This window comes from Miniopterus natalensis, chromosome 13, assembly GCF_054644295.1.
Source record: "Miniopterus natalensis isolate mMinNat1 chromosome 13, mMinNat1.hap1, whole genome shotgun sequence".
Taxonomy (NCBI): domain Eukaryota; kingdom Metazoa; phylum Chordata; class Mammalia; order Chiroptera; family Miniopteridae; genus Miniopterus; species Miniopterus natalensis.
Genome location: NC_142093.1, coordinates 14,272,813 through 14,377,133, shown reverse-complemented (window position 1 = coordinate 14,377,133; position 104,321 = coordinate 14,272,813). Strand labels below are relative to the sequence as shown.

General features: G+C 37.4%; 1 protein-coding gene across 3 annotated transcripts; it reads left to right on the top strand.

Annotated features, from left to right (window-relative positions):
- Positions 1 to 223: 223 nt before the first annotated feature.
- Positions 224 to 81,216, top strand: MEMO1 (mediator of cell motility 1). Of its 3 annotated transcripts, XM_087823445.1 has the most exons (9): positions 224 to 328; positions 33,229 to 33,310; positions 43,806 to 43,874; positions 50,932 to 51,044; positions 52,985 to 53,096; positions 60,556 to 60,698; positions 69,325 to 69,401; positions 78,560 to 78,664; positions 80,557 to 81,216. In XM_087823445.1, exons 1-9 carry the CDS (start codon positions 268 to 270, stop codon positions 80,686 to 80,688), a joined length of 894 nt encoding a protein of 297 aa, XP_087679571.1. In that variant the 5' UTR covers positions 224 to 267; the 3' UTR covers positions 80,689 to 81,216. The 3 variants fall into 3 exon arrangements, with proteins under 3 accessions (XP_087679571.1, XP_087679570.1, XP_016074449.1); XM_016218963.2 differs by lacking the exons at positions 224 to 328; positions 33,229 to 33,310 and adding an exon at positions 33,336 to 33,994; XM_087823444.1 differs by lacking the exons at positions 50,932 to 51,044; positions 52,985 to 53,096 and having other exon boundaries at positions 225 to 328.
- The last annotated feature ends 23,105 nt before the right edge of the window (positions 81,217 to 104,321 follow it).

The window sequence follows — 104,321 nt, the reverse complement described above, 5'->3', positions numbered from 1 at the left end:
CGCCGCCGCGGGCCCCATCTTCCGGCGGTCGCCGGAGTTTGTGCTGATTGTTGCCGCCACCGCCCCGGCTGCCATCTCCTCCTCCCGCTGGGCCGCCGCCGCCGCCTCCTCCTCTTCCTCCTCCTCCTGGGCCGGGCTGATCCCCTCCCCGCCGCCGCCTCCTCCTGGGCCGGGCCCGCGGCGTCTCGTCCCCTCGCGGAGCCGCTCCCGCCGCCGCCGCCGCCTCCTCATTCATCCTCGTGCACCATAGGCGGCACAGGCACCAAGATGTCCAACCGAGTGGTCTGCCGGGAAGCCAGTCACGCCGGGAGCTGGTACACAGCCTCAGGTAGGGCCCCAGGCCGCCCGCCGCCCGCCGCCGCCGCGCCTGGCCCCGCGCCCGGCCGGCCGAGGTCGGCGGCCCTGCCCCGCGGCGGCGGGAGGGACCCGGGCGCGGACTCCTCCGGCCGCGGACCGCGTGGGGCGGCGGCGGACCCCAGGCCGGCCTCGCCGCCTCCCCGCCGGGCGGCATCGCGCCGGGCAGCCCGGCCCGGCCGCCCTCGCGCTCACCCCAGAGTTGGGCGAGAGGGAGAGTTGCCGACCCGGCCGCCCGCGCCGTCCCTCGGGGCCGGGCTCGAGGAAGGAATGTGCGCCCCGTGCTCCCGGACCCGAGCCCGCCACCCCCGGGAGGGCGGCGTGCCCCGCGCCCGAGCCCCGCTTCCAGACGCTCGGCCTCTAGCCGAGGGAGGGTCGCCGCGCCCGCCCGCCGGCGGCCGAGGCCCGGGAGTTCCCGGAGCGCCGTCGCCCGCCGCTGCGCCCGGCCGCGGGAGGAAGTGTCCCCTTTCCCCCGGCGGGTGGAGAGCGGCAGGTCCCCCCGCCCGCGAGTGCTCAGCCGTCCTGAACGGAGCGAAGGGGTGTACTTTCCCACGTTGCCAAACTGGAGACGAGGTCTGCGCGCGTGAGCCCTGGAAGGGGAGGGCCTTGGCTGGGGTGTGTGGCTCTGTGTGGGGGGTAGGGTGGAAGTATTGCTAAGCCAGGCTCGGGGTGGCCTCCCTGCTCTTTTGTCAGTGCTCGCATTGTTACTGTCATTCAGGAGCGGGGCATTCGGGAGAGGTGGCATCAGCACTTTCTCCTGAGCAACCTCGCCAGGCTTTCGTCACTCAAAACCGCGCAGGTTCTGGAACGACCTAACAAATTAGGTTTTGAGCGGATTTAGTGTGATGTCCACACTGTCTAAAATCACTTTCCAGCTCTTTAAAAAAGTGTAGGGACTTTCCCTTTAATAAAGCTCTTCTTAGGATGACTGTTTTCTGGGGTTACTTTAAGGCTTCACATTTCTGGTAAGTTAACGAAGTTCCACTGTGATTCCTAATAGTTTTCAGTTATTTGGTATTGGCTCATCAATAACTGGACGTAACCGTAATGTGAATCAGGCCATGTCTCCCTTTGCAAATAGTTGGGTTGGATAGTGACAGAGTTTGTGGGAAAACAAAGATTTGGAAGAAAATTCATTTCTCTGAGGTTGCTAAACTAGCTCATTAAATACACACACTTTACTGACTCACTGAAGATTTGTTCTGTTAAAAAGACACAAAAGAATCTTACGCTTGGATTTGCAGGCCTAACAGGTAGCTACAATTTTGTATTAACTAAATGACATTTAGTGGTTACAGTGGCTTTCCTTCATGGCCCTAGAGTACTTCATAAACATTTCATCAATTCTCACAACCTTAGAATGCCAGTTAAGCTTTTTTGTTCAACATACGGGGATGTGCCCAAGACTACTAAGCCAGTGGCCAAACAGGAATTGAGAAACGGGAGTCCCTGGTTCCTGGGTTTGTCCTTCCTTTAGTGCATTATGAATATTAAATTTATCAGTAAATAATAGTCTTTTCAGGGTTGTTAATACTAAACTTTATTCAGTGTGTTTTGAAGAGTTAAAAAGTATCAGTATTCACTTTCATAGCCATCTTCTGGTTAATTTCTTTTGCTTTTGTTTTTTTATACCTTTCTATAAATGTTTTAAACTTTCTTTGTAGTTGGCATTGAAATGTGGACAAATGATTTTGGAGGAATTTTTATAGCTTCTTGAATGTTCTTTGTGTAGTAAAATAAGGCACAGTTGTTCACGCTTTGAACTTGAAAAAACTTCTTCGGTGATCTCAAATAGAGGAAGAATCCATCAATCCAGCTTGAAACGTTCTGTGATTATAGCTATTTTTCAATAGTAAACTAAAATGGACTATTTCCTTAAAATTTTAAAATATATTGTCTTTCCTGAATTATGAATGAAATCACTAATGCCATTTTGGTAATGTGACTTGTCACAGAGAACTTTATTGTTAAAAAAAAATTCAGACTGTACATGGCTTTTGTATATGTGTATGTATGTGTGTATGTATATGTGACTTTAAATTTGAGTAATAATTAAGGGTGATGTTAAAGCAATTTAGTTGTAAAATCTTATTTTGCATTTTAAAACTAAGTGAAAATATAGGTAGTAAACTTTGACTTGATCTAGTAACTTAAGTATTTAATATTATCCCAGTGTACCTCTATTGATAACATTGACCATTGGAAAAATTCTATGTGTATTATTATTGTTTCCCTGGTAAACTAGTCCTCAAACCATGTGATAGGAGGGTCATGTACTTGTAGATGTTCATTCTGTGGTTCTGTGGCATTCAGATTGTCTATGGAGTTAAAGTGTTCAATTACTGATGCAAGGTAAGGGTGAAATCACATTTGCTTCAGTTAGTAGCTAGTTTAGAAAAGAAGTGCATGTATACATATGTTACATACATATACACATATATTTTCATTTATATTTATCCCTTATTATATGCTAGAGAGAAGTATAAATTGTTCCCTGCCCTCAAGAATATAAAGTTTATTTGAAGTAAGCAATAGCTCAGGACAGCCAGTAAATATCAGTAATTGAGACAGTGCTCTTAGGAGTTCTGAGGAGATGGAATCCCTTCAGTGTAGGATTCAAATTGTGCTTTGAAGAAAGGGTATTTGTGTAGCTTTGGAAAGAAGGAAGATCATGGGGGAACGCCACAAAGATACAGAGGCAGGTAAATATAAGTAGGTCAATTTAATAAGAATGGAAGATTCACAGGGGTGTAGTACATCTGCCTGGTTGGAGTTAGAGCATAGATGTCTATGGATGCTGCATCACAGGGATTGGACTTACTCTGGAGGCCATCAGGACCAATGGAGAAGTGTCTGAGTAGGGAACTAATATTAGCGTAGCATTTTAGGAAAATTAATCTCTAGGAAGGTTAATCCTCACTTCTTTATGGGTGTATAGCAGGGATCAGGAAACTTACTGTGCTCACAAATCCCTCCTGCTGCCTTTAAAAAAAAATAAAGTCCAGCCCTGGCCGGTTCGGCTCAGTGGTTAGAGCATCGGCCCTTGGACCAAAGGGTTGAGGGTTAGATTCTCAGTCTCGGGCAAGTATCTCGGGTTTGATCCCCTGCCCAGGTCGGGACATGGTGCCAGGGGCAACCAGTGATGTGTCTCTTTCACTTCGATGTTTCTCTCTGTCCTGCTCCTCCTTCCCTTTCACTCTCTCTAAAAATCAATGGAAAGATATATCCTCAGGTGAGGATTAAAAAACCCCACAAAAACCACTAGCTAAGAAAGGTTTTTAATTTTTAAAGGGTTTAAAAAACAGAAACCAGGAAGTGCAATAGAGACTATATGTAAAGCCCAGTATCCTTTCTATTTGTTCCTTTACAGAAAAAAATTTGCTAACCCCTAGTGTAGGTTAGTGGTTCTCACAGTGTGATCTCTAGACCAGAGGCATAATGTGTCTGTACTTTGTATTTTTCTCCAGATTTGTTATAGCTTGCATCTCATCATTTCAGGCCTTTTTATCTCCTACAGGACAGTTATAACTGCCTCCTAACCGGCCTTCTTTCTGCCAGCCTTATCCCCCTTAACTCCATCTTCTGCATTGCTCCCTGAATAGTCTATCTGACTACATAATTTCTTTACATAAACCTCACTGTCCCATCTAGCCAATTGGTTAAGGCCTAATAACTCCCTTCGTGACTTGGCATATTTCTATCTCTTTGGCCACTTCCCCCCCACCCATCCCAGTTCTTGCCTTTATTCCCTTAAGCAACATTCAGCAGCTGTTCTTTGTTTCTTTAAATACACTGTACCGTTTCTTATCACTGTGCTTTTGCCAAAGCTGTTCCCTCTGTTGGAATGTACTTTGTCAGAATAGCTCCTACTCACCTTTTATTTTATTGTTTTAAAATCTTATTGATTGATTTCAAAGAGAGAGAAGAAAGGAGGGGGAGGAGAGAGAAACTTTGACTCGTTCCACCTATCCATGCATTCATTGGTTGACTCCTGTATGTGCCCAGACTGGGGGTGGAACCTACAACCTTGGCATACAGGGTTGATGCTCCAACCAATTGAGGTACCTGGCTAGGTCACTCCTATGTACCTTTTAAAGATTCAGGTGTTATCACCTCCAAGAAGCCTACCCTGATGCCTTTTTCCCCCCAGACAGTTTTTGATGTTCCTTTGTGCTCCCATAATATCCTGTGCTTATCTCGATCTATTTACCTTGTAATTTGTGTATGTGGTCTTCTCTAAAATTAAAACTTTAAGCCAGGGACCATATCTTCCTCATTTTCTTGTACCCTAGATACTCAGCTCAGGTTTTATACATAGTAGTTAGGCAGTAAGTATTTGAATAAATGAATGTCGGAGTGCTTGGCATATGGTAGATATGGACAGAGGTATTGATGTTTAATCCTGAAGAACAATGGGGGTGATACAGGACTGTTTCATTTAAGTCTCTGACCATAGTATGGGTGAAAAATCTTGGTGATAAGAAAGGATTAGAAATTCTGATCCACCATTTGGGCACCTCATTTAATGTAAGGTTTTTAAAGAAGTATGACTCACATATCAATGAACTTTTTTCACAAAATAAGCCCATTTATGTAATCAGCACCCAGCTCAAGAAACATATCAGTCTAGCAATTTTCACTCCACCCTTGTGTTCCTTGTATTCTAACACTGTGGAAAATTGTTGTCTGTTTTTGAACTCTGTATAAGTAGAGCCATATGCTGATATATCTTATTTGAGCTGCTTTTGCTCAACATTACCATTATGAGATTAATCCATGTTGTATTGTAGTTGGTTCATTCTCACTGCTGTATTCTGTGGTGTACAGAGATGGTATACATATATTCTGTGTGACTGTGCCAGTTTGTCCGTTCTACTGTAATGGACATTTGGGTTATTTATAGTTTTGTTGCTATGAACATTTTTGTATATTCTTACCTGGTGAACATGTATTTTTTTGTGTATATATCTTAGAGTGGAATTATTAGGTCATAGTTATGGTTATATGGTATGTTCATTTTTAGTAGATTTTGTTAAATTTTTGCAGGGTTGTTTTATAAATTTACATTCCCACCAGCAGTGTATGAGAGTGCCAGTTTTTCTACATTTTTGTCAATACTTGGTATTGTCAGTCTTTTTTATTTTTAGTTATTCTGGAAGGGTTTGTAGTGGTATTGCACTGTTGTTTTAATTTCATTTTCTTGATGACTTATGGAGTACCTTTTCATATTAGGGACAACATGTTGATTGGCCGTTTGGATTTCTGTTATTGAAGCGTTCAGTCTTTTGCCCCTTTTATATTACACTGTTTACTTTTTCATATTGATTTGTAGCTCTTTATATATTTTATTTTTTTAATCTTCATTTGAGGATATTTTTTCCATTGCTTTTCAGAGAGAGAGGAGAGAGAGGGGGACATTGATGTGAGACAGACACATCGATGGTTGCCTCCTGCATGCACCCTGACCAGGGACAGAGATTGGGCCTGCAACTGAGGTATGTGCCCTTGGCTGGAATAGAACCCAAGACCCTTTAGTCTGTGGGCCAACGCTTTAACCACTGAGCCAAACCAGCTAGGGCTCTTTCTATATTCTGGATACAATCGTGTTAGATATATCTATTGCAAGTACCTACTACTTTGTAGTTAGCTCTTTCCGGATTTGGTGTCTTGGTGAATCAAAGTTTTTTATTTTATTATATATTTTTTAAATATATCTCTATTGATTTCAGAGAGAGGAAGAGAGAAGGAGAGAGAGATAGAAACATCAATGATGAGAGAGTCATTGATTCGCTGCCTCCTGCATGCCCCCTGCTGGGGATCGAGCTGCAACTTGGGCTTGATCTCTTGGATCGTAGGTATATGCTCAACTGCTGAGCCACGCTAGCCGGGCTATAGTGTTTAGTTTTGAAATGAACTTTTTTGGAATACTAAATATGGTTTTCCATATGTTGATTTTTCTTTGCAGCTCATCCTATTATTTTATCTTAGAGAAACGCAAGAAGGAAAGAACAAATTTAATAGGAAAACTGTTGAAATTATTGTTTGATTAATTCTAGCTCTTTCTCACTTTTCTTCTTGTCTTTTCACATGCAATTTCCAAGTTAAAATTAACTTTCTATCTTGAGGTATAGTTTATATTATCTGTCTTTGGGTTTTTCTCCATTTGAAAGAAGAACAAAACTGCAACAAATGAAAATGTTGTATTCTACAGGTACATTACATATGTGTGCGTATAATCTTTCATCTTCAAAAGGATGCTACAGGGTTGATATTATATCCATTTATGGGTGTGGAAACAATGACTCAGAGTGGTTGAGTAACTTGTTTGAAGTACAAGTAAGTGGAAGAGCCAGTCTGACTCCAAAATTAGAGTTTAGTGTTAGCGGCAGGGAGGTATGGTGAGATATGCTGCCCCAAACACTGAACTTTTCTGTTCCATTCAGGTTTTTCCAGAGTACAGTGTGGACATTTAACTCATATATCATTTAGAGCTTATAAAGCATTTTCTCATACATTTTTTATTTTCACAATAATATTATGATTAGATGCAGGATAGGTAAGGCAGGCTGGTCTTTACCCCCACCTTGGTATTTTATTGATGAAAAGCTAAGAGGAGGCTAAATCGCCTGAGTCATACTACTGGTAAGTGGTGGACCTAGGATTTGAACCTAGGCCTTGTAGCTGAAGCCCTCTGTTCTTTCTGTTTATAGTAATTCCAGAGTAAGAAGTTGAACTGTTTTGGAATGAGTAAGCAATCTGTAATTGTCAGGTAAGTAGCTTAGATTATAAAATAATAAAAGCATAACTAAAAACATTTATGAATTTTGAATATTATTCATATACTATAAATACTGACAAAAGAATTGGTATATTTTAATTAGATTAGTCCCAGAATGTGTATTGGGCCTAACATACCTGGCACTTCTGGAGAGGCCTTATTTCAGTATGGAACAACCGGAGTTCAGTGTGAAAGGTACTGCTTGCTCTAGGGATGAGGTATGTATGTAGCAGGAGACGAAACAAAAATCCCTAGAGCTTACATTCTAGTTGGAGGAGACAGACTGTAAGGTAAATACGTAAAATAGGCAGTGTGTTCAATAGAGGCTCTAGGGCATTACAAAGCGAATAAAACAGAGCCAGGGTGTTCGCAGTTAAAGGGTGAGAAGCTTGCAATTTTCAATAGTGTGGAAAGGGAAGACTTCCCTGAGATGGCATTTGGGTGAAGACTTGAAGGAGGTGAACGAACAGGCTTGCATTCTAGATTACTTTAGGGGCTAGATAACTTTAAGTCTGAGGACACAGCAAGTTCAGAGGCCCTGAGACTGGAGCAGATCTGGAGTATTTGAGAAACAGCAAGTAGTCCATTGAAGGTGGAGTGAAGTGACCTGGGGCAGAGTAGTCTGATAGGAGGTTAAGAGGTAAATCCCAGGAGTGGAGGCACAAACATGTGGTCAGATGATACTAGGTCTTGACCATTGTACTAGGTCTTGACCATTGTAAGGATTTTTACTTACGTGAGATAGCCATGGAAGGTTCTGAGCAGTTGATGACATGATCTCATTTAGACTTACAAGAATCACTTGACTACTCTGTTGAGAGTAGACTACAGTTGGGGAGTGGTGAAGGCAGTGGCAAGGGCAGAACCAAGGAGACCAGTTAAAAAGAAAGAAGTAATCCAAGTGAGAGATGATGATGGCTTGGATTGAGTCATAGCAGTGGGGTTGGGTAAGAAGTGGTTGGTTATTGGGTATAGTTTTTTTTTTTTTTAATATATCTTTATTGATTTCAGAGAGAGGAAAGGAGAGGCAGAGAGAGAGATAGAAACATCAATGATGAAAGAGTCATTGATTGAGCCTGCAACCCGGGCATGTGCCCTGACCAGGAATCGAACCCTGATCGCCTGGATTCTAGGTCGACACTCAACCGCTGAGCCATGCCCGGCTGGGCACTGGGTATAGTTTGAAGGTAGAGCTGAAAGGATTTGCCGACAGACGTGGAAGTGGGGCGTGAGAGAATGGAGGAGTCTTGGATATCTCCTAAGGTTTATCCCTGAACAGTTGTGGTACTGGAGTTGATATTATCTGAGGGAAGATTTAAGAGAAACACATTTGGAAGGGGAAGGTTAGGAGCTCAATTTTGTTTTTTCTTAAAGTTTGAGATGTTTACTATGTAGTCAACTGTATGTATCAGTTTAGAATTTAGGGGAAAGGCCTACACTGGAGATGTAAAATTGAATTATCATTACATAGATGATATTTACAGCCAAGTGTCTGGATAAAATCACCGTAGGAATAAGAGTAGCTAAAAAAGAGAGGTTCAGTTACTGGGCCTTCAAACATTTCCAACTTGAAGAGGTTGGGCAGGTGAGGGTGATCATGCAAAGGAAACAGATTAAGTATTTAATGAGTAGGAGAAGGGGATGTCCTGGGATCCAAGAAAAGAAAATGCTTTAAGGCATCTGAACACAATTTATCTAGATCTGCCTGGGCATTTTTCCCTGGCAAACACACTTATGTCTGGTCTAAGCCACTCTGGCCTTAGTCATCTTTCATGCTATGTCCAAAGGTTCCTAACCAGCTGCTTAGTTTCTGTTCTTTACATAGCCGCCTGAAAGATTCTTTAACAAGGTAAATAAGATAATAATCTTCTTTCAAAAACCTCCCATCATACTTAGAATTACATTCAAAATCCTCACCAAGGCTTAGAAGGTCTTACATGCTCTGACCTCTGTTTAATTTTCTGATTTCATCTCCTTCCACTTACCCTTATCCTTATGCTCTTCCAGTCATTCTGGCTCCCGTGCTGTTCTCCAGATATGTCAAGCTTATTCGTGCCTTAGGACTTTTTTAAAATAGATTTTTTTTGAACAGTTTATTGATTTTTAGAGAGAGAGGAAGGGAGAAGGAGAGAGAAACATCATCGACCAGCTGCCTCCTGAATGCCCCCTACTGGGGATGGAGCCCACAACCTGGGCATGTACCCTGACCAGGAATTGAACCAGCAACCTTTGATGCCCGGGACAACACCCAACCAGCTGAGCCACACTGGCCAGGGCCTGCCTTAGAACTTTTTGCATGTACTTCATATGATTGACTAATTCTGGTTTGGTAGTCTAGGAAAGGATATTTTTATTGAGTCCCTTATTTTGATAGTCACAGGAGGAGGAATAGGAAGAGGTGTTGAAAATGGGTGGCATAGCTTTTCCCAAAAGTTCTGAGAAACAGTAGTCCTTGGAGAGAAACCTTTGCAAAAAGGGTTTATGGTCAAATAAGTTTAGGAAATGTTGCAGCTGGTTTTTTCCTTTGGGCCTAGACAACTAAGAATAGACTTGTTTTATGGCTCATTACATGGTCTGCCTTGGTAAGTGTTCCGTGTTTGTTTGAAAATAATGCATGTTTTCTGTAGTTGCGGGGTGGAATGCTCTCTAAATGTTAATTAGGTTAAGTTGTGTTACTGTATTTAAATCTTCTACATTCCTAATGATTTTCCATTTATTATTTCTGTCAAATCCTGAGAGCAGTGTTGAAATTTCTAAATACAATTCTGGAATTGTCTTTTTTTTTTTCTTTTAGTTTGTTGACTTGTTGTTTCATGTATTTTGAATCTCTATTATTTGATGTGCATGTTTGGGATTATGTTTTTTTGATGACTATCATTATATATGTACCTTTTAATTTCTGGTAATATTTCTTCTTCTGATGTGTTTCTTGTTTAATATTAATAAAGCCAACCCAGCTTTCTTATGGTTAATATTTACATGGTAAATGCGTTTTCATCTGTGTCAGGGATCCCTGAGACCACCTCTGGTTAGATGATTTATTAGCAGGACTCACAGAACTCAGAAAAGCTGTTATGCTGATAGATAAATTTATTTCAGAGAAAACATACAGATTAAAATCAGGGAAAGGAAAAGGTGCATGCAGTGGAGTCCAGCAGAAACCAGGTGGGAATGTCCCTCTATCCTCTCTCAGTGAAGTTGTTTGGACAGCGCTCATCTCCCATCAGTGCTGTGTGAATCAAGTATGAAGACCTGCCACCAGGGAAGCTCGCTTTGGCCTTGGTTCCAGGCGTTTTACTGGGGGTCAGTCCTGTAGGCATGGAGCAGCACCTTAGGTATTCAGTCTCCAGCCCTCCTCTCTCCTGCAGAGGTCATATTGATACAGTGTGGCCCAGGACAGACAGCGCGGTACCAGAACACAACCAGTTCACCATCAATCACATTGTTAGCATAAACTATCCGGCAGGGCTCCAGATACACAAAGACACTTTTATTTTGGTGATAAAATATACATAACATAAAATTTACTATTTTACCAATTTGTAAATACACTTCTGTGGTATTAAGTCATTCACTTTATTTTTAACCATCACCAATATCCACGTCCAGAATGTTTTCTTTGATCTTCAACTGAAAATCTGTACCCATTAAACATTAACCTCCTTGTTGACTCTTCCCCCAGCTCCTTCTAACCACCGTTCTACTCTATGAATTTGCCTATTCTAGGTGCCTCATTTAAGTTGACTCATAATATTTGTCTTTTAATGTATACACACACACACACACCATATTTTATTTATTTACTCGTTGATGGACATTTGGGTTTTTTCCACCTCTTGGCTTTAGTGATTAATACTGCTATGAACATTGGTGTACAAGTGTCTGCTTGAGTTCCCTGCTTTTACTTCTCTTGGGTATCTCGGAGTCAGATTGCTGGGTCATATGGTAATTCTATGTTTAACTTTTTGAGGACCCACCAAACTGAATGTCAGAGCAGCTGGACCATTGTACATTCCTACCAGCATTGCATAAGGGCTCTACTTTCTTCACATCCTTGCCAACACTTACTTATTTTGGTAATAGCCATTCTGAGTGTGAATTTGTATCGCTATGGTTTTGATTTGCATTTCTCTAATGACTAATGATGTTGAACAACTTTTCATATGCTTATTGGCCACTAATACATCATCTGAACAGAAATATCTATTCACATCCTTTGTCCATTTTTGAATTGTGTTGTGTTTTTGTTAATTGAGTTGTAAGAATTCTTTATATTTTCTGGAATTCCTTATCAGATACATGATTTGTAAGTATTTTCTACCATTTCTATAGATTATCTTTTTACTTTCTGGGTAATACTTTCATGCATAAAAGTTTTTAATTTTGATGAAATTCAGTTTTATTTTTTTTTATTCTGTTACTCATGCTTTGGTATTATATCTAAAAAACCCCACAAAAAACATTGGGCCCAGCCGAGCATGGCTCAGCGGTTGAGCATTGACCTAGGATCCAGGAGATCGTGGTTCGATTTCCGGTCAGGGCACATGCCCAAGGTTGTGACCTCGATCCCCAGTGGGGGGAGTGTGGCAGGCAGCAGATCAATAACGACTCTCTCATCACTGATGTGTCTGTCTCTTCATCTCCTTCCCTTCCTCTCTCTGAAATCAATAAAGATATATTTAAAAACTCCACAAAAAAAACCCCATTGGCAAATCCAAGATAATGGAGATTTGCCTCTGTATTTTCTTCTGGGAGTTTTATAGTCTTAGCTTTTACATTTAGATTGTTGATCCATCCTGAGTTAAGTTTTGTATGTGGGGTGGGTTGGGGTCCAACTTGACTCTTGCATGTGGATATCCAGTTGTCTCAGCACCATTTGTTGAAGAGACTGTTCTTTCCCCATTGAATGTTCAAGTCAAATGGACATAAATGTTTGGGTTTATTTCTGGACTCTCAGTTCTTTTCCATTGCTCAGCCTGTCTGTACCACACAGTTTTGATTACTATAGCTTTTTTTACCCCATTTTTGAAAGGTAGTTTGGTAGGCATTGAATTCATTTGGTATGTTGACATTACTTTTTTTTTTTTTTTTGTAGCACTTCATAAATGTTCTATTGTATTTTGGCTTATACAGCTTCTGAGAAGTCTGTGATTTTTAAAATATTCGTACCCTCTGAATACAGTGTGTCTTTATTCCTCCGGTTGCCTTAAGATTTTTTAAAAAAACTTATTACCATTTTCCTGTTATTTTATATCATGTGTCTTTGAATAATTTGAGCTTATCCTGTTTGGGACTCACCAAGTTTCTTGGATATGCAGGTTATAGTTTGCAGCAAGTTTGGAAAAATATTAACTCAGATATTTTTTCTGTCACCCTCTGTTTTCTAGATTCCAATTAAAAGTATGTTAGATAGCTTAATATTGTCCCACAGTTCAGCAATTTCTCTGTGCTTCCTTTTGGGTAATTTCTTTGTGTCTTCAAGTTCACTGATTTTTTTTTCTTTTGCAATATCCAATTTTGTTTTTAATTCCACCAGTGACATATTCTAAGTATAAAAAAGTTAATAAAAGAACTGTTGTTTTCACTTGAATATTTTTAAATTTATTTCTTTATTCATTACTATTTGTTTTGTGTCCTAGACCTCCCATTTACCAATGCTTATTCTGGCATAAATATTTTTAGTATTATTTTGCCTCAGAGCCTATAAAAAGGGTAAGACAACACCCCCCCCCCCCCCCCCCCCCGGAGATCAGAGCAACCTAGAAATTAAAAATATATTTGAATTGTGGCTGAATAATGGTTTAGAATTATTTTCTAAATAGATTAAATTAGATTTAGATTAAATTTAAAAAAACTGAATATATTCAATATGTTTTAAAATTAAAGGTATTCATTGAGAAGTGTCATTCCTGTACTGTTCTGAGTATTCCATATTCCCCTCCCCGTATAGGTGGTTGCTTTTTATTAATTTCTTGAATGTCAGCTGAGTTTTTTTATACATATACAAGCACACGTGCATCTGATATAATTTCCTCCCTGTTTTCAGCAAATAGCATGTTATATAATTGTTTTGTTCTTTGCCTTTTTGTACTTAACAAATTTAATAATTGAAGACATTTTCATATTATAACAGTCATTCTACCTATCACATCCTTTTGTTTGGTTATTGCTTATTCTGGAACTTCAAAGGAAGATAGTTAGCCTGCATTCTGTAAGGTGACCCAGAGTTAAATAGCTAAATAATAAAATATTATTAGGTTTCTAGCAGTTGTTTTCTTTCATTTTTTAAAAAAATGTTTTTATTGATTTCAAAGAGAGTAAGGGGGAGAGAGAGAGAAACATCAGTGATGAGAGACTCATTGATCAGCTGTGTCCTGCACACCCTCTTCTGGGGATCGAGCCTGCAACCCAGGCATGTGCCCTGACTGGGAATTGAACCTCGATCTCTCAGATCCTAGGTTGATGCTCAACTACTGAGCCATGCGGGCTGGGCTTCAGCAGTTCTCAAACTTTTTAGTCTCAGAATCCCTTTACATTCTTTAGAATTCTTGATAACGCCAAAGAGCTTTTGTTTACATAGGTTATATCTATCAGTATCTGTCACTTAAAAATAACAATAATAAACCCATTTTCATTTTAAATGGAAATCACTGTCTCTGCCAAAACAAGGAAAATGTGAGATTGGCATTTATTACTTTTTTTGCAACTGTCTTTATGTCTAGCGTAATAGAAAACAGCTGGATTCTCATAGCTGTTATTGCATGCACTCTGTTGTGATAGGTTCTTTTACTCAAAGCCTATGAAGAAAATCTGGCCTCATACAGATATGTAGTTGGAAAAGGGCAGAGTTATTTTAATAGACTTTTCACATAATTGTGGATGTCCTTCTTTGATGCTATACTAAAACCCAAGTGGTGGTTAAAAAAAGCTTTTATTGAAATACAGTTGACATACAATAAGTTACAAATATTTAATATGCCTGTGAAACTGTTAGCACAATCTAAAGCAGTTTTGGAAAGATTAATTGTAATGTGGAATTTGAAATCATGGCAATGAAGTTTTCATATTTTGTTTTCATTAAAACCAGTTGGTCTATCCTCTACTTTGAATGGATCTTTCATCCATGCAGGATTTTTTAACACCATGCATTAGTCATTTGGAAAATATTTGTTCCTTGGGTTATACAGATCTTCCAAATGTTTACACATTTCATTATTCATTGTCAAGGAATCACATTTATTAATATCACCATTCTCATCAGAAAAATCTTTGATTTGGGAAGCTTTTAAGCCCACGACAGTAGAAACAAATTTTGCAAAATTTTCTCAAAGCTGGAGTTTTTATATAGTTAGCAGCAGATATTGACAGCTGTTTTCCTTTATGTGATAGACTTACTGTTGATTTTCAAGGAAACCACCATTTGTTAGTCATTCTTTCAAGAAAAATGGTGTTCCATAAAAAAGTGGCTAGGTTGGCTTGAACTCAGCCGTGTAAGTGCTTCCGTTGAGACAACCATTTATTTCTCATTTCAGCGCACAGAATATTAAAAAGTGGGTACTCGGGTTGAGATTTAATAAAATGTGTAACATTTATAGCTGTAGTTAAAGATATTCTTAAATGCAACTGACTTTTTTTTTAAGTTCAGTGAGTGTGGTAATGAAGATGATGACCACCAGCATGGTTTGGTGCTACTGCTAATGAGATATCAGCAGTTTTTACCTACTTACTTTTGACCGTCAAGGCAACAGCCAATACTGTAAAAGAAGCAAATAACATGTTTAGAATTATTGTGAAAGTGGTTTCGATTTGGTGGACCTTCTGAAAGGGTCTTGGGGTTCCCTAGGAATATGTTGATGCTACTTTGAAAACTGCTGGTTTATAGAAGTTATTTCTTCCATGGCAATTAAACCCCACAATAACACTAAGAACACTCCATTGTAGTGATTATCAATCTTAATGTCTACACACACACACACACACACACACACACACCCTAGTACACCCTGCACCATATTACATACTCCTTCCATCACTTACAGTGGTTCATTTTGGCGTGATTTTCAAGAGGATAATTGGGGAGATGTGATTTTTAAATCATTAGTGATTTTGATACACTTCCCTCGCCTCTGTTTCTCAAAGTGTGGAACTATTGGAAACTTATCGAATTAGAATTGCTGATAGGTGAGACCCAGAAATCTCCATTTTTACCATACAGCAAAAATGGTTCTAATACACAGCATTGTAATCACAGCAATAGATTGCTTTGAGTCTTTAGAAGAAAACTGGGTTGCTCAGTAGAAGAAGACATCACCATTATTAGTTTAGTATTTACTGCTCAGAGTGGAAGGTGACATCACCACTATGGTTGTATTTCCAGTACCCAGAGCAGTGTCTGGTGCAGAGCAGGACCTCACTAAATTCTTTATGAATGATTGAATGATTAATCTGACTAGATTATTATGTTATTGGTCTGACCAGCAACTTGCCAAATATCTGATGACAAAGTTAGCCTTAAATTATGTATTTAATTATATTTCTTAGTGTGCTTACTTTACAAGTATATGTTTTAGGATTTAAAATATATGTTAAATCAGTTAATGTACTGCTTAATGATTACTGCTTCATTGATTTTCTTTTTTAGCATTTTCTTAAAAAATATATTGATTTCAGAGAGAGGAAGGGAGAGGGAGAGAGAAACATCAATGATGGGAGAGTCATCGATGGCTGCCTCCCGCACGCCCCCCGCTGGGGTTGGAGCCCCAGCCTGCGCCCTGACCGGGTTTCGAACCGCGGCCCCCGGATCCTCGGTCGGTGCTCAGCCGCTGAGCACACCGGCCGGGCAGCGTCTTGTAGTTAAGCTTCTGGTGACAGACAGCCCTGCCTGTTCCCTCGTCTCTGCTGTCCCCCTGCTCACTGTGTGTGAAGGCCCCGCCCAGCTCCTCCCCGCGTGCCCCCTTCTCAGGGCTCTCCCCCAGCTCCTCCCCGCGTCCCCCCTTCCCAGGGCTCTCCCCCAGCTCCTCCCGGCCCGCGTGTCCCCTTCCCAGGGCTCTCCCCCAGCTCCTCCCCGCGTCTCCCCTTCCCAGGGCTCTCCCCCAGCTCCTCCCGGCCCGCGTGTCCCCCCTTCCCAGGGCTCTCCCCCAGCTCCTCCCCGCGTGTCCCCCCTTCCCAGGGCTCTCCCCCAGCTCCTCCTCGCGTGTCCCCCCCTTCCCAGGGCTCTCCCCCAGCTCCTCCCCGCGTCCCCCCTTCTCAGGGCTCTCCCCCAGCTCCTCCCGGCCCGCATGCCCCCTTCCCAGGGCTCTCCCCCAGCTCCTCCCCGCGCGTCCCCCCTTCCCAGGGCTCTCCCCCGGCTCCTCCCCGCGTCCCCCCTTCCCAGGGCTCTCCCCCAGCTCCTCCCGGCCCGCGTCCCCCCTTCCCAGGGCTCTCCCCCAGCTCCTCCCCACGTGTGCCCCCTTCCCAGGGCTCTCCCCCAGCTCCTCCCCGCGTGTGTCCCCCTTCCCAGGGCTCTCCCCCAGCTCCTCCTCGCGTGTCCCCCCCTTCCCAGGGCTCTCCCCCGGCTCCTCCCGGCCGGTGTTCCTCAGGCCCAGCAGCACTGCCTTTCCGCCCTGGTGTCTTGAACTCCCGCTTCCTCTGCTGCACTTAGAATGGCCATGAAATAAGTAGTTCTGCCCGTTCTCACTTAGCACTTACCCAGTCCGCGGGGGCTTCATTTCTGTCCTCCCTGCCCGCCTCCCTGCAGATGCAGCTCCTGAGAGCACCGACCTGCCTGTCTCCTTTATTCCCGTCTTCCCAGCACCGGAAGGTCTTGACATGCAGTGGGCATTTTGTAAATTTCATTAAATAAATAGATGAGACTATATGGAAGAAAATTATTTTGGTTACTCAATAAATATCATAAACTTAAAGGTAATGGCTGTATTTACTAGTAACTAAGGAGTTTACACTAATAACTTTGCTAGATTAAGTTAAACATCACATGGAGAGCAGGGTTTCTGGCTCACAAAATTGCCTGTGGAGCCCTGGCTGGTGTGGCCAGTTGACTGAGCATTGTCCAGTGCTCCGAAAGGTCTCCAGTTCAGTTCCCAGTTGGGGCTCATACCTAAATTGTGGGTTTGATCCCTGGTCTGGGCACGGGAGGCAGTCGGAGTGCGTACAGGAGGCAACTGGTTGGTGTTTCTCTTCCATATTGATGTTTCTCTCCCTAACCCTGAGAGAGTCACTGATGGTTTACGAAAACGAGAGGGAAGGGTGGACCGGGGCTGGGTGGAGGCCGGCAAAGGGGCGGATGGGACATCTCTAATAGTGCCAACCATTAAAAAAAAAATAAAAAAAAGGAAACGAGAGGAATGATGTCCACAAGATGGCCAATTAAGATGTCTCTCACCTGTATCCCTACTCAACAATTTGACATCCATCCATGAACAAAATTCCTTTGTGGAGGCTGTGGTATACCAAGAGATCCAGGAGGAGGCTCGCTCATCCTGCATTAAGTACTAGGCATACAGACCTCGGTCCCAGCTCCAGCCTCTCGAATGCAGTAGGGAGGCCCTTGAGAGAGTCTTTGTGGAAGTCTAAGAGTCCAGCAGAGAGGTTCAGGCATATCTGCCCTTGACCAGGAATGGAACCCTTGGCCCTATGGTGCGCAGGCTGCCACGTTAACCACTGAATTACACTGGCCAGGGCATAGACATTTTGTGTTTTGGACTTGGGTACAGTCTGCCTACTATTTTGTTCATTATCTGGTACAGTAAAAAATGGTTGGTTTCTACATATCATTCAGTCAGTCGGTATTTATTAAACACAGGGATGTTTCACTAAGAAGTTTGGGAAGTAGAAAATAAGTACATGTGAATCCTCATCAAAGTTCAGATGAGCCAACAACTAGTGCTAGGGCATCTGGATTTTATTTAATGATGATAGCCAACATTTACTGTGTTCTTACTTACTGTATGTCAGGCTTTTACACTTGTATTTCTCTTTTAATACAACCATGTGAAAAAGCTGAGGCTTAGGTTGTTCAAGGTCACGAAGTTTGGGCTGATGTTCCAACCAGCTGGCTCCACAGTTGGAGCTAGAAACCACCATTGCATATTGCTCCCCATACAAGGCTTTTCATAAATTACCATTCTAGATTATTAAACATGTACAGTTATTTGAAAAGAAATGTTAGGAAATCATCTGACTTGTATAACATTTTATTTTGTGGAGTTTCATAGTGTCAAATCAATAAAAGCAAGATAATCCTTTTTTTAAAGCAAGATAATCTTAAAAATCCAAAATACATAAAATTAAACTTTTAGTCATGCATGTTACATAAACTATACAGTGCACGTGTTTCAATATGTTGCTCTTGTAATTAAAACACATTTTCAAGCATAAGAACTTTCCGTGGTTCCCCATTGTCTGCCTACATGGAAAAGCAAGCAGACTCCTTAACATAGGTTTTAAGGAGTCACTTGTTCTAGCTCTCCCCTTCTCAACCACGCGAGCTGTTTCACGCAACTGGAACTGTCATTTCCACTTCCGTGCTTTTGTTCATAGCTTCTTTCTGTTTGGAGATACCCTGCCATTTTCTGCTGCTCTGGCTCTCTCTACTTTAAGACCTAATTTAAGTCCATTTTTCTTCCAAGCCTTTTTCTTTGTGAACTCTTAAATCCCTCCTCAGCGCTGTGTATATCCTGTGTTATTTAGCTGTTTCCCCCACTAGATCAGCAGTTTGATGGAAATGGCTGTCACTAATACCTTTTTTGTAATTAGTGTTTTATATGTACAAGGGGCTTAATAATTGCTTGCTGTGGAAAAAGGGTAAAGAGCTGTATATGCAATATTAGTAATGTTTTTCGACAAACATTTTCATTTTGTTCATCCTGTCTCATAAGTTTCAAGTTTGTACTTAAGATTATTTAATCAGGAAATGAAAGGTTGGAACTCTGTAAGAAAAAAGGTGTGTTTTGTGTTGGTGTGTATAAATAGCAAGAATATGCTCATAGTGATTAATATCGTGGGCTTTTAGAAATGGGTATTCCCTTGACATTTGATATATTTAATTATTCATACATCAGAGCTGTCTTCTTGAACACCTTATATTAGTTTTGAAAATATATTCTTTATAAGTTTGGCATATTTCCTTCTGAATTCGGAATGTACATGGGGAAGCTTTTAAGCTTAGCTTGTTTGTGCTGTTCTTGAGAGCTTGTCTACTTTCAACTCTATTTTAAACTTTTACTGAGAATTTGCTTCATCATTTGCCGCTTTATTTCCCTCCTTTTCCCTGTTTAGTTGAGGAGCACTCATTTTAATAAAGTAATTGAAATAGCTATACAAGAATCTGGAAGTTAAATACCTTGTTCACAATTTATAGGCCACTTGAAGAGAAAGTGATTTGTGTGTGCACTCCAGCATCTGGACATTGTGGTTCTTTTTTGATAGTGTTAATAGTCTCTTTATATTTTCAATATACGAGTACATATTTTTAGTAATTTTTAGAAGTGTGGTTTGTTAGTGACCACTAATGCTAGGTCATTGTAATGTATATATTTTGACATTATTTTCAGCATTTTAATTTTTGCCACGTTTTAAATGTGTTTGAGAGTGTAGACTCCTTTCTCTGCTCATCATTGCTTCTTTTTTCTTCTTACCTTTCAGTCTCTCTGGAGATAGTTTGTTTCTAGGCGAAAACACTTTGTTTTTTAGTACTCAGCCCACATGGGAGGTGGGGAAGAAATGAAATAGGGCACTTCTGCCTTTTTCTAGACACCCACCAGAGGGATGTGCAAGCTAAGTAGTCTTGAGGTCTGGGTGTTCTCTCCCGTGTGTCTAGGTGGTGGGGCCCGGGGTTAGGAGGGTAGGCTTTCACTTAACTGAGCCCAGTAAGACCCTATGGTATATACATTGTCTGCTGAGTCTGTTCTCTGTCACACAGATCTGGAGATGAGAATTTTCCTCAAACCCTGGCTTTGTTTAGTTAAAGGAGTTTTGTCGCAGGAGAATGCATAATTTAGGTGTCATGCTTGCCAAGCTGGTCTTTATGGGAGAAACTTTATTTCTTATGGCATTCCTATTATGGCTTAAGACAAATCAGTGTACCCCCTTAGAACTTTTATGATTTCACTATCTATTTCTGTTACGACCATTGTTTTATTTTTCTGTATTGCATCCAGTTAGAAACACAAGATTGAGTTGATTTACATTTTGGTACTCTACATCTGCCCATCTGTTTCATAAGTTTTTCATTGTTTTGTAGTTTGAAATGCTGAATTTTCAGATGAAGCCATGACAGAACGAACTGAATACATGTATGTGTCTTTTCATTGAGTCATTAGAAAAGTACATAGCATCTTAGGTATCCATTCACAAGTCATTGTTAAAAGCATAGAGCTTGGAATGTAGGGTCTGAAATGAAAGGAGATGAAAGGCGAAGAAAGCAGCCTCCTTTGTGATTAATCTGAGGCAGTGTTTGGAGGCTTTGTCACTCTGCAGCAGTGGTTTTCACCTGTTCCAGCTCACAGCACACACAAACTAATTACTAACATTCTGTGGCACACCAAAAAATGTTATATTTTTTGCTGACCTGACAAGAAAAATAGATATACTTTTGATTGATTTACACTGAATGGCTATTGTTACGTTGGCTGTCGTCATTTTTTATTTGACAGTCTAAGCGAAAAGAGGTCAGTGCCCTTAAGTAATCAGGTATTGCATGTTTTACAAATTCTTGTGGCACACGGGTTGAAAATTGCTGCTCAGAGTTTGCTCACTAACAGAATAGTGGCTTTCTGGTATCTAGGAGGTTTGCTCCTAGGAGATGGACATCTGCTATTACTGTTAGGCAGTGCAAGAGTCAGAGACTTGCAGGTCAGGAGATCAGCAGAGTTGGTGATGTTAGGGTAGAAGCTGTTTGCGGTCAACTCTGCCTGGGTGTAGGCAGCCCTGAGGCCCTTGGTGTCAGTTGAAGCCAGAAGGAGCTCAAGTCTGCAGATGCATTCTGTTGCCAAGTGAGGCAGAATCAGATACTAGGATTACTTCACAAGTTGAGATGCCTGGAACTGTTTACATGATGTGCGATGGTTTCATGGTTTGGCTGGGGGAAGATATTTAAGGTTTATAGGAAGAAATTACAAATCTTTAATAGAATAAAAATATTTAGTCTGGTTCTTTTCTAAATTTTTCTGGATGACAGTGAAGTTCAGATTGAGAAGATTTTACTTTTCATTCTGAGGTACATTATCCAAAATAACTCTTGCTATATACCCATTTATTGTAAGTATTGAATATTAATCACAGATGTTTTAGATTATATTTTATGTGTCATCAGGGTAGAATGTCATCATGTTCATGCTCGTATTCTGCTGCAGCAAACGGTAGTTTAGAAAGGCCATAATTCATAGATGTTTAAAAGTTGCTTTGATGTCCTTAGATGAAAGCTATGCCGCTAATACCAGATGCTAGTATTTTTCATTATCACTCTCCTTTATAACATGAGATACTGGCTTGAGTTCTGTAGAGCTAGCTACAGGATTGTACACCTGTAATACATGTTTAATGTGAATGTGTAGAGAAATCTTAGAAACAGTTTATCTTCCAAAAAATGCACTTTCATATTCAGGTTGTTTGGTATCTATTTGGATAAAATTCCAAAAGCATGCCTGGACATTGACTTTATCATGACATTAGTAGATGGCTTTCTTTGTTGAGATATAAAAATATGATTGCAAATGCCTAAGATTATATTTTACAAAGTGAGTGACTGATGTGTTTGAGGTATTGGAGACTTAAAATTGGGAGACCTAGAGATAATGAAAAAGGAGGCCACATCAGCTGCTTTTAGTTCTTGGACTGGCTTCATTTGCTCTCTCCGTTTTCTTGTAACTCATCTTGTCTGTAACTAATGGTAAACTAAATTATTACCATTAATCACTGAAAACTAATTACCCTAAGGTTACTGATTCCTCATAATCACCAAATATACTGATTAGTATTTCTTTTCATTGCAGAGCATCAGATTCTGTTAATGTGCTTGAAGATTTCATCTCTTTGCCTTCTCTGTACTGTATTTTCCCTCTTTCTCTTGCCCTGCACCCCTTTTTCCCCTCATTGGTTCAGCTTGTTACTCATATGCCAGTGTCTGCATTCTAAGACTAAAATTTTACCATTTGTGCTGTCATCATCAGTCCATACACACTCACATGGTTCTTACCCATCGTCTTGTCTTTAACCACCTTAATTAAATGACTGAAATCTATGTTTCTGTCCTCGATCCCTTTTCTGCAGGTAAGGCTCTTACTCTTTACCAACTCTACATCTTTAACTAGTTGCCTTATTGTCTCCTGGAAGTTTTAGTATGTCCAACTCAGTCTTCATCATAAAACAAACTTCATGGTCTTTTTCTTTTTAAAAAAAAATATATCTTTATTGATTTCAGAGAGAGGAAGGGAGAGGGAGAGAGATAGAAACACCAATGATGAGAGAGTCATTGATCGGCTGCCTCCTGCACGCCCCCCCACTGGGGATCGAGCCTGCAACCCGGGCATGTGCCCTGACCAGGAATGGAACTGCAATCTCCTGGATTCTAGGTTGATGCTCAACCGCTTAGCCATGCCTGCTGGGCTTTCATGGTCTTTCTTAATTACATCGTTGGCACTGGTACTAGCATTCATCTAGCCCCCAAGTTTATTCATCATTGACTCTTTCACTCATCCCCCTCCCATTTATTTAGGAACAAAATCCTATTCTAATTTCACTTAACACAGTCTGGGAAATGCTGGTTTATAGAATTAACGTTGGCTGAGTGGTGTCTGCCTGTCATCTATCAAATTGGCCTAAGTGTAGATGGTTTTGGGAGGGATTTTTTATGTCTTTAATTGAATTTTTGTGGCTGCTGAGGTTCAAAAGAAGGTGCCAGTGACAATTGTCTAAGGCCTCTTAAAGGTGCTAGTGCCTGAACATTGTTGTGGCTCTCAAAACTTTTCTGGTATAATCTTCTGGGCATGGGAGAACCCAAGTATTCTTCAGTTTGGGCAGCTTTTACACTAACACATATGCTTCAGTGAAAACAGTCCAGAGGGATATGGAAAGGGTTTGGCAGAGTGGGTGCAAATATGTAGCTCAACTTCCATGTTAACTGTGACCCTTAGTCTCCAAACTTAGTTTTCCCTCTAAATCATCAGTCTCAGAACTCCTTGGAAAGCCTTTTGTGTTGATGTTTGTTATGCCTGACTACTTTTTCTTTTATGCATCTCTAATACCTGGCATGCCATCGTTCAGGCTACATTAGGCATGTTTTCTTGGCTAGTTATCAAGGAAGAACTTGCTGAGATTGTTTTTGTTTGCATTTTATGGTTGCAAAATCAGAAACAATTCTTTAGATGGATGAGCTGGCACATGCAGTACCAGTGCTTAGTGAAAGAAGGAAACAGGCCTCAAACATGCCACAACAAAAGTACAAAAACAAAAATTGTATTAATTATACTTGATTGATTCAAAAAGCAATTAACCTCTAGATTATCTGGCAAATGATTGCTGAAGAAGTCCTTGCTAGACCAAAGACAGAAAAAACCAAACCAAACCTGAGAAACACGAACTGTTGAAACTCACATTTTGTTCATTGGAGAATTATAAAGAAAGTTATTAATAAGGTTTTTAAATTCCTCTTTTCTAAATCTTTCTTTTCTACACTCTTTCTATGTGGTCTGATTCCGTCTATCAGAAATTTGGTGATGGATGTATCACTCTTAGGGGAGTGAAGTAAAAAGGGGAAATCCCTCCTTGCTAACAGAGAAATCTTGTCACATTGGTCCATATATATCCTTTTACTCTAATGTATGTACTATTGGTCAAATACCAATTCTCAGCAGTTGAGTTTTATTTATTATAACCCAGATTAGGTATTGTCTTAGGTCTAACAGTGGTTTGTTGTTAGTTGGAATAGCATTTAGTAGCTTTTTTCTATGTCGATAAACATGTCTGTAGTATTGTTGTTTATGACTTCATGGTATTATGTTATGTGAAGGCACCATCTTTTTTTACACTTAATTTTTGATAGGTAGTACATGCACATAATGCAAAATGCAAAATATACAAAAGGATGTACAGTGAAAAGTCAACTTTTCCTCTCCTATTTCCCTTGTCAGGATGCAATCACTGTTAGCCTTTTCTTTTGTGTTTGTCCCGAGTTATTCTACATAAATACAAACCAGTGCATAATCATGTATGATATATATGCACACACAGAAATGCTAGTATACCTACCTTCTGTTATGTACCTTGCTTTCTTTTTTTTTTTCCAATTAAGACATCTTCCATAGAGGGTCATACAATTTTGTCTCATTGTTTTCCAGTTGCTGAATATTCTGCTATACGGATCTACCAAAATTTATTTAGCCAGTTTTTTGTTTTTTTGTTTTTGGTGACTGCTTAGATTGTTTAACATCTTTTGTTCTATTAGTTCATACATATGCAGGTGTATTACGTTTCATTTGGTGTACTACACTGGGCCTGATCCACTTGTTCTGATCAGACTCTGTTAGTGAAATCTCTTAGAGAAGAAAATCTGTTACACAGAGTAGATGAGAATGTGATAATGTTTACAAATCTGTTTTGTGGTGAAAATATGTGAAAAATGAAAATTCTAACTTTTTCTTTTATCATAAGAAACTTTTATTTTTTAGCAATTGCCTGAGAAGTGTTACCTTCTGTGGGAAGTGTTATCCTAGTCCCGATTCCAATAAGACAGACTTGTTTTATTTTTTCACAGATTATGTTTTGGATTTGGTACTAAATTATACATATTCACTAGTATCAACTGGCTGATTATAACCCAAAGTGGGGAGTTTTGAAGTGACTGGATGTTGTATTGTTCATCTACTATGTTCTTATGAATTTTTGGACTAAAGCAGAAGATTTGAAAGATTATTTGAGTTTGTGTACTCCTTGGTTTCTATGAATCTGAGTTCATTTTCCTCTGTCATCAGAATTGAAAGGCAAAGCTGGGGAGGCGTTGATTAAAGTGAGAGGCTAGAAACACTGTTCAAAATAAACTTAAGTAAATTTTAAACAGTTGATCACTTATGGTTTCAAAGTAGTTTGGAGGTAAAAACTCATGCATTTCTGTATTGCTAGCTTACAGGTTATGTGATTGATTTATTGTAATGAACAATCTCAGTTGTAAACCATCCATGAATCTGTCAGCTGCATTCATTCATATATACTCATTCATTCATATAGCATGTGCACATAGACTCCTTTATGGCAGTGTGCCTCACATTTTAATGTGTATCACAGTTACTTGGAGAGCTTGTTAGAAGCTTGCTAAAAACATTTGGTCACCATCCCCAGAGGTGGTGATGACAGAGCCCTGGGGTAAGACTCAGAGATCTCTCTCTTAAATAAACATGAGAAGAATCTGGTCTGTAGACCACTTTTTGTCTATTATAGGAGAGAGAATTATGATTTCTAAAAGAATGAAAAATTATATCCCATTAGTTAAAAAGATTTAATTGCAGGAGCACATAGAAAATCTTCAGGATTGTGAGTAATTTAAAACAGCAGCACAATATAGCATAATAGGCTTGGTTTTAAATTTGACTTGTCTTCTGTAAAGGCCAGTAGTAGTGGTTGTTTGCTAAACATTAGTAATAGATAACTTGTGGCTAGCAAGAGTACTCAACAATCACATAGAAAAAAATCTTAGAAATAAAAAAATATTTTTCTTAGAAATTAAAATTGTTTTGATTAAAGAGATAGAACGTTTATTTTGAAATGCCAAATATAATTAAGATAGGGCATTAGATTTTTATTTTTATCAAATGGCATGGGTTAACTTACTTAATCTTTTAAAATACTATTTTGAGTAGTAAGTGTATGGTCATTCATGGTCATTATGAATGGATGCAATTTTGGATACAATTTTAAATACATGTATTGCAATCTTAAGGCTCATAATGATTAATATAGTAATTCTATTTTTGAGACTCTCAAAAGGAAATAATTTAAAATTAGAAATATACATATTATATAATTTTTTACAATAGTACAAAAAAATGGGAAACAATCTAAGCATCTTGTTAATATAAGTAGTGTTTAAGGAACCAGTGATCCATTCACATAAAGAAATATTATTCCACTATAAAATTTTCTTTAAAGAGTATATAATACAGGGAAATGCTTATGCTAAAATAGTATGTAAATAAAAGCAGGTTATAGAATTGTATATTATTTTAAAGACTAGAAGGAAATTTGGAAAATATAATTTTGGTGTTTTATAATTGTGAGATTACTTTTTTTCTCCCTTCTTAATATTTATTCCCCCAGTTTTCTGTATTGAACATATTTTTTTAATACTGAAAAAAATGGCACACAAAAATCAGTATCTTGCTCTTAAAAAAGAGTTTAGATAAGATACTATAACCAGGCACTATAAAGGGACTTAATGGCATAATTTGATTGGGAATTTGTTTATAAACAGAGAATAGGAGTGGGAATAGAGAATCCAAATTAACAGACTGTTAAAGGGATTAATGCTAAACCTATTTTCAGATTTCAATTTTGTAAATGACCTGCAGGGAGATGTACCTTGTGATCCTCCAAGTTTGCGGGACTTTTAGGTGTGAAATGCCAATGGAATTGGTATTAACTGTATAAAAATTTTGTGAAACTGTGTATGAGTGAGCAGAAAAGTGGTTAAATGGTTTCCAGTTGGTTGGTATGTGCTAAAGATTGTTCATTTGGATGGTTATTTGCTCCTATGGATTGTATTCTGAACTACAAAGTTCAGCTAAAAATGTAAATGAATTATTATTTTTTAATGACTGTGGCATTATTTACTTATTTATCTATCTATCTATCTATCTATCTATCTATCTATCTATCTATCTATCTATCTATCTATCATCTATCTATCTATCTATCTATCTATTTATTCTCGCCCGGGGATATTTTTCCCATTGCTTTTCAGAGAGATTGAGAGCGGGGAAGAAGAAGGGGAGGAAGGAAACATCGATGTGAGGGAGACACATCGATTGATTGCTTCCTGCACGTGCCCTGACTGGGGCTGAGCCTGCAACCAAGATATGTGCCCTTGGTGGGAATTGAACCGGGACCCTTCAGTCCACAGTCTAATGTTCTAACCACTGAGCCAGACTGGCTAGGGCAAAATGTAAATTAATTCGTACAAGGTTTAAATAAATTAGTGGATAGTAAGGAATCCAAGATATTTGGATTTGGCCTCACCTTTGAGGCTTCTATCAAGGAGAGCATTGTCTGTTCTTCACAGCAGGGGTTTGGTTTGAGGCAGTACTGCTTTAGATTTAGTGTGACAGTTCTTGTTTTCCCAAGGGCGTATAACTTTCTGTGTGAGGAGCCTTATCATAGATACATAAAAACAAACAACATCCCTTGAGATGTATCTAAAAATAAGACTATGTTTTGTAAATAGCATAGTAATAAATTCTAAGTATGTGGTAACAGAAGGGCATCAATAAAAGGATTTCAGGAGAACGAAATGTTATTTCTAAAATTAAAAGAGATTGTTGTAGTTGGTATGTCTTCTCAGAAACACCCTTTAATTTTTAATTTTTTTTTTAATCCTCACCTGAGGATATTTTTTCCATTGCTTTTCAGAGAGAGTGGGGGAGAGAAACATCAATGTGAGAGAGACACACCAGTTGGCTGCCTCCGGCATCCCCCCTGACCGGGGCTGGGGATCAAGCCTGTAACCAAGGCACGTGCCCTTGGCCGAAATCGAACCCGAGACCCTTCAGTCCGCAGCTGACACTCTTACCACTGAGCCAAAATGGCTGGTGCATCACTAGCTCTTTAAGTGGCACAGAGGCGGGTAAATTCTAGGAAAGCCAAGTGATGGGCCTGTAGTCCTCCTCAGGCCTTTCCACCTGCATCCTCTGCCCGCTCGTTTAGGAACCTTCTTCACGTCAGGAGGTACAGAATTTCTATGGGACGGTAGTAGCTCTTTATTATCTGTTGACTGAGAAAATATATGCCTTAAAAAGGTAAAACGATTTCATTAACACTTTTAAATGAATATTTCCTTATAGTTGATAGATCTTAAATTTATCTAGACATTTATTTCTATATTAAGTCTTGGTATGGATATAGGTTTGTAGAGTTCTTGGGGCCCAAGACGCTTTTTTTTTCTTTTTAAGTTTCTATTGATTTTTAGAGAGGGAGGAAGTGAGGGGGAGGGAGAGAGAAACATTGATCCTGTGCCTCCTGCTGCCTCCTGCTGCCTTCTGCCGCCTCCCGCCCGCACCGCAACCTGGGCATGTGCTCTGACTGGGAATCCAACTGGTGACACTTCATTGCAACCAACTGAGCCACACTGTCCAGGGTCAAGACCCCTTTTTGGTTGGGAACCATTGACCTAGACTTGCTAATAGTGTGGAGTCCACAGACCGGCAAACCTTGCTGTTACCTGCGGAAGGTGTTAGAAATGCAGAATCTCAGGCCCTACTCCAGACCTACAGAATCAGAATTAGCATTTTAACAAGGTCCTCAGGTGATTTAATTGCACATTGTTTGAGAAGAGTTCATCCAACAAATGATTTTTGCTCCGGTTGAGAAGACCATTGAATTTTTTGGGGGAGGGGTGCATGTGGGGATCAAAAAGGGATCAAAAAGGGAGCAGGCCAAACAGTTAAAAAAAAGACAATTTGGCTTATTTAATTACAATATCTTAGAATGGTTCTGTAATTAATTGCATAGTGTGTTTGTGTGTATGTGTGTTTAATATCTCTGGTTCTGTCTCCTTGTGAATAAACTTAGTGAAATATTGTTTGATTCAAATGGGATTTAAACAGAAGTGTTGCTGAATTGCTAACAGCACATTGTTTATTGTCTGTTTCTTAAGGAAATTCCTTAACATTGATCTTTTGGGATCCTACTTTTACTATTTTACTCAAAGAAGTAATGCCATTTGTCCCTCACATGACCATGGAGGAGTTTGGCTAGGATTTGGCTTAACTTTTCCATTCGTCATTGTCCCTTCCAACCCAGAGGTATTTCAAAAACAAAGCACATGATCTTCATGTATTAAGGGCACCATATTGCCAAATGCCAGCCGCTATGGAAGAACTCAGATTCATTTTTTTACTTGAAAGTTTATAGATCAACAATTAAGCAACTATATGTAATAAATAGATTGGAGTTTGGCTTTAACACTAGGATCCCTCTGTAGAAATTGGTTCTTTTCCAGAAGGACTGATAAGAAAGCTTGGTTTAATGCTTAAAGTCAGTGAAGTTGGTGGCAGTTAGGTGTCTGAATTGGGAGATATTTTCTTTGCTCTTAAAAGGTTTTTCAGTTTCTGCTTTGCAAACTTCCGGTAATGTGGAAATATTTAGAGCAGTACTTATTTAATGTGAAATTTATTAGACAGCTAAAAATTTAATTTACTATTTTTCCTTGAGTTGAGATTATTTCATATAATATTTTTTGTAATTGTTCTTAAATTTAAGTTTTAGAAATAAACTACATTGTTTGATTGCTGAATCAGACTTTTTTTGTACTCAGACTTTTTGATATTTACAGATGGACTATCATAAACTTGACTTGTTTATGAACATATACAGGAGGATTTCCAAATCAGTACTCAATTAATCTCATTGGTATTTGGGAAATACAAATTAGAGGAAACAAAGGGATACCATTTCCTATCCATCAAATTGGCAAAAATTAAAAATTCTGAGAGTATGTAATATTGATAAGGATATAGGGAAATGGAAATTTTTAACCATTGCTGATGTTGGAGAAATACAACTTAAACCAAAACCTCCTGCCACCTCAGAAAACCTCTCTTCAAAGGTAGAAGAGAAAGAAAACAATTTTATTTTTGAATAAGCATTAATCTAGAATGTGATGCACATCACAGGCAGTCTGCTAAGAGATTGCAAAGACCTACAAAGAACTCACCTTTTTATGTAGTTAAGTAGATACAACCAATTACATACATGCTTTCAAGATAAACTAAATAGTTCTCAAGCAAGAAGACTTGATGCCATCAATTGTCACACATAGTTTATCCTAAATTCATTTGGTAATCGGGGTGACCATATATATTGCCTTTAGCTAATTGGGTTATCCAAAGGAAAAATAAAAATTTTTTATGACAGGAGGTAATTTTGAAGTTATCTCTGTGGCTGGGTGGTATGCTCAAATTAGGCTCCCATCCACCCACAGAAACTGACGCTGTCTTCCTTGGTGATCACATTTCAAAGAGATGGCTACCAGGTCCTTGAGAAAGACAGTTGCTGGTTAGAAGATTTAGCTTTTAAAAAGATTTATATACACTTCAGAGGTATAGAGAAAGAATGTACAGTTACAACTTTTCTAAAGAAAATGCTCTAAGGAAAGTGTGTTGGGTTTTTCTTCCCTTATTTTTAACAGGGAGAATTAAGCTTGTTATTTTTATTTGCCCTTACACTGATAGGTAAATAGATCCAGCTGATTTAGTGTGCAATTTAGCCATGTTGTAGTAGAGTTGAAGATGTGTGTGCCCTATGGTTCAGCACTTCTAGATAAATCCCACAGAAACTCTTAACACGTATTCATGAGAGACTTGAAGCATTGTCTATTAACAGTGAAACAGTGAAAACAACCAAAGTGTCTATGAACAGGAGGATGAATAAATCGGGGTATCTTCATACGTTACAGTGCTCTACAGCACTGAAGATGGGTGCGTTAGAGCTGCCTGTGTCCACATGAATAGTGTTTAACAAGGATGGTGAGTGACTGGAACAAGTTGCAGAGGGACATGAACAGTATATTTATATAACATTTAAAACATGCAGAATAAAATAATACATATTTATGGATACATATGTTAGTAAAAATATAATGCAGTGATGAACACTAAAACCAGTGTGCATTCCCTCTAAGGAGGGAAGTGTATAAATGGGATCAGCACGAGATTCAACTGTGTCTTTAATGTTTTATTTCTTAGGTAAATAAGATAGAGTGTTAAGATTTAATTTATTTGGGTAGTGGGTCCATGGGTTTTTATTATTATTATCTAGATTATAGTAATGTTTAAATATTTTATGATTAAAAGTTTAAAAAGAGAGCCAGAGAAAAGGGGGGCCACAGAAATGGGGTGGTAATTGGGAAGAAATCAATCTGCTCGTATCACTGTTTGCAAGATGATGGTAATGGTCTAGCGAAGAGGGGACAAGTTAGTGCAGGAGACTGGGACAGTTGTAAGAGCAGAGTCCTTGAGTAAGACAAACAGTGGGATCCAGTGCAGAAGTCATTTGTTTGGCTTTTGATAGGGGCAAGGGCAATTTGTTGAAACAGGAAGGAAAGCAGACTAAGTGATGGGAACAGGACGTAGTTCTCTTTGGAACATAGGGTGACTGATGTTCAGGTTTGCTTGGGATTGAGGTTTCCCAGGAAGCAGGACTTTCCGTGCTAACTCTGGGAAAGTCCTGGGCAAACCAGGATGGTTGGCCACCCACATCTGCTTGTTTTTTCTTGAAATGAAAAAACGTGATCATCTGCTTGGAGTGAGAAGGCGGTGAAGGTTTAAGGTAAAAGGAGAAGCTTCTATGAAATAATTCTATATTTTAAAGATGGGAGCGAATTCAGTAGGTTAATGTGGTATGATTTCTGAGCCTTGCTAATGGTCTGCTGAAATTTATGGGTATAATCTCAGAGTTCATGTGGTTGTGTTTCTTTTCAGTCCCATTTGGCTGTTCGGGTGGAGGTACTGTGTTGAGTAGGAAGTTGGTTTTAGCTCTGATTTGCCTGTGAGGAGAGGAGCAAGGGAGTGAGGTGACAGGCAAGGGGATGACTGAGTCTTAGGCAGGTAAGAAGTAAAGGAGAGGGCATGGTGGGCAGTGGACACTGGGGTGGTAGTTGGGGAATTCAGTCTGCTAGTGTCTCATACTTCCACACTAATGGCAATGATCGAGTAAAGAGGGACAAGTTAGTGCAGGAGATTGGGACAGTTGTAAGAACAGAGTCTTTGAATCAGCAGATTTCTAGGAGTGAACTGCAAAGATAGGAAGTGAAGAGAGGGGATGCTGGAAATTGAGATTTTTGAGGTAGTGTAGATACTGGCTATTGATATGATCATGGGAGTAGGGGGCTGGAGTGGATGGAAGAAAAGTTTATTGGGTGTGGGAATGATTTTAGAGCAGGTTTTGGTGCTCTAAAAAAATTTACTCAATTATTTTCTTTCACATACTAACAGTTTTCTGCTTCTTGTTTTATTTTGTTTAAATATCCCTTCAAATTGTAGATCGTATTGTTGTTGTTCTGGAATGAATACTGTTGTAAATAAATAAGCAAATGGCCCTGGCCGGTTTGGCTGTGGTCAGACCTTCAGCCTGTGTACTGAAGGGTCCTGGGTTTGATTCCGGCCAAAGGCACATTACCTAGGTTGCAAGCTGGATCCCCAGCCCTGGTCGGGGCATGTGTAGGAGACAGCCAGCCAATATATCTCTTTCACGCCAGTGTCTGTCTGTCTGTCTGTCTGTCTGTCTCTCTCTCCATCTCCTCCCTCTTCCTCCCTCTCTCCCCCTCTCCCTTCCACTTTCTCCCCCTCTTTTTCCCCCTCCCCTCTCCTCTCTCTTCCCCCTCTCTCCCCCTTCCCCCTCCCTCCCCCCTCCCTCCCCCCCTCCCTCCCCTTCCTCCCCCTCTCTCTCCCCCTCTCTCTCTCCCTCTCCTCCCCCTCTCCCTCCCCCTCTCCTCCCCCTCTCCCTCCCCCTCTCTCCTCCTCTCTTCCCCTCTCTCCCCCCTCCCCCTCTGTCCCCCTCTCTCTCCTCCTCTCTCTACCCCTCTCTCCTCTTCTCTCTCCCCCTTTCTCCCACTCTCTCTGAAAATCAATGGAAAAAATATCCTTGGGTGAGGATTAAAATAAAAAGCGAATATCTAAATGCAAGCTTAGTTTAATCAGCATGTGGCCCCACCATACTGCTTCTATGGAGACTTGGTATGTAGCTGGTTAAGTTTCGGGTATTAACATCCAGACTGATGTCCCACTGCCCAGTAAGCTATTTTGGTCCCAAGTAGGTTCAATGAGGGTTTTGTGTCCTATATGATCACCTACAGTACATTGCTTTGCTGACTCGTCTCCCTCTCTCTCTCTTTATAGGACCGCAGCTGAACGCACAGCTAGAAGGTTGGCTTTCACAAGTACAGTCTACAAAAAGACCTGCTAGAGCCATAATTGCACCGTAAGTTTTAAGGGTTCTTACCCAGAATATTTCACATGTTAATTGTTAATAAAGAATGAGTATCTACAGGTTGAGCTATAAACCAAAACCCGAAAGATATGTTGAGCTGACGAAATTATACTCAATAAATTTCATGACTCCCGTGGCTTTCACTTTAACTCAAGGATAAAGGAAATTGGCTACTTAATTTTCTCAGATGCAGTAATTTCAAATTTTATTTTTGGTAATAAAACTGACTTTTAAAACAGAGGGCTTTTTACATTAGTTAGACTTGATTTTGGTGAATAATTGATGTAAATGAGTAAGCTCTATTTTAAACATGAAAAAGATATACTTTAATCCAGATAATTTTTAACTTTGAAAAATATGCTTTAACCATAATACGGTGCAATATGGAATAGCAACCAGAGTTTTGCCAGAGGGGTAGATTTTCTTTTGTAATGAAAATCTGTGACTGTTTTGTCTTTGTTAGAGGGTTTTTTAGAACCAAGAGAGAGCAAATGTACAGTTTATGATGTGTTTGTATGATATGAATTCAGTTAATTTTGATTTGGTTTCCAGTGCTAATATTAAAAACACATTGTTTTTTAAGCACATGTTAACATTTTTCTGAGAAGAGTAAAAGTTGGAGTTTGTGGAGTTTCTTCTCACAGCAGCAGCTTTTATGACTTCTGTTGAGTTAAGGTTGGTACCCTGATAAATAAAAAATAGTGAAAATAATAATAGCAATCACTTATTAAACAATATGAGAATTAAATGATTAAATACACATCAAGAGCCTACATTGTTTGGCACGTGATAAGTGTTCCATAAATGTTAAGCATTTTATGTACCAAACATTTTGTTAAGTACTTGATTTGTATGTTCTAACTTGATCTCATTTAATGGATACAGGGAAGCTTTGTGACATACAAGTTATTTAATCTCTTGTGCCTTTGTCTCATTAGTATAATTGGAATAATAGTACCTCCATGTTGTTTTTTTGATGATTAAATGAGCTAATCTTTATTGAACTTTTAGCATAATGACTTGCAGTGACTTATTTAGTCATTCAGCAAGTATGTACCAGGCTAAATGCCAGGTACTCTTCTTTGTGATGTTTTTTGAATAAATCAGAATCTGTTCTCTCATAGTGCTTGCCTTTTAGTATGTGGCGAAGATAGACGGTAAACACTTCAATGATTATATTCAGTGTCAGGTGCTAATGGGTACTAAGAAGAAAAATAAAGCAAAAAAGAGGGTTGAGTGACAATCTGGGTAGGGAATTGCTACTTTTATGGTAATAAGAATAGGTCTCCTAGATAAGGTAATGTTTGAGCCTAAATGGTGCAGCTGCCCAGGGAAAGGGTTTCAGGATGGAGAGCAGCAAGGACAGAGGCTCTGGGGCAGGACCTGCTTAGTGTGTTTGAGGAAAAGCAAGGAGGCCAGTGCAGCTGGAGTGGTGCGTGTTAGTGAAAGAGCAGTGGATGAGACAGGCAGCAGGGGCTAGGTCATGGAGAGCTTTGTAGGCTATCATAAAAACTTTGGTTTTTATTCCAAGTGAAGTGGCACGTCATGAGAAGTTTTCAGCAGAAAAGTAACATGACCTGACTTAGGTTGGAAAAGGATTACTCTTGCCGGCTGTATGGATGTTCTGTTCTGTGGGAACAGGGAGTCCAGTTTGGGAGGCTTATGAGAATAGTACAGAAAAGAGGTGACACAGTGGCTTTGACTAAGGGCTAGTGGTGGAGGTGATGAAAAGCAGTATATTCTGGATATGTTTTGAAGGTTAGAACCAATAAAATAGAAGAAGAGTTAAGGGTAACTTAAGCGTTGGCCTGTGAAACTGGAAGAATTGCTTCTCTACTGATAAGGAGCAACTGGGTGGAGGTGGGAGTGGAAGTGTTTATGTAGAATCGAGGATTTGACTTTGACCATGTTAATGCTGAGATGCCTGTCAGCTACCCCGGCGGAGCTTTCACATGGGCAGCCAGATACATGAATCTCTACTACCGGGAAGAAGGACCAGGTTGTTTTGGTGTATATATCATAGGCTGTGAATTGCCTGGGGAGGAAAGTAAAGGTAGAGAAGAGAAGAGGTTCAGGACTGAGCCCCTTAGCAAGCCAACTTTATTTAGGGGGCAGAGTGAAGAACATTTGCAAAGGAGACCCGGGAGCAAGGAGGAAAACCAAGGGTAAGCGTGATTCTGGGAGGCAAAGGATGAAAACGTGTCGGGGAGGAGAAAGGGGTCAGCTGTGCAGATTTCTGCCACTTGGTCAAGTGAGAGGAGGACTCGGAATTGCCGTTAGTTTGCAGTGTGGACATGGCCGGTTACCTTGGTAAGAACAATTTTTTTGGGGTGGTGGGGATGAAAGCATGGTTGGTGTGGTGTGGGTTCAAGAAAAAGTCAGAGTGAAATGAAGATTGTGAGTATAGATAGTTTTTTTGAGGAATTTTGCTGTACATTAAGGAAATAGGGCAGTGGAAATATGGTGTTGGGAGAATTTTTATTCAAGATGGAAGATACTGAAGTGAGATCTTTGTGTGAGAAACAATGGCTCTCTTTGTGGTAACGCGTGAGCCAGGTTCTGTTGTCTTGTCCCTTACTTCGCTGGTATGGGACTGTTGTGGTACGCTGCCTTCCTAGTTAAAACTTGTTCCAAACGTGGGCGCTGAGCTGAGTCAACGTGTAATTAACTTGAGGGTAGTTATTCATGAAGAAGTACCTAGACTTGTTTTCTTTTTGTAGTTAGTTTAAAATTGAAATCATTGGCAGTGGCCCGGGAAATGAAATGTTTGAGCCTAAGTTATAAATGTATTGATTTAGAAAAGATTTCCAAGTTACCTTAAGTTTTAAAAAGAAAGTTTGAAAATAGTTTTGGCTTTGGTTTGCATGTTTTTGCTATATAGTGACTTTGTAACGGTAGTGCACATATAGGCAAATCCATTTTGTTAACATACGAAAACTAAGTAGTCATTTATCTTATGTAGTTTCCAGAAGTAATTATTTTCCTTTGCAGAGTTACTTTTTGTTTTTGAGGTAGAAAAGTAACAACAGATATTTTATTGTTACATAGGCACAAAGGTTTTTTGGTAAGAATATGCTTATATAGTACTTAGAAAACTTAAAATTTTAAGATTTCTGCTTTTATTGTAAATCAAGTCTATCAAAAACATACTTTAAATTTTTATAAATTCTAGCTCTCTGGAACCAACTTTTCTTAGATTTTGCTTTATAGGCATAAATCATATAAGGAGAACCTTAAGAAAACAAACTCAGAACGCAGCGCACTTTTTAAAGTGCTTAAACAGATTGCTCATTTTTGTATTGATGTAGATTAAATAAAATGTCATTAAAGAATAAATATTGACCCATAAGCCAACTGTTGATCAATCTTAATAGATTCTAACCTATATGACATATAGGCAGGCACATTTGGGGGATTCAAAATAATTTAATTTGATTAAAAAATATCCTTTGCTTAAATTTAATACTACCTTACTTATCTTGAGGCACAGGAGACAGTATGTGTCTCAGGGATATATATATTGAAATGATCTCATGAACTAGGAGTTCCAAAAGCCTTTCTACTGTGACTGCCAAAATTGTTGTTTGTCTTGCAGTATGCAGGGATATCTCAGCAACCCTTAGAATGGAGCTTGCAGGTATGCATCACTTAAGAAACCTCTTACTGAATATGAAAATATAATCATAATTGGGGAAGGGGCTTATTTAATTATATTTTTACTATATAGCAGATACTATGCCTTATTGAAGCCTCCCCTCATACATTTAAAATAAAGTTTAACTTGTTAGTAGTTAACCTAGTAGGAGTAGTATGGAATAAAGGATACTTTCACTTTTCATTGTTTACCCTTTATTTGACTTTTTTTTACTGTGTTCCTGTATTACTTTTAATGTAAAAACTAGTTAAAGAAAGTTAAAAGGTTAGAAACATTTATATAGAACACCAGGTTGTGTTTAGTGAAGCATACCTGTAGAGCTCTCCCAGTGTACATCATGAGACAATGAATTTCCACAAATGATGTAGTTAGTTTAAGGTACTGGAGGTAGTCACCTTGTTTATTTCTCACCCTTGTTTACATTAAGCAATAGGTATTCGTGCCAGCATCTGAAGTCCTATCTATCTTGGCAGTGAAAATATCTAGATATGCAATATTGTGGTTAGTTTATTCCTGTTCGACTTGGATAACTTCAATAACTTTCTTTAGCTCATAGTATTGTTTACTTAATGTTTGTGAGATTCCATTTTGTAAAAATAAAATATTCTGGATAATGACTGTCTAACTGGACATTTTGGGGGGATATCATCATCTGTTCATATTGTTTATTGAAGCAAGAATCTTGAGGGCCGTTGAGCAGTGCCTATGAAAGAAAATAATAAAAGGCTGGGCACAGCAAAGTAAAATTGAGAGAGGCAATGTGGAGGCTGCTGCTTCTGCAGATTGTTTAAGGCCAGTGTCATCAGGTTGATTCCATATGTTCACAGGTGTTTTTACATTTATTTTGTAGCTTGCCAGGTCATACTTTAGCTTAAGTAGATCTTAGAGACTTTTCTTATTAATAGAGATCTTAGTTCCTCTGGTCTAGTCTTCTCATTTCATCTAGTCCAGTCTTCTTATTTTGCATTTTTTCTGCTATTAAGTCGAACTAGGAGTATGAGAGCCTGATTTTGTTGAATCCAGGTAAGGCTTCTTTTATTATTCCCTATATTTTCTTTGATGAAAAGCCTCTCATAGAATGTGAGGTAAACTCTTGGCATTCACAGTTTATACTATTCACCTATAACCTTGGCTTGGCATTCTGAGACTGAACAAATGAAAGTTCATGTCATGTAGTAACTGGTAATTTTCCTGACATAGGTATTTAAATCACAGCACACTGCAAGGTTGCTGTGTGGGAAACTGTCACTTAACCTGTGAGTGATCATGGACAGTGACCTTGTACCCTCCTTTGACTGCAGCTCGGGGGGGGGGGGGGGCACAGAAATTGTGGACAGAGAGGAGCTGGATTTCCCAGTGCAAAGGGTCTGCTGTGTAGGAGGAAAGGGAGAAGCAGAAGCACTCCCTGTTAAAAGCAGGATCACTTTTTAGAGGCATGGTTTAACCTAATAATTGTAGATATTAAAGTACAATTTTGTATTTGCTTTCATGAAAAGTTACATTGGGAGCCAGGGTGACCTGGAAAAGTTAGCATGGGTGACTTTGTGTTTGGGATTTTAATAGCCTTTAAAAGACTGACTGGGACATACTTTTACGATGCATACTCAAATTATAGAACTCAAATTTTTATTGGTCTTCTGGCTATTAAGTGTAAAATAAAAAAACCTTAGATGTTCCCTTGGTGAAGCCTCCTCTATTAGGAGTGATCCCTTAATGAAACTTGTTTCCATGTAAATGTAGAACCATAGATTCTATTAGCAAAAGAAGGAGGCAAGAACAGAGGATCAGTGGTGAGGTTCCATCATCATTACTGTGTCTTTCTTCATGATCATATATCTGGGCCAGGATAAAGGAAAGTATTAGGAATTCTCTTCTTTGACTATGATCTTGGTCCTTTCGTGAGTTAGATTTCCTCATCATGGAGTTTAAGATGGATGGTATACTTAATGACTTTTTAAAAATACTCTGCAATGTATCCTCACTCCAAACTAAGACTCTTCCACTCTTCAGAACTATTTTGTCTTTCCTTCAAGTAGACTTAAGTCTTCAACTTCAGAAAGACTGAATTCATGAAATCTGAGTTCTCTTATAAAACATATTTACCTCAATTATGTTTTCAAAACTGTTGTCCTTCCCTGTAGTCTTATTGGAGGTATGATTCTTCTAGGTTTTATATTTTAAAATTTTTTTATTTCTGATTTTTACTTGAAAATTTCTATTTATTGGTTGATTTTTCTTAGGAGGGGGAAATTTTGATTTGTTGTTTTACTTATTTATGCATCCTTTCAGGTTTTTGGTTGTTGCTTTTCCTCTCCATGGACTCCTTCCCTTGTTTCTTCAAATGTGGTTAAGAATGGGTTCTGGAGCTCTACGGCCTGGCTTTAATTCCTCGGGCGGCTGCTTACTGTCTGAGCAGGTTTCTTAACCTTTCTCCTTTAGTTTCTTCATCTATAAAATGAGAAAAATAATAATTCCTATCTCATAGTGTTGGTGTAAGGATTAAATGAGTTAGTGCTGTGAGTTACACAGAAGGGTGCCTGACCCTCGGTCCACGGTAGTTTTACCGTAATCAGAGCCATCTTCCTTTTCCTCCTCACCCTCCTATGCCTGCTCTGTCACTAAGATATGTCAGTTTCCCTTTTTAGACTAGAGCATTCATTTCTCATTTCCCACTGCTACTGACACCATTGTAGACCATGACGTTACTACCTCATGCCACAGTTTCCAAGAGAGCTTTACTTAACTCCTGCTTCTGACGTGTCCTTTGTGCTCAATGTTTCTCAGTAGTAAACGAATAAAAGCTTCAGATTGTCACTCCCTTCTTCAAGAGCATGCGACAGTTTTCCAGTCATGTGTTATCAAGCCCCAGGTTCCTGTCTGACTCTGGCTTAGCATTCCCCTCTCGTTCCACTCCAGCCAGTCTCATGTTTTCTCATCTGCATCGTACACTTGGACATTTGCTTATGTTCTTTCTTCAGGCTTTATGCTCTTCCTTCATGCCCCTGCCCTTCTATTCTTACTATTTCTGTCCTTCCAGTACTTCAAGAGTCCAATGCTTCTAAGAAGACTTTCTGATGTTGAAGAACTGAGTTTGGGTAGGAACAGGATTAGTGAAACTGGGAGAGGCTCATCCTAGAAAGACAGGTTGATTTAGAGATCAGAGTATGGGGGTTAGGGCCTTTAAATTCAAGAATGGGAAATAGAGCTAGAGTCTGAAAAGCAAATCTCAGATGGAAGGACCAGTTTAAGGTATAAGGATGGGAAGTGGAGGAATGGGATATGAGTGACAACTGAGAGCAAAGCAGTGTTGAAAATCTAAGATGTAATTTGGATTTGAGACCAGAGCAGATCCAGATGGATCAGATGGTTTTTAAGGCCCACATGGCCAGGCAAGATAGCATATTTTTGAATTGACAAGGGTGAGCCAGTAATGTTAAAATCAGGAACAGGTGTTAGGAATGTGAAGCGGTCAGTATTGGGCTCTTGAGCCCTGAAAGATTGGGGATATAACCAGGTGAAATACAGCCCCTGATTAAGCTAGAGTATCCAGATCAGTATAGGATGACAACAAAGCTGTGTTTGCTGAGCCATAGAACAGAGTACCTTTCCTTCTGGCGTTGTTGGGAATATTACTGTATTAGGCAACTTAATAGGCTCCCTTGGATAGAGTGATTACCATAAATCTGACTGATAAAGCCCTGGGTGAATTCCGTGTGCTTAGTGTGTGTCCCATATTATGTAGCTCCCAAGTAAGCACATCCCTGTTTTGTGTTGCTGGGATTGACTTACGTGAATCTCTTTCTAACATTCGCATCTTAGACTGGTTCAGATGAGTGTCATTTATTTACTTATGTTAAATCCTCACCCAGGGAAATGCTTTTACTGATTTTAGAGAGTGAGGAATGAAAAGAGAGACAGAGACAGAGAGACACATCAGTTGGTTCCCTCCCAGGGATTGAATCCCAAACCTGTGTGTGTGCCTTGACGGGGAATGGAACCGACCACATTTTGGTGTGTGGGATGGCACCCCAAGCACTGGGCCCTGCCAGCCAGGGCAGGTGAGGAGCATTTTACAAATAGAGCTTCACTGTGGTATAATTAGCATATAGCTACGTATATGTAACGTGCACAGTTTGATAAGTTTGAGCTATGTATACACCTATGAAACTGTCACCACTGTTACGATAATGAACATATTCACCATCCTCAGGTTTCCTTGTGCCCTCTGTAATTCTTCTTCCACATCCACTGATATGTTTTCTGTCACTGTACAGGGTGGGGCAAAAGTAGGTTTACAGTTGTGGGTATGCAAAACAGCTGATTCTTATATTGTTATTTATTAAGTATTGTGTTATTTTCCATATGAACAACTGGAAACCTACTTTTGCCCCACCTTGCAGATTACTTATATTTGCTAGAGTTGTGTAAATAGAATCACATAGTATGAACTTTTTTTGTCTGCCTTCTCTTACTTAGTATATTTCTTTATTGATTTTTTTTACCATTTTAAGTACAATTATTTGAGTGTGTCAATAGTTCATTCCTTTGTATTACTGAAGAGTATTCTATTGCATGGATATACCTAAATTTATTTATCTATTCACCTTTTTTTTTTTTTAAATCCTCACCTGAGGATATTTTTTCCGTTCTTTTTCACGGAGAGTGGAAAGGAGAGAGAAAGAAACATTAATGTGAGAGAGGCACATCGCTTGGTTGCCCCACCCTGACCAGGGCCTGGCACGAGCCTGCAAACTAGGCACGTGCCCCTGGCCAGAATCAAACCCAGGATCCTTCAGTCCACAGGCTGATGCTCTAACCACTGAGCCAAACACCTAGGTCTCCATTCATGTTTTGAGGGTTATTTAGTTTCCAGTTTTTGGCTATTGGAAATAAAACTGGGATGTACTTTAGTGTACAAATCTTGATGTGGACACGTTGCCTTTTTTTTTTTTAGGTAGTGGAATGTCTTGCGTCATAGGGCAGAGTATGTTTAACTTTTTAAGAAATTGCCAACTGTTCTCCAAGGTAGTTGTACTGTTTTACATTTCCACAAGTACAGATTGAGTTTCAGTTCTACATCCTTGCCGTACTTGGTGTGGTCACTCTTTAATTTTAGCTATTGTAGTGAGTGTTGAGTGGTAGCTCATTTTAGTTTTAATTTGCCTTTCCTTAATGACTAAGTGAAGTTGAGCATTCTTTTATGTGCTTATTTGCCATCCCAATGTATTCTTTGATGAAGTATCTATTCACATGTTTTCCTATTAAAATTTTTTAAAAATTGTGATAAAATATGCATAACAAAATTTACCATCTTAACCATTTTTTACCATTTATGTGAACAGCTCAGAACAGTGGTAAGTATATTCATGATGTGCAACCAATCTTCAGAACTCTGTGTCTTGCAAAAACAGTTACCTATTTTTTTAAGGTATTGGGTTGTTTGTTTAGGTGTTTTTGATGTATTCAGATACAAATCCTTTATTAGATATATGTTTACAAATATTTTCTTCAAGACTGTGTTTTGTCTTTTCAGGTTACTGGGCATCTTGAAATTGGTCATATTGGAGGAGTGATTTACTCCATATTGTTGGCAAATTGCTACAGATTAGGGCTTTATTATTATTATTTTTTTATTTTTTGATCTTTTAAAATTTTTATTGATTGATTTTAAAAACGAATTACTTTTTAGAGATGGGGGGGAAGGGAGAAAGAAAAACATCAATTTGTTGTTCCACTTATTTATGCTTCATTGGTTGATTCTTGTATGTGCCCTGAGTGGGGACTGAACCCACAAGCTTGGCTTGTTGGGATGGCACTCTAACCAGCTGAGCTACCTGGCCAGGGCTTGATTTTCTGTCTTAAGACAGTAATAAGGGAAGGTTAATAATGCAGATTCAACTTAAAATTATGTTGTGTCTGTAGCCTTTACATTATGAATGGCACAAAAAAGCGAGGAAGGAAATATTCTTTCTAGTATTTGAAAGCTATTATCTAATCAGTAAAGAAGTCATTCATGTCATTGTTGAATGAGTGTTGTCATTGTTTCACTCTTGTCAACTGCAGCCGTCTTTGGCTATGAATAAAGGAGTCAAGGTAAAATCAGTGAAAACGATGTGACAGTTGGCTATGTGGAATTTGCAATAAAGAGTATCACATATTTTTTCATTATTTGTAAGTCGTGTGGTACATATCTTTTTAATTAAGTTAGATTTATAATGAACTTATTTACATATGTATATGTATACTTCCCCCGCAGAGCCAGTTGTTAAATATTTACCAGTATACCACTGGCCACACACGAATAAGAAAGCACTCAGGGAAATGTTCCTAGATTAGGTAACTTGAGTGAGTCACGAGGGGAAAGTGCGTTGCGGAGGCAGTCACCTCACAGGTGGAAAGGGGACGGAAGAGGGCCAGGCCTCTCACCTGGCGGGGATTGCCTTGTAGCTGTAGGGTGTTGTTTTGCTCTGATTTGACTTGGTCTTGGTCTGATCATTGTTACGGGACAGTCTGTTAATGGTATTGAAGGGGAATGTTAAAAACCCATACTCCATTAGTGTTCCATTAGCATCTTCAAGTAAGCTTTGGATATCTCCAGATCGAACTTTTCTTCTGACTAAAAAAATCGCACACTTCTTTTTAAAATTTAATATAGGAACACAGAACAATTATGTTTCCTATTATCACCTAGAAGTTCATTATTAGTTACATTGCTTTTTAATCTGTTCACTTATGTTTACCAGAGTTATATTTCTTTCAGAAGTTTTTTTCAGAATATCTTGATTTTTGAATCTGATGATTATTAAGTTTAAAAAATATTTTGTTTTATAGCCATGCAGGATATACGTACTGTGGGTCTTGTGCTGCTCATGCTTACAAACAAGTGGATCCATCTATTACGTAAGTAATAAAGTTAGAGACGGTTTTGTTATGGGATAATGCTGGGAATTATATCATAATTGCTTTGTCACTGAAGTAATTTGTTTTGTATACTTACTGTTATTATATACTGTATTTCATTAGGAAGTTGACTTTTTATAAATTTGATTATATCTTTTATAGGTTATAGAAAGCTTTAATACTATCTTTCATTGTCTGAACATTTAGTTTTTACCTTCCCCTTGATTGGTAAAATGTTTAGTTCTGGAAATGTTAGAAGGTTAATGTGATATTGTGATTTATAAGAAATATATATTTGGTCATCCAGATGACCAAAATGTATTTCTCATGTGTGTTTGGTATTCATCCACAGTTCCTGACTCACACACGGGTCCCCAAACCCTTGGAATTCCCCTGAGTGTTGCGTATGATAAAGGTGTCTCCTTACAGAGAGGTGTAATGAGGTGATGTTTGGGTCCCACCTAGGATAGGGGCTGGCTGCCAGGAGAACCAGTCACGTGATTAGAGGGTGGGATCTTTTCAGTCCCGCTCCTGGCCTCTGGGGATTGAAGAAGGCCTGGAGGTTGAATCAGTCGCCAGTGCCCAATGATTTAAACAATCATGACTATGTATTGAAGCCTCTATCAAAACCCAAAAGGATAGGCTCGGAGAGCTTCGGGTTGGTGAGATCTCAGGGAGAGTGGTGCTCTGGAGAGGGCACGGATGTTCCATTTCCTTTCCCCACACCTCACCCTATGCATCCTTTTATAATACACCAGTGGTTTTGTAAGTAAAATGTTTCTTTGAGTTCTGTGAGCTGCTCTAGCAAATTAATGGAACCTAAGGAGGGGGTCATGGAACCCCTGGTTTATAGCCAGTCTGTCAGAAGTACAGGTTACAACCTAGGTTTCCGACTGGCATGTAAAGTGGGGGTCGTGGGAGCAGTCTTGTAGGACTGAACCCATAATCTGTGAAGTCTGATGCTATCTCCAGGCAAAGTGTCCAAGAATTGCTTGTTGGAGTTGTGGAGAACAGCCCCCCCCCCCCATTTTGGAATTGGGTCCAGGAACACTAACAGTTAAACATTGGTTAAATTTTTATTATGTTTTTGAAAATCTGGAGATGAGCATTTTTAAGAAAAATGCAAAGCCCTCTATTGTATTTTAATCACTTTGTAATTTAAAATTATTTATTGTACTTGTTTAAGTTGTGGTTAATGAAAGAATAATTTCTTGTTGACAGGATAAGGTTATCTGAATTTAGGATTGGACAGTGTATTCCATAGGGTTTTTGAAGCATATAAGCGTTTAATATTGATGACAGCTCTGAAATTACCTTTATAAAAATCTTCCTCACAAATTGAGACTGAGTAGTATATCACTCTCTAAAATGAGAAACATCAACTTTCAAACATATCTGCTGGAAATAGCCACCTAAGTTACTAATTTTCTGACCAGCATTTTCTTTAAATGGTTAATTTACTACATGTGAACCGGTATCAGGGTCCAGTCTGTATTGCTAGTTATATACATACTATGTGAATAGATAAAATCAGCCGTCTTAATTCCGCTTAATGTTGATTGTTAGTAGTAGTACTAGTAATAGTAGTACGTATGTACTAGTAGAGATGAAGCATAATCATTTAAAAGAAGTAACTCACAGCAGTCGTGAGTTTAAAAGAAAATCTCACCCACAGTCTACTCTTTTTCCTTTGAGCAATTTGTTGTTTTTTAAAACAAAAAAGGTGCTCTTTTTTTGTTTTTATGTAGTGTACTCATTGTACTGTACCTTTGTTGAAAATTACTTTTAGTAAGTTTTAAATAAACAAAATGATACGTTGCCAAATTGATGAGGCTTTGGTTAGCCCTGCCTCATTTTTGATGTTTTGAGGGGCATCTTTACAAATATTTCTTGATACATGTTTAATATGCAATTTTAACTAAATTATTTCATAAGAGCAAATAGATAACAGATTGGAAATATTTTCAAAAGTTTCCTTTATTTAACCCTGGACCTTAAACCAGCTATCATCAAGGTTAGTTTATGTAACAGCTTTTCCCAAATATTTTTCTATTTGGCAAAATCCTTATTGATGATGATATGTGCTGGAAGGGTACCCTTGAATTAAATTTGTAGCCAATATCGGTAGAAGTGAAAACTTGTGTTAAATAATTTGATGGAAAATGAGACTGGAAGGAAAAAGATAAAACATAAAAAAGCAAGAGAACCACAGACTTGGAAAACGATGAAGGAGATCGGTAAAAAGAGAGGCAAACGATGGGTGATGATGTAATCCCATTATTTTTTGTAATTAGTATATAATAATTGAATTCTGAATAAATTAATTTGAAGGTCTGAGTGTTAAAAATAATAATTGACAGTCATATTTGTATTCTCTTGAAAGTGCCCCTCTGGGATTTGCACTGTCTTCAGAGTGCTTTGAGAAAACAGAGAAAAAACATCCTTTTGGGAACTCAGAGTAATAAAGAACAGTTCTAGAGAAGGTTAATTTCTGTACTGTCAGCTTCCATTCTCACCTTTCGCTCTAAGTCATTTTCCACGTGTCAATCAGAATCATCTTTTGCACTCTCTTACCCTTTGAAGGAATCTTTTTACCTTTGTATGATTTTTGTAACATTTGCATTGAACATTTGGAAAGCATTTGCTTATTGAGTTATATAGATCTTTCAAATGTTGACATTTATCATACAATGTAAAAAAAATACCACATGTTAGTATCACACCAGTTTCATCAGAAAAATATTTAACTATCAGGAAGCTGTCAATCTCACAGCATTAGAAGTTTTGCAAAAGTCTAATTTTCACTTAAAAACTTCAATTTTATTATTGGCAACAAATACGTCAGATGTCTTCTTTGAAGTGGCAGGCTCACTTTGATCATCCTGTTAGAAAATTTCTGCCAGGTACCTAAATTGCAATAACTATAATTTGTCTACAGTCATTTTTGGATGTAAAAATTGTGTTCCATGAAAAAAAAGTCTAGTTTAGCTCACTACTCACAGTCACACTAATGCTTTTCCCTGAGACATATTCTGTATGCAGCAGAAGTGCCTTTATGCATTTATCACCACAAATTGAATGCGTTTTGTCATACAGAATATTTTTATAAAATTATACTCACATCTCAAGATTTAATGAAATTAAGTAAAACTGGCCTTTAAAAACACACCAGAAACGTGTGGAGAAGAATACATAACTCCTAGCGCATTTTGATCCCATTGCCTTGATCATAGTGCTGATGTGCCAGCAGTTTACCCAGCCTCACTTTTCTACCGTAAGTGCAGATGTCATCACACTGAAAAAGGCACATAACTTCTTTGTATTATCATGAAAATAGTTTTGATGTTGCGGACTCCTTGAAAGGGTCTTGAGGAATTTATGGCTCACACTTTGAGAACTGCTGTGATACAGGGTGATCAGATTTAGATTGTGGTTAAGGTCTGTGGATTAGGTTTTGGGGAAAGCATCTCTGAGGAAATGATGTTAAACCAAGCAAACGGAACGTGTGCAGGCTTTGGAGTAGGCAAAGTTTGTATCATCAGGGAACAGCAAGACGACCAGTAACAAAGAATTGTGATCAAGGGGAAGAGTAATACAAAAAGGGGCCAGTTTACTTGAGACTTTAGAACCCATTTTAAGGGTTTTGGATTTTACCCTCTGACTAGGGAAAGCCATTGAAAGACTTTTTTTTTTTTTAAAGCAGGAGAGTGTAGGATCCAATTTATGTTTCAAAAATAGCACTCTGGCTGGCTGTTTAAGAAATTTAAAAAATGATACATTTAGTTAAGTTCTTTCCATATTTATAGTTGCAAAGCCTTTTCCTATTACTAAAACTTTAATTAAAAATAAACTCAGGATATACTTAGACAGTAACTTGATTCATATGTTTCAGAAAGTCTGGCATGGCAGAAAAAGAGAACAAAAAGGAATCTTATTTGGGGCCACACAACTTTTTATTATTTAGTTAAAATATCTGCACTTTCCATGAAACTCCTTTAAAAAATTACTGGTGTTACATTATTTAGAATAAGTAGTTGAATATTTATGAGGGCACTCAGGTAACTTATGTATTGGGTGCACAGATAACACCCATAGAAAGTAACTCCACAAATGTGAATTCTCTGAAGGTATTATATGTGAATGACATTTATTTATAAGAGAATGCCTACCAATTTCCCCCCGTTTTTTTATGTTAAAGGTTTTTTTTACATTTGTGACAACTGTGATGACATGCTAATATTTAAAAGTTACTTCTTTAAAGATAGAGCACCTTGTGATTTATTAAATGGACAGAAAGTGACATTTCTTTTAATGCATTTATTACTCATTTCTCTCCAAAATATTTCTATGGCCTTGGTGTTTCTGGATCTAGCAATCTACCAAAAAAGAAAAAGAAAATGCATTATCTTTTATTTATTAATATTCTTTTTGTTAGCATATGGCTAACAGAAACCCATTTTGTGATTACTGTTGGTTTTAATATGCACTTTTTTCTTCAGTGATACCTAGCCTCTTTTGGTTTGTTTTTGGGTATATCACTTTTAAGGGTTTTATGCTGATGGGACCTCTTAGCCTCTTTTTTCCTATTATCTCTCTTCACCAAGTGTGGAACTTCATATTTGGGTGAGTTTCTGCCAAACTGGAGAGAATCTCAATCTGTTGGGTATATAGCCGGATAATTCAGACGAGGGAGCTCTTTTCCCCCGCAGTCTTCATCGTTTCATCTAGTTTGGGTCTGACAGAAAGGCAGGCGAGGTAAATAGTATTAGAGGAGACAGTTAGGCTTTCCAGGCCCCCCATGCGTCTTTATTTCTGGATAGTGCTCATCTTTTGGCCACTGTGAGAATTTTGTTACACTTACCTATGAAACATATCTATACCTTGAGTTTAGATTGATATTTTAAAATTCTTTTCATGTTTTAATTATCCTGGATTTCCCAGGAGTGTTCTGATTTTAAATATTACATCCCTCTCCCCTCTCTTTTCATAGAAATGTATTCCTCAAACATAAAAAATGCCTCTTTTCATCCTTGATTCTTGCTCTTAGGCAAGCCACTTAAATACTCAGTTACCACTGTCTGTGTTCCACATTAGATATTAATTACAACAGTCGTGGTGATATTGATGTGCTGTTAAAACACCTTGCTGACCAGTCACGTGTGTACGTGTGTTTCTGTGTCCGAACGTTGCTGCCCCGTCACGAGATAACTCGTGCCTGCACTTACATTAATTTAAGTGATTTTAAACACCTTGCTGACTGGCTACGATGGAAAAGTAGCCAGCCACATGGCGAGTTCTGGTTCTAAATAGCCGGTGGGCAAGGTGTTTAAGATAGGAGAACATAGTGGTATCTATTTTTGTTCATTTAGGAATCAGTAGATTTGATCTTTTTTCTGAAATGGTTATTGAGTTGATCATAATGGTGATGACAAGAAGTGAGTATTGTCAGTGGGGGGAGGGGCAGGAAAAGAGGTTCTGTTTCTGACGAGAAATGGCCTTTGGATGCAGTCTTACATGTTTGCGATGTGTGATGTCTTAAGGTTTTGGGACTCTGAACGTAGATCACCTTTTCCTTGTCCATATCTTTCTCATTCCCAGCCCTCCAACTAGCAAGTAACATACAACAGGCAATAGGTTACTTTTCTTAGCTGTAGTAGAATTTTATAAAAGTAAATATATTGCTAAAGCATGCATTCTTTGGCCTGCTAGTTTCTGATATGAAAGAACTAGCTCATGTGTCAGTCTTTGTCGATTGAGCAATGAGCAGTTCTTAATTTTCTAGATATATAGCCAATCATATATTCCCTTCTTTCTCAGAAGTTTGGCTTTTTGGGGTCTGTAAGTTTGCGTGTGAGTGTGGTGTGCAAGTGTGTAAGTTTTGTTCATATGAATCTAGGAGAACAGAGAAAATTGATAGTTTTGGAATTTAGATTGTAGAGTTGTTGGAGATAAAATGAAAGGAAGTTAATTTTGCTCCTGATGTCAAAATAAAAGGATTGTAAAGATTTAAGCTACAGTTTAGCCCAGCTCTTTTCTTTAGCCTACAGTGCAGATAACACATCATCAAGTTTCTTTGTTTTGGAGAATGACTTCTACTTTAAATGGGAACAGAGAAAGCTTATTGTACAGAATTCTCAACAAGATGCCATTTTTCTCTGCCATGGGAGACATGTGAAAATAGCTTCATCAGAAGGCTTCTTTGTAATGACATTTTGCATGGACTTTTAGAATCTGTACTATTATGTGTTTTTATTAAAGTTGTGTTAGACCTTAGAAGGCCAGTTTTGAATGCATTAGAATTTTGAGATTTTATTTACTAGCTGAAATGTTTAAAATTGAATTAATATAGTTATTGAAAACTTTCTAGCCATTGTAAATACACACATGATTTTAAGCATAACAGGTTGGTTTACTGTAGATAATTAGTAACTGATATTTCCAGGTGTTGAACATGATTCTTTTAAAGACCTTCCAACATAAAGACAGATAAAGAAGTAAACTTAAATAGCTGAGGAGCAAATCATTAGTAGGTACATCAGTTTGCTAGGGCTGCCATAACAAAATACCACAAACTGGGCAGCTGAAACAACAGAAATTTATTTTCTCACAGTTCTGGGGTCTGAAAGTTCAAGATAGCGGTGCTGGCAGGGCTGGTTTCTCCTGGGGCCCTCCTTGGCTTGCAGATGGGTGCCCTCTTGCTGCCTCTTCATGGGGTCACCTCTGTGCGTGTGCACCCCTGGTGTCTCTTCCTCTTCCTTTAAGGACACCAGTCATACTGGATTCAGGCCTCACTCTAACGGCCTCATTTTAACGTAGTCAACTCCTTAAAGACCTTATCTTCAGATACTGTTACAGTCTGAGGTGCTGGGGCTGAGACTTCAACATACGAATTTTAGGGGACAGCAATTTAGCACATAACAGACAGTAGGCAATGAAATCAATCAAGGAAAACAGTACTACATGTAATTTAAAAAATGTACTCTTTTTTTTTTCTTTTATTTAATAAGATTTGTGTAGAAGTGCAATTGTTCTGTGTTCTTTGTTGTATATCTCCTAGCCGGAGGATTTTCATCCTTGGGCCTTCTCACCATGTGCCCCTCTCTCGATGTGCACTTTCCAGTGTGGATATATATAGGACACCTCTGTATGACCTCCGTATTGACCAAAAGAGTAAGTATATAGAAGTCATCTAGCTTTAAAACAGCTAAAGGTTTTAAAATAGGAATTATAAGTTAATGTAAAAAATTTAAAAATATGAATATCAAAAGTAATATCTCAATTTTAAAAATAAAGTTTGTTGTACTTAATCTACGACAATAAAAACAGAGAAAGGAAATCTTCTATATGCTTGAAAGAGAACCACAGTTTTTTTGCCAGCCACAAAAATCTGTCAGATCCACTAGTCTCCAGACTGTAGTGGTGGCATTTATGTTCAGGAAAGTACTATGTACTCACTGTACTGTGAGACAAGAAATCGGTTCCCATCACAACTGGATGAAAGATTCTGGGTGGGTTAGTCTACCTCTGTGTATATCACTTTCCTCCCTGTAAATAGATAATGGTGATAATGCCTTTATTTCCTCTCACATGATTTTTATGGGAAAAAATGAGACTATAGATGTGAAATTCTGAAAGGTGTTACATAAATCTTATGTGTATTTTATTTTAAAAATACCTATTAATTTGATTTACTTTTTCCATACGCTTTCAGAAATCACATTTCTAATTTAGTTGGGTATTATTTTATATTTGGAAAAAGTAAAACTTTTTGACTTATTTTTGGAGGATGGGGGAGCATAATTTAAAAAATACAGAAAAGTATAGAAAATAGTGTTACACATACTCATCAGTGTCCACAATTGACTCAAAATTTCCCCCTCATCTGAATTCAATTTACGTTTCCACTAGTAACCACATTTGTGGACTTGGTATGTATCCTTCTAGTTCATCAAATTGTATTTTAAGTACGTTGAGTGCTTATCCCAAGAAATTTTGCAAAATATGCTTCTGTAGTGTGAAAGAAACCATTTACAAAGGAAAATGATCACTTCTTTCCCCATATTTTTTAGGCCTAAATTTCCATAATTTGGGGAAGTTAATTAAGAAACTTACTAGTATCATGGAGTATTAACAGTTTGTTAGAATGTATCTTATTAATAAAGCAGGAGTATTCGTAGTGTCACTCTCTGGGTTGGTTTTATGGGGTGTACTTTAAAGCTTTGTTGTGGCATTCAGAAAATTTTGGTATTGGATAGCCTGCCAAAGAAGGGATGGAAGATTTTTAATCAGGTATATTTTTGTAGAAAAAAGTCTTAGTACCATTTGTGGTTCTTTCTTTGATACTGGTAAGCCCATTTCTTTGAGGTAGTTACAAAAATGTTGGTTCAGTCCTATGATAAGACAAAGACACTCATATATACACTTTTGCATATTAAATTTTATCATTTTCTTGCTGTACAGTATTCAGTTTTAAGTATAATTCATCAGAAGGGTCTGAATTACTAGATCATTTTACTATTATTTATGGCATGATACTGTGGTAAATTTATGCTCTGGTCTATCCTACAAGCTTTACTTTTAATATTGAGGCAAATAGCATTCTTGGTGGGAATTTTCTGTTCTTACTTTGGCCAGAAGCTGAGGTGTGAAATAATAATCCTATACATTTTATTGAAAAACAAAGCAAAATGCAAAAACTGTATTATTAATTTCATGAGTAGGTGGACCAGTGGTTTTCCCATATTTCAGTAGGAGTTGTAATCAGCCTTGCTCTTGTTAGCATGTGCTGATTAAAGTTAGGAAAGGCTTAGACCTGGAGGTGATTTGCGATATAATGAAAGGAACTGACGAAAAATTTAAAATAGTACCTATATAACTATGTAACATAAAAATGCTGAGTAAGTTATTACGTATATTATTGTTTTGTCTGATATGTTAAAACTTAGTTTTTTCTTTTTTAAAAATAAAAGTGGAGGAAAAAATGAAGGAGAATATCACGTGGGGCGCCTGTCTCTTGCTGAAGCATGCAGTTCTGTGTTACTGGGTGGAGACTCATAGGATAAAGATATACATTAATATATTTGTTTTACTATATTTTGAAATCTTTTTAGTTTACGGAGAACTATGGAAGACAGGAATGTTTGAACGCATGTCTCTGCAGACAGATGAAGATGAACACAGTATTGAAATGCATTTGCCTTATACAGCTAAAGCCATGGAAAGGTATATTGATTAATCTAAGAAATCCCAGAGAAATCATAGATACTAATTTCTTTGGAATTATTTTAACTAGGGTAAGATAATCATTAGGCTAAGGAGATTAATTAAGGGGGGGGACTTAAAACAATGCAAATTAATCTCTCAGTTCTGGAAAATATTTTTTATTGGAAATGAAATAAAAATTTGAGGTTGGGTTTTTTTTTTTTTTTTTTAAATATATCTGTATTGATTTCAGAGAGAGGAAGGGAGAGGGAGAGAGAGAGAGAGAGATAGAAACACCAATGATGAGAGAGTCATTGATTGGCCGCCTCCTATACACCCCCTACAGGGATGGAGCCCGCAACTCGGGCATGTGCCCTGACCGGGAATCGAATCCCGATCGCCTGGATCCTAGGTCGATGCTCAACCGCTGGGCAACGCCTGGCTGGGCGAGGTTGGATTTTCTTAATGTGGCTTGAAGTTGGTTTTGAATAGTTTGGCTGTGAAAGCTGAACATGTGAATTGAACTGGTTGTTTTATTAGGGGGAAATATAAAAAACAACCACCACCTGTGGTGTGTGTGTGTGTGTGTGTGTGTTGGTTTTCCTGTTATTTTACTCATTAGACATTTATTTATCTTAAAATAACAATTATATTGTTTTATGGTATGATGCCATGAGTAAGTAATAATAAAATTTTAGATTTGGGAACAATATTGGAGGTCATTCATTTTAGCCTTGCGCAAAGTACATGAATCTCGTCCATAATATGCTTGACAGATTATTATTACTTGGTGTCTTCTAACGGTCTTCCAGTGATAGGGTACTCAGTAGACTATTAGTAGAGCGAGGACAGGGACAATATCTATTTTGTTTTCCACTTATACCTCAGACCTAGCACAATGCCAGTCCCATAGCAGCCATTAATTCATTTTGGTACAATAAAAGAATTGTTTTAAGAGCTTACTTTTAGGTCAGTATTCAAATTAGAAAGTTTTCCCTTTGTAGGTCACATTTCTCTCATTTTTCAACCTTTTCCTTTATATGGCTTAATATTCCATATATAGTTTGACTAGTTTTAAGTATGATGAGATTATTCCTTCTTGGGATCTCATCACTGTATTCTCTTAGTAGAGTATGTGGTGCATTTTTGGTTCTCAGTATATATTTGTTAGTTAATTGCATTAATGAAATTAGAGATTACATTAACATTTTTTGTGCTGTTGTGGCAAATGTACTGTGGTCAGCTAAACCCAAGGCCTTTCCATATTGTTAAACTGGATTATTTTATCCACTTGTACTTTTCTGGTTGGTTTCTTTTTAACCCTACATATATGTATCTCCTCAATTACTTATGTGTAATTTTGTTGGTTTTATTCCATTATTGTAGTCTTTTTGGATCATTTACACTCTTAATTCTGATATTTACTTCTCTCAGTCTTATGTTATTGATATCTGTTCACATTGATAACTATGAGGAACTATGTAAGTCTGAAGAAGTTTCTAAAAATCTGTGTGATATTAAATTAAAAGCTGTATAATTTTAGGTTACTTGTATTTTAATACATTCTGTTTCTTCAGAAATTGTTAAAGCAATATGTGATTTTTTTTCTTGGAATATTAGTGTAATTGAAATATTCCCTTCTTCAACTACATAGGATCAGAGAACTTTTGTTATTTGCTGAAACGTTTGCATGTTTTGTCATTAGAAAGTATATATATATATTTCAGACTTAATAGATTTCAGTACAACGAACCAGTAAGCTGCCAGGAATGTCTTTAAGGAGGTTTTAACAAAATAGCATTTTTGTTATTATTTCCAAAGTAAAGCATGTGTGCCTTGGCCGCTGTGGCTCAGTTGGTTGGAGCTTTGTCCCGTACACCAAAAGGTAGCAGGTTCGATTGCTGGTCAGGGCACATACATAGATTGCGGGTTCAATACCTGGTCGGGGTGCATGCGGGGGGCAGCCGATTGATGTTTCTCTCTCACATCGATGTTTCTTTCTTTCTCTCTCTCTCCCTCCCTCCCTCTCTCCCTCTCCCCTCCTTCCTCTCTTTAAAATCAATTGTTTAGCTCATGTTTTTCTTCTTATACCTTCTCAGACTTGGCTATAAAGAAATCATTGACACTTTGAATATATTATCTGGAGATCTTCTTAGCTAGTTCTACAGTTTCACTAGGTATATTTTTAATCTTTTAAGTTACTTCATGTGACAAGTATGCATATTGGTCGGCCAGTATGTAGTACGGGTCACCTTTCTTCAAGCCTCCTATAGCAGCTTCCTTACTGCTTTCCAGTTTCCAGTCTCCTTGGTTGCTGTATCATTTTCTGCCTCTGTGAGTCGAAAGCCAATATTGTATGTTCTAGGTTTCTGTTACAATAGTACCCTTTCCAAATACTGTTTTTTGGCTTAGTCATTTATTGCAGCATGACAGATCACCTCAAAGGGCTTATTTGTTTATTTAAGATTCTGTGGGCTAGAAATTTGGTCAGGGGTGAGCGGTGACAACTTGTTTCTGTTTCATTTGCCTGTTGAGGCAGGTTGGCGTAGGCTGAAGGCTCCAAGATTCCCCCACTTCTCGTCGGGGCTGTGACGGCGGTTGTCTACGGAGGTACCTTAGTTCTCATCTTGATGCTGTCCTCACCTGTTGTCACTCATCCTTAAGACCCTCTGTAGCCCTGGCTGGTGTGACGCAGTGGTTAGAGTTTCGGACTGTGCACTAAAGGGTCGTGGGTTCGCTTTCCGTTCAAGGGCGTGTACCTGGGTTGTGGGTTTGTTGGGGCACCTGCGGGAGGCAACCAGTTGATGTGTCTCTCTCTCATCAATGCTTCTCTCCCTCTCCCTGCCCCCCCTTCTCTCTCTCTCTTTTTCTCTCCCTCCATCCCTCTTCCTTTCTCTCTCTTAAAGAAAAAATCTATAAAAACATATTTAAAAAAAAAGATTCAAAATCCAGGTTTTTTTTGGGGGGGCTGCTTATGTAGATACTCTTCTGCCAGCATAACTAGCAACAACTACTGAAATGCTAGACTTCCGGAGGGAAAGCAGGTGTTAGCCATAATCACATTTTTATGAGCAGTCTGGGCAATCTGGTACAGTGTCCCAAGGGGGTAAAACAGCCTTAATCAACATAAGGAACATTGTAAAAGTCAAGTTCCCAGATGTCAGCCAAGGACAGTCTTACAAGCAGGCCCTTCTAAAGATTGCATAACAGGCCTGCTATGTTAACTGGCCTGCAGAATTCCCACTCCTCTTTCCCAGTTCCAGGCGGTTGTATTGCCATTCCAACTTTCTGAATTTTTGATTCACTCACGTGCCGTCTTAACCCTTATTACAGCGTAGGTTGTATTAGTTCTTAAGATTTTGCTTTCTTTTCTGATTGTAGCCTGAATTAGGGTCTTCAAATATTAGACGCTGTTAGGGAAAAGTAAGATCTGTCCTTGTGTAGGCCCTCTTTAACAGAGTAGAACAGCTTGTCTCTGGACATAGAAAAAGTCTGAGATTTTCTTCCTCTGTCCAGCTTAAATGACAGCCACAAGAACAGTGTCATTTTCAAATGTCTTCTTATCCTGTGGCTTTTATACTCATGGTTATTTGTGCATTTCTGCATATGTTTTGCAGTTAAATCTGTTTTTGTTGTCATTTACTGAGATTTTTAGAACAAACATGGATTTTCTTTATATGTTTCTGCATTTCCCTTTTCTGTATATGCTTTGATACAGATGTACGCTTTGATGTATACCTGGACATCGTCAGTAAGAGATTACTTAGAATTACAGAACAGGGAGGACCTGAGACATTTTTGTCGTAATGGAGCATTTTTAATTTCTATGACCACGAAAAGGGTGGATAAGGTGTAGTGTAAGGCATTTATTTTTATCTACATATGTTTTACCCTCTTTCTCCCCTTGAGAATATTTTCTATCTAAAATGAAAAGAGAATAAATCATATAATGGTATTATTGTGGCAACAGCTTTAGCACCTTTAGGGATTAAGGATAATTTTTCTTTGTACTGGCTTTGCTATGATTTGTTTAATTCTCACATCAGAAGCTCTGGACTGCTTCTAAAATCATTAGGGAATTGGAAGAATTTGTATGGAGAAAATTCTCATATTAATGTTGTTCAGGGGACAGATATCCAATTAATTCAAGAAGAAGACTAAGCAAATAACTGTTAGTCTACCGTACTTCATCTAGCTTAAAGTGTCATCATTTTAAGATTTAAATTATTTACGTACCGCTAATTAAGTAAAAACACTGGCAGTTAAATTACTTTCTTATCAACTTAGAATGCTTAAATAGAATCCATATTTTTTTCTTTGTCATGAGGACTTTTAAGATCTGCTAGCAACTTTCAAATATGCAATGTAGAATTAACTATACATTAACTGTAGAATTCACGTTTTTATATTAGAATTTTTACATTAGAATTTAGACTTTTCATGCTCTGTGCCATTAGGAGCTTTGATGATAAAAGGATGTTGTTTGTTTTTAAAGAGAGTGTTCCACTGTTGATTTGTGATATCAGTTCTTTTTAGTCTGTTTCACATCTTAGATATACTAAATTTCTGTTGCATGGTGTAAGATGTAGGACAGAAAAAGAAGGGATAAAACTTTCCTCTATATTCCTAAAGAGCTCATGAGAGTGTTGTCGTGAACATTATCAACTCTGTTTTTGGTGATGACAGAATGGAGGCTTTGGATAGTTCTCAGTAACCTGCTGCGGACAGCACAGCTTGCAGTGGCGAAGATGGGTCTTCTAAGTGGCTTTACCGAAGTGTGATTTACACGCTGTGAAACTCACCCACCTAAAAGTGCAACTCAGTGGTTTTTAGTAAATTCAGAAAGTTGTGCAACTACTAGACAGTCTAGTTTTAGAACATTTTATCACCCAAGAAAGATACCTTGTATTTATTTGGGGGCAAATTCTTGCTTCTACGCTCAATCTCAGGCAACCATTTATCTGCTGTATGTCCCTATAGATTTGCATTTTCTGGAAATGTCATATCAATGGGATCATACAAGATGTAGTCATCTGTGTTTGTCCCTTTTTGCTTAGCATACTGTTTTTGCGATTCATCCATGTTGTAGCATGTACCAGTAGTAGTTCATTCTTTTCTATTGCCAAATAGTTATAACATTATATGAATATACCACATTTTGCTTATCCACTCACCATATGATGGACATTTGAGTCATTTCCATTTTTGGCTCTTAGAAATGATGTTATAAACATTTTTGTACAAAGACTTCATGGGAACATATGTTTTCATTTCTTTTGACTAGGTGGTTAGGAATGGAATTGCTGGGTCATGACAAGCCTATTTTGTAATTCTTTCGGAAACTGCCAAACTGTGCCACAGTGACGGCACCATTTCATATTCCAGGAGCAATGCCTGAGGGTTTCAGTTTCTCTGCATTCTGGCCAGTACCTGTTATCAATGTTTTCAATTATAACCATTCTGATAGATGTGTAATGTAACCTCATTTTGGTATTACTTTGCATCTCTCTTATGACTCATGATGTTGAGCAAATTTTCATGTGATTAGTAGTCATTTGTGTATCTTCTTTTGTGAAAAGACTATTCATATATTTTGCCCTAGTTTTAATTTGATAGTTTGTCTTTTTACTGAGTTGTAAGAGATTTTATATATTCTGGCTATGCATAATTGTGTAAAAAGGGAAATGACAGAGGGGTGGTTGGATAAATCTTGAATCAAAGCTTAGATTTCTAAGTGGTATGAGACTTTTACCTCTGTGTAGATAGATTTGCAAGCTCAGACGGGTTAATTGAATGGTTTGGTGGCTCTTGTGGAAGGTAGATGTGTGTTATTCAGAGTAAGCCAACTATTGTTGACAAAGTACTTCTGTAGTATTCCTCATTTTATGAATTAGGTGTTGTAATTATGATCATTTTACAGATACAGAAAGTTTTAGGTTAGTAATTTAGCCATGCTTGCAACATTTGTATGTGCTAGAGATAATCCTTGAACCCATTTCTTCTGACTTCTTGTTTTTTATACTCTATATAACTGCTTTCCTACCATGTCATAATTACTTGCAAACTCTTTGATGATCTTAGTGTATTTATTTATGTAGATGGTACTTGGAGTTAGAACAGGTCGTAATAATCTTCTTGAATTTTTACTAGAGCTCAGTTCTTTTCTTTGAAATTATAATCACTCCTGAGTTAATTGAAGAGCCCCCTATTCCCTCACGCAGTTGTTAAGCAAATTGGTAAGAGTCAGAAAAATACCCCATGGCAGCTTCCTCTGCCAGCTTCCTCTTTTTTTCTTACTCCATAGATGCAGATTCTGCCTAAGAAGCCCCTGCATTGCAGAGGGACTGGAGATCTGTATGATCTGTTTATTTCGCAATTGACAAGGGTAAGGGGGCCTTTATGGGGGAGGCGCTTGGGTGCCCTGAATTTAGCTTTATGAAGCTGGGCTAACATTTATTTTGGGAATACTTAAACTTAGTATTTTAAAGAACTCTTTTATGAATTCTGTTTGTCCTACATCAGTAAAGTTTCAGATTATCACATTAAAAAGCATTTATTATAATGGTAACCCCCCCACCCCCGGGGCTTAAGTCCTGTTCAGAACAAGTCAGACAAACATGATTTCATTCTTCTAAAATTCCAAATCTGAGATCATTTAGAATATAAGTAATATTGAATATGTGTAAGTAAAATTTCACTACAATGACCATTTTAAAAGGTTGTGGATAAACACCTATTTCTGTAGCCCATTATAGTGTTTCTTTATTGGTCTGCTATGCTCCTTTTCCATAATCCTGTCAGTCATGGAGTGAAGAAGGGCCTGTGGCTGTCACGCAAACACTGGGGGGCGTGGCGTCTTTCTCTTGCTGCTAGAAATGAGTAACTGCTTTCTTGAGTTCTACGTTCACCCTGGATGCCAGTAAAATTGAGTTGTACCTTCAGACTGTCTTCTGTTTATTAGTATAGGTGTAAGTGTAGTTGGTGAATCTTATGGGAGCCAATATTAAGTATTGTAGGTCTCACTTGGCAGGTTTATAGAACAAGTGCCAGAAATGGTGGTAGTAATAATAGGAAAGGATTAAAATAGGTGTTCCTTTAAAATTGCAGAAGGATTGGGCAGATGATTCTAGCTTTGATGGATATATAAGAAGACTTGACTTGGTAACTGTCTGATGGGCTTATTTTTATTTTTGAGGATATTATTCTACCTGGTAGTAAAATAGCTTTGTTTACCTAAAGAAGTATTGTACATTTCTGTAATTTAACTGGATATTTTGAGTATTCTGTACCTTTCATTTTTTGTACCTCATATTTTTAAATGGTCTTCTTTATGCATTTAACTTACAGATTTTTAAGAACTCAACAATATTATGTGTATTATCTTTACCACTATTAATAAATGTTCCACTTTTTAGTGCAAACACATTGGAAACTATTTTGATTCTTTTTAAGTGACCTTTTTTTTTCTGTTTTCTTTAAGCCATAAGGATGAGTTTACCATTATTCCTGTACTGGTTGGAGCTCTGAGTGAGTCAAAAGAACAGGAATTCGGAAAACTCTTCAGTAAATATCTAGCGGATCCTAGTAATCTCTTTGTGGTTTCTTCTGATTTCTGCCATTGGGGTAAGTCCTAGATTTTAACATATCATGGTAGCTATTATATACTATGATTAAAGGTATCTTTTCATTCTAAGCTCTGAGTTTCAGTTCTTTATTACTTTCCTTGGAAAGCTTTACTTTTAGCAGCAATGTTTAAAAGTGAAGAAAAAGTCTTTTGGTCATTTAAAAAGGATCAGATTATAATAGTGGTTTATGGATACATTTCCAAAGGCGACTGGTATAATTGGATTCACACTGTGAGGGCATCCTTGCTTAGACACTTAACATTAGAGGGAGTCACGATCTGTTAACCCCATTTCCAGGTAGAGTTGTGTGGTAGATGCCCGAAGTTGTTTTTTTGGTGGATAAAACAAGTTTTCTTGTTTAGAACATAGAAGAGCACTGTGTGCGATGGCAGTCCTTTTCCACATTTCTGTTTTGTAATTAGCCTTTCTTTCTTTCTCCCTCCCTCCCTCCCTCCTTTCCCTTTCCTTTCTTTTCCTTTCCTTTCCTCTCCTCCCTTCCCTTCTTTCTTCTTTCTCCTTTGATGCTTAATTTTTGCCCATAATTGCCATCAGTTTAGAGATACCCTCCAAAGATTGTAACACATTGGCTATTAGCACTGTGGTTTTCATTGGTAATGGTTCATAAGGGTAAGGACTCCTAAGCGATTTTTGTTACTATTGTGAATTAAAAGAATAAGGAAGTTTCACAGTGAATAGATCATAAAGTGACATTTGTGGATGCCTCTTTTAGTAAATTTTAATTTTCGAATTCTTTGTGGACAAAATTTTCTCTCATTTACTGTTCTAGAATATTTCTGAACCTCTGTTCCTTGTAGAACATCTCTTTGACTCGTGTGTTCATTGGTTAAAAGGTGCCAGTATCTGTTCATCCTTCAGTTATGTCTTTGATTATAGAGAAAACATAAGGCACAAGAGCATAAATTTTAAGGTGGAGTGCTTGAATGGCCAGAAAAACATCCTCAGTGATATATAGGGAGCCCTGGCTTTTCACATCTTATCCATTGATTGCTAGAGTTGATTTAACATTTATCTGGCCTATTTAGACTGGACTTTTCTTCTCTTATGTTGTGCTATGAGTGGCCTTGAGATTTCAGTTCAAGAGAACCATCCTTCCTAATGGTATAGATAAGTATTTTTGTTTAAGGCATTAATTTGTCAACTGAGGCGATTGTTCTCCAGGAGACATTTGGAAATGCCTAGAGACATTTTTGATCAGCACAACTGGGGTGGCGTGGGACCTGGGGATGCTATTGGCATCTAGTGAATACAGTTGAGGGAAGCTGCTAAACAAACACCCTATTATGCACAGGAAAGCCTCCTGCATCAAAGAATTATCCCTCCCACAATATCAGTAGTGCTGAGGTTGAAAGCCCTGGGTTAGGGTACGCAGGTAGCTGGGCTGCTTTGCCAAACTTCCTCAGAGGCTCTCGGGGTTCTTAATAACAAATTCTATTGGCTACCATTGGCAGAAGTTACTTTTTATGGATATAAGTATATTACTTATATCTGAGGGCTAGGTAGATGCTTAAAAAGAGTTTCTTGGGAATTCTGAAGTTTAGTAATAGTTGATCTTAAAAATTAAGGTGTATCATATTGAAAAAAAAGGGCTGTTTTTCTTTCATCTTATAAATTTGCATTGTAATAATGCTTTAGAAATTAAAAATTCCTGAAGCATGTGCTCTCTCGATCTTCACTTTTAAGGCACTTATGAATCACTTCATATCACTCTGTGATTTAAATAACTGGTTTTCGTGATACAGTTTTTCAGAGTCTAAGCTCTTCCAGGTCTGCACCATGTGCAACCACATTAAATCCATATAAAACATCAGTGGACATCTTAATATTTGCTTTTCCATGGTATCATCCTTTTTACCTCATTAATGAATTAGAAAGTAAACAAACCCTACTACACTACTATATTTAAGTACAATAAGAGAAAAATGAATTTTTTACATTCTACCTAGATTCTCAGAAAATTATTTAGGTCATTTGATCTCCTGATTTTTTGAAAATTTTGGTATTTGAATTGTAAGATAGGATTTTCTGTGATATGTTAGCTATCGGAAGCTAAACATAGACTAAAACATACTTATACTTATTTATACCTGGTGGTTAAGTAATAGACCTTTTCCAGCTGTTTGTTTTTTCAGTGTTACTATCACTAACAATATTCATTAAGTGCTTACTTTGTACTTAGGGAAAGCACTGTACTAATTCTTTTTAGGAAATTTGATTGAGGTTTGGGGGTAAGTTGAAGGTGTTGCATGGATGCTATTCCACAATTGGTAGTCTCCTTCCTACAATAGCAGTAGTAACTGTTATTTTTGTAAAGTAAGATTTATTTTCTCTTTAACATGCCTGTTGAAATAATAGGAATCATTGACTACATATGGATTAAACTGTCCTAGAAATTGTTTCATATTTCTCAAATTCATGCTTTAGTGGCATTAGTCATCTTTCCTAAATTAATGAATGTTATAGTCCCATCTCAAAAATCTAGCTTTTCTCATGAAGGTAATATGTAGTGGTTTCTTCTTCTTTTTTTAAAGATAATATATGGTTTGATTTTACCATGCCAAAGTAATAACATTGAATTCTAAATCCCTCCACAGGAAGCATTCTGTTCCTCAAGTGCTTAGAGACTTTAACAAGTTTCTTGTGTTAGGCTCTTGACACATTCCACATTTCTAAATAGGTTTTTTTTTTCTTCTTCTTTTTTTTTTTTTTTTTTTAAAGAAAAGAACTTAATGGATTATGGTAGAGTTGATAAAATTAGATACATACAGTGGAATTTTTTTGGTTTTGTTGAATAATATATTAGAGCAGTGACATTTTTCATTTCTGGTCATTGTTTCTCTTTATATATTATCCACTTCTGTGAAAATAAAGTGAGAACCTTGGTGATAGAGACAGTTGGGAGACCTATATGTAGTTGGAAGAATTTTGCCTTATTGACTTTTTGTTAGCTAATGTCCATTTACATGAATGACTTCCTTTTTTTGTTTTTTTTAAAAAAAATGTTTTTATTGATTTCAGAGAGAGGGAGAGAGAAAGAAACATCAATGAGAGAGTCATTGATTGGCTGCCTCTTGCAAGCCCCTCCCCCCCCACTGGGGATCAAGCCTGAAATCCCAGCGTGTGCCCTGACCGTGACCTCCTGGTACACGGGTGGACGCTCAACCGCTGACCCATGCCAAGCGGGGAATGACTTCCTTTTTATAAAGTGTATTTTGCTTTAAAGATGTTCATCTTTCAGATCCCAGTTAGCTTTATTCAGACTTGAAAGAGATGTTAAGAGAGATAAAAAGTAGAAAGACTAAAATACTCTGTAGTTTTCTTATTGGGTGAGACAAGCTAAAGAAGAGTGGGGAACTAGATTGGGTCATGCCCTTTCTATCCCCTCATTTGAATTCCCCCACAAAAACCCTGCATTTCAGCTCTTGCCTTTTATCTCATCTTGAGCCGGCCCAATAGGATAATGTTTCCCCGATAATGCTTATAATGATCCCACCCCTTTTCATCTCTCCTGTTACTATCAGGAAGAGTGACATAAGTGAAAGGACATTTGCCGCTAGTATTTGGTTAAATGATGTTGTCCCAGTACTTTGTGTACTTACCAAGTTCCACATCCTGTAGGATAGCTCTATAAAAAAAGAATTTTGTCTGGATCTATTTTAGTTTTGTAATTAGTAGAATTTTCATTTCATTTTCCTAAGTTTCATTTTTACTCTTCGCTATATATACTGTTAATATTTGTGTGTTTCTGACCTCCCTGAAATTTGTATTTCCAAATTTAGATTATTAACAACTTTAATTAACAATTTTCAGTTAACTTTAAAGAAGTTTCTAAGTGAAACTGGATCTAACAGAAATTGATTATTTAAAGGTGGATTCATGCTTTTATTTAATTTTCGCCTTATGGTGGTTTTAAGTACAAATCAGTTTCAATAAATATGTGGTAAATATTTATGATAAATTATTTTGTTAAAATATGAATAAAATTTACTTCTGTGACTTTAGCAATTTAGGATTTTTACATTTGCCTAGGTTTACATAATTTCTTTCTCATAAATAAGTGCCACCTATTAAAAATGGTAGTATCCTAAATATTTATATCTTTATATTCAGATTTCTACTTTAATATGTATTAAGAAGTGATTATTTATACATACTCTTCTTCCTTTCTGTTGTCAGTCTCTTGGGTTATGAGAGTATTACTATTTGGTAAATATTTAACTTAGTTTGAGTGTAAGTTAGCTAATTCCTGAAATATAGCTTATCCTAGCTTTGATATTTATACAGTACAGATTTCATATTTAGGTTTTTACCTTTTGCAAATCTGAGAGAAGGCTAATACTTTTACATAATAACTAAGATTTCAGAATGAAAGGACTGTAGTATTTTGCTTATAAAAATGATTACCTTATTTGATGCTATTCGGAATATATTTCCTTTGTGAAATACATTTTTCCCCCCTTTGATACTGATTTCGGTTATGAGTGTCCCCAGTTTTAGGCCCTTGGCAATCTACCTCATAGGTTCTGAGGTTTAACTAAAGTATTTTAAAACATTTAAACATACAAACATAAAGTGATTAAGTGAATATATAACAGTGTAATTTTCACTGGACATATGTCTGAAAGTCTGTCTTATTAACTGATCTTTTGAGGGCTTTACAGATCAACTTTACAAACTCATTGTTTAATTCCACAATACAGTTTATAGCTTAATGTTGAGGTATATAATATTCTTTTTACTTTTTGTTTCGAGGTACTGAAAAAGCAGTGTTGGTTCTCGTACCATTCATTGTTCTGTTTGTCCTCATTAGTTGACTGTTGTGTGTTAAACAGACATCCCTGGAGCTTATTCTCCACACTCTGTGAATCCACCCATTAATCACCAGTCACCTTTGGAGATGGGAAAATTACTTACCTGTATTTCTTTTTCTCAGAAAGCGTGCTCTGGAATGGATTCACAAATGAGCTACCCTCCTTCCCTCAAAGAGTAAGGTTTCTGCTTTACAGGACTTTTTTTCTTGGGTTATTTTTTCTCTCACCTTTTGAATTTGAAAAGAACTGAGGGAAGGCACCTGAAGAAACTACTGACATACTCACTAGGGGAGTTCCAAAGCTTGTGCTGCCCTAGGGGCAGTGTCAATGGCTCTTAAAGCTAGAAAGCTCATACTTGGAGTTGAAACAGGGGCTCAAAGAATCCATTTTCCCAGTGTACCTTCTGAAAGGATAAGTTTCAGGTAAGTAATTTTCTCTTACTATGTAATATGCGTTACTCATACTTACGAAAGTACACAAGTCCAGTTCTCCAGGCACATAGGCAACTGTATTTGTGCAGTTCAGGGGGATAAGCTTTACTGAATGCTAGCAATATTATAAAACAAAATAAGTCCACTTTTAAGGTACGTGAAATTCTGTATTATAAATCAACAATAAATATTTCATTAAAGGATATTTATGATCAGGGTATTGTGCTGGTGTTGTCATTTACTTCTTATTAAATAAAATCTCGATAAACTTATTTTTTTAGTAATTAGAAACCAAAAAGAGCTTTTGAACTCAAATTCCAAGCGGTGTTTAAAATTGAGAGTGTATTAGCACGTGCATGCACACACACACACACACACACAGGCTAGGATGATGGAAGTTATTTACTTTATTATTTTTTAAAATATGTTTTTATTGACTTGAGAGAGAAAGAGGAAGGGAGAGGGAGAGAAACATCGATCGGCTGCCTCCTGCATGCCCCCTGCTGGCGATCAAGCCCAAAATCCAGACCTGTGCTCTGGCCAATCAAACCAGCAACCTCTCGGTGCAAGGGGCGATGCTCAAGCAACTGAGCCACACCAGCCGGTGCCAGTTATTTACTTTAAATTAGATGCTTTCTGTATGTATATTGACCAGAGTGAATTAATGAAGTACTTTTTAAATATTCATACAATTTAAAAATTTTATTGTGAGAGAGTTTGAGCTGTTATAAGTAAGATTTTTTTTAATGTAGTAGCTATATGTAGTGTGGATTTAGCTTAAAAGAGATTCTTTAGAGCTTGTCAAATATTTCTGCTCAGTTCTTTAACTACTAAATGCAAAGTGGCTACTAAAGAGTAGCAAAAAGTATATAGCAAAATATTAAACACTGACTCATTGATTTTTCTGTGTACTTTTATTAAATTGCATGTTGATTTAGTATTTTAAAGTTTCAAACATTCTATACACTTCTACTTCAGAAGTAGTTTTGAAGTGAAACTTACCTTTAAAATAGTCCGTATGAACAAAACAGCATTTTAAAATATAGTTACATTTTTCACTTAGGATTGAGATAGGTTTGGTCACCTTCAACCATTTGAAATAGTAGCTCTGAACTTGAAAATAAGCAAAACAGACTTTTGAGTAGCAAATGACAGTCACAAAGTACATGCATTTTTCTCTGCACCCAAGAGTAGGAGTCTTCAGAAAAGCAATTATGTCCTGGTCACAGGGATTATTGGGCAGCTGAAGTTAACAGCTCTCTCCAGAAGCAAGAACAAAGAATGCATTAGTATACACCTGAAGCAGTTCAGCTTCCAAGAATATTTGTTTTGATTTCTTTCTTTTTTTTTTTAAAAAAATATATCTTTATTGATTTCAGAGAGAGGAAGGGAGAGGGAGATAGAAGCATCAACGATAGAGTCATTGATTGGCTGCCTCCTGCACGCCCCTGACTGGGGATCGAGCCTGCAACCCGGGCATGTGCCCTGACCAGGAATTGAACCCCAATCGCCTGGATCCTAGGTCAACACTCATCTGCTGAGCCACGCCCAGCTGGGCTTGTTTTGATTTCTTACAAGGATATTACTCTTACTACAGTGACATTGAGTCAGAATTTCCTTGTCTAAGATTATCCATTTAATTGTTCATTTAAAGATTTTGAGCAGCTTTTCCAAAAGAACTTGAAATTGAATTAGACATTTAATACCAATGATTTGAGTTCATAAATTATCGTGACAGACTTTAGATTTGTCTTTGAGCCTTCTGACAGTCACCTGGCAAATAGGAGAAATGGGGTAAATTATGTAGTTTTAATTATTAGGTAGAAGACTTTCACAAATTCTTTAAAAAAACACATCTATACTTAATCCTAAAGTTTGAAAGAAATGTCTGATGAATTATTTAATATAGAGGCATTGAGTGATGAAGTGTTACTGTTTAAGGTTTTTTTTTTAGTGCAAGGACTACAGTGGATCTCAGTTTTTACAAAAAAGGTTTTTATATTCAGAAAGCAGATGATTGTCTCAGAACCTATTGCTTGATTCTAGGATATCATGTAAGATGCAATATTGACTTAATAATGGCTCTTGGGGGAAAATAAGAACTGCCACATTGAGTAATTGTACACGGTAATAAATGTGAAAAGTTAAAATGTGACAGATAAGGAAATCTGTATATTGTAGAAAGGTGAGCATCAGAGATGATGAGCATCAACAAGTAAATGAAGCTTTAAGGAACGTGATGTCTATTTTTTTTTTTAAAAAAAAAGACATTAAAAGGGTTTTATAATTTTGCACTGCTCACTATTTATAAGATGGTATTTTTTAGCAAGATAAACAGAAAACTTAAAAATTTTAATTGTCCAGCCTAAGAAATCTATCTACTCAGGGGGAGGATAATAATTGGATGTGTGAACTGCTCTGAAAGTGAAGCACAGACGCACAGTGGGTGCGCACAGGAGCGGTGCGCTGTGATACCTTCAGAAACGCATTTCGGTGAATCTTTTAAAATAAGGAAATATAAAACGAGTGCTTGGAAATGAAGGTGTTGCTGAACGAAAGATGTAGATGCAACATAATTATTGTAAGAACAATCCACAACTAGTTATGTGGGTTTAGAATATGTTGCCTTGGTTTTCCTATGACTTTAGTAGGAAGCAAAATTTATTTCCTCAGTCTTGTTTTCTGTCTTCTTTTTGAGCTTTTTCCATTTTACCCTCTGTTTGGACAACAGCTAAACACTGAGTGTCCTGTGCTTTTACCCTTGTTGACTGTTTATTTTATTCTGTTGTGAATCCTATTTTAAGGCACTTGTACTGATCCTTTTCCAAGTAGAAAGTTTTGCGAAAATGAGATAAAATTTTTTGAGGTCATAAAAATCACATAAGCCACACATATCTCTGATCTACACTTTTTTTTTCTTCCTGTAATAGAGATCAAATCTTTGCATTTGTACAGCAGAAGCTCACTTTCATTGACTTGTTACATTGAGAGGTTCCTTAAACCAGATTTCCGTGCATCATTTTCTTTGGGTTTACTCTCCATTATAGACTGATACAATATATTTAACAATGCTTCTAACTTTTAGCTGTTTTGTTTCCTTAGTCTTTTGAATTGCTCGTGACTATAAGGTTTTACAATTTGAAATAGTTTTTAACATCATAAAACACTGGTGATAATCATTTCTTTATTACCTTCCCAAATATGCCTTTTATTTTTATGTGCAAGGGCTCTTGGGAATGATTCTCTCAAAGGCTTAAGCTGTGCTTTGCCTTCCTTGAGAAGTGAAATTATTTGGTAAGCGCTTGCTTTCTTTTTAGCTTCTAATTTTTCCCTATTTTATTTTGTACATGATATTTGTTTCAAGGTCAAAGGTTCCGTTACAGTTACTATGATGAATCCCAGGGGGAGATTTATAGATCCATTGAACATCTAGATAAAATGGTAAGTCTTTCAGGTGTGGGGTTATTAATGCTCTAAGATTTTTTTCTTTAATTTCAGATTAGTGATTCGAGACTTAATATGTTGAAATATACAATGGACTAATAATTATTTTATCTTTAAATGTGCAAAATATAGTTTGTAATCATATTAATATTGATTATAAAAATAATCCCTGTTCTGTTAGTGGAATTTTTATTTGATTAATGAGACAACCTAAGGATAATTAGATACGGACTTTTGATATTATTTGGGGGAGTGTATTAGTTTTAGAGACTACAGGGTGTGAATGCTAATACTTACTGTTAAGCAGGAACAACCAGAGCAAATTCTTATTTTATTATTTAATTCTACTTTTGTTCATTTAGATTTTTCTTAGATGGAATTTCAGTTTGTTATTTTAAATATATAATTTTAAAACGATTTTATTTTTACCTAGCTCAGGAATACAGTACATCGATCCTGTCATTTTTCTTGAAGTAGTATGGTAGTCATAGTACTTCTTTTAATACTTAAGAAGTCATATAAATCATTTTGATATCTACTCATAAACAGAATATTATACCAAGCAAGTATATCACTAACTTGCTCTGACCTTTGACAGGCTCTTTCAGTCCTCTAGCCTTCACCTTGTCACTCTGAGATGAGAGCAGTGGAGCAAATGGTCTCTGAATTGCCTTTAAACTCCATCAGCCTTTAAGTCTATGATTTTTAAAATCAGCGTGACCACTGTATAAGAAGCTTTCTGCACATGTTTTAGTACAAGAATATGCAGTCTGTAGTAGATAAAATGTTTTAGTAAGGAACCTGGATCTGAACCTATAGACAGGTTATATCACAGTATATTTTATTAAACACCAGATGGAATGAATGCACATTTAGTTACTTAAAGATTTTTATTATATTAAAATTTATTTTGTTACTTTAAATACAATTATGGCCTAATACTTTTCCTTTTGGGATTTTGTCTAGATTTTATTTACTAACTTTTCTTTTGGCTTTATTATATTGTCATTTCAGTCATTTAATTCTTTTCTGGCTTCTAGTTCTAATCTTATTTTTCTGAGCTTTAGTTACCAGTTGCCTCAGAAAACTTTTCTGGTTCTTCTCATCACTTATTTTCTTAATACACCAAATGGTTAATGGGTGTCTACTGTGTATCTGGTACTCTGTGTAGTATTGATGATATTAAGAAGAGAAAACATGGTCTCTGACTTAGTGGAACTTACAGTCTAGTCTTTGAATAGACTTAAAAAGAAGTTATTACAATATAGATATGTAAGAGATATTTAGGGGAGGTAGTGTGGACACACTGGTCTCCTTACTGTTCCTCAGTAATGCCATATATATGCCTAGCTTGAGACTTCTGCCCTTTTTGCACTTGACTGTCTCACTTACCTTATTTCACCTTCCCAGTGAGGACTGCTCACCACCCTGTTTAATTTTGTGTCCTATACACTCAACCCATTCAGCATTCCCAAGCCATCGTACCTTGCTCTACTTTTTCTTCTAACAAACTAAATATTTTACCTGTTTATTACAATTGTGTTAGGATATTTTTTTCTCACTGATGTATCCAAAGTGCTTAGAATAGTAATTAAAACATAATAAGTAGGTACTCAATAAATATTTTTCAAATGAATAAATTAGTGCATATGACCTTCTGATATACATAATTAAATTAAATTAATACCCTAACTGTAAATGAAAAAGAAATAAATGGAAATAATTAATATAAATTAATACATATTTAATAATGTAAATGCCCAGGCACAACTCTATTAGTTAAGACATCTTGAAGTAGTTAGATGCTTACAAACACATAGTATCATTAATGTAACAACTACAAATGCAAACTTAGTAAATTGTAAACTAAACGAAGTTAACAATCTTCCTTCCCTTTATAAGATAGTTCTATTCCTAGGAAATCCGTATATGCATTAAAATCATATAAAACTTCTTTATGTTTGTATGTAAAATGGAGTTAGGATGTAGGTAGTTACAAGCAGGTTTTTCACCTGCATGGACATGTGACCGTGTCATAGAATGAGAACAGTACTTTGTGTGGGGGACTGTTCTGTAATGCAGGACAATCAGCATCCCTGGACTCGACTGCTAAATCCCCCAGTAGCGTCTTCCCATTATTGAGACAACCCAAAAATGTGGCCACAATTTTTCATTATGGCTCTGTGGTGAGCAGTTGTTCTATGAACTTACTGTGCTTTACTCTTCATCTTAGTACTTATTAGTATGTGACTATGATTTAGTCTTCGTTGATTTGTTTGGTGATAACCTACTCTGTTAGATTATAAGCTTCATGAGATCAGAATCTGTGTTTTGTATCAGCATGTCAGTGGGTACTTGAGACACATATATATTTGTTGAATGAATCGATGGACAAATGGATGGGGGCGTGGTGAGAAATCAAGCTAGAGAATCTAGAACAGACTGTTTAAAGAAGATTAAATAGGAAAGTGGTAAAATCAGATTTCATTTGAGTAGATTATATAGCAGCAGTGGAGCAAAGGGGTTGGAGGGATGCCAGGGTAGAAATGAGTTAGACTAGTTGGGTATTCAGGTGAGAAATGGTAATTTAAACAGTGGATGGGGTAGTGATGGTGGAAGAGAGGGGGACAGAGTGGATGCATTCAGTATATTTAAAAGACAAATTTATGGTAGGAGTTGGAGAAGGAGGTGTCAGGGATGGCTCCTAAATGTGGTTTATGCTACTGGTGGGGCGTTGCTGTTCACTTGGGTCAGAAACATAAGCAGATAGGTCCAGATTTTTTAGGAGGTGGAGAAGTCATAAATCCTGTTAGGGAATATTTGCTGTTGCCTTTAAGACATCCAAGTGGAGATGTCTGTCAAGTAGGCATTTGGGTTTTCATCTTGCCTGTTACTTTTGGGTGCGTTTACAGTGTAGGTGCTGGTAGAGATTCTGCAGTGAACGAGCAGACTTGATCTCACAGAACTTTCATACTAATGAGAGGGAGAAACACATTGTTTTAAAAAAGGCAAGGAGTATGTAAGTTAGTGTCCAATAGTGATGTGTGCTATACAGAAAATATTTAGATAGTTTTGAGATAGTAAATTATTCGAGACTGATTGGAGAAAGACTTCCTGAGGAGGAACATTAAACTGAGATAAATGAGGAGGAAGAGCACACCAAGTCATGATCAGCGGAGGACCTTCTACACTGAAGGAACTGCCAGTGTAAAGACCTTAAGATGGGAAAGATGCTGATTAGAAGAAAAGAAAAAAGGCCAGTGTTGCAGTGGTATAGTAAAGGGTAAGTGGATAGGCAGGGATCAGGTCCTGCCGGGCTTTATATTCCAGCGTAAGAAGTTTATGTAAGTGCGGTGGGAAGTGAGATGTAATTTACATCATTTTAAAGGTTACTCTCTCTGGCTGTTGCAGAAAATAGGTTGTACAGCAAGGTCAGGAGTAGTGACTGGGCATTGGCAGTGGGCTAGGGAGAAATCATAGATGGTAGTTGAAGCCAGGGTCGAGATGAGATTGTCAACCGTAGTCGTCATCAATTCCGTTTTTACAACTGAAATAATCTGTGGAACTTTTTCAAAATAGACTTACCCATGCCTGCTCCTGGAGATCCCCTTTCAGTAGTGTGGAAAGAGTACCAACATCTTTATTCGTAAAATAGCTTTGCAGGTAAATTTGAACTAGCCCACTATGGTTCCTGATCTGTTGAAGTAGAACAAAATTTCCTTGTTTTCTCCCCTTGTTTTCTGCGTAGCTCTTTATATCATTTGTAAACTTTAATCAGGCAACATTTTGCAAATGTAAGAATTTGTACATCAGTGAATGATGCTTTTAGCATAGGAAGATGTTTTCCCCAAAACATTGGCTTACCTGTTGCTCTCGAGTGAACATAATAGCATCCTTTGGAACTCTCTAGAATTGTGATCACAACTAAGTACTTCAATATTCTTCATTATTCTGTATTTGTGTTATATATAAACATCCATACTTAACAATTCTTTTAGCTTAACTGTGTTGATTGTTAGTTTATATTAAGAGTAAGTACTAGCTTAATTTGTCTCTCTTGATGTATAGGATCAGTTAAATAGGTAGATCTTGGATTTTTACTTTGAGGCAGAGCAGAAAAGAGTATTATTTACCCATTGGCATGATTCTCATTACTTTGCCTGAAATTGTTGCCTTCTCTCCTAGCTTCTAAGTCTTTGAAACTTAAAAAGTCTGAGTAGAGCCAGTAAGCTTTAGGTGACTTCTAAATCTGCATCTGATTTACCTTACTTTAGATGTCCAAAGTTACCAGAGCATAACTTAAAAATTTTATTTAAATAGCCTGGGATACCATTTCTGAATAAATATTGAGTATTTGCTTCATATTAATATACTTGATTTTAATACTTGATACAACATTTGACTTGGAGTTGACTTTTGTGGTCCATTTATTGAAACATTTCTATTTATATATAGAAATTTTTAAATGGCTCATAAGTGTTCTGTTCTTTGATTAGCATGCTGTTAAGTTATAAATTAATTCTGGGAGTTAGAGCAAACAGATTAAAATAATGATTAGCTCTCTTTGTAGACTCATGTATATATGTTTTTATACATATATGTGTATATGTCCTCTCACTGTAAGGCAAACTCTTATATAATGTATTTTATTAATTGATTTATATAACCAATTGGTGACTATTCCTCTTTATATTCTTTTTTTAAAGTGTCATTTTATGTTATACATAATCTCATTTATTTGAGGACCAGTATCTTAGTTCCTGTATGCAGTCTTTTCAGAGCAAATACAGTGCCATCCATGGTTCTCTTTATAAGTGCTACAAAAATGTTAGTAATTATACAATTTTTAGATTTAACCTGTTTAAAATTAAGTTTCAGTCCTTTTTTATTATCAGAAAAGTCTTGTTAAATGTAGTTATTAAAAAGCTAGAAAATAAATGAAAGTATTTCTAGGTTCCAAAAGCAAAAGAAAAATAGCTGTTTTTATTACAAAATGTTTATATCTCTAGCATTTGAATATCTCGGAAATTAATTATGTGAAAAAAATACATCAAGAGAGAAAAAATATGTAAGAAAATAAACTGGATCTTTCAAATGCTGTATTTGGGGGCGAGGAATAAAGGTAACTAGTTATAGGAGATGTAGATTTTGAAAGTCATAATGTTATCGGCTACTGACCATGAGTTTTTGGTAATAAGTACTTTGTAATTTCAGTAACTACAATGACAAAGGCAGAACATATTTTAAGACATCGATTTTTGTTAACCTCTTAGATCACATACTTGAAACTTTAGCCATACTCACACATATTTTATATATTACATGATCAGATTTTTTCTGTACCACTTTTGATATAGACCAATGTTTCAGTATGAACATTGGCAAATTACTTACAATTTGGCAGAGAGGATCTGAAAGTGTCATTGTACTCATCTTATTACTTCTTTTCCTTCCACACTTACTAGTAGTCACTTCATTTTCTTTGAACTTCAACTACTTTTCCTCCTTTTTTCCTCCCATTTTGAAAGTGAAATTGTTCACATTTGTCACACTTCTTTCTCTTGAACTTAGACCAATAGTTTCTTTAGTAGTCTTCAGTAGTTTTAAAACATCTTTAAGATAGTTATTTAAGGTAAGGATTTAAGATAGCAATATATGATCTTTAAGATAGTATATTGCTTCTTAGCACTGGCTATCTTTAGGGTGATTTTTCCCCCTCCATAAAATGTATTTCATTATACAACTTTATCTTGACGCCTCTTACAGAAACTAGAATATTTCCTGTTCTCATCTTACCTCCCTAAATGTATATTCATCTCTCCTACATAAATGTATATCCTTACTTAAAGAAAGAGTCCTAATGACTTGATAATATCATGATTAATTATGTGTTCATAATTAAAAGACATGATTCTAGTTTTTATTTCTTTAAAGACCTCTAAAAAAGTTTAGCTACTCTTTTGTATTTGTTATTTTAGAGGGAGATTACTTCTGGATGATGATACTTAAAATTAAATACAATTTTAATATTTTATTATACATAGATAAACTTTTTTAGAAGTGGAGGTTTTTGTTGTTTTACCAGAGTCCTGAATTTGCAATTCTCTCAGTTAAAACTGCCTATTTAGTTTAGGATTGCCACTGGGATTTGACATTGCAAGTTTTCACCCATTGCTTGGAGGGTGAGCACAATAATAGATTCCTTTTGCCCTTGTCTTCCTCAAGGTAGAGAGTTAGCTTTCAGTCTGAGGGTTTCTTGCTGAAGACATTCAGCTTGTGACGGATAGACTCGTGGTGTTTATAATGTCTGATTTGTATCTTAGAGCTGAATGGGTAGTGATCCCCTTCACTGCTTCATATTAGATTAAATTCATGTGAGCAAATCCTCAGTAAACAAGGCTGTAGACAAGCTTTCCATTGCCGGGACCTTAGATCCACTGATGATATATTCCAGCATTTTAAGAAATAGAAAAATTAGGCATATTTGAGAAGCATTTATTTTTCATCATCTTGGAATTTTGGTAATAGTAATTTCAAAATTGTTAGCATCAAAGCGTATATGTATACAAAAGTATATTTACCAGTGTTTTCTCAGCTAATGGATGCCCTGTTCTGCAGTTTCATTGTCATGATTGCTGTGCTCCATGAGGTTTTCAGCTGTAAAGCCTTAGCTTCTCTGTCACCCGTTAGTGAAAGCATGCCTCTGACCATCGTCCTCAGCGGGGAGTGGAGTGGAATGACATTGATTCTTGCCCTAGTTGGTACATAACACACTTTTGGGAATGAAAATTTTAAATTTATTCCTTTATAATCCATCATCACAATTTTTTATTGTTGTAATTTAACCATTGAAGATATACTTTATTTAGTAGCGTCTTCTACATTTATAACTTCATATTTTTCTGTATGAAATTTCTTGTTCAGTTGCTTTGAATTCTTTGTTTTCTAAAATGGGATCATTCGTTTCCTTCTCTTTGAATTTCCCATGTCAATATATATATTTGATAAGTTCAAAAATGTGCTTTGAGATTTTAATATTAAAACATACATTGGAACCTCAATGTCACATAATTTATTAATGAGTGGAATTCTGTTTAAGGCAAGCTGTCCTAGACAACATCCAGCAGAATTAAAATTCTCATATAATGTGCATACATATTATTTAAAGAGATTATTTAAAGAATTGTTGGTATGTCTTCTGTGATACTGTATAAAGCAGAGTCGTCAATGAGAATGAGTTTAGGATTAGAAATGTAGAAGCAAGCTTTTAACCCTTTTCATGTCTCAGTTTCTTCATCTTTAAGGAGTTATATCTTGATTATCTGTATTTATAAAAGAGATTTGTTACTTCATCTCTGTATTACTACTTGGCCTAGAAGTATATTGTGTGATTTTTCTTTGCACCAGAATTGTAATACTAATTGCTTATCTTAGGTTTAACTTTTAAGTTAACTCATTTGTCTCTGAGCTTACACCAAATGTCAGTGGAGACTATTGATGTGGATGCCTTGTAGTTGGCAGGGGAAAACCAACTGAGCATTACACACTGTTTGTCATGAGTCTGAGAGGGGCTGAACGATGTAAGCAATTGAAAGGTGATCATACCTGCATGTGCCTGATCTTTTTTGTGTTTTTTTTGTTAATCCTCACCCAAGGATATTTTTCCATTGATTTTTTTTAGAGAGAGAGTGGAAAGGAGGGGGAGAGACAGAGAAACACTGATGTGAGAGAGAGACGTAGACTGGTTGCCTCCCTTTCAATGCCTTGGGGCCGGGGATCGAGCCTGCAGCCCAGGTACGTGCCCTCGACCAGGATCAAACCCAAGACCCTTCAGTCCACGGCCCACGCTAACCACTGAGCCAAACCGGCCAGCGCATATGCCTGTCTTTTAGATGTAGTTGTAGAAGAATGTGATGAAGTTTATGAAGGACTAGAATATTCTGAAAAAAGGTTCTTTATTAATTACATTTTGATGCTGCCACCGCAATATTTGTATGTCATCTACTGATTACCGTGATTTTTCGGATGACTGCGCATCTGATTAGGTGCTTTTACACATTGCTTGTTTTGTTGAAACATTTTGAAATATAATTTTAAAGCCATACAACAATATATTAGTTAATTCCCCAGTTAAACCACCATTTACATTGCTCCTAGCGGATTTTAATCCAGTTTGTTGAACACAAATATAAGGTTTTTTCCCAGAATAAGAAAACAAGGTAAGGTAACTGCTGAATGGTGAATGAGTTAGCATCATTAATTTATTTCCCCGATTCAGACGAGTTGAAGTTGTTCTGTGTTAATGTCTTACGAGCACATTATTTGAATGCACTTGCAGAATATGGAACTTAGTGTAAACAAGTGTCTGAGTCATAGTGATTGTTTTAATAGCAGTCTAAGAACTTTGATTCTGAATGAAAATCTTGAAAATAAAGCATCATTCTAGTTTAAAGTATTAAAAAGATTTAAAAGCTTTTTCAACTTGTTCATGAATGACCTATTTTATTAGCTTTTTATTGATCTTTTATGGGCTTTAAATTAATTAAAAATATGTAAACTATGTTTTTTAGTTTGTCGTATCTTCTATATCACATATCTAGATAATTACTGATAATTTAAAATGTCTTGCACACTGTTAATATTTAAGTTTAGTTATGGAAATTGTTAAATTGCAAATCAACTCTTGATTATGCCAATGGTAGGAGAAATATAGTGGATATGGGGAAAACAGGCACATATCAAATTTAATTTTAGATTCCTGTGAAAATTTTCATAACAGATATTCTTTTGTAAATATATATAAGAAAAACATAAAATTATGAAGTTTGAGGATTATGAGCTAAGTAACAACTGGTGAGGGTGGTATAGAAACAGGACGTCAGGGAAAACTAAACGGATTACGTTTTCTTTTAATAAAGTGTACATATTATTGAGAGTTGACTGTAATGAAACTAGCTTTGAATGAATGAGTTTGGTATTTCACAAGGTTTATTTAATGTATTTACTTCTCCTTAATTGAAAAATTACACTGTTTAGCTTCTAAGTAACAGTTTTTAAATATAACTGGGAAATAATAGTGTCCTTTTTTCTTTCATTTTTTTGTTTCTCTCCCTCTCTCTCTCTCTCTCTCTCTCTCTCTCTCTCTGTCCTTTTAGGGTATGAGTATTATAGAACAATTAGACCCTGTATCTTTTAGCAATTACTTGAAGAAATATCATAATACTATATGTGGAAGACATCCCATTGGAGTGTTATTAAATGTGAGTATCCTTAGGAAGCCTTTATTTTTAACATTTGATCTTGTGACATTTTAAAATATCTTTAGGGTATCTGTGATACTTTATCAACATTTGTTTTAGGTACGTATAGTCAGTTTTCTTTGTTTCTTATAGTACCTTTAAGATAATCTGGATTTCCATTGTTTTGGTTACTTGAATAAAGTTATCACTGAAAGACAGGCCAATACTTTCTTTTAAATTCAGAAAGTTATTTAGAATACAAACCTATTTCCTCTAGGTTCTCAGCCAATTCCAGTATGCTGTTTATAAATATAAACTAAAGTAACCTTTCAAGAGATATGTTCTTATTGATTTCTTGGTTTTATTTAGAGCCCTAGGCTCTATAAAAAATAAATGGAAGGTTTTTCTCTTCAACTTTAGATCATATATATATATATATATATATATATATATATATATATATATATATAAAAGTTAATAAAGCAAGACCGGTGACATGTATATGTTTTGTTTTCTCTTTACAAGAAAAACAATTAAAATTTATTTAAGGAATGGTGGTAATAGGCAGAAGTTTGAGTTAGCTGGATTTTTGAAAGAGAGAATTAACATTAATTTTCCCCCTAATAAATAAAACAGTATGGATTTTCTTAAAGAAAATGCAAGACTTTTTAAGAAATAAGAAAGTGTATACTCAGGAATGGGAGGAGGAAGTAGTAATAGTGTCATTGTTTGGAAAGACAGAAATAATAGAGAAGGTAATGTAATCTAGAATAGTCTAGGGTAGGGATTGGAAGTCCAGGGTTAACTTGATGTGATGTAAAAGTTGGTACATTGTGGATATTTATGAAGGGTTTTCTCTCAAGCAGTATTGACTAACTAAAAGAAAAGCCTATTAAGGGCTTGAACTAATTTCTGAAATTTAAACTAGAATAAGATACACTAATTTCCTAATATCAGAAGTGAATTAAATAACATTTTAATAAAATAAATGATGAACAGCACACAATTATAGTAAAACTTCCGGCACATTGCTTGTATACACTTCATCCTTAGCCAGAGTCAGACAAAGAAATGACTCCAACATTTCAAAGTAGTAGAGTAGCTAAGATTTGGTTTAGAGACTAGAGGGAAAGATGCTATGAGTTCTATGTTTTTGTTTTTAAGTGGCCTTATTAAATACAAGGAGAGAGGCAGGGGTGGAAGATGACTGATATTTATCCAGAACAGAGGTGGGGAAAGTCTGGCCCGTGGACTGTATACGGCCCTCAAAATTATTTGGTCTGGCCCTGCCGAGGCAACCACAGGCGGGTCTTGAAATTCAATAAATCTAGGAGCTTTTTTCATAGCTAATTTTTTTTTTTAATCCTTACCCGAGGATATTTTTTCGATTGCTTTTCAGAGAGAGAGGAAGGGAGGGAGGATGGGGGGTGAGAGAAACATCCATGTGAGAGAGACACATCGATTGGTTGCCTCCCACGCTCAGACGGGGATTGAACCTGCAGCCGAGATATGACGTGCCCTTGGCTGGAATTGAACTTGGGACCCTTCAGTCCGAGGGCCGAAGCTCTAACCACCGAGCAAAACTGGCCAGGGCTCATAGCTAATTTCTAAGTTGATAGTTTTGTATGGCCCATGAATGATGTTATAAATATCCAAATGGCCCTTGGTAGCAAAAATGTTCCCCACCCCTGATTTAGAAGCTATGTTAGGAGAAGTTCTTCGATAGAATGAAATAAGGAATTCTCATTTATTGCCATTTAACATGAGCTAATGGGAAGTTCAAAAAACAAGTGAACAGAAGAGAGAGAGATCTAGGCTTCAGCTGTGAAGGGGACAAAATTAAGCCACCAGCACATTCAGAGAGTGCTCATTTCTTTATATGATGTCTCATTACCACATTTTTCTTTTTCTAGGCTATCACAGAGCTCCAGAAGAATGGAATGAATATGAGCTTTTCCTTTTTGAATTATGCCCAGTCAAGCCAGTGTAGAAACTGGCAAGACAGTTCAGTGAGTTATGCAGCCGGAGCACTGACGGTCCACTGAAGCTCTGAATCCTCAGGGATGCCACCTGCACACTCATACTCTGTTCGGGGTCCCAGCCTAGCCCTTACCAAGATCCTGGTCCTGGTTTGGGGGGATTCTGAAACCTCAAACTAATAGAACTTTCTTCTCTCCTTTTCTAGTAGGTGTAGTCCTTCCTTAATTTCAACTCATTAAAAAATGCTTTATAGTTTAGGGCAGTGGAAGGAAGGCTGGCATCAAATATTTTGATCAAAAACGATGGCAGTGTAATGGCCCAGTTGTGGCGGTGTTTTGAAAGTAACTTGTAAAGCATTTACCATATCCTAAATTTGCACTCTTTGCAGACTTGTGCACATATATTCCGCTTTCAGAATAGTTTTGCAAATTGTACACAAACAAAAAAGGTGGAAGCTTTTTAATAAAGAAATTGCATTTATAAATGATCTGTATTAGAATATAATAATTCTCCAGTTATAGTCAATTACTACCCGTGTTGTACAACAGATACCTTCTATTTTAGTTGCTAATAAAGGGCTACACAACTCAAAATAGTCTGATTTAAACTTATTGCTCTGTGGTACATATGACAGTTGTTTTTTATTCATCTCGGAATTTTTATGTTAGAAGTGGTAAACTTCAGGTCTTATATAAAATATGTTCGGATGTATTTTATATTTTGCATATTTATGTGATTTTTTTATCACAGATATTAGAATAATATTTTAAAGTTAGCTTTTTAAATTACATACAGTTTGTTTTTGTGTGTGTGACATCATTTTGTGTCATTACTATATTGTATATTCAAGATAGATAAAAGAACACAGATGTAGTCCTTCAAAGATCGTGTTTGATAGGCAGTAGTCTGCAAATGAGGGAACATGGAAGAGTGTTCTTAAGAGATTTTCAAATCATTGCAGACCACACACTGCTGCTATGCTTTTTTAGTGCTTTTAAACAATTTGACTTGAATTTTTAGCAAGAAATCGTTAACAATAACAACAAAAAGCCACTGCACTTTTTATAGTTCTAACATTTTTTTGTCATGATTTTTGGTGCGGCTCTTCCAACTAAAATAATGGTATGGTGTTGTATTTCTTTCTTAGCATAGACAAATTCTAGTCACATTGGAAAAAAATGTAATTCAGTTTAATTATTGGCCACCATGCATGTACTAGATTATACCTATTTTAATCTAACACTGGGTGTCTTCATTACATTGGAGAACATTTATATCTTCAATGTTATGCCAGAATAGCACAATTTTTAGATGCCTTGCACCAATTTTATTTAAAAATTGCATTTCTTATTTACTAAATATCAACTTTCTATATGCAAGTATTGAGATAAAATAATGCTATCTTTTGGATTCAAAATTACCCACCTATACATGTGTGGAAATTATACTCTTACATATTACTGGTTATTTCCCATCATTTAGATACACTTTTGAGTGCTATAAATATTTATTCCTTATTTATTATATAGACTATAAAATTTTCAAAACTGACTATAGAATGAATTTTTAATGTTTTCTGAGTATAAAACTAATACATGATTATTATGGAAAATTTAGAAAATACTGAAAAATGTAAAGAAGAGAAAAAAAATTATCTGCCATTTCACTATCCAGAGATAACACTGTTAATAATAATTTGTATTTTCTTTCAGTCTTTGTCTATGCTATTTATATGTATGAGTGTGTATATGTGTTTGCGTGTGTGCATAATAACAATATTGAGATTATACTGACAATATAGTTGTATATCCTACTTTTTATAACTTGACATCATAAATACTTCTCCATGTCTTTGAAAATGTGATTTTTTTAAATGTCTGCTTAATATTCTATTGTATGAATATACCATAATTGAACCCATTCTCTCTGGATATTAGATTGTTTCTAATATTTCACAATTATAAATAACAGTGGATGGACATCTTTGTATGTGAAATTCAAACTGTATTAATACACAGTTCTTTAGGGTATATTCATGGGAATGGGATGATTGGTTTAAATGCTGAGAAGTTTTTGGCTCCTTAAAATATGGCCAAATTACCTTGCAGAAAGTTTGTGCCAAATTAGCAATGTAGGAGTGTTCATATTGCTCCTTCCCCACTATTGATTATTATTTTTTTTAATCTTTGACAGTTTGTTAAATATTTGTTCTTTTGATCATTCAAATTAATGAGTGGCTTTACAATGAATCAGTTTTTTCCTTCTGTAATTTTATAGGTGATTGTTTAATAAAAAACAGGAGGGTTGCTTAGGTTGAGTGGGCAGTAGCCTTATTAGTATGTTTACTGGACATTACAAACTCTAGAATTTTCAATATCATCCACCTTTCCTAGAATATGAGCACATCTTTCATACGTGGTCATTAAGTACAAAGAGTTCCAAACTGACAGTTGAGTCTTGGGTTCTAGTTCTGCCTTTGCTTCTAATTAATTCTCTCACCTTAAATATTTCATGTTGTGTCAAAACTTTCTCATTTGTAAAATGTGGAGGTGATCTTTTAAGCACTTTTCAAAGTACTTTAGTGTTGTGACTTTAGTCTTTAGAAATTATGGTGTCACTTATGTTTAGAAGCTACATGATTGAATTAGATTGAAAGTATTATCTTTTGATTTTTAACTCTACGTACATGAAAATGAAAGTCTTTAACAGAAAAGGAAAATTAATATGTATTATTTAATATGGTTAATATTACCTAATTGTTGAACTTAAAATTTCCTACTTTAAGTGCCTTTAACAGTGTTTTGTATTTGAAATCTAAAATGTAAAGGAAATTATGTAGTTCTATATAGTTTCTTCTTTATTTTTACTTTGAGTTATTTGCAACTTTTTTTTTAACCTTAGATTACACAGAGCAATGTATTCATGGATTCTTCACTATTTCACTAGTGAGTTCTTGAGAAATGTATGTTAAAAATTAGGTCATTGAGCAGGTAAGTAAAGTCTTCTTCTTGGGTGGGCAACAAATCTTCATACAGAGTAGGATAAAGGACTATTCAGATATTCCAGTGTTTATATTTAGATATTTCAATATGAATGGTGGGCATCCTGAGTTAGTTAATGGTTATTGTTACAGAGCTCAAATTTTTCTTTGGTAGCAAATAGTTCATTATCCTAGATTAGAGGTTAGCAAATGCTTTGGGTAAAGGGTCACATAGTAAATATTTTGAGTTTTGCAGGCCAACAGTCTCTGTTGTATTAATTTACCTTTGCTATTGTAGCACAAAAGCTGCCATAGACAATGTGTTCAACTCAAATACAAATAGACATTGAGCTGGATTTGGTCCATGGGTGGTAGTGTGCTGTTCCCTGTCCTAGATGGTGTAGTTCACTTGTAGTTCAAAATGTTGGCTAGTAATTTAAACTGCAACAAGTGGTTTTATCATCCCAACCTCTCCTAATTTGATGTAGTTCAGTTTGCTGGGTTTAGTGTTATTTAGGATTATAAAGGTAGGTGGGCAAGTGGGTAAGGGAAACTAGGAACTCTTAGAAACTTGTGTTAAAGTACTTTGAAGTCCTTTTATTTCCTGGAGCCCACTGGAGGTTTGCTTTGCTGCCATACATTAAGAGTGATGAGTGGGGGTTGTGATTGGTTGTTGCAAATGATATAAATTATTTTAAGCACTTGGCTTCCTAGATGATAGTAAAGAGTGGATCAGATAGACCTTTTTACCTGAGTATTTTAGAACACTAGACCAGTAATTTAAGAGAGAATGTGAAATGTGAGTCTTTATTTTGCCATGTAAAGACTTTTGGAAAAACAGCTACTATCTTGTATCTCCATCACTTTATTTACCCGTTCCCTCTGCCCCCCCAATATTTAGGAAGGACATAAACTCAGAATAAAAGAGTTATTTAACCTGAATAATTTTAAGTCGATGGAAAAATTACTACACTGTTCTTTTCTCATTTACTCTAGATCACTGGAAACTTCATCACATATCAGTCAGTTCATAGACTGGCAGTTGGGAAGTGTGGTGATATAGTTGTTGAAAGACCTAATGTAGTTATAAAACTGTTCTTGATTAGGAGATGTAATAAACCTCATGCACTCTGAGATTCAGACTAAAACTTTTATATTATTGTGTTAAATTGTATGTGCCACATATTAAGAGGGGCATTATGAATTAAATGTTCACAGGGAGGCAACTAGAATGTTGAAAGACCTGAGTGCTATGGAAAGTGGGATGCAGTCAAAGAAATTGGTGATAATTATTTTGGAGAATATAAGTTTAAAGAGAGGGAGTTTTCTTCAAATATTATTCTGTGTTGTTATAGATGGAAAAATTAATTGTAAGAAATGGAAGTTTCTGGTTCCATATTTAATGTTCTGTATGAGAACTTCTAAGTGAAAATTGACTCTGTCCTCATAAAATCATTGGAAGTATTCAAAAAAAGCTAGATTAGGGTTTCTAAAGTAGGCTTTTTGTACTCTCGGCATCAGCATTACCTGGGTATGATTGGTGTAGATCTAAGATTATGGGTCACAAAGCTGAAAAAAGCTAATGGAATTAGTACAAGTAAAATGAAATGGATTTCATTTGTATAAAACTCTTAAGGGAAGTCATTTTTAAGTAAAAATTGATTTTGATCCTTTAACACTTAACTTTCAACACAGATTATTAATTGATGAGATTATTATTGCTTAATTGTTAGTGGTGGGATACTGGACCTTTAGAATAATTAATGTATTTTTTTATTTTTAGTTAAAATATTTAAATATAAGGTAAAGTTTTACCATTTACTAAAATAATTTTAAGTTGGTCTCTGAATAAGTGACCTAGCTTTATTAAACACAGATGCTCCTTGAATCTAAAATAGAGCCATATCATTAGCAGAAAAGGGTATTGAGGGAACTTGTTCTTTTTTTTAACTATTAATGTCAAAATAATAGGAGGGGGACCAGCAGCACCTGGCAGATAAGTTTTCTCTGCACTCTTCCTCTTCTCCTGCCCTGTAAGTAGAATTGAGTGGCATGTCACAGTATCATCATTGACCATGCTATACAATTGATAAAATTACCCTCAACCAGTGCTGGTAGCTAAGGTGTCTGCCTTTCAGTGGTCACTTTTGTGGATGGATTTTGTTTGCCTATCATGAGTTCATTGATACATTCTGCTTGTTAGGTACTATGTAAAGAATTTTAGAATTTTAGACCTGTCATTTGCCCAAGGGTTCTACAGTGATCTCAGAGTGGTTTGTACCCAGGATGTATTACATTTAGAGTGTGTGTGTGTGTGTCTGTCTAATTCTAATGTCAGGTTTTGGCCAATCACCCTATAAAAATAATGGGGAAAAAATTAAAAGCCAGTTCTCCTGATTTTGAAAGCCATAATATAACACCATTGGTTTTTCATATAAATTGTAAATTATATTCAAATACATATTTTATATTGTAAAGTGAGGTTTGTAACTTTACTAGATGTAGTCATATTTTTTTTCTGTCAACCTAATAATGAAGCCAAAGAGGATATAAATACCATTACTGAGAGGATACTGAAGGCCAGTGTATTTGACTATGAGTAAGATCTGAGTTCAGGTCTTTAAATCTGCCAGTGTAAACTTTTGGAAAATAATTTTTCTGACCACGATATTCTCTGAATTACTCACTGAATATGATGTTATATACATTTAAGTAAAAAGTATTAAAAAGATGAAAACTAAAAAATCTAGAATGAGATACAATACCGAGTTTTGTGAATTTTTAAAAGTTAATACTTAGACTGTTGAACTAGATCTAATAGAAGTATTTTTAACTTAAAAATTTTATAAATGGAAATTTTTTCTAAGTTTTTTCCATTTAAAATTTATCCATTTGTATCTAGCACATAATAGATATTTAATTGGTGTTTGTTCAATACTGATGAATTTTAAAGGCAGGAGAACAAAAGACCATCTTTTCTAAAGGAAAAGGAAACATAAACCTTGTAATTGGAAACACTTTTTAAATTGTTCCCCCCTTCAGTTTTTAATTGTGGAAAACAACTTCCTTACGAATTTTAAAAGATGTTAGACTTTAATATTCCTACACTCTGTGTAATGCCAAATGAAGTGAATGGTAATGTAAATGGTCTGGTAAATTTGAAATCAGTGGCCCATGATTCTTAGCTCATATTTTGCAATATCCTATGGTGTTTACTGTTATTTGAAAGTGTTGCAAAATTTTAAAAGTAATTAATTAAAATGTGCTTTTCGCTGCTTGCTCCGTGACATGTCCTGCCACATCTCAAGTAGAGAGGTGCTAGGGGGTGCTAGAAACTTTCCACTGGGATCTATTTTCAGCTTTGCCAGTGAGTTGCTACTGATTTGCTGGAATAAATCACTGTTGTTTTCTAGAGAAAATTTTATTTATATGAGTTAGAATTGAATAATACGACTCCTAAGAGCCTTTTACCTTTGATATTTTATGACCATAATAAAAATATTATTTAATACGTTGTACTTTTAATTTAAAGTGTTTTACAACTTTTTCTTTCCTTTTAATTTCAACAATATGTAAGCTAGACATTATCTTATTTTTACTGATAGAGAACCTTAGGCCCATACAGACAACATGACGTATGTAAGTTTACATGGCTCGTTAGTCTCAGAGCTAAGACAAGAATTCCACTCTTCTAACTGCCAGTCCTGTGTGATACGATCCTGTATACCATATTATTATTCTATGTTTTATTTTTGGTGCTGCCTGTTTGAGATATATTGAATTGAGTAGTAATAGGGCTTTTACAAATTCAATAAAAATGGGAATCATTCATGTAAATGTCTATTTTGATTATTCAGACAAAAATAGATTTCTTTTGGTATGTTAAAATACTCTTAATGACTCTGCAGACTTCTGCTTTCTTTGCTGGGAGGTGTACTTTTAGAACTTAAAATTCTGTTCTATGCCTTGCATCATTAAAACGTACTGCTTCTTTGTAATGGGACAGTGACAAACATGAAATTTAAGTTATTTGGTATGTGAGTCTTACTGATGGTGAGACTTTGCGCAGACACTTGACTCTGCGTCCTAGTCCGTGCATAGTGTCCTGCAAGCACCTGCGAGTTTGCCTTGGATGTTCTCGTCAGCACACAGGGCAGAGTGGAAGTGCTAGGAAGATAATCCCCTGGAGCCAGCCATCAGCCAGTGATGGATGGGAGTGTTGGAGGATAATTCCAGCTTTCTTGCCCTACTGGCAACACTCTGAGGCATGTTTCACGTTGTCTCCTTGAGCTTCCAGTGGGATGGACCTCTGCTCATAGCAGCAGACTTTGTGTTTTTAAAAAATTTTCTTCTTCTCTGTCTCCCTTCCCATTCCTTTATTAATCTTGCCTGGAACCTCCCAAATGAGCTTCTTGTCTGAATCCTTGTCAGAGTCTGTTTCTGGGACAAACTAAAACATACCTGATTTGGGAAATAAATCATTACTGGTGTTCTTGTTAGATAGGAAAAATTTCTTTAAGACAGTTATTTTGGGCAAGATCTAAAACAAGTATTTTAATATTCTATTTTAGTTTGATAATCATATCCATGCTAAATTTAATTTTCTTAGCTTCATGTCATAACAGTGGAAAGATTCAAGGTAAATATCTTATGTAGAAATCTTTCTATCACATTTATTTTTCTTCTAAAAAAATTATTGGCTGATTTTCCAAATGACTTCAGAAGGACACAGTGGACATTTGGGTGGAAATTAAGTTAAAATGGAATTTAGTTGAAGCAAACTTATAGATTATTTTCTAATTCAATCCAACTTTATCATATCTTACCAGGACTTGCTTATTTATATAGCCTTTCCTAACATTGACTATAAGGATAAATAATTTCCCTAAAGAGTATTCTGTGATCTTTGTTAAATCCGTACTTTTTGTGATCTTATTAAGGATTAAGGAATACGAAATTTTATAAACTGAGTAAGCTCTAAATTTAGTGCATCGTAAGTACATCTTTTATAGTTCTTTGATATATTTTTTGAATTAGAAATACTAGCTTTATATGTTTTTTAAAAAGGTATGGGAAATTTGTATTCATTTTAGGCACATGTTATCCGTCTCCTTTGTTTTTCCCATGTAAAACTGTGATTTATGTGTCTGAAACATATCCTTTATTGACTAGGTTTATGAGATGGAACATAGATGAATTTAAGCAAGTTTATAGTTCTGTTTATACAGCCACCCTAAGATTATCATGCACAAATATTTTCCCACAGTAAAAATGAAACATTTAAAGACTATATTAGTTATTCTGATTCTAAAGTGACATCTTTAACATCTCTATTTTTTTTAAGCAAAATTACCAGAGAGTGTATACAGAGTGTGTTTCTCCCCAGTGTAGTAGTTGCCTTGTGGCACCTTCATATTCTGCCTTTCCTTTGGAATATATGGAAGGGCATTTCTTGACTTTTGAGGTTGTATTTGTCTGTTAGAAATGCTCAAATGTCACTTGGGTGATTAGATTGGATAATATGGTTTAGGGGAAAAATTTGTTTGCTATAAAGGAATGAGTCTGCCTTTCTCCTGAGACATTAAACTGCTCTGAAGTGGTAACTTCCCCAGATCTCCAGTGGTGCTATATTGGAATAAGTGTATAGTCTGTTAAAGTAAATACTCATTTGTAAGTACAAGTTCTGTTACTTCAAAAAAGATTAATCTTTTTACTTTTTAGGCATATTACATCAAAAAAAGCTACCTAATTTATTACTAAATCAAGTTAAGGCTTTTGGCATTTCAAATATCTCAGTATGGTAGACTGAAAATCTAGTGTAAGAACCAAAGATGATTTTAAAAACATGTCAAGAAAGCTGGCCCACTTCCTGAACACTAAATACCTCCTATAAGGAATGTTAGACAAAGTGATTAAAAGTGGGGAATATCTTTTAAAAGTGTTTACTGGAAGCCAATTTCTTGTGTTAAATGTCAACAATCTCATGATAACGATGTAAAACAAGCTCGACAGAAATTCTTTTTTTAAAAGTATACATATTTTTCTTTCTTTTTTTTAAAAAATATATCTTTATTGATTTCAGAGAGAGGAAAGGAGAGGGAGAGAGAGAGGGGCATCAATGATGAGAGAGTCATGATCGGCTGCCTCTTGCATGCCCCCGACTGGGGATCGAACCCGCAACCCGGGTATGTGCCCTGACTGGGACTCGAACCCCGATTGCTTGGATCCTAGGTCAATGCTCAACCGCTGAGCCACACTCGGCCGGGCAAAAGTATACATATTTTTCATCACCAGTAGGCCACTTAAGCAATACCTGTGTGCAAAGTATTGAAGTACAACCTGGCCTTTTTAACATTTAAAAAACACCTCCTGCCTTTTATTAATGTTAAGTACTTGTATTCGACAATGTTGTATTTCTGGATGTTTGTTAATTCAATGACTCTTACAAGATTAGTCTGTTCCTGAAAGTTCTTGGTATAATTGTTGGAGAAAATTAACTTGGATGAAACAATGATGCATGTTTTGACATTTAAAAAATTTCTATTAAAAAATCAGATCTCCACAATTGCCACAGATAATTTTATAATTTCTGGTTCTCATAATTGTTTGTTTTGTTTTTTATATATCTTTATTGATTTCAGAGAGAGGAAGGGGGAGAGAGAGAGATAGATAGAAACATCAGCGATGAGAGAGTCATTGATCGGCTGCCTCCTGCACGCCCCACACTGGGGATTGAGCCCGCAGCCCGGGCGTGTGCCCTGATGGGGAATCGAACCCCGATCACCTGGACCCTAGGTCAATGTTCAACTGCTGAGCCACACCCGACCGGGCCTCATAATTGTTTTTGTGTTAGGAAAATAGCGTACCTTTCAGTACCTGATTTGCAATTTTTGCTGGTTTAATAATCTTCACATTTATTATCTTTTAACAAAATAATTTTTAGCTAAGTGTTTACATTATTGAATGGGGGTAGTTCAATCAATTGTACGTACTGAACAGGCTGAAATTTAGGCATGGTATTTTACATAGAGTTTATGATTGAATATCCAAAGGTTATTAGTTCCCACTCAGGTATTTACTGGAGAGTTAATAATAGATTCAAAATTGTTGGATTGTACCCTGGCCTGTGTGGCTCAGTTGGTTGGAGCGTCATTCTGTTCGACTCCCAGTCAGGGCACAAGCCTAGGTTGCTGGTTCTATCCCCCGAGGAGGGTGCGCCGATCGAGGTTTCATTCTCCCATCCATGCTTCTCCCTCTCCCTCTCCCTTTCCCTTCCTCTCCCTTCCTCTCGCTCTCAAATCAATAAAAACAAACAAACATGTCCTTGGGTGAGGATTAAAAAAAATTGTTTGATTGTAATTTATATACTAATTGTAGAGATTTTACATTAACTAGTTATTTTTTAATTCCGCATTTGTTCATGCTTATTTTTACAATGAAGATTTTTAAAGTTTTTACCCTCATCCGAGGATACGTTTTCCATTGCTTTTCAGAGAAAGTGGAAGGGGCAGAGGGAGGCAGGGAGGGAGGGAAAGAGAGTGGGAGAGAGAGAGAAACGTTGGTGTGAGGAGACACAGTGATTGGCTGCCTCCGCACGCACCCTGACCTCGGGGAGCGAGCCTGCAACTGAGCTACGCGCCCTTGGCTGGAATCAAACCTGGGACCTTCAGTCCGCAGGTCGACGCTCTAACCACTGAGCCAAAGCGGCTAGGGCTACAGTGGAGATTTAAATAACTTTTTAGATAATAGAAATGTAGGTAAATATGTAATATTTAAATCATAAGTTTGTTACTTGAAAGGAACTTTGGTTCAGTGCATGGTAATAGCTTTTATATGGTACCAAATGCATTTCCTTTGTCCTTGAAATTTTATCTCTAAGTGAAGAGATGTCTATAATAGCTTCAGTTTTATGACTGAAGTTACTCCTGTTATAAAATGGCTCAGAAAAATATTTTTTAGTGGAAATTTTACAGTAATTTCAATATTGCGTGGTAACAAAAAACTTTCGGGTTAGAATCTTTTAGCTTTTCTTAATTCATTTCTACCCTATTACTTTTTCGCTCCCTCTAGGAAAACCAGACATTTGGAAGTGGAATTATGTTCACTGAGTTTTAGTCTTTTCTGCCTAAGATGAGCAGTGGTGCGACACAGAGACATACTTTACTTCCCTCTCTTATAAGAGAGCTTACAGTGTTTAATATTCTTAAAGAATAAACCTTGACCAGGTTTTGTACTTATTTGCAGATCAGCCTAGTAATACCCTCAAGAAAGTAAAAGATTGTGTAGCAAAATAGGTTGAGTTTTTTCGAGCATGGATTTTTGTCATGTGCAATGAAGAATAATAATGTGCTTTCATGTGAAGATAATGAGGTTTGTAAATGAATATAAGAGAAATAAACATGAATAGTTAAAAATATTTTTTTAAATTTAAAATCAAGTGACAAATTGGTTATTCCTCGGAAAAAGATACTGTATGTTTTAATTTTTTGTATTTAAGAACTAAAACAGGAAGTGCCAAGATTTCTCTGTTTCTCTGCCCCCTTTTAGTTCATTGACACAGGTAACTATGTAATAGTATTACTGGTGTAATTCTGTAATGCTCATTATCTCCTAACATTTAAAAAGACATTTCCTCTAAAATTGAAGATACTGATATGAAGAGAAGACACACTGACCTGTGTCCACCCTCCTTTCCTCTTTGTTGTGTTTTTCCCTGTATGATAAAAACAACAAAAACTCATTTTATAGTCTTGAGGAGGCTGCTTGTATCTGGGGGAAACTTTTTCAAGGTAGCTCTAAACCTGTGGCTGGTGTCCTTGTCCATGGCTTTTGGGATTTATTTATTTATTTATTTATTTATTTATTTATTTATTTATTTATTTATTTATTGAGACTGGAGCTCAGGAGATTTAACATCCTGCATACAGCAGCCCCATGTTTGTGTGCAGGAATGGGGTCTGGCATTCTCTGCTTGTAGTGCTGTTCTAGGATGCTTTATGTCCCCCTTCCACAAAACCCCAACCCTTGCACCCCCCAAAACACACACACACCAATCACCTTCTTGCCCTTTCTCCCTCTCCCTTATGTTTCTCCATCCTTCATGGAAACACATCTGGGTGAATAAGACCTGTAAGTATGCAATTACTGTGTTTCTTATTAATAGCGCTTACAATGTTAGCGTTTCTCTTCTAACAGCAATCCTACCGGTAATCATACTACTTCAGTTAATTGTCCTCCTAAATGTCAGTGTCGATTTAGGTAGCCTTTAAATGCATCGGATACAAGGGAAAGGGTGAAGGGAAGAAATGACCATTTATAACAGTAATGGGGTTCACTGCTTATGATAAGTAATGTTTTACTCTTTTGCCAAATGAAAAAAATATTTTAAAAGGAAAGGAAAAATCACTTTATGTAAATGTTTGTAAATATGTATGTAAATATGTTTTTATTACCTCCAAAAATCATTAATAAAAATGGATTTTTAGTTTCTTCTGGAATGGGGTTCCTTTGTGTATAGGAGGGCAAATTTATCCTAAAACACTTCAATCTGAGTTTTCTTTTAACACATGACCTTAGAAGGAATACAGCTTTTTCTGTCTTATGGTCATTTATCAACCAGTGTTTTTTTTCCTTTTATGTAAGAAAGAATGTTATTGGTTTTTCTTTTTTTATTGAGGTATAATTGATGTATAACATTAGTTTTAGGTGTACAACATAATTATTCAATATTTGTATATGTTGTGAAGTGATCACCACAAGTATAATTAACATCTGTCACTGCACATAGAATTTTTTTCTTGTGATGAGGATTTTTTAAAAAAATATCTTTATTGATTTCAGAGAGAGGAAAGGAGAGGGAGAGAGAGAGAGAAACATCAATGATGAGGGAGTCATTGATCAAGCCCACAACTGGGCATGTGTCCTGACCGGGGAATCGAACCCTGATCGCCTGGATCCCAGGTCCACGCTCAACTGCTGAGCCACGCCCGGCCGGGCATGATGAGGATTTTTAAAATTTACTCTCTGCAATTTTCAAATATGCAATGCAGTATTATTAACTGTAGTCACCGTGCTGTACATCACATCCCCATGACTGACTTTATACCACATCTTCTTTATATATTTACCCATTGATGGACATGTAGGCAGTTTTTAATCTTAGCAGCTGTAATGAACATAGGGAGGGTGCAAATATATTTTCAAGGTAGTGTTTTCATTTTCTAAGAATAAATACCCTAAAATGGGATTTCTGGGTCATATGATAGTTCTATTTTTATTTTTTTTGAGAAAACTCCATTCTGTTTTTCATAGTGGCTACACCAGTTTACGTTCCTACCAACAATGCATAAAGTTCCCTTTCTCCACATCCTCTCCAACACTTATTTCTTGTCTTTTTGATGTTAGCCATTCCAGCAGGTGTGAGGTGATAATCTCATTTTGGTTTTGATTTGCATTTCCCTTCATGCACCTGTTGGCCATCTGTGTATTTTCTTTGAAAAATTATTCAAATCTGCCCATTTTTCAGATTATTTTTTTCTGTTGAGATGTATGAGTTCTTTATGTAGATATATATTTTTAAAATATATCTTTATTGATATCAGAGAGGAAAGGAGAGGGAGAGAGAAACATCAATGATGAGAGTCATTGATGGGCTGCCTCCTGCACGCCCCCTGCTGGGGATGGAGCCCGCAACCCGGGCCTGTGCCCTGCCTGGAATCAAACCCGGATGGCCTGGATCCTAGGTCGAGGCTCAACCGCTGAGCCACGCTCGGCGGGGCCTTTATGTATTCTTGATATTGGCTCCTTAGCTGATACATGGTTTGCAAATACTTTCTCCCATTCAGTAGGTTGCCTTTTCCTTTTGCTGATTTCCATTGCTGCACAAAAGCTTTTTATTTTGATGTGGTCTCACTTGTTTGTTTATATATTACTCATTTTTGTGACCTTTGCTTTTGTAGTGAGATTAAAAAAGTCATTGCCAAGACTGATGTCAATGAGCTAAGCACCTGTGTTTTCTTTTTGGAGTTTTATGGTTTTAGGCCGCACATTCGTCTTTAATCCATTTGGAGTTAACCCGTGCAGGGTGTAAGAGTGGTCCGGTTTCATCGCGGTGCTGTTTGCATGCATCCCGGAGCCACCCCTCTCCAGCCCTGAAGGAGTGGCCGCGTGTAGGCGATGAGCTTCCTTGTTCTACCCTGCCCTTCCTCGGGCTTCTCGCAAACCTTCGCGATTGTGGAAGCGACCTGTTTTATTTTTAATTTGAGGCTGTGTCAGGACCTGTCAGTGTCCCAGAGGGAGGGTCAGCACCTAGGTCGCTCAGGCTGCGTGGCAGGAGGCAGACGCTCGGAGCAGCGTTGAAACACCAGGTGCACGCAGCGCTGTGGGGCTGCAAGCGCGGGCCCCAGGGCCCGGCCGGCGCCGGGCTGCGGCCGAGCGCGCTCCTCGGGGAGGCGGGGCGGGCCCTGCCCCTGCCCTCGGGCCGACGCCGCCGCGCGGCCGTGGGCCTCTGGCTCGGGAAGCCGTGCTCTTGGGCCTCCACGCAGCGCCCTGGGGTGGCAGTCGGCCAGGACTGCCGCAGTCTTTCGGGTTAAGGCCCGTGGGGCCAGGAACGTAAGCGCTCCTGTCCACCAGAGCCAGGTGGAGGGGAGGTTCTGGGTGTGGCAGAGGAGAGCCGAGCACAGTGCCCAGCGGCCTCTGCCCTGTGCCGCCCCCCCCATGCCCCTGCTCCCACGGCCTGCGCTTAGGCTCAGCGCCCAGGTCCCTCGCACCCAAGTCTGGGCCCTTCAGGGGCTGTTCCTGCGCTGGGCCCTGGCGGCGAGTCTGCGCGCGGGCCCTTTAAGAGCCGCGTGGTGCTTCGTGGTTCGCCGCCGCCCTTCGGTCTCGCGATGCCAGCCCTGGTGGTGTTCGAAGCCAGATGTGTGGGGGGCGCCTCTCAGGTGTGGGTCTTAGAAGTTGGGGTGCCCGATGTGGGGTAGGAACCCTTGGCTCCTCAGGGAGAAGCTCCAGGCCTGCGAGTCGTGCCCCCGACCCTGTGCGGCTGTGGGCCGTGGGCGGCACTGGGCCTCGGCCCCTCCTGCCTTCAGGGGGCCTTTCCCTTTAAATATTTTAGAGGCGTTAGGTCTGCTTGGCCAATAGCATTTACTAAACCATTGGAAAGCTAATGATCGGTCGGTCATTTCTGTCTATGATGTATTTTCATTCGTGAAAATCTGTTTTCACAAAGAGGAAAAGCCACGGTCTGGGAAAGAGCCTTGCCGCTCGCCGTCCCCTCGGGACAGGGCCTTGCGCGGGCGAGCTCCTCGGAGCTCTGCGGCCGTGTCAGACTCCACGTGTGGCAAGAGGAAGAAGAAACCGAGGTAAGTGGCACACGTGAGTGAGGACCGGGAGGCAGAGGATTTGGAGGAGGAACGGGAAAACTGAGGCGTCGCGCGGCGGGTCGGGTTGGCCCCGAGGCCTGCGGAGGCGCCTGGCTCGGCGACGGCGGGAGCTGCTGGCGGCGTCGGTGCGTCACCGGTTTCCAGCCCGTGGGAGGTTTGCCGAGAAGGGAGGTGGCTCCGTCGGGAAGGCTTCGGTGAGGTTCTGCCCGGGAAGGCTCAAAGGTCAGAGGCCTTGAAAACTCTCCTTTGGCTCCAGGTGAGGCTCCAGAGCTCCTGACCAAGGGTGATGCCGCGGGCCCTTTGGCGTGCGCGTGTTGCGGGACAGGCTGGCGGGCAGCCGGAAGGAAGATGCCTCGGACGGTCCGGAACCGTTGCTTTAGCCTCAATTCAGATCTGTAAGCAGCACGGTCAAGGTTTTAGCTTGATGGGTGGCCTTTAGGCTGTGTAGCAATACCAATTATTCCTATACTTAAGGGTTATATATGTGAAACTCCTGGACCTTTCATTTAAAATTGATCAGTGAGCCCGGCCGGGCGTGGCTCAGCGGCTGAGCGTCGACCTGGGATCCAGGCGACTGGGGTTCGATTCCCGGTCAGGGCACATGCCCGGGTTGCGGGCTCGATCAATGACTTTCTCATCATTGATATTTCTAACTCTCTCCCTCCCCTTTCCTCTCTCTGAAATCAATAAAGATATATTTTTAAAAAATTAAATAAAATTGATAAGTGATGCAGAAGTACAGCTTTGGAAAATGCTAAAATTTGAAGTTTTTTTTTGTTAACTAGGATCCCTTAAAACCACTGTGAAATTTGGGGAGATATGAATTAGTGATTTTGATACAGAGAAATGTTAACTTCTACTTCATTAAAATTTAAAAGAGGTATTTGAATTGAAAATTTTCAGTTTTTGTTTATTGGTAATGAATTGATACTGATTAAACTGGCACAGAAATCAAGCATCTGCTGTTCTGATTCCTAAGGAAGTAATGTCGTTTAAAAACTGTCAGTGTGCTTTTTAAATAGCAGTGCAATTAAAATTTTTATTTTTTGGCAATACTCTTAAAATTTCTTTTAAAATGTCACATAACATTTCAAAAGTTATTATTTTTTTGGTAAAAGCATTTAATGAGCATTATGAGTATATACCTAGTAACTGAAAATGATACATAACATTGTGATATTCCGACAATTTGTAGGCTGTAATACAGGTCATTTCACATTCTAAAAAGGACTGTTATAAATCTGCATAATACACAATTCAAACAATATACAAACAGTAAACTTTAGTAAAAGAGAGTTTGGACACTGTTATAATCCCCTTGAGTCAGATAAGCCTATCAATTCAAGAGACCTTTGTCTTCTACCAGCTTACTAGAATTCATGTACACAGACAGCTGCTGTCCTTGTGGCAATACTTTGGGTAGTTGCCCACCTATTCAGCACTTTGGTACTTTCTGTAACTGTCTTCATAGCTTGTAAGATAGTCTGATTATTCTCAATGGTCACAAGTCTAAGGAAGATAGGAGATATGTTGGATATTTAAGAAATTAGTTTAGGCTCTTGTCAGATAACCTGTACCTATAAAAGCTAATTTTTAATTTAATTTGATTTTAAAAATACTTTTAAAGCACTTTCAGGCTCATAGAAAAATTGAGCGGAAAGTACAGAGTTCCTATCCTCTCCCTCTTGCACACAGCCTGTCCCACCATCAGTGGACCGAAGCAGAATGGTACACTTGTTCAAATCCATGAACCAACACTGACACGCCATTATCACCCAAAGTCCACAGTTTACATTAGGATTCACTCATGGTTTTGACATTCTGTGGGTATTGACAAATGTGTAATGACATGTATCCACCATTAAAGTATCATACAGAATAGTTTCACTGCTCTAAAAATCCCCTGTAGTCTGCCTACTCATTACTTCCTCCTACGTACTCCTGGCAACACTGATCTTTATACTGTGTCCGTAGTTTTGCCTTTTCCACATTGTCATACAATTGTAATCAAACAGTATGCAGCCTTCTCAGACTGGCTTCTTTCACTCAGTAATATGCATTTAGGCTTCCTCCATGTCATTTTATGGCTTGCTAGCTCATATCTTTTTAGCACTGAAAAATATTCTGTTGTCTGGTTGTACCACGGTTCATTTATCCATTCACCAAGATGACGGACATCTTGGTTGTTTCCAAGTTTGGGCAATTGTGCATAAAGCTGCTATAAACATCTTTGTGTGGACATGTGTTCAGCTCATTTGGGTAAATACCAAGTAGTGTGATTAAAAAGATGTATGATAAGAGGATACTTTGTTTTGTAAGAAATTGCCAAACTGTCTTCCAGCAGTAGTAAATGAGAGTTCCTGTTGCTCCACATCCTCCCCAGCATTTGGTGTTGTCAGTGTTTTAGAATTTAGCCTCTTGACTAGTTTCTGGATTTTTCCACAAAGGGAATTTACCTATGCATTGTTGTTGAATTGATGTGTTCCTTGGGGGGAGGAGGGTCCAGGGCTCCCTATTCTGTCATCTTGTTGACACCACTCTCTATAGGACACTTTTATGTCATGGCCTCAACCAGAGTAATAACTGGCCAGAAAAAAATTGTTTTTTAAACCTTGAGAAGTTATTTTCTTTGATTGTTTACTCAGAACTCTGAAGAGTTAAAGTCCTTTGTGTGAGACCTATCCAGAAAGAAACTATGGTACCTGGAATAAAACTATGTAAAAAAATAAAGAACCCAACTTCACTATAGTATTTGTTACCATACTCCCTTTTTCTATTCTTAAGGCCTTTCCTACACTTGCTCAAAAAGTGAAACAAGTTCTGGTTCTGCAAACTCTGGTTACAGTGGTTTGATTTGAGAAACGCTCAGTCTTTGAAAGCTGCCTACGGGCTGATTCAGTGCAGTTATGTGGTCCTGCGTCTCTTGGTGTCCTGGCACAGTGTATTTCATGCCACTTTGAAGTGATATATTAAAGAGTTGAGTGGTGAGCATTTATTCACAAGTTTCCCTTAGTGCCCTCTGGCAGAGTTAAACTTGAGGGTGAAAGGAAGATTTTATTTTGATACTCATATTCATATTAAATCTATATGTTTTCTAAGACAGCTCTCTAGACAACCAAAGACAAAAGCGGTTACTACTCCTGTGGATAGGCATGACTACATGTGCCAATCTGTAATCTCTATGTCAGTAACAGAACATGTGGCTGTACTTTAGTGCTGCTTCCCATATTCCTGCCAAGTCAGAGGATTTAAACTTGTGACATTGTTTTGTGGTGTTTTGAAATGATTTATAGATTCTAGAAGCACAGAGCTTGTCTGGGTTATGGAAAATATGATTCAGAAATTATCTAACCGTGTTCTAATATGTGGGGGGGAAACAGTAAAATGTTAAAACAGTTGCCATGGCCTGATCATTTTCTGGTTATTTTGATGGTAATATCTTTAAATGAATTAAAAAAAAAATCCTTACCCAAGGATCTGCTTTCATTGATTTTTAGAGAGAGGGGAAGGGGGGGGGAGGAGAAACATCAATGTGAGAGAAACATCAATCAATTGCCTCTTGTACCTGCCCTGATCAGGGATCAAACCCGCAACTTAGGTGTATGTTCCCTAACCAGGAATAGAACTTTCAACTTTTTGGTGTACATGATGATGTCACTCCAGCCAACTGAGCCACCAGGCTAGAGCTGATGGTAACATCTTTTTTTCTTTAATCTTTATTGTTGAAAGTATTATAAATCACCCCATTCTTCCCCCACTGTTCCCCTCTACCCCACTCCAGGCTTTCACCACATTATTGTCTGTGTCCTTGGGTTATGCATATATGCATATGAATTCTTTGGTTAATCTTTTTAAAGGTGCATTGTTATCTCAATTTCAAGTTTTAGGAAATACACAGAATTTCAGTATTCTCTATTATTCCTACTTTTTTTTTTTTATCCCAAAATATCATTTACCATTGGATAAATATTAGAGAATAAGTATTAATGAGTCTCAAAGATTTCCTCATTCCAGAAGAGACTGCATCATCGAGTGGTGATGTATAAAGTGTTCTATAAGCATAGATTGCTGAGGTCAGCTGAATTGTGCAGTCTTCAGAGTGTTACGGACATCTCTAATGATCACCACATTTTTAGGTAGTAGATTCTAGATCTTGACCCCCAAATAACCATGCCAGAATAAACTCCAATCATATTTAGAGGAATTAAAAAACCAAAAACATGGTGTTCAACAATGCAAGATTTAGGATGTAAAAAAAAAAAAAAAAAAATCAGGTATGCAAAGAAGCAGAAAAATATGACCCACAACCAGGCAGGGAAAAGCAATAAATAGGAAGCCCAGAAGTGCCAGAGGTGCTAGAACTAGCAGATGAGGACATTAAACTGCTCATAAATAATGCTCCATGTATGGTCAAGAAGGCAGAAGAAAGTAACATGGTGAGAGAAGTGGGAAATATAAAAAAGGCCGAACTGGAACTTCTAGAACTGAAAGGTAGAGTATCTGAAATGAAAAATACACTAAATGGGGTTAACATCAAATTAGCACTAAATTAATTTAAAGACAGGACTATCCATGAAAAACAAAAGAGGAAGAAAGAAGGAATAAACAATGCATCAGTGATCTATGGGATAACATTAAGCAGCTTAACCAAGGTGTAATTGGAGTCCCAGAAAAGAAGAGGGAGTGGGGAAGGGACAGGGAAAATATTTGAAGAAATAATGTCCAAAAATTTCCCAAGTTTTATAAAAACTAGAAGCCAGATCCAAGAAGCAAACAGAATAAATGTTTTAAAAACCCCCAAAATTCCAGCAAGTCACATTGTAATCAAATTGCTGAAAGCCATTGATGCAAAGAAAATTTTAGACTACAGGGGAAAAAAGACTCAGGAAGTACGGAGAAACAAAGATAAAAATGACAACCAGGAAATATGCGGGCCAGTAGGATGGAAGGATGTCTTTAAACTACTGAAGGAGAAAAAAATTGTAAACAGAATATTTGACCCAAAAACACTTTTAAAAATTGAAGTTAAAATAAACACTTTTCCTTGCCCTAGCCTGTTTGGCTCAGTAGTTAGAGTGTTGGCCTGAGGACTGAAGGGTCATGGGTTCGATTCTGATCAAGGGCGTGTACCTTGGTTGCAGGCTTCATCCCCATGTCCTGGTCAAGTGCGATGTGTGTCTCTCACATAGATGTTTCTCTCTCTCTGTCTCTCCCCCTCTCTTCTACTTCCTCTAAATTAAATAAATAAGTAAATAAAAATAAACACCTTTCCAGACAAAAGATGAGGTTACCCATTGTCAGTAGAACAATACTACAAGAAAAATAATTTTTCCAAATGGGAAAAAATAAGGAAAAACAGATGGAAGTTTAGATCCACACAAAGAAGGGAATGTGGGAAATGGTAAATAAAAAGAATGTTTACTCATTGTTAAATCTTAAAATAATTCGTTGTTTAGAGCAAAAATATTAATGCCTTTGGTGTTTATAGCATATGTAGAAATGGAAGAAATATCAAAGTGTGTGAGTCGGAAATGGGAAGCATGCATGTAAGGTTCTTAGTATGTGTGAAGTGGTGAAATGTTATTTGAAGATAGACTGTATGTCCTACTCTAGCAATTACTAAGACAAAGTAACAACAAACAGCTAGAGTAATTAGCCAAAATGGAAATAAAATGGAATTATTTTAAAAAAACAACAACAAACCTGCAGCGAACCCAAAAGAAGTCAGGAAAAAAGGAAAGGATTAAAGAGCACTTGAGGCAGGTAGGAACAGCTATGAAAAATGCTGTTTACATGAATATTACTAAATGAAAATAGTCCAAACACAATTGAAAGGTAGATATTGTCAGATTGGATAAAAAAAGTGAGAGCCAATTTTAAGTAAACAGTAATCCAGAGAAAGCTGGAGTAGCTGTGTTAGTCACATAAAATATACTTCTGATCAACAAATATTACCATGGGTAACAAAGGACATTTCATTATGATGACCTGGTGAATTCATCAAGAGGAAATAAAGATCTTAACTCTGTTGTGCCTAATAACAAAGTGTCAAAATAGAAAAATCAAAAGCTGATCATGCCTGGCCTGCGAGGTTCAGTGGTTGAGCATTGACTTATGATCCAGGAGATCAAGGTTCGATTCCCAGTCAGGGCACATGCCCAGGTTTTGGGCTTAATCCCCAGTAGGGGGCGTGCAGGAGGCAGCTGATTAATGACTGACTCATTTATGTTTCTCTCTCTCTCTCTCTCCCTCTCTCTCTCTCTCTTTCTCTCTCTCTCTGTCACTCTCTCTCTTGCCCCTTCCTCTCTCTGATATCAATAAAGACATATTTTTTAAAAAAACAAAAAACTGATCAAATGGAAAGGGGAAGTAAACAAATTAACAGTCATAGTTGGATATTTCGGAACTTTTTCATAAATGAAATTGGATATTTTACCATTTGCCCAGTATATTAGTAATTAATTAGGCCAATGTTTCTGCCAAGCTCTTGGGAACATACAAACTCTTGGCTGTCTGGTTAGGTAAAAAAAATAGACAAGTCTTTCAAAAGACTGAACAAGGTGACCCAAAGCCTTCATTGCAGAGGGCGGCGATGTGCCTAGTTTTCCCAAATATTCACATCTGCTTGAGCATATTCTTTTAATTACTAGTGTGGATTCTTTTTCAAATATTTACTTGCGTTTTTAACTTTCAAATTGAAAAATTTGGAATGTGGTTCAGGGACCACTTGTATTACAATTACTTTGAGTGTCTGTTAGAATTATATGTTCCTAGGCTTTGTACTAGAGCCACTGAATCAGAATTCTCTGAGAATGGCCTGGGAATCCCAGCTCTTAATGAAACCATCCATCTAAATTTACACATTGAAGTTTGAGGTCTACTGAGGTAATTACAAAATGTGCATAGTTAGTAGTGTGATGAAATTAATGTTACACTTGTCAAATATTAGATAGCTTTAGTATTAGCAGTTCTCAGACAAAGAAGTTTACTTTCCTGGATCAGAATGTTAGCCATTGATATGACTGAATTTGATTTTCTGTAAAAGGAAACCATATGGCTGACTATGGACTTGTCCAGCTTTTGTAGAAATAATATGGCATTGTCAACTCTAAATTTCTACTTCACCTAAAAAGCCCATAAATCAAGAAAATAGCAGTCATTATTCACATAAATTTTAATTAATTTATTACAGCATTTCCTAGAAAAGGGGTTACAGGATACTAGACATCAGAGTTGAGGATATTTTTGAGTAGAGTCTAAAAAGGCAAACTACCAGTTTTCACATATATATTCAGGGAACAGTTTCACTCTGAAGTCCAGGCCTGACACTTAGGAAAGACTTGCTTCTCTCTCGTCCAACAGAGGTAAAAAGAAGCCCCATTTTTGTTTTGTTTTCTTTTTAAAGTTTAAAAAAAATATTTATTGATTTCAGAGAGTGGAAGAGAGATTGAGAGAAACATCAATGAGAGAGTCATTGGTCTACTGCCTCCTGCAGGCTCCCACTGGGGATCGAGCCGGCAACCTGGGCATGTGCCCTGGCTAGGAATACAAACCACCATCTCCTGGATCCTAGATTGATGCTCAACCACTGAGCCTCGCCCGGCCAGATGAAAACTCCGTTTTTGACTTGGAATTCATAGTTGTAAAGTGTTGGTTTTAGAGTCAAATGTTAATTTGGAGCCTGACGTTGGATGACTTACTTAATTTCTCTGATAATGTTTCCTAAACTGTAAAACTGAGGCAATAATAATCTCTTTTAGTATTATGAAATGAGATATTGCATGTGCTGTATTAAGCAAGGAACCAGCATATGCCAACTATTTGATCAACGTTAGCTTATATTTTAATATTCTATTAACTTCTCATTGAGAATCCATTATATACTAGACACTGGAAATGGGAGATAAAAACTAGTCTAGAAGAACTGGTCTGAAAGTATTTTGACAGGTTCTTTTTGGGTTTAATTATAAAGACTTAAATACAAAGGTTTAAAATCAGGCTGATCCAAAAGGGAAGCCCTGGGAGCAGACAGGTTGTGCTCAATCAGACTGAAGAGTGTGATACTGAGCTTGTTCCTTGCCCCTCTAACAATTTTATTCCCACTGTCTGAAAACAGTTGATGCATCTTAAAATTGGATTTGAAACAAGGGAACAGTGAGGGAAGGAGCAGAGATAGGAAAATAAAAGTTCATCTTGAAATCCCTGGTGGGGGGGCCAGGCACTGTAACACCCTGAGGACTGTGTTTTCTAAGAGAGAAGCTAAGCAGCTCACTTGGGGATTATACTCACAACCATAGATTTAGCACCAGATGCTAAGCAACTGAACTCAAATACGTGTGTT

What these genes read in the sequence shown, in the direction of transcription:
- MEMO1 (XM_087823445.1), top strand. Translation starts at nt 268, where the DNA reads ATGTCCAACCGAGTGGTCTGCCGGGAAGCCAGTCACGCCGGGAGCTGG. An exon ending in CAAGTGGATCCATCTATTAC is followed by an intron (nt 43,875 to 50,931) that starts GTAAGTAATAAA and finishes TATATCTCCTAG; the next exon opens with CCGGAGGATTTTCATCCTTG. An exon ending in ACAGCTAAAGCCATGGAAAG is followed by an intron (nt 53,097 to 60,555) that starts GTATATTGATTA and finishes GTTTTCTTTAAG; the next exon opens with CCATAAGGATGAGTTTACCA.